The 135,806-nt window shown below is 39.8% G+C and overlaps 1 protein-coding gene across 2 annotated transcripts; it reads right to left on the bottom strand.

Moving 5' to 3' along the window:
• Window positions 1-22,005: 22,005 nt before the first annotated feature.
• LGR5 (leucine rich repeat containing G protein-coupled receptor 5) lies at window positions 22,006-121,076 on the bottom strand. Of its 2 annotated transcripts, XM_064449564.1 has the most exons (18): window positions 120,616-121,076; window positions 75,773-75,844; window positions 61,061-61,132; window positions 59,391-59,462; window positions 48,060-48,275; window positions 45,233-45,304; window positions 42,576-42,644; window positions 40,004-40,075; window positions 39,136-39,207; window positions 38,960-39,028; window positions 38,747-38,818; window positions 35,737-35,802; window positions 35,459-35,530; window positions 34,497-34,568; window positions 32,830-32,955; window positions 28,819-28,964; window positions 27,765-27,848; window positions 22,006-25,927 (listed from the first exon to the last, which is right to left on the bottom strand). In XM_064449564.1, the coding sequence occupies exons 1-18, from the start codon at window positions 120,831-120,833 to the stop codon at window positions 24,837-24,839; spliced, it is 2,733 nt and encodes a 910-aa protein (XP_064305634.1). In that variant the 5' UTR covers window positions 120,834-121,076; the 3' UTR covers window positions 22,006-24,836. The 2 variants fall into 2 exon arrangements, with proteins under 2 accessions (XP_064305634.1, XP_064305641.1); XM_064449571.1 differs by lacking the exon at window positions 48,060-48,275.
• Window positions 121,077-135,806: the final 14,730 nt, after the last annotated feature.

The raw sequence follows: 135,806 nt of genomic DNA, 5'->3' as shown, positions 1-135,806 counted from the left end.
TTTGCGTACGTGACTTATGAAGATGGCATGAAGACAGTGAATGAGTTGTCCTCATGTTTGAGGCAAAGTGGTTTGTGACATAACTGCCAGTAACTTTCAAAACACTTCATCTGAAGTAGTGCGTGAAGCAGCTCTTGTAAAGGAGAGAAAAGTGGGAAATACTGGTTTTCATCTAGGGGAATGGAGGGTGATTCTGCACCTTAAGTCATTTTAGACAACTCTTACGTTTAAGCATGAATTATAAAATGAGTGAAACTTCAAATACCTGCTTTAATGGCCAATTTTTCCTGCAGACTGGAAAACCAATATGAGAAAAGCTGACTCAAACCCATTCTTCACTGCAGTAGGGGTGGTATCCTGATCTTTTTTCAAACTTATGTGGTAGAGCTCAGAATGAAAAAGATGTGGACCATGAAGTGCAGTATTTAATTTTTATTAAAAACCCCTCAAGTATGTAAATGCTGGCTCACACATGTTGCCCAAATACTTTTTATAAAATTTGTCTTTATCAGCAAAGTTTTAAACAGTCGATACTTTTCTGTAGCAAGGCCTAAATAGCTGAAGTATTTATTTCAGTGGGATATATATAGAGGACCATTTTTACCTATTATTACCCATTTTACCTATTCTGTTAAAAATAGAAAGCTTATCACTGTCAAGGTTTACAGCACTTTTAATCCTGTCTTACACATTCTGTAGCTTAGGCTTGTCTTACACTTAGGCCTGTTACTTCATTACCTTTCTTGCCTTGCTGTACAGTGAGTTCATAACAGAAGGCCTAGTGTCTCGTAAGCTTTAAATTTTCATCAAGGATTAATCGTAGGTACTCTGCCTTAACTTCTCACATACTTGGAGATAAGTGGAGGGGGAACCAAAATCCTACAATGTTCTGTCTTCCATTGGCCTTAATCCATACTGTTTTAATTAAAATACTCCCGGTTTATGTGTGGCCTTTTGACCTAATTTTGCTTGGCTTGATGGTATGTGAAAGTGGCTAATCATAATGGGAATTGTTCACGTAGGAGCTGGAATGAAGAAGTATGAGGAAGCTTTATAGTCTTCAGAGCAGCACAAGCACCTTTTTTTTCACCAAACAAGAAACAAAATGCACTGCTGGGTAATGTAGGGCTGCCCAGGATTTTGCACTTCCATGGGTCTGCAGTTGTTTAAGAAACAAACAAGGTGGTTTCTTTCTGTCATTTGAAAAACTTCATTAATTCATCACCAGGATGAATGAAATTTAATGAAGGGTGTTAAATTAATCTACCTATTAGTCTTTTAAATTAGTGATCTTTCACGGACTTCTGCGCTACAAGAAATAAACTTCAGATTACAGGCAATAGTGGTGAATAACTGGGAAGAAAGGATAATTCCAGTCAATCAAGCAAAATTCTAGCTGCTGAAGAGGAAAAAAAAAATAACTAGCAGTAAAGCACAGTAATTTTTAACATAAAACTATGCTGCTCCTTTTTCTATGCTCAGAATGGCTACTTTACGAATAGTGCTCTGATTATTTGGCCTTTATACTGGAAACAAAGCCTGGGTCTTTAATAGTACTGCACCAAACTACTACCACTATACAGTATCTTTCATTTCCTGGCTATTGCAAAGGCACGACAGTAGGAGCAAAACATTGAGCTGCATTTATTAGGATGAAAAACAATGAATAATTTCCATTTGTTTTGTTTAGTACGTTCAGTGAAGACCTACATGAAGGTAATCTTTCACTATTAGTCATTTTAACGCTCATTAAGACAATGATCAATCTTTGGGATGGCATGCTGTTTACTTTTCACAAAAGTTCAGTTTTAACCTATCTTTGTTATCGGTGTGCTCTCCAGGACTATAAGGGGAAGGCATGTTGGGAAGTAAGCGCAGAGGGAAGCAATAAAGGGAGGTAAGCAGAAAGGTTTTGAATAATTGTTTGGGTAAGAAGTTTAGATAGCAAGTTTTAAGGTAGTCTTAGCCTTTCTGAGATAACTGAGACTTGTCTTTTCCTAAAGTTTTGAGGTATGTAATAGTATTTTTCTGCAAGACACATCCTCTTTTTGCTGGCTTCAAGGATGAGCCTATTCATTCTTCTAGGCCCGTTGGTTAATTGCATTTTATATAGCACTATGTATTGGGGATTTAGCAACTCAAAAGCAGATGTGGATTCCCTTTCGTGTTCTACAGGCCCTGCTTCAGGTGAAAGATTTGAAAACCTGTAGTGTGTTTTGTGTTTTTTATATAAAAATTAAAAAAAAACCAGGAATTTTCAATGTCACAGAAATGTTTCCTAAAATGAATGAGCAAGCAGATTTACCTGATCTTGACAGGAGGAGAGGTATGAGCTTTTTAGGAAAAAGAACGAAGAGGTTGGCAAACTAAAGAGATGCGATGCCAGCATACAGGAGGCTGAGAACACGAAGACACAAAATGGAAAAGACTTTCGAGTAGACAAGAGCAGTAGGTAAACTTCAACAGTACACAATCGGCATGCTATAGATGCCAGCTGGGCACCTCTTGTGCTGCTGCTGAGCTTCGGGAAGCTTTTCAGAAGAGCACTGTGGTCTTGCAAGAAGCTTGATGCACTGTCCAGCTTTCTATTAGCTTTAGCTGTTGCCAGCTGTCCTGCTACCTCCTGTAAGTCTCGATGTTCTCCTGAACATGGGGGGACAGCTGGTGCTCTTAGAATTGGAGGTCACTACCTGGGGGCCTACCTGACCATCTGTAAATGAGACCAACTGGAGCTCTCATGCTGTGACTTAAAAGCTGTTCTTTTCTGTGCTGCTAGAAATAACTTGTTTTCATTGAATTATATTAATTTAACTGTTGTCATGCTGCTTGTGTTTGGGGACCCTTGTGCCTCCTCTTATCCAAAGTGTAAAAATGAGAAAAGCCCTGAACTGTTCTAACCGCCTCTGATTGTGAGACAGAACCCAGTGATGTCTGTTTCCCTTTACTTATGTGATTCTCCAATTTATCTGCAAGTTTCTTTAACTTTTGTGAGGGGGAAAGGAGAAAGGGAACAGTAAGTGAAATGAAAAAACAGGATGAAAGATCCTACTAGGAGTTACCTTCTTGTAAAGAATATAGGGAGCATCTCCTCCTTAAGTTCAGGCATCATTCATGACAGCTTTTTTTTTTTAGCAGTGCACATTGTAAGGTTCTTCATAGGTTCAATTCCACTTATTTTTCTTAGGCCAAAGCATTGTCAGATGTTGTTATCCCCATGTCTTCTCTGTTTCACTTTTTTGAGGTCCCTCTGAATTGACTGGCTTTGCTCTGAGCTTGAAGCTGCTTTTGAGCCCTTACTTTTCTATGGGATTCAGAAAAGAAGGAATTTTTCTCTAAGGTCTCAGCTGATCAGTGTCTCAAAGCTAAGCAGCCTTCAGCTATGAAAGCAGACCCACCAACAAATGGGACTTCATCACTAACATTTATACAGCTAGTGCTGTTCTGAAACACTGGGCAAGTGTTGGGAAGGGCAAAGATGGCTACATGGGTGTTGAATACAGTTGTTCTGGATAACTGCCATGGGTTTATTTGGTCTGAACGTAAGGTGTTGATATCTGTGGGTGCAGAAAGGGGATGGACTCTGATCTGGTGCAAATCCCTAGTTAGCTGAGCAGACTGACGTCCCCATGGGCAGCGACATCTTCCACTAGATCAGGTTGCTCAAAGCCCCGTCCAACCTGACCTTGAACACTTGCAGGGATGAGGCATCCACAGCTTCTCTGGGCAACCTGTTCCAGTGTCTCACCACCCTCATTGTAAAGAATTTCTTCCTTATGTCCAGTCTAAACCTACCTGCTTTCAGTTTAAAACCATTACCCCTTGTCCTGTCACTACAGGCCTTGGTAAAAAGTCTTCATTTTTCTTCCAAGCTCTAGTTCGTAAGTCCCCATCAGATGTCAGTAAGATGCTTTAGCTCCTAGCTGTTGGCTTCCACATCTAGCAAGTTGTTTTGCAGCAGCATCCAGTCTTTTGAATTGCAGTCATTGGTCATATAATTGTACCTAGTTGGTTTTTATTTCTGCTCGTAGTGCTGAGTTAATGCTATTCCCACATGAATTGCATTCTGTTCTTTGATGGTAGATTCTTGAGCTGCTTTATCTTACCCTTCTCATGCTTCTAGGACATACTGTGGAGACAGGTACAAGATTTTTTTTGTCTTTTCTATCCATATTACAAGCCTTGAACAAGGAGTGAAGGAAGGGGAAACAAAGCCTTGGCTTAATTTACTGACAGTTTTTCCTGCTTGGTTTATATAAGACTGCAAACCCAAAAATGTAATTACGTAAAGAGTAGGACTTTTTACCCAATTAAAACATGCTTCCTCCTGTTCATCCATGCTGACGATTAATAGCCTGCTACCTTTATTTTTTGGAGTACTGATTTATATTGAAGCTACAAGAGGTATTAGAGCTGTACATCAGAACCTGACTAATGCTTATAAGCATAAATGGATGCTGGTATTTGATATGAGAGAAATTGGTTATAAAATCGTTAATATCTGACAATCCACTTAACAGCTACTGAGATATTATGACACTCAGACCAAGGTAGGTATCTGAAACGAAGCTAGACTCGCAAGAGTACGTGAGGGGAAGATGCAGAGTTCTTCCATGGACGATAGCCATGGGAAGTGGTATGCCGTCCATATAGAGAAGCTGATGAAGCATGGACTGGATGAGCAGACAGTGAGGTTGACTGAAAAGTGGCTCAACAGCTGGGTCCAGAGGGTGGTGATCAGTGGTACAAAGTCTAGCTGGAGGTCAGTCACTTGTGGTGTGGCCCAGGGCTCAATACTCGGTCCAGTCCTGTTTAACATCTTCATTAATGATCTGAATGATGGGACAGGGTCTACCCACAGCACATTTGCTGATGCCACAAAATTGTGACAAGTGACTGATATGCCAGAGGGTTGTGCTGCCATCCAGACAGACCACAACAGGCTGGAGAAATGGGCTGACAGGAACCTCGTGAAGTTCAACAAAGGGAAGTGCAAAGTCCTGTGCTTGGGGACAAATAACCCCAGGCACCATTACAGGCTGGAAAACAGCTTTGCAGAAAAGGATCTGGGGGTCCTGGTGGGCACCAAGTTGAACATGAGCCAACAATGTTCCCCTGTGGCCAAGGTGGCCAACAGCCTCCTGTACTTCATTAGGAAGAGCATTGACAGCAGGTTGAGGGAGGTGATCCTTCTCCTCAGCACTGATGAGGCCACGCCTGGAGTGATGTGTCCAGGTCTGGCTCCGCACTACAAGAGAGGTATGTTGCTCCTGGATAGAGCCCACTGAATGGCCACAAAGATAATTAAGGGACTGAAGCACCTCGTATATAAGGAAAGGCTGCAAGAGCTGGGACTCCTCAGCCTCAAGAAGGCTCGGGAAGATCTTATCAACGTGTACAAAAGGAGGGTGTAAAGAAGATGGAGCCAAACTTCTTAGTGGTGCCCAGTGACAGGACTAGAAGCAATGGGCACAAACTGAAACATGGGAGATTCGGGCTGAATATCAGGAAATACTTTTTTTTTTTTTACTGTGAAAGTGACTGAACACTGGCTCACTGGAAAGGTTGTGGAGTCTCCATCCTTGAAAACATTCAGACGCCATCTGGAGATGGTCCTGGCCACCTACAAGGTGGCCCTCCTTGAGCAGGGAGTTGGACCAGGTGACATCCAGACGCCTCTTCCAGCCTCAACTGTTCTGTGATTCTGTCATGTTCCTGGTGTACATTAAACCTGTGTGCTTTCACCACTTTTCTCTGATGAGCTGCACCTGGCCCCTAATTGCCTTTATGCTCCTTTAGTTAAGGACAAAAAGCATGGAGCCAGGCCAGCAATCCCTGCTGAGACAGAGCTGTGAGCATGTGATCTTTTGCACTTGACTAACTTTATTTGTAAACACTTCTTATCTTAGTCTTTACAGTAGCTTAAGAGCTAGCTTCAGTGCTTTTATTGAGGTGTTCTTCCACTGCACACCCTTTGTTTTATATAGTCAGTACAGGGATTGCAGTTACTGATGGAGACTTCCTGCCCAGGTTCTTTCTGGAGGTAACTGTGGCCTTCAATGACAGATATATTTTAGTTTTTTATTGGGTGACTGGCAGAAACAAAAAAATAATGGTTTAAATTGAGAAGACTAAGGATGCTTGTTGATCTTGTATAGCAGGTGGTTGAGACCCTGCCTTAGATCTTTGAGGTTGAGGCACAGGATTAGTTTGCTCTTAAAATCCTTCAGGCATATCCCTTGTGCACCTGTGCTGGTGCTACCCTCAGTGCTCATTAACTACTACTCAAAGGAGCAGCTAACTTCTCAAAGTGACAATATCCCACCAAACATTAGAATTGCACATCATCTTCAGAGGATCAAAGTGAAACAGGGCAGTGAAAAGTTCCACATCTTCCAGCATTCCTGAAGAGCACAATACAGGTCAAACACCTATACATCCACTGTTCTGTGTACTGGCCTGTATGTATACCATGTCCAGCTGGATGCTTGGAACCAATTCCACAATACCTATGGTTGAGATTGTGTTGATAATGAAAATCTGGGTGCATTTCTGTCTAATCAGGAAGCATTAGCTCCTTTTTTTTTTTTTCCCCTCAAGGCTTTTACCACAAATGTCACCAAAAATCATACCCAGCCTTGAAGATTCTCTGTAATTATCACCTAGGGTCTTAGATTAAAATCCTTTGACAGATTAATCATTGTTTTCCAGTCCTAAGGGTCTGAACAACAACTATGTGGTAAGAAATAAATCCAATGAGAAACAGCAGAGGTCTTCCTTGTGGCCATTTCTTCCTCGTTCTGCCAGTTCTTCATCTGCCGATGATAAACTTTTACTCTAGCATTTGATAAATATAATGGCTAAATCTCTGCAAGTAGATGCCAAAATAGTCTGAAACTTTTGCCTATTCTTCAACCCTTACTTCTGGAAAGACTATCCATGGCAGGCAAAATCTGTGGGAATTTCCATGCCAGTTGTTGCTGATAGCATAATCTGTATTTATCTGAGAAAACTGATTAACTACCTAGCATCCTATTTAATTTTTTTTTAAAGAACATATCCACACCTATATTTTGCTTACTAACTGTAACAAATTGAACACTCCCTCTTCACCCCCTCGCCTCAAACCCTAGGTATGTAGCAAGTGTCAGAGGAAACCTTCCTGAGACAAGCAGGAGTGATCAGACTCGAAGCCCTCTTGAGCTGGACTGTTTTAAAATTGCAAACCATGATGACTGTTACAGAGCTGCAGTCATCGCAGTGGAGTTAATGACCACGAGGACGTTTCTTCTAGCAGTGTATGGGTAAGCAATGCACTGTTGAGTTCAAATTTCTTTGATCAAGGAAAATTCACTTGTAACATGTTTGAGGAAACAATTGATGGTCCTGACGTGACCTTCAAATATATAACACTGTGACTGCAGTTGCTGTCATGGTTGTACTCTTCAAAATCTGGAAGCTGCAAATCTCTAGAGAAGTTCTCCTCTCTGAGATACTCACTCACACAGTGATTAAAACGGAGGAGCCCTTCACTCAGAGAGGGCTGGCAGAGACTCTGAATTCTAGTGAGGAGGAATGATAGGAAACGTGCACCATAAACAGGCAGCAATCACAGGAATCTGTCCCTTGGAAGCAGGTAAATCATCAATGAAGGAAGAAAATAATCATAAAATAAAAATCTCTTGCAGAAGCTGGTTTCTTTGTGTTTCTGAGAGCCACTTGGTCTGGCCGTCTGCTAGTTCTGCTCTTCTAGCGATTTTGGACATCGCTTGTTTTTGTTTCGTCCTTTGGCTCATAAAGACCACCTCAAGATTTTAGAAATCATCAAGATAGATTTTATTTATCAACCAGAGTATTTAATAGGATAGACTTGAATGAATTTTCTGATAGAAGAAAACAAACTAATTCCCATCTTGCCTATCACTAGATCTGTGGGATGGGTTTGTGTCCCTGAGGCTCCAGAATGCTCATGGACCTGCATCACTCCTTAAGCTGGTCAGACCCTGACTAAGCCCCTTCCTCCTCACAGGTAATTTGAGTTCATGTCCCATGAACTGTCATTCAGAATTACAGGGCAACAAAGTTTCTATTTTATATGAATAAATGAACAATCTGATCATCCAAATTTATGTCATGGAACAATTCATCTGAGGGATGAGTGCATCGGTTGTCTGATCAGCTTTTTAGGATTTTAAGCGGACATCTTCCAGATGAACATGGAAACCCAGTCAGATTAATCATGTAATTTCTCTCCAGTAGTAATATTTCTTTGGATTTCAAATAGAAGGTTCCCAAGTGATGGTCAGGTAGTTAAACCAATTGCAAACTCATTTCCCTTTGCAGTTTTACGTTGACTGACTCCGGTCACATCTCCACCAGATAGCTTTCTGTGCTCTGGTTTTGTCTTTTTTTTTTTCATTATTATTATTTTCACCTGATAACAATTGTCTTCCTGAATTGTGGAACAAACTGAACTCAGTCCTCTTGGTTTGAAGGACACCATTTGTGTATCCACAGAAAATCACAGGCTGTTTTACTGTAGCTGATTTTGGTGGGGTAGAGAGAATGCATGGTATTTACATTGTTTTAGGAACACAGAATTTTTAACAAACTGCATGTAAACAAGCCCATTTATGTTTATGAAGTTTGCTTGTTTCTTAAAACCTAGCTTTCAGCATCTGGCTAATAAAGTAATTTATTTCCTTGGTACTGGCAATCTCAAAAGGAAATTGAATAGTTTTGCTAGATGCTGTGTCACGTCTTTGCATCTGAAAAATTTCAAGGATAGTTTTTAAGTCAGTTGAGTGTAAGCATCTATGTCCTGGTGGTATTAACTTACAAGACAAGAAATCTGAATTATGTATCCAATGAAAAGACTGTTAGTTGACTATACCTACTTTATCTAACATATGATATATACTAGTTATATCTCTATCTTGTAACAGAAGTGTAATTGTAGATGTGGCGATGCTCCTAACTAGCTTGGATAGAGTATAAACAAATACCTAGCAGCATTGACTTCAAAATTTTTCAGCATCTTTCAAATCCTTTAGAAATTTGAAGTGGGTTACTGAGGTAGTTATTGTGCAAGGAAATAGGTGGAGCTGTATCTTATCTGAGGAATCTAGACTAAAACCAGCAGATGTCCTTACGCATCCTGCCATTTCACCAGAGGCTGGGGGTCATCCTGCCATTGGTTTTAGGGAGTGGTCAGGAATGAGGTAAGAGCAGAAAAGGTTTGTTTTCCAGAGTCAGTCAGTATTTCATGCCAGGGGATATCTGTTGATTTGAAGAACAGAGCAGGGTGTTAGCTTATCCTTATCTGTAAGGTGGCTTAATGTTTGCAAGGAACCCGAGATCTAAATTTGGCTTAAAAGAGGATATAGACGTTAACTGCTACTTTTCTTTTTTATTGTATAATACTATTTCTTGCTGTCCTACCTGAGTAGCAAATAATAAAGCAGAGAATGGCTTGTAACTGAAATTTAACCTTGTAAAATTGTTGGCAATGAATTATCTATGTGTCTGTTTGCTCTCTGTTAATGGGAGCATAAAATCCAATCATAAATTTTGCGGTGCTGCACCTGGGGCACTGGCAGAAGTGACCGTATCATGACTTAGTAAAATGTTGACAAAGAGTAAATGGGAAGAAGCCTTTCAGTGCAGACAGCAGGGCCTGATCTAGCAGAAAATAGCGTAGTGATGCTGTGTATAAGTGACTTGCTTTAAAAAGTCTGAGCTGGGGAAAACTGCGTCTTTGAAAAAGGGAATGATTTTTAACTAATTTCTTACTGCTGCCACAGCATGTGATGGCCACAGGTGATCTGTGAGGGACATTTGCTCTTTGAGATTATAATCCTCATTCATTTCTATATCTGCTTTTTATTTTCATAACAACTGTCAATGTGGCTGTCATTTGTGACCCTTGCAGTTAGGTCAGTCCCTTTTCTGGTCAGTGTGAGAAAACCGTGTGGCTGAGGAAAGGTGGTTGGGGAACTTCTAAGCACAGGTCTTGAGGGCAATGATGTTTTCTTTTGTATTCACCAAAGTTAATACAGCATGAGTAGGAAGGCAGAAAACTGCTCCTACGAACTAGCGTGAGGAAGTTTTAGTTATGAAGATGGGAATAGCCCATATTTTCCAGCCCCTTGCCCCTGAAATCACACCTGCCTTTCCCATCGACTTTTACCTTTCCCTCCTGAGGCTTCCTTCTCCCTCTGAAACCTTCTGTGAGCTTCCTTTCTCTTCTAGAAGGCATGTTTAAGGCTAAATTGTCAGAAGCCAAATGTGAGAGACTTGGATAAAGCCAAACACTGAATTATGGGCAACAATCTTCTTTAGACTGCAAAGAACTTCTGCTCCATGTTTCTATAGTGGGTCTGTTTGCTCCAGCTGAGCAATGTCCAGGGTGACTGGCATGTGGCACTTGTGCACCAACTCGGAATGGAGTAGTTTTGACTTGGTAAGTCGGAAGTCCTGCTTCCACATGTTTTCAGGTTGTAAAGCCCCAGTACAATCTGACAGATTATCTGAAGAATAGTGTGGAGAGAGAAAGATATCGCACCATAAATAATGTAAGCGGATTTATAATTGCATGATGTGAGATAGGAAAATAGCCATTAGAATTAATCTGTAAGGCAAAAAGTCAATGTTTTTGTCTGAAATCAGAATGTGAGTGGGTCAGTGTCTGTAAAGTGCCAATGAACACAAAGCCTGTGCTTTTATCACTTGTTCAGCATAATCCTTCCAGAGTGCTATGTTGAGTTGTTTTTGAAGGCCCTGTGCCAGGACTTTATCAGATCAACCTAGATCAAAGGTTATGCTTGATTATTATACTTGTATATCTTTCTGTCTTTTTTTCTGTCCAATTCTACTAAGCAGTCCAGAGGCTTTAAATTATGAAAAATGTTTCTTGAAATGGAGCAGTGAAAACTGTTTCAGCCCGGTCTTCTCTCACCCAACATGTAGACGGGCAGAGAACATGGAGGTGCAACACCGGGACCTAAGCCCACCCCCTGTATTGTACACACTCTGATTTCTGATGTGGTGGAAGTCCTAAATCACAACTGGGACAAATGGCTGCACGGAGAATTGTCCATAGAAACTTGGAGTCAAGAAGCCTTGATCCAGTCACAAAGCACCCATGGGTGGACTAGTGGGCCTTATCCAAAACTGGGTTTTGTGTTTGCTAGACCACAGGCAATTGGACAATGGAGTGGACCGGGAAGTTTCTAAGCAAAGTCAGAAATTGACCTGATTGCCTGGGATATAGTGCTTCCAGGTCTGCTGCCGACACACTGACAGTATGCTACGCCTAAACTTTAGACCCTATCCCTCTGAACCATCTGATTTGTGCCAGAAACTCCAGAAATACTGGTTGTATTATTGTGATTGGGCAAAATATGGACTTGAGCACAGTCTAGCAGTTCAACATACTGTTAGCAGGCTCCCTGGCATGGTTTTGGCCCATACAGCATCTGTCACAGGTATTGTTCGCTGAATTAACGTGGACCAGACACTGTTCCCAATATGGTTTATGGACAAGACCGCTCTATTTCGAGGGAAAGATGGATTGGAGAGAGTGTAAGCATATAGACCTGGATTATGCCCTGAGGGCAAAGAATAGCCCCAGACTGTTTAATTCATAGTACAGACATAGCCACTGCATCTACAGGTGAGTCAGGTTGTGTACTGGTACTCTAGAGTCAGAGGAGCTCATAGAGCCATGCACACCGACTGGAGCCTCCTGGCTTTTTGGTGGATGGAGCTGGGGTCCTGGAAGTCCTGAGTGCCCAAACTGCCAAAGATGGGATCCTGAAACCTTTTCCTGGAGGCAGCAAGAGGTAGCAGCAGGGCTGTTAGCACTGCCTGAGTGCCCTTTCAGCTGAAGCCCTCCAGTGCAGCTCACATCTCTTTTCCTTCAGGTCCTCAGAGCCAGCATGAGATGTCAACCTTCTCAGGACTGTAGTGATTAAAAAGCAAGTATGTAAGCAGTTAAGCAGGGTGAAAGAGGGGATGCTTTCCTAATAAAGTGATTATTTTTCCATGTGGCTTATAGAAACTGGGGTGGTGATGGCAATGAAGATCCTAACTTGACTGAGCAGTCAAATGTGTGCAGATTGTGGTATGTTCTAGGACATCTTTGCTTTTGAGTAGTGTAAGTCTCTTGTACATCCCTGCCATAATTTTTCCCACCTGTACACTTGCTGGGCTGCATTGCTTAGGTTGCACACGTAGATTGGGAGATTGCTATCAAAGTATTGACTTTTCTTGGCTTCTCCAGCACACTTTCTAATGTCCCACCTGCTGTATGATTTTGGAATTGGGAACTGTAACACTTCAACAGGTTCAGGACATCCCTGTCCCACTTCCATTCAGCCTTCCAGCTACTTTGGGTTTAAAGCAGACTTTTTTAGATAGCTGAAGCAAACGGGAATGTGTGCTTTTTATAAAACAACAAAGGCATAGATGTGAATGAAAGTAAGTCCCAATACATTTAGTTTTCTTGATTTCCTGACCACTCTTCTGTACGGACATGAGATTCCTCTGTGCATCATTTCCTAGCCCCCTTTTTCCCATAACTGCTTGGTTGGGGTCTGGTTTTATGCCTTTGGCTTTTCTGCCATCATTTTCCTCAGTGTGGCTGATGAGATTCTTTTCTCTTACAATACTGGAGCCCTTTGATCAGTTTTATCAGCTGATCTTTTGATTGATTATTTCCTTTCTGCAGTTCAGAGTATTTGGCCATGACTAGCAACCATCTCGCTGATCAAAGATGCTGTGTTTCAGATGGAAAACCATTGAAGCCTAAGGGCTCCCATTGCCAGCTTTGTGCCCATCTTCACCACCATGAATGTGGGAGAGCCTGGGAGCATCCCTTCTGCCAGAATTCCCAAAATCTGCACAGGGAGATTCCTCGAATTGTCTTTGAGCCTTCCAGAAGAAGGATGATTCACTGGACCAGAAACTGAACAGGGAAATAAGTGTTTCACGACAGCAGTGAGGCACACTTGGGCACATGGTGGCACTAGGTGCCTGGTGAAACAAGACCGACTTTCTCCAGCTGGCCCTAACTGCCTGCGACCTCAGATCTTCACCTCTGATGGAAGAGGCAGAAGCCTGAGTATCACAACGGCAAGACAAAGTAAGAAATCTAGGTTTCTGATAGGATGTCTGGGAATACTCTCCTAGTAAGTGTCTTCCTTCGTCTGTCATCTGTTGTACGATTTCTGCTTCTGGTCATATTACACCCACAAATCCCCTGGGGCAAGCTTTTCCTATAAACCTTTCTCATGTCTCCCTTGCAAATAAACCCAGGGCACATTCCTGCTACCTTATTACAAGATCTATGACATAGTGATCTAAAATCTTGCTCACATTAAAAAAAAAAAAAAGTTTTTTTAAAGTCAATGGCTTAATTTTCAGTCTGGGTCCTTCTTCAGAATCTTTTAATGGCTGGTTAACATCACATTGGCAGCCTAAACTTCTGAGCCATAAAATGCTAAACTTTTAAATTTTTTCCTTATGACAGAGGTATTTAGGGTACAAAATCTGAATGACACAGAAAGAGAAATTTGCCAGGGAGCTCTAAGGGAGAAATAGAGCTGTACAATCTTTTTCTAATTATCCTAATAGAGTGCCATTATCAGAAATTCTCTGTGCTCCATTGGGAAAGAAAGTTATGTTAATAGGAAACAAAGATATTTGATCCTTCGTAGATCAAAGCACTTTTATGATGCTGCTGTCATTATGAAAGGCTCTTGGTGTAAGAATGGTACGTAGTGGACAATGGCTCTATTGTTTGTCACTTATTTACCTTCTAGAAAAAAAAAAAAATCAAACCTAGTGTATCATTTATGAGGTCCCAGATTTGATGAGGAATGCTTCACTCTACCATAAATCAACAGTTTTTAAGACTATGCTGTAGTTCACTGCCTACAAATGTGAGAAGTTCCACTGTGCAAAAAGGAATATTTCCTATGGAAATAAAAACTTGCTGAAATCCACTGACGTGCAAAAGGTCCTTGCAAAGCCTCTGAATTCTGCACTGGAAAGGCTTGTGGCCTTTCTTAACCAATTTTTCCCTTTCTCTTTATGCTTACTTGCATTCAGAGTTTAGCGCTGAGAGCTTCCAAGCAGCCTTTTTCCTTTTGTATTTATGCTGTGTCTAGAGCAGTGGGATGCTGGTCCATGACCAAGGCTCCCAAGTGCTCGCCTAACACAGATAATAATAAAAGTAGAGAGAGATCGATACTGAGATCAGTTCACCAATGGCTCACAAAATGGATTTCTTACTGCTGTAAAACCCTCTGAGGAGGGAAAAAGTGCTTAAAGACCTGGAAAGGCCTACATACACCAGCAGTGTTGTGTAAAGAATAAGGTCAAGAATAAGGGAAAAGGAGAGAGACTGTTTTTCAAGGGAAAGCCTATCAATTCTTGTAGGTAGAAAAGCAGTATTCAGGGACAGAACTAAATAATTAAAACTGGTAATTTCTTTGACCTGTATTTCAGTTCTGTACAAGCTGGTATCACCATTTCCTATTTAAGTGGAGTGAATAGAAAAAAAAAAGTATTTCTGTTTTGAATAGCTTGTTGGTTCACTAAACTTAACACTAGATAAACCCAATAAAATACAATGATTCAGTGCTTGCTTTGTTTTCTACTGACCCTTGTGTAAAGGTGTTTTTTTAAATTATTGTTTTGGTTTTTTTTTCATGAAAATGTTTTGTTTTTGCATGAGTATCTTTATCCTCTTTCTTTGCCTGATGCTCCACAAATGGCCTCATACTGTGGGTGCACATACATGTCTTTACTTAAGACTGGAGATCTTTCTTCCCCTTCTGCAACACCAATAAAGGGTACTGTGCACTCCTTTCCTGCGCCCAGCAAGTGGGTGCATACGCAGTTTGCCCACTGCCATTTCAGTTTCTCTTCACTGCGTTTTGGAACCAGGCACTTGGTGACTGTAAGATTTTTTTAAACTGTTTTGCTCCAGCTTCTTCAAAGGTTATCTTTTCTTCTGTTTCTTCAAAATTCCACCTCTCAACCTCTGTACAACCTCTCTCTGTTTGCTGTCTTAGAGGTGGGCAAATTTCTGTTAAGTGCTCCACTTGCAGTACTTTTAAGCCTAGAGCAAGGAGGGCTCAGGACTTTCACGTTAAAGCTGCTCGTTCAGGAAGCCACAGAGGCTGTATCCAGTTCCAGAGGTGGTATTTCCTGGGGCAAATGTTTTGGCACCACTCACTGCACAGACAAAAGCCTCCAACACAAGGGCTCGTGGTGGAGAGCTGGGGCATGTTCTCTGAAGAAGTCTACTCCAAAAGAATATGTCTCTGACCTGTAGCCTCCATGTTCCTAAGAGAATTGCACAACCTTTCTGACCCATGGTGATCTTACAGAGTTTTCAGTCTGTCCTGGCTTTATCTCCCTGCCAACTGCTACAGCGAAATGGTATTTTTCTCTCACAGAGTATACCGACTCTGTCTTCATGATACTGAACACATGCCAAACTCTCCTGTAGGTGTCAGTAGCTGTGCTTCCACCCCGTGTCCTTTATTGCCTTATTTCAGCTCAGCAAGAATGTCATTGGCCTTTAGATACATACTCTCTCCCAAAGTCTCAGGGCTTGGTGTCTTTAGTTCCCCACGTCCTCCAGAATAAGATACATCCCTCTGGATGGAGAACTTCACTTGGGTGGCCAGGTTGAGCAGGACTGGGTCTCCAGAAGAGCAGAAGCTTTGTGTCCATGTTAGACTTTCAGGCTGTTCAAAATATAAGGCTGACAAATCTCATGGTGAACGCTTATGCGTCCAGGTGATGATGAACAGCTCGATTACCATGAACTACATCAGAAAATGGCATGCTAGGAGGCCTGCTTTTTTCTTTTGGGAGATGGTAGATATGGAGGACAGATGCCTAGAGAATAAGGCTGTGTATTACATCACGCAAGTCTGCCAGTTTTCAGGTAGATAAACCATGTACTTTGGTATCGTACCTGAGATCTGCTGTCATAGTCACACATGGCCCTTTTGGGAACAGGATCAATTTAATGCAGACCTCTTTGCTTTCCTCCTCAAGAGGAAGCACCATTGCTTTTTTGGCACAGGCATCATTGCTGGGGTTTCCTCCAGATGTTCCCAGATGCTCATGCCACATTGGCACAGCCTGATGATTATAGTTCCCACAACGTCTTTGTTGGAAAATGCTCTGGTTAAAGTAAGCAAGCCTGGTCATTGCACATGGCTGAGGAAGTTTTGGTGTCAGATCTTTGTTCCTTCATAATATCTTCAAGACCACTGTTATTTCCAGATCAGCTCAGTGAGAAACGAGTCATCTGACTCCTTCTGAAGTACTTGGTTTCTCAATGTAGGCATTGGGTGGCTCTCTTTCCTAGTGTACTCCTCCAATAAGAGAGGAATAACTCCTCACAAAGGATAGAAATGGCGTATTAGTTGCAGTTACCCTAGTATGTGACTTAGCCCCTGGTCCTGATAACCTATATCTCTTTCAAAATAATCAGTTTTGCATACTGGAGTTATTTCCCAAATAACACTTATCCAGCCAGTTAGGATCAGTTTACCACCACTGTGCTCCACGACCATCCCTGTAGATTGATTCTTTGCTTTCTCTAGCCATGCAGGTTGCAGATTATTTCAAGAAGGGGGGATGTGCAGGAGAATCCATGTTTCTGTCAGATTTGACCTTGCGCTGTGCATCCGTGCAGATCCCTACTTGCCCACTTCATTTTCCTACTAAGATGGTTTTTCTCAACTGTGATGGTCTTTGCTAGGAGAGTGCCCTTGTCCTGTCAGTGGGCACCACTTGAAAGAGTCCAGCCCCATCCTTGTGACACCCACCCTTTAGATATTTATAAGTATTGATAAGATCCCCCCTCAGTCTTCACTTCTCCAGGCTGAACAAACCCAGGTCTCTCAGTCTTTCCTCATATGAGAGAATTCCTGTTCTCCAACAGGAAACTCTGACTGACTTCAGTTGTCGCTGGAGTTAGACTGTACTATAAACGAAGTGCCTAAACCCTGCCCAAGGAGGGGAGGACTAGGCTCTGGCTTAAGAAATTCATACTGAAGTTGAATGACATTAAACAGACTTTCACGAATGTAGGCCTATTTTTGCCTTTTAAAATATTAAGTTAGCAAATCAGATCAGAATGAAAATTGCTCCATTAAAGATTGTTCCTGAAAGTGGTGAACTGAGATGCTTTTTTGCAGAGTAGGTCTTGCAAACTTTGACTTGCTATACTGTCTTGTATTTTGGGGTAGGACCTAGTATGATGGATTATAGATCTTCAGGTGTGAACATAAGTGATTACCATTCTGGCAGCTGGAGCATCTCAAGCCTTTCTATATTCCACAGACCATAGATAGATGTGGGCTGTTGCTAAATTTCTTTGCAAAGCAGAGGCAAGTCCAGTGGTAAATTTGATGTTTTATTGTTTTCTTCAAGCTTCCTACAATGTTCAGGCAGCTGTAGGTGAAACTTGAGGTCAGTATATAAACCCCATTTTTAAGGAAATGGCTTTCTGTCTCGTTCAGTTCTACAAATGGGCCTTCCATCTTGCTCATCTATTGCACTGAATTTATCAAGTAGCAACTATACCATGTGATCACCAAACAAAAGAGCAAACTATGGCTACCCTAGTGGCAAACAACGGCCAGTTTCCTTGAGGAATAGTTAGCTCAGAGAAATCCGTATATAAAATTTGTATGCAGTTACACTTTAGTATTGAGGAATATGCTGAAATTTCATGAACTCCTGAATATCGCCAGTTGCCCAAACCTACAAAAAAAAAAAAAAAAAAAAAAAAAAAAAAGGCAAAACCAAAACCCAAACCCCACAGAAAAATCCAGCAATATGGAGGATTGTCTGTATACTGGGACAGGTAAATACAGCAGGTAAAGCAAAACTCCTCATACTTTGCATTTACAGTAGGGCATCCAATTAAGTCAGGGAACTATTTTCCCACTTCATGAATTAAGGTGCCAATGGCTGGCTCTTCCACTTGGCTAGTTTGCCATGGGTTAGACATGTTCTTGTCAATCTTCTCTTCTATGTACTTCCCCGGAACAACGATCTTGGCTCCTCTTTCATTTGCTGACTGATGATGATGTTCAGGGAGAGAAGTGCTGAGGCATTTGTTAACATTGCAGACTTAAGAATGATTTCATAGCCTAAAATTCATTCCCTGGCCACACAAAACTTTCTGGAGTTCATTTTCATAGTTAACCAGAAAAAAGGCCTAGGAAGGTTTCACAGAAGGCCGTGGTACTTCCTACAGGAGACGAAACCTCTGTTTCTAGTAGAACAATCTCCCCAATTACATTTTTCTTAGAAGGCTGGGAGAGCTCCTTCCTCCAGGAAAAGGTCAGCTCATAAACTGGAAATGCTGATAACTGCAGTGACATCTATAGATAGTCCTGGGAAGCTGTTGTTATGCATGGACCAGAATTAATAATTGCAGACACCTGTCAAAACAGTGATTACATATCAAGAATGAGACCAGATGAAAAAGGAGATGTTTGAAACTTCCTTCAAGTATTAGTTTTGGAGTCCTGAGACTTCCAAGGCCATTTGGAGAAGACTCTTGGTACATGCATGCATAATACTTAGTGGAAGTCTCTACATTCACAGATGGACAGTTTTTTCCCTTGTTAATGAAGCACATTTTTTGCTTGACAAGTGGAAAACGTTGCCGCCTGTGAAAAGATTAAATAGGGATTTTAAGTGGACTCTTTGTCTGTGACCGAGATTTTAGAAATCCTGGCTGTGGGCCAGCTCTCAGGAGGAATATTCTTAATGTTTGTTTTTTCCTATAGCTGAGATCGGATCCTTAGATAATCTTGACAATGCCACAACAACTTGTTTTATGGGGGGAACATACTCATATTTCCTACGTCTCCAGAGCCACTGGAGCACAAGTCTGTGATTCTCATTATGCGAGCACGAGGTCCTTAATGTTGATACTGCCTTCTCTTTCCAGTACGCTTGCAAGTGTTAGGTATAACACATGGAATTCCTTCTACTTTATTTATTAGCACGGGTAAATGTGCATTTTTCTTTAAAATTTCTAATTGCGCGTGTCTGGGACTCTGTTCAAGCAAAGACAGATAAAAAGTTGAATCAATTTCCTAGGCTTGGTATAGATAATATACAATAATACCCACATTATTTCTTAGAATAACATTGCAGAATGACAGATTTGTCCCTTGGTTGGCTCGTTATTGAAAGAGAACAAGAAGTGCTTATCACAGAATCATAGAATTGTTAAGGTTGGAAAAGACCCTTAAGATCATAGAGTCCAACCAATAAGCTTATTGTGCTTGGTGGAGATGCTGGTCCATGCTTTGCTGGTGGAAGCAGTGCAGCTCTGCTGGAGTTTGAGAGCTATGTTCTCTTGCACCACCTGAGCATCTGCACAATTATTGTGCCTCATGGATCTGGGAAGGATTTTCTAATGCTTGTTGCTGCTGTGATCCTAGTTCTGGTCTTTTATTGGTGGCTTTCCTGTATTCATGTTCTTACTCTTCTGTCTCCAATTCCATGTCTTCCAGTGCTTTCCTCAAGGAAGAACATTAATTTTGCTACAAACACTTCTAATTATTTGAGCCTTTCTTAAGTGGTTGAGGTTTTCAAGACCTTAACTTTCACATAGCAACCTAAACTGATGACAGAGAAATGTCTGATTATGAGATTATTGTTCCAGTGTTTCATACAGCAGTCAGAGGAAATAAGTGGTGCCCAATACTGTAAAGCTGAAACTCCTATTACAGATGATATGGATAGGAGATAGCTTGAGGCTTTGTGTGGCAGGAGCTTTCTTACTGGCCAGTATATGTAGGTCACTAAGGCAGAAAGCAAACATGGAGCAGCAGCAACAGCAAGGAATGAGCAAGTGGTTGCTCTCAATTCGAGATCAAGTATGACCACCAGATTGCCCAGGGATGTTCTCCCCCATTTTGGGAACGAGGTCTGAAGCCGCATGCCCAGCTGATGCAGCATTTCTCCTGCAGTGTCATTCTTCGTGTTTCTCTGCTATTGTCTGCTAAAACGTGGCCTTTATCCTCATCCATTTTTCTTACAGGTGATCCCACCTTCTTTATGGCTTTTACTTCTATCTCTGATGAGTTCTTTTTCCTTTGCCATTTATGTATCTGCAACTTCCCCAAGGACCAAGTTCCCAGATAAAACTAGTGTGCCCGAGTAGTGAGCAGGTGGCGTGCTCTGTCTGCTCTACCTAAATAACCCATCGCATGAGCCTGCAGTAACCTCTCCTTCAGCTGTTACTGCAGATAACACTACATGTCTGTGGTGTGAGTGCTTTAAGGGAGAAGTCACCTATACTTACGTGTGGTTGTACCTTGCCCGGAACACCGAAGCTGTGACCACAGGCACTACCACTCACTATTTGGGACATAAATGAATAACCTTTTTTCCACATACCAAGCTCTATAACCTTGATGCCTCTTTTCCCATTTTGCATTGAAGCTTTCACTAACCAGCCCATTCTTCCTTTGTAGTTATCCTCGTTCCCTTCTATGTCCAAGCTGTACTATATCCCTCCTCAAATAACACAATTTCATTCTTCTCCCTTATGGCCCCCAGCTCTAATATTGCTTACGCTGTCTGGTGCAAGTAAGTGCATGTGAAAGCATCTTCACTGCCTGTTCTCTTACCATTTCAGTCTCCTCAGCCATCACACTGCTTCTGTCCTTTCATATCCACTCCGAGATCTTCGTCCTTCACAAAAACTCCACCACCCTTCTTAACATCCAGTAAAACTGCCCGTGTTTGCATCCCATCTCTTGAAGCCCTCTCTGCTCCCTGGCTTATGCACTCCCCGATGCTATCTTTGTCACGCCTCTGGTTTTGCCCTCCTAAAGGTAATGAGTGCCTTTCTCATCTCTCTTCACTGCTGGTTCTGTCCCACCTCAATAAGACTATTCTGAAACTCACCCACCTAAATTACTTCTCTACTGGGCCTCCTGGCTGAAGTGACCCCATCCATGCTAGCCTCCTTATCTTAGCTGAGAACCTGCACACTCCCTGTTAAAATCAATTTACATCTAGGATCATTTTACCTTCTTTTTTAAATCTTTGTTACTTACCATATGGAGTAAATTCCTGACTAAACAATTGCTTTCTCGGAGTTTTTACTTCACTGGTATTTTACCTCTTTCTTCCAGGTACTTCACAGAAATGACCTACAACTACAACCTCTGAAAAACGATGCACAGTCCCTCCTAACAGCAATGCATCCATAGTCTCACCTTTCCTTGATGCCTAGATGATGACATGACCGTGCTTGGCTGCTGCCTGTCTTTAATTCAACCGAGCTGTAACTTCTAGTGCAGCCTGAGCAACCTGACTCTTGGCAAGACCCATGTTTTAGGCCCCACCTTTCATTTGCCCTTAGCATCTGCATCCTGTGCATGTCATATGTGATGGTGCTACTGCCTCTCTGCTGTGTATCAGATGAGCTTTGCCGGCTGTTTGGTAATCCCCTGACCCGCTTCGCACACCACATAAGGGGTTGGAGCAAAAACAAGGAAGCACGTGGGAGGATTTGCTGTCTCACCAGAAGCAGCAGCCTGGTGCAGCATCTCCCATGTGCTCCAATATGGTCTGAAGCCTGCTGGTAACCCATGCACGTTCATCGCCTGACCTGATGCATGCCCTTGTCACACGGCCGGACGTGGCAATTGAGAGAGGTCGTCACTGCGGTATGGACAGCATGCACAGGGAGCAGGAGCTGTTCACAAGGGTCTGTGTGTGAAGTTTTGGTAAAAGACTTAATCTGTGTTGAAATGAAACCCTATTCTCTTTTTTTTGTCCCTGGGCACCTAATGAGAGCACGCAAGCTGTAACTGAATTTATACTTCACCCAGAATTCTGGACATCTAGGGAGGTTAGTGGAAGTATTACAATAACTTGGGAAGGATTAATTGAGGCTGCGTGCCATTTTGTGAGGTGTTAGGTCCTGATTAAATGCTCTTTACTGTGTAGTCACATTTTATTACAACTTACATATGTTCGGAACACTGATAGAAAAGAAAGCATGTCACCTATTTACAATCACTACACATTTACATTATATTATTTACAGATAATGAATTTAGTAATATATATGAGCAGAAAATATAGCAAATATCAATATGAAACTGTACAGGGCTTAATCTCACGTCCTTTACTGTGGTTGCATTTCACTGTAATAATAAATACAGTTCTATATTTACACATTTTTACTTTAAAAATCTATTAAATGAATTTTAACAATTTCAAGTTTAAAATATCTGATCAAAATATTTCAAACATGCTTATAAAAATAAGACACAGAGCCTTTAGGACTTTCTGCAAGCTAAAAAAGTTCTGATAAAAGAAGCTTTCTTTAACTAGTCTTTAGAATTATAACATTATTTTGCTTCTCAAATCACTTTACAAACTTCTTAAATATAGCGAGCTGAAAGGAATTTCACTGACATTAAGCAGTGCAGCACAGATGGACCCCAGTTAAATTAAAGCTAAGTAAACATGGTAATAGGTATTGTGCAATGGTTGACTGATCCTCTGTTTAATTCAAAGTGGTTTCAGGCATCGTTCTCCAGCTGTATGCTGCACTGCTTCAAAAGCCACAAGAGATAAAGGATTAAGATAAGTGCTCAGCTGACTTTATCATACATAATTTCAGCATTGGTTCATTTTCTTTTCCTGAAGGATGAACATGTCAGCCAAAGTCAACTGATGCCATCTGTAACTGCAAAACTAAAAATATGCCAGTGTGAATGGACAAGAAAATCAAGGCATATCCATTGTTGGCAACAAATTCTTCATTGTGAAAATCCGTCCTTTTTATATACAGTAACAGATGAATAACAGAGATCATCTGTAACTGATTACCTTAATTACTGGGCTAGCCTAACCTTGGTAATGTTAAAAAATTCACCTGGAGGTTGAGTGGCCATTAACTGAGCAGTGAGTATTGGGCTATTAAATGTCACTCCTCAGGGAGCTATTTTTAACAACAAAAAAAAAGTTAATTTGTGCATTTTCGTGTCTTAAATGATCAGCTCACTCGAGCAAAAGGTGCCAGCTCTGAGAAAAGAATACTGGAATATCCCCTGATGGCTTGGCCAAGGTCAAAGACTGATATTCTAGGGAAGTGAAGGTGGCTCTGTTGTCTGAGACACTTTGACAGTAGACTTGGCAAAGACCTGAAGTCTCCTCTCTCTAACTGGGATGCTTCTGATGTGTAAACATACATGCCTCGATATACTAAACTATTAACAGATTTAAAGCCAGAGAGGAACGCTGTGTTAATCTAATCTCAGAAGTCCCTGAATTCCAATTGCTGCCCCAATACCGTTTTTGGCAATCTATCCAATTCGAATTTAGAGATTTTTGGTGACAAGTAGTTCCACTAGCTAATGATGATCACTGTCAACAATTTGCACCTTTATTTCTACGCTGCATATCCCTAATGTCAACTTTGAGTCGGTCTTACCAGATTCTTCTCCTCTTGAACGAGCAGTCCTCTGCTCACAAACTTCTGTTTCCCAGAAGTAGCTACTTATAAACTGTGATCAAATCACTTCTTTCTTAAGCTGCTTTAAATCTATGATATTCATATCCTTTTCAATTTCAATGTTCTTTACAGCATGTGAATGCAAGAACTGTTTGAAATATCCCAGTAGCGCTTGCATCAGTGCTAAGAACACAGATCATACAACCTCTTCACTCCTACTTGATATTGCCTTGGCTAAGGATATTGGCTATCCTTAGCCAAAAGGACACAGAGGCCTCTAAATCTTCAACTGACTAGTGACCATGAACTAGAAGCTTTCCAGAATCACTGTTCCGCAGGACAGAGATCATGCCATGAGCAGGACTACGGTTTTTGTTCCTAGACAAATTACCTTAAACGAGTGTTTCTACGTGAGTGCCTTTGGTGTCCTTTAATTGCCCTCAGCATGCCAGTCTTTTTGTATTGCTGACTTTCTATGTAGTATTTTCCACCCTCAAATTCTATGAGTCATCTGCCAATTTTATCTGCAGTAATTCTGGGAGCAATTCTACTGGCATAGTAGCAATTCAGGACCAAACTGTTCAGAACCTCACTAGAAAAATATCCATGTGACAATGGTTTGCCATTTACAATTGCATTTTAAGCACTTAACAGGATCTTGATTAACTTCCTTCACACCATGTTAATTTTGTAGGTTTAGCTGACAATTAAAAATGCTTTGAAAAACCATACCCAATACCAGTTAACCTATTAAATCAGCTTCATCAAACATGGAACTTCATCAAAGTCTATTCTGCAGAAACCTTTAGGACTTGAACAGGACTACTCTTCCATTTAGATGCCTTGCTGAATGAGGGCCATACACAGATGCTTATAAAACAGTCATGGCACTGAAAAACTATTATTAAAATCAAATTACAATAAACAGGAAAAAAACCCCAACCCCTGAAAACAAATGGTATCAGTGACGCATTGAAATAAAAACTTACCAATTTAACATGCTATTTTTGCTCTTGACCAACTGGTGCCCTTTCTGAGTAGTGCTACTTTAAAAGAGAGCAGCTGATACAACTGCACAAACTGCAGCAGCTTTCAGTTTCTCTCTTCATCCCAGCATTTCGGAAGCAGGCTGAGAAGGCTCAAGTATTGGATTTTCAGCCTGCTGCAAGTTTTGTCATTGACCGTTTTCTGATGTGTGCGACAATAATTCAGAGGCACTCTCTGGCTTGTATTCACACATCCATACTTACTTTTGGGATTAAAAATTTTGTAAACATAGATATTTTCTGTACTGCCACTGAAACTAGCGACACGGAACAAAGGCGACTGACGAAAGATTGCAGCTTTCTGTCATTTGATAAGACGATGGCATTAGTGAACTGCTGGTAGGCATATCGTATGATATACTGGCACTTGTGAAGGTTACCAATGCTTGTGTTGAGTCACAAGACTGTTTTTCTAGGTCCTCTGAATTCACAGAGATCAGACTAGCATGTTTTGATCTCCTCCATAACAAAGTTTGCTTTCGCAGACTTCCCAAGTCCTCCTTAAAGTGTGGATTGAAAAGTATATAAAGGAGTGGGTTTAGACATGCAGGCAGTGGCACAATCACTAGCAGTATTGACTTAATCACTTCTGGGCTGATAAAAGTGAGGTTTAGTAAGGAGGAAAAAGATAAGAAGGCCACAGGGCAATAAAGAATGCAATTAGTAAAAAGTAGCAAGGCTATGTGTTTGACCATAGAGCAATCCCAAATGTTGTCCAGTTCTCCCTTTTCTAAACTACAGTAGAGCTTTGTATAAGCAATAGTCATTACCAGAAAACAAAGGGAGTTCAGCAATACCAGTGCTACCATGTAGCCCATAGCAGTGGGTTCTCCAAATGGTAGTGGTAAACAAAGCGGAGAAACCCCATACTCACTCCCAGTGAGGAGTGGTATCACTGCAATGATCAGTGCCACCATAAAGCAAAAGAAAATGGCTACTTTTACACCAGCAATGGAGGATTTTGTTTCAAACTTTGTAGCGTGTTTAAGAGAGAACGCACGTTCAAGCGCAGCTAGGGTAAGGAGGAAAATGGAAGCCTCTGAAGCAAAAATGGAGAGAAGGCCAGTTATTTGGCAACCAATTCCACTTTCCCACTGTGCTCCATACTGAGCAAAGCTACCAAAAGTTGATGCATCCACGCTAGCCAGTACTCCACTGGCCAGACCCATCAAGGCATTTACAATGGCTATTAAACCGATCAAAAGTTTTATGGAAGACATATACAACGGAGATCTGAAAACTGTAGCAGACACCAGTGCATTGCAAGTAAAGGTCAAACCCACTATGGTCCACACTCCAATTCTGATCAGCCAGCTACCAAACAGATGGTCACATGGTTTGAAGGGACCTGAAATGACAAAACAAAAAGGGGGTAAAGTAAACTCACGTAAACTGAAAAATTATTTTGTGCTTTCCAAGACATTACATTTCATGCTTCCTGCAGGTTTCTCAGCACAGCCAAGCAGTGAATTTCAGTCCAAAAGGGGAGCCATAAATTTGCTCTTCCTTTGGAGTAATCTGAGACCTTGGTAACATGCTGCTAAATGCATGTTGCATTACTGGTGCATGTGAGTCTTTGTTCCTCAGCGTGAATAGTTTATGGGTTTGTTTTTGTGCCTAGCAGTACAAGTGCAATGTGAATGTCCAGTCTGTAGTTTCAAGAAAAGCTGTGACATTTTTCAGTGTGTGAAAAATGCTGAAAAAGATACCTCTCTCTAAACTAGGACAGGCTGCTAACGAGTCCTGCTGAAGTGTGATGTAATGGATATGGACAGACACACTTTGGCTACTTTACAACATGCCATTACACAGTCCAAGAAAATTAAGGCTGTCTTTGTGTTTGGAAGCGCTGCCTTTTTGGAGGGGCTTCTGATGACCTGTGGCTGAAGTCAGGTCATTGTGGTTGAAGCCTGCTGCGTATTCTCGTAGAATTGAGGTGCATATGCTGTGCAGTCGAAGCTGAATGCTCTGCGGTCTGAGAAACATTATTTATCTTGGTACAAGCCAGCTACGCTCTCTCAAAGCAAGTCCTTCACAGTGGTCTGTGCTTCCCCATTAAGACACAAACTGTGCAGCTGAGATGTGCTCCATATGACGACAACTGTTGCCATCAAGTAGGCATAAGCATCTATTGTGTCAGTTTGCAAGTATTTCTAAGATACCATTTGAAAGATCAGCACAGAAACTAAATTTTCTCCTGGGTCTGGTGATAACTTACCTTGAAGACAGTGACACTTTCATGAACTCAGCAGTTATATTTAGGCCATAGGAGAATATGTGATGGTCACATGGTTCTAAATTCTTTGGCTGCCTGCCTTTTCTATTCCTCTCTACATAACTTTTAAAAATTCATTATTATTTGCTGTTACAAACAAGAATCTTGGCTTGCAACGAATGCTGAAGTACTAGTTGTCACTTGGGGTTTTTTGTTCATGTTTCATAAAGAAAGAATGGCTAGGGAAAATGTTTGCTGAATCAAGCAAGCAAAACCTATGGCCACAGCTGTCAAAGCTAGGAGCGACATTCCAAAGACATACTTCTTTCCTTGCCTTAAAGGAAACTTTCAGTGGAATTGGTGGCCTGTAGCTTTGCAGTCCAATCAATGTATTCCTTTTCCTTTCTGCCACACTGCGAAGCCAGGGATGCACTATTCTATAAAGAAAATGACAGTGCTGGGGGTCCTTTGTGATGGACTATGTACTTCAGTACAGTAGCGTTTGGTGTTTCCTAGACATGGAACTAAACTGCGTGTTGTTCAAGAAGCTCAAGTGTTGAATAACTCAGTGACGTTCAGAAGTATTACACTAGCTTTGCAAAAGACTGAGCGAGTAAAGATTCTGCTCCCCTTTATCATCTGTGTCTTGGTAGGACAGAGTCTTTGCTCTGTCATTCCCTTCATAAGGGATCAGTTCCTGTGAAAAGGGGCCTGGAGTGAAGATCTGCTTGAGGGCTGCATAAACCTGTTGTTACACTCATAGATGAATTTAGTAGCTGAATAGTTTTCTGGACTTCAATGCAAAATTTTATATTACTGTGCAATGTATTTGCATTAATCTCATCAAATTATTGCAGAACATCCTGTTACTGTCATAACATCACGTTATTGTCACATTCAGAGTTTGTTCTGCATCTAGAATATCTGGTAATACTACGCTTGGATTCCTACCTGTCTGGCAGTTTCATACCTGGAGAAGGTGAGCATTGCACTGAATGATGAGCTTTCAAATCTTCTTCAAAGTCAAGAAAAAAATCTTCAAAGTCACGCTCATCTGTGGGTGAGGAAATAGCCAGATGTGATACTGCAATTTTCAGGAAAACTTCTTTTAGTAAAAATTGCAAAATCGTCTGTTGTATTTAAGGCCTGGTCTTGTCCCTTTGCCTGCCAAACTGTGAGCAGAAGCAGACTTATGCCTACTTGGTTTTGAATTACCGTACTCAGGATTATTTAAAAAGTTGGCACAATCACTTCTCTGAAAACAATCACTTACAGGTACATTCTCTATTACCTAATTTGCAGTGCGATGACTGCCCAGGAAGGAGTTTAAAATATGGATTCTGCTGTTGTGCCAGTCTACTAAGAATTAGCCCAAGTTTTTCTGTGTTTCTTATGTCATCGTTCTGCCACGTATTCTTGGCCCTATTTTTGCTGGGGCTAGCCCTGAACTCTGAGACTTACTGGTTTGCAGGAGTGGAGACAGCACAGAAAGCAGCAGGATGGTATAACATGTATATGTGCACCTACGTAACAGGTCAAGTAACAGACCTTGTGCTGAAGGGGCAGAAAAATATGGTAGTCTTCTGTCCTGGAGAGCAGATGCACTCTCTGGTACCCAGGAAGTGCCAGGGAAAAATAGCAGCAGCTATGCCAAAGTAGCCACATAAGCTCTGTGACTCATCCTGAAGCATGTGGACAGGAGGAGAGCCAAGGATGTGTGGCTGCTTCCAAGGCTGGCAAGAAACTAGTTCTTTGCTGGCCTCCTCTTGTATGGGGTTACATACCAGCACCACTTCCCTGTCTCTCACGTAGTTATTGTTCAGACAGAAAGATGAGCAAGCGGGAGTTTTGAAAGGCAGACCTGAAAAATTAGTTTGCTAAGTGTACGAATGCTTGAATAACATATTATCGGGCAAGAGAGAGGGAAAGACTGCCTCTGTGACTGTAGAGAGTATTGGATTTGTTTAACATCACAGGCTGCTCATAGCCTTCAGGTAGATTTAAAAGCCAAAGATGATGATTACCTTGAATTTGTAACAACCCAGCATCCTTCCTGTGAAAATCGTCAATGCTGCTATTCTCATCTTTGTTCCATTGGCTGGAGATTTTGTAGTGGCTCTCACAAGCTCCAAAGGCACAGCACTGGTAAGCATAAGGCATTTCCATGACCCTGTAGAAGAAGGAAGCATGCCATGATACTGGTTTAGCACCAGAGTTACTGGATTGCACTGCTACCGTAAAGGAACCTATTTAAATAACCATGACTGAAAGAAAAAATACCTATGGGTAAAAATCAAGTCATGATAATACAAAATGAGGACTCAAAAATAAAATTCCACATCAGGAACGCCGATGATTTCTAGGCTAATTTCAGTAAAGGCACAATGAAGTTTTCTTACGCATTTTCATGGGAGATATGAAAGTGGGAGACATGTGCCTTGTCACTGAGTGAATGCTACTCTTAAGAGCTGTATTTCTATTTTATGATTTTGAATGATTTTACAGTGTAACTCAACGGTTTCTCCATGTTCCTTTCTTAATGGTTTCTTTTAGAAAAGCAGATCCAAAGATCACAACTGCATCTATCTGCCTAACAGGCAAACCCAAAACATCACTTCCCAAATGGAATTTCTCCAGTTTTGGGAGAATGAGGTCTTGTGGAAGTCAAACCTTATACACCTCTTTCCACATCCAATTCTTTTCACAGTAAGATGGCAAAAAGGAGATTGTCTTTTGTGCACAGATCAAGAAAGCAGTGTTCTAAGCCAAAAGGTGAATGAATCAGAAAGACATTGTGTGTAAAAACACTTGTCACCGAGGAAAAGGTTCTACTTTATTAATAGTCTAGGAAATAAGCATGGTCATTGCAGGACATTGGATGCTCATTCCTAACTCTTTCAAGATCATTGGTATTCCTAACACATAACCGAGTATACATCAGTGAGTTTCAATGACCTTGAGGGTTTCTTTTGTCAGAAAATTGCTCATTTCCAGTACGTTTTGAATTTAGTTCCTTCAGAGATGTGCAAATTCTGGGATAGCATGTAAGAACTACATAGATTCAAGTTCTATAGACTACTTCTTCTATTCCTTAGATATATTTTATGCTTTGGAAGAAGAGGTGTTTCATTTGCTCAGTTCACCAACCTAACATCTCACCTTAATTCCAAAAGCCCAATAAACCAAAAAATTAAAAGATAAAAGGTGATTAGAAGTTATTCTGACTTAACTTAAAAGGAACTAAATAGAACTATCAGATTACTTTCAACAGGTTAATCATGTAAATTAACATAATGAGCATTTCATGCAACCTCTAACCCCCTGGGAAATCTGCAAAATCAGTCTGAATCAGGCCCAGTGCCAATAGGACTTAAACTTGTGTGCTAGCCAAAAGCTTGGTACAAAGGGGAACAAATGGAACCCTAAGCTCTAGAATTATTTTTAAATTAGTGCATTTTGGGGCACATACAGTGCTGGAAGCAGTCCTTTTTATGGCTGATGCTTATTTGATGTGGGTGATTAGATTTGGGCTTTGTCAAATTAAACTCTTTTAGAAACACTGGCTGAATTTATTTTTATATACTGTTCTCCTATTGATGAAACCTGTATCCTTGATAATTCTTTTCCTGCAGCAACGAACATCTCTTTTTTCTGTTTTCGGATTAAGCAGCAGAGAACACAAGGTTGTTTTCCACCTCACAAAGGTATGGGGTTGATGGTGAATGGGAAGGCACAGTTATGATGAATGGAGTAAATCATTGAGTTCTTTACAGCACTGAATCAAAGCATCAGATAAAGAAGGAAGGAGTGGCTGGCAGCCTGACTTTACTTCCTCAAAGCTTGCCATAGCAGGCTGGGCTCAGTTCTGTAGTGCGTTCTCATGCCATTGCTGAAGGTGGGGCAGAGGATGCTCAGCTCTTTGATGTGTCTGTGTATTGAACAGCAATGACCCGTTCAGATGAGCAGGAAGCTTTTATACAGGAATTTGTCTTTAATGTTGTAACCAGTGTCTAGTTCCAACAATTACAAAGGGTGAAATTTCATTTTGTTTTAGATCTCTGTTCAAGTTTGGTGCTTCATGCATTGTCTGTGCAGTGATCCTGTGTGAAATCCTGGCCTTATTTTGATTTATGGTAAAAGTCCTGCAGACTCCAGGTCAGGGTTTTACCCCATTCTCTCCTCACTGGATATAATTTGTTCTTACAGATGTTAATCATCTCTAGATATATTAATCATACTTTTTATAGCCTTTTTAAAGACTTAAGCTACTGCCTGACACACCATTGTTAACTACTTGCCCAGACTAAATACACTGTAGTTGCATTTGAGCAATGTACATGATACTACTGGTGAAAAATCATATAATTTTGATAAAAGAATTAAAAAATCTTAGTTGCACATAATTCAGTTGAATAATGGATTATTCTAGGACCACTGCAGCACCTCTTATGCCCCTAGGCCATGGTATATACATCACTATATAGAATCATTAGAATCATAGAATCATTAAGGTTGGAAAAGACCTCTAGGACCATCAAGTCCAACTGTATTGTTGGAGTAATCCATTTTCTTGTGTTTACATTCTTTTAAAGAACCTTCAGGTGTTTTAGAATTGTCACCTGCCTCAACATGTGGGCAAAGTCAGTGAGAGAAGAGAAGCTAAGACAGAAGCTCAGCCTCAACCATCATGATTTCTTATGATACTTGTTTGACCTCTGAGACCCATCTCAAGGTCTCTAGTGTAGGAAACGCATATGGCCTCTAGTACTTAGAATGTTTGTGTTATGAAAGTAGTTTCATACGCGGTGATGAAGTCACTGCCCAACCTATTCTGTGACAAACTACAAATATTTGGTTTATTAAGACTTTCAAGGCATTGTTTCCTACCCTTGGAACCATTTTTTGCAGCTCTTCTCTCTGTTTATATCAACATGCCACCATAGAAGTGTTCTAGTGTGGATCCCTCTCCAGTGCTCTACGCAGAGGTTTAATCAGCTGCGCACTTCTGCTCATGACTCCCTCACTGATAACTCCAAACACTCCAGTCCTCAAGGTAATGTCTCTTTGAGTTGTCTGCCCGCTAAGACTCATGGGACTTTGCCAGTGCAAAAGGCAAATCTAGTGAAGACATAAGAATGGAATCTCCATCCTTGGACATATTCAAAAGCTGTCTGGACGTGGTCCTGGGCAACCGGCTCCAGGTGACCCTGCCTGAGCAGCTTGGGGTTGGACAGGATGACCTCCAGAGGTCCCTTCCAATCTCAACCGTTCTGTGATTCTGTAACTGTGTGTACACCGTTTAATTTTTTCAAATTTTATGACATCAAACCTTTTACAGTAAAGCATGGAAAAAATACATGCTGCACTTGGCATCCTCTAATTAAAATATAAAAATCAAGGGAGAGTTAGGGAACACTTCCAAATACCCTGAAGTCAGAGGCAGAACTCTCTTTACTCTGATTTCCCTATGGTCATCCAGTGACTGACAGAGCTGCAAATGATCTCTAGAGAACATTTCCTTCCTGTATCACAGAACATCCAGCAGAAAATTACTAGCATCAAAATGTTTTAGTAATAATGGCAAAGTATTATTGAATCTTAATCAAAAGATTACAGAAGAAACATGTTCAAACAAAAGAGGTCAAATATTTTGGAACTTCAGGAGTATATTCTTCCCTTGCTATTTTCTGCATTCTCATTAAATATAATGGAAGTTCTGTAAGCACAATCCAGTAGAAGAAGGACATATCACTAAGCTGCTAGCAATATTGTTTTAACAGCTTTTGAAACATATCACCAGGAAGCAGATGTGGCTCGTTTTAAGCAAGTACTGGGGTTAATATTTCAAACCCTTTCAGAGTTTCTTCAGTTAAAAGTGAGCATAATAAAAGGTCTATCATTTTTATCATATTTGCTTTAGTTTTAATAGCACAGATCAAAGACTGACAATACGAAGTAACATGCGTTACACACTGACACACCTTCCATTGCACATGAACACAAATGTGGCTTATTAGTTTTAATGATATACTCACTTGAGTTCTGGAAAATTTTCAGATGATATCAAACTTTGTAGGGCATGATTTCCTGTTAATTTTAAATGAGTTAAACCATGTAGCCCCGTCACAGGAAAAGAGGACAAAAGGTTGGATGACACATCCCTGCATAACAGCAAATAAAAATCAGCTTACAGGTTTCCATTTTTTTTTCTTCAGCACTAGAAGTGTCATGTTGGAAAAACAGGTTAAAATTTTCTAACTCAATCAAAAATGACTGAATGAACAGAGGCCCCAGTCAGCAGAGCAAAGCTGCAGCACCACTCTGGAGTATGCACCTATGTGTCTAGCAGAAAGCTAACAGTAATATCTAGCAGTTAGCTAAGTCTCTCTTGCTGAATTTTGACTCCCAACATTCATAGTACCAGTAAATCAATTTAAAATCTGTTCATTAGATTGTTTGAATTAAAGGGAGCCAGCTTCCAACAGTTTAAAAGATTCAGTGGGATGCCAGAGGGTACGGCTGCCCTGCAAGCTCCACAGGGAGCAGCTCAGGGAGTGTACAGGGAAGATGCATGTTTCAGGGTAGGATGGATCTGGGCTGGAGCAGATGAAGGTGACAGTTCTCAGCTAAGGTTTGTCTGAGGGAACACAGCACAGATCAACACAGATATGTAAATTGGGGAAAGTAAATCAGGTAAACAAAAAAGTGACAGTGATCATGGTAAGTAATAGAAGAGTGGGAAGTCCAGAGGTATTCTGTTCTCTATTTCTTCCTCTGTCTTCCATTTATCCTCTGAGCCTTTTCAGTCCTCTTCACAGTTATCTACACTGCAATACTTAAGATGGTCAACAGTCAAGATGGAGGAAGAAGGAGAGTTTCATGCTGTTGAAATGCTTTTATGCCCAAGGTTGAACAGCAAAGTTCTTGTCTCTCAGATGATCTACTGAAATCTAAGGGCTAGACAGAAAATAAGGTATGTTGATGGACTGGTCTTCTACCTATCTGGTTTAGTGTGTGTCTTCTTGCTCACAACATAGTTAAATACCAAAGGTGAAATTCTGGTCCTACTGCAATGGTAAAGATGACCACTGACTTCAGTCAGAAGAGGGACTAGCATTTCAGGAAACACTGGTACACTGTGTTACTGTGGGTGTGTTAAAGGGCTTTTTCCTTTAAACCTCCCTGACTGTTCTATATTATTGACCAAAGCTACAATTTATTGCTCACCTTACAAAGTAGGAAAGTTCTGAGGAGGGCCCCCAAAAGGGATGTCATAGACAGTATTGTCCATCAAATGACGAATGATAAAATAAAGATGCATACTGGAAAATGTTTCTTATTTAATTTTTAATCCAATTCCTTAGTCCTGAAACACAACTAACAGGAAATATTGCCCACTGCTACAAGAGATTAGACTGCTAACAAATTGAATGAGGAAAGGGAGATGCACTGATAATCTGTAATTATGCACTTATGGACCCCAAATCCCTCTGATTACACAGTGTTATATGCAGCTTTGCTATAATACCTATGGGAATGGGTGAAGTGCAAGAAAGCAGGCATTCAGTTATGGATTCAGTAGACCAGAAGACTAGAATACAGAAAGCCTCAGTTTCTGCTGGGGCACCAAGTTATTAAATTTTTATGTACTCTTGCAAGAAAAATGTGAAAATTTGAATGTAAAAGATACACAAATACTTACAGTTTGATCAGAGATGGTAAAGAGGAGAAGGCTTTGGGGTGAATAATTTTAATTTTGTTCCAAGCTAAATCCCTACAAGAAAAGTGAGTAGAAAATTACATACCCACTGAGTGAATATGGAAGTTTTCATACACTTGATTAGGAGGCCTAAATATAAAAAAGGTATTAATTTAATGTAAATATTTTCAATAAGCTTCTGCATATCTCATAGTGCAAAATATTTTTTCAATTTTTAAATTGTTATTCAGTTAATGGTGTTAGTTATTAGACTGACAACTTTCTTAAAACATCTTAATGCCTTCTACAGTCTAAGGCAGTTATTTGCAGTCTGCTTCACAGCTTCCTAAAGCAGCAGAAAGAAGGGTGGGGTGTATGGACTGCTTCTAAGAGGTCCTCATGATGTGACTGAAGAGCAAATCCATTGTCAATAGGCTTAACTTTCTAATCTCAATCTTCACCGCCCCTGAAAAGTCAAAAAGACTGAAAGCAACTCTTAAAATAATGTATGGGTTTGATCCTGCAAAAACTTACAACCATGAGTAATTTCTTGACAGAGTTACTCTCCTAGCACATGCATCTGGGTGAAAACTAGAAATCCACACACGGCTGGTCTCTATTTCTTAAGACACTGTTCTCTATAAAAAGATTTCATGCTCTCCAGACCTGATTATTACGTGAACCTGACAAGAGATACCACTTCTGGCTCAGTATCTCTCCCCACCTCCATCAGAAACATTTAGAAGTAACAGTTTTTACAGATGCAGGTTTACATCTTTGAATTCACTGCTGCCCATGCTAAACTTCACAATGTTTGTTCTCCTTTCACAGTTATGACCAAATGGGTGAAAGATCAAAGTGAGGAAAAAACAGAAACAAGGATGTTTGGGGGCATATAGCAAGCAGACAGTATATACCCCACGTTTCTGAGAACCTGGGTGAATGGTTGTTAGGGCTGTACTCACAGAGACCGAAGGGCAGCCAGCTGCCGAAACGTGTCTGCTTTGATTTCACCGATTTCATTGTGATGCAAGTCACTGAAATAGCAATAAGAACCTCCTCAGTTTCAAAGGCACTTGGAGGACACTTCGGGGTGTTTTAGATTGTGCTTATGATCCACTTCAATATAGTGCAAGAGCATATATTTAGCCTATGTCAAATCAGCCAGCAATAACCAAGTTAATGATGCTCAAACACATTTGTATGTTTCTTTTTAGGCTTTTTAGGGTAGTTTGATGCTTACATTTTTTGTAGTTTTTTACATGCAGTAAAACAGGGTAAATCTTCCAGCAAGTTATAAGACAGATCCCTGCAATACACAAGAAAAGAAAAGATTAACATCAAAGTAACGTTAAAAGAAAAAGATCTTTAATTGTCTACCTTCACGCTAAATTTAAAATAACTTGGTTTTATCCACACTCACAGAAGAATAGACGTGCAAACTCACTTATCATCTCTCATCTGTCAGATGTTGATTTCTAACTGAGGAGGAAAGAGAAGGGAAAAAGGCAAGATGTATTAACTCCATATCCTACGTTTGCAAATTCCTTGCATTGTCTGAAGATTTCCTGCCTGAAGCGTAGACTTCACTCTGCTCAGTGTTTTACAGTAAAGATATTGGCCATCTGCTCATAGGGAATATTGGATTTACATCACAGACTTCATATTCATTAAATTCTGACAAATATTTAAACCATTTAAAATAATCTACTAAATATGTATACTCATATTTTTTCAGAGAAGATCCTGTATTCTTCTAGTAATAATCACAATGGACCGTAATCAGCTTTCTATTCTACACTTTTAATTAAACACTATTGCCTCTGATCCTTAGACTGTTGTATCTTATAACTGAGGGAAATGGTTAAAAAAATATTTGAACTAACTTTGAAATCAATCACTACATGAGGGGAAAAAAAACCTTAAAAAGACTTGAGCCAAAACTCAACAAATTACAGAATAACTGAAACATCTGGACTGATTTATGGTATAATGTAAGTAATCAAAACCAAGCCCAGGCAATTTGCAGAAATTGGAGGGGAAAAAAAAAAGAGGAACCAAACACCCGCCCCCAACACCCAACAGTCTCATCCTATATATATCTATACGTTGCTCAGGGAAAATTGAATGGGAAACTTGCTAGTGAAGAGAATATAGAAAAAAAGCTTGCACCTATAGTTAGGAAAAATGTCCTTTTCCACAATCATCCAATATTATCAAGTAAAAGAGTAACCTCTTTGCACTCCTGTTTTGAATTCTTTAAAACTGGTTCATCTCCACCCATTTACTTCCTTGGTAAAATTTTATTTTCACTGTTACTATTCCAACAGGCGCATTTAGACTATTCTATACTTGATTTGTTGAAGTGGTGCAAGTAATGACTGTGTATGTTTTTAAGGTATTCTACTCTGCTTTTACTATGCACAAAGGCTACCATCAATATATGTATACTTTTTGTTACAGCAGGGAAGATTACAGCCTCTGGTTTTGTATTTTTCACAGGTACTCTGCGGTCCAAATCAGGCACGACAGAGGAGAATTTGAGTGAGCTGGAGGCTTTTAGGCTAAGGTAGAAGATGTTTGGTACGTCTGGCAGACTGGGGCTATTCTGTCATGCACAGATTTGTGACCTAGGTCTTAAAAGAACACTATTAGCTTGACTTTTGTACATATGGACACTCCCTCTTCACACATGGGAAAAAAACCCAAAAGAAAACCGCAACCCTTCTCCCCTCAGTTTCTATTAGAGCTCCAGGAAATATTTCACTTTTTATTTTTAAGGATTTTTCCCCACTTTATTAATACATGAGGCTTTTGGCAGCAGCAGAGGGCAAGTGGTTTTGGTCCCCGTATTGAGGTGCATACCCAAGGGCACTGAGGGTAGTCTCTCAAGGACCGCTGGGACTGTGTTCTCACATACACCTTTACCACAAGTGCACAGACACCCAGGAAGCCTCTGTGTACATTAATCCACATTTGGAAGTATCGGTGGCTGGTAGGATGCACAAATCGTCTTTCAAAGCACTGTTTGTGCTTGTAGTGTTTGTGCACATATCTGAGCCAGGAAGCCCCTTCAAGATCGTAGTCTCCAAGTAACTTGTGAGGTTCAGCACACCGTTATAACACTTCATGGCACAAGCAAAACTACGTGCAAACCTAAATGTGGGCCTGGAAGGCTCATGTCAATCTGATGGGAATGGGGGAAAACCAACTCTAAGTACATGAAATTGCTCTTAAATTGGTTCCTTGCCCTTTTAAATATCAGCTGTTATAATACAGGGTGATAACTTAAAAAATACAAAATGTGAATTTCCAATGGACAGTCCTAATCTACTATGAACTGTACAGGTTATTAATTACTATAGTATTTATTTGCCTTCTGTTTTGAGATTATTTATTGTTTTTGAATGGTACAGACCATATTTAAACTTAAGTCTGTGTGCAGAATTTCTTCTGGCAACAGACTCTGTTTCTGTCTTTTATCATTCTGGAATATATTGAGTCCATCAGCTAAAACTTAATTTTTTTCTGGAAACGTTCACGACATTCATGCTGGTATTCAAATAATGTGTTACAATTAGTGCTACTTCAATGTTGGCCAGAGAACTAATACCAAATACATTCCTAGTGATGTAATACATAGAGGAAAGTGCTGTTGGCTCATTCTCAAAGGAGCAGACACAATGATTACTTTCGTTGGTGATTAAGCAAACTCCAAGGAAATCTCCGAGCTAAAATAATATTGGATATTTAGTACAAAAACTATGCCCCAACTATGCCAAGGAATAGCCTATTAAAATTTCAGTCAGCTACTTATGTCTGACTGGAAAAGAAACTAAAAGAGGAGCACAACAAGGACTCAAAGCTGCACTCCTTACTTAGTTATATTTTCCATTCACTTTGCTGAATTTTCTGCGTCAGTGAGGAAAAAACCCCAGGCTACTGTAGGAGAGACAGAATGAATGAAAATAAGGTAGTTCTGTTGTTTATTAAACAAAATAAAGAACTGTTTTACCCTTTCCTAAAAATATGCAAAGTAATTATCTTTTTCAGCAACATATGGGAAATCCTGACTGATAACTGGGTTGTGAACTTTTTGAGTAACACGGGGGCCCACTCCCTGAGCTGAATTCCTAAGAAGTAACATGATATACAAAAATAACAGTAATTGGGTAATTCTGAAATCATAATGATTTCATTTGTCCATTAATCTCTTGCATTAATGTAATATTAATAATCTTACTGAAACGTACAGCACTTGGAGATTAGGTAACTGGTCACAGGCCAGTTTGGGGAGAGAGGTGATCTGTGCTCCTGTGAGTGTCCTGTTGAAAGTATTTATAAAAACAAAAAAGGATTACTTTTTAAAGATTGCAAAACAAATACACTTATTTTAGGACATTCTTTAGAATAAGTCAGTATCCCAAAAAAATAAAACAAAGCAAAAATACTTCTCTAGCACTTACAAACTCTCCAGACTTGTTGTCCCTGTCAAATCAGGAAACTCTGTTATCTGTGAAGCACCATTTAAAGTCCTAGAATTTAAAAACATAATTTCAGTACAATTGTGGTGAGGGAAGTGTGGGGCAACTCTAATACTGAAATATATAAAGACAACTAAAATAAAAAAGTAAACACATACAGAGTCCTGAGTTCTGGTAAGTGTTGAAAAGCAGATTTCCCAACAAGCTGGATAGGGTTATCATAAAAATGTCTGCAAAAAGACAATAAAAAGACATTTTATGAAAAGTACTTTAAAAGATTCTAAATATATTACTTGGTTATACTATAAGGAAATGAACAAACTGCCTATGAGGTATCACAGACTCTGCACCTCTGGTTATAGAAGAGGTGCACCCAGAGGAGCTTTTTTCACCCACTAATCTACACCCATCAGCCACATTTCACATTTTGAATATTCAAGTAGTCATTGTTTTCTTGGTTTTAAAGCCAGAAGCCAGTCAACAAAATATTCCTTCTTCCTCCCAAATTTGCAAGGGTAGAAATCCAAATATGAAAAACTTTGCTATGACCTGAGACAAATTTAAGGTGAAGAAGTCAGAACTTCACGTACTCAGAAGAGGTCCCCTTGCCCTTCTGAAGTCATGCTGCTTTTGCTCATAGAATAATATTGCTCAAGATGAGTTGCTATTTTTCTTACATTTATTTTACACTTTCTTATTTTGAGGTTTGCCCATTAAATGCATTCTCATGTAAGACAATGGGAACTCAGACTGGAATCCATCAAGAGTAATTTTTGCTTGCTAAGAGACTTACAAGAAATAGTTCAAATAGTCAAAGGCCAGAGACCACCACTCGCTCCCCTTAAAAAGGGCATGAAACCACCATTCTTTCCACAAAGTTGGAAAAATAGGAGCTTGTTTGCTTGTATACTGATGTGCTACACAGTATGCTTACAAGAAGAGCTGTTTGACAATTAGCCACAAACATGATACTTAGTTCCACATTCTCTAATAGGAAGAGTCATTGAGAAGAGTCTTACCACTTACATTGTAATAAGTGATGGATTACCCACAAATGCACGCTCAGGTATTGACTTGATGTTATTGCTATGAAATCCCCTACAAAAGGAAAAATTGTTTACACAGTAAGAAAAAACAAAAAGTGAAGGCACAATCTGTATTCACAATGCACAACGATTCTTTTTGTGTGTAATAAGAGAAGTGTCTGTATGTAAAGGTACATCCTTATTTTCTGGAGTAAGACAGAACTGGGAAAAGCAAACGAAAAGCAAAGCAAAGAAATAGCTGGAATTCTGCACTTTTCTAAATGAACGATGAAGTAAACCGCGAAATCGCATTTTAAAATTCAGGTGCCCTCAGTAGAAAACAGCTTCATAGCTGTATATCATGTATCTATGAATCTATCTGTGTATGTAGCTAGATATAATGTAAAAACACACAGGTGAATTCATAACATTAATAGTTAAATATTAATAATTAAATAAATAACAATAATATCGTATATATATTTACTCCTGTACTTGTTAAACTGCAACTATTTATTTTGCTAGGATAATAAAGGATTGCACTAGTTTATTAAATAAATGATTTTATATGTTATGTTGGAATATGTTGAGCCTCCCACAAGCACCTTTTGGTTGAAATTTTTAAAATGTGGACATTAACAAACTATCCACTGTAGTGTGCATGGTGGATAGAGGGCCAAATCTTTGTCTCATCATTAATTACTGGATTTTATTCGTATGCATAATTCTCCACTGTGAAAAACACAAGAAACAACTAAGATTTCAAAAGAACAATGATGATATGTGTGGGAAACTCCCATTAGTTCAGTTGGGTATGAAAAAGGCTTCCCAGCTTATATTTATGCATTTAGAAAGCCTCAAATTGTTCACTGATGCAAGCACACTTGGCCATTACTTGAACAGGTCCTACATTATTGGTTTTACTTGTTTAGGCATTGTCATACCGCTGATGAGCTACAGAGCAAGGCTCTAAATCCCTAGTTCTTTTGCATGCAATAAAAAGTGCATCCATGCAGATGTCGACTCTAAGCAACATGAGGATCCCATTTAATCTCGAACCAGTAAACAGACTGGTTTTGTGGCTGTACTGAATGGGATTCCTTGCATGGCAGAAAAGCTAAGGAGAGGGCATGACTGCTTTCCAGGGCGGTATCTGGCCCCTCGTCACCAGTATGGCTTGAGTTAGCGTGAAGAGGCAGTCCCGTCATCAGCCAAGAGCAGGCTCTGGTGCATTTACGCACAGAAGAGCCTGGAGCACTTCTGACCTGGTGGGAAGGGAGCACGCTCATGGCTGCAGCCTGTGACCTGGGGCACTGTACCCAAATGATCCACCCTGTCTGAACTGAAGGCACTTTATAGCCTGTCCGTTCGCATACCGAGCAAAAGAGCAGTAAACAAAGCACTGAAGCACATGGTCTCGTGGTCTGTGCTGGATTTGGGATTTCAGGTTGCAATTTCATGCTCCAAAGATTTCTTGCACCTAGGAGTTTATCTGAGACAAGTTTGATATTTAGAGGTGAAGTCCTACAGGGCCAGTGAGTGATCTCAAGCACTTCAGGCTGTTTGCTGGACTGGGCAAGGTGCATTTACTGCAGACCTGGGTTATCCATGTTTGGCTACTGACTCCAGAGGTCAGCAAAGAGGATTTCATACCAATTTTTTTAGCACACAAACGACATAGTAGCTGAGAACAGTTGGGCTGAGAAACTTGTAGTACCACTCCCTTCACCAGAGCCGCACTCTGCTAACACTGCTGAACTGGAGTCAACACTGCCCGAGGATCCCTGCTTTGGAAAGAATTCCAGGCAGCTACTTAAAGTGGCTTTAAGATCAGTTTGTGATGTAGCAGGGGTACAACTGTGTTCAACTCCTATACAATTATCTATTTTTTTCAAAACTCCATGCTGATGGTACTGGTAACATGGTAAATAATTCAAATGGAAAGAATTCTGAATATACGCATTGATGTGTACATTGTGTGCATGATATGTGAATATAATTTAATTAATTTTTTTATAATTCAGCTGCTGCTTATAATAAACTGGGCTGGTTTCTTTTCATTGTTGATTTTTTAAAATGCAAACTACGTCTGTGCATCCAGAAATGTTTTATTTATGGCATTAAAAAGGACTATTAATACTGAAAAGAAACTGCTGTAAACTGATAGGGGGGAGGGAGAGAAGAAGGTAAAGACATTTAAACCTGATGGACTAACGACGGTGTCACAACTTCTTCTTCTTAGAGTAGAAGACTGTCATATATTGAACTGTTTGTGGAATTCAACAGCTGTGTTTGGGACTCAAAGTGAATTAATTGTGTTTATTATTTATTGTATTCCAAGGACGACGTTCCTGGAAAAACTCACTGCACAATGCAGTATAAAAGTAAAAGTTGTCAGAACTTGAATGTTCTAAACTGAATGTTGAAAATCATCTTTTATGCATGTTGGCATGTTTGTTAGTTTTTCCTGGGATATCAGTTTTTAAGGATTACTGATAAAATCACCAGCATTAAAAAAAATAATCACACACTAGACAAAACATCCTCCTTCCTAATATGAGCTGGGTACTTACAGTTCTTTTAGGTTTGTTAGTGTCCTGATAGCAGTGGGGAACTCGTCCAGACTGTTGTAATTTAAATCTCTGTGTGAAAAGAGATTTTATTATTTAGGTTATGCACTGCATAATGGATAGGATAGAATTGTTGGCATTTGTAATGAAATATCAGTGTCTACGCATTGACTAAATACATACAGCCAAAAGCCAGGAAATCCTCAAAAGTGTATGATGTTTTCCAACAAACTCTATTTAGGGCACATTATCATTCCTAATTTTTATCAGCATCCTATTTTCAGTTATATCTTAGCTGTTCTGCAATAAAGAAAACATAAGTGGATTCAGATACTACTAAGGCATTTGCTGTTTTGTAAATTGCCCATCCTTTTCATTACTTTAAAGTATTAACAGGAAAAAAATCTTTCAAACAGAATATTCAACAACTTTGTATGGTGAGCTGCTTTTTCCATGGCTAATACATCTCACGATAAAGGTTTCATTTGCTTCTGACTCACTGTCTAGTTGTATTAGTCTTTTTTTCTTTTACTGATGAAAATATCTCTGAAGAGATTTTTCCCAAAGGTTAAGTGGTAAAAATAAGAGATACTGGAGTTTGGCGGGTAAAATGAGTAGGGGGAATCTTCCTCTGGCTACAACAAGTGGGAAAACATACGGTAAGTTCAATGTTACCATTAACTGCATTGTTAATTTTAAGATTTGTCAATATTCAAATGGAGAATATTTCTAACCACAAAAGTAAAACTGATAGTTTAACTAGGGTAGTGACCTCTGCTTTAAGAACTGCTCATGCTGCAGCGGTAACTAAACTTTATTCTGGTAGGCTGAATGGACTGTAAGCCTACTTCTGCCCTCAGTATGACATGTGCATCTTTAGCATTCAGGAGGCACCTGAAACTAACTTTGAGACATGCCAGTTTACTGTGATGCTCTCTGGCACTGCTTTGTGAAAATATAGTCTGAAAAACATGCGCAAAAGCCTTTTTGAACAGGCAAAACACAAATCAGAGTTTACAATAGATTGAAATTGAAATAGTATCAGGCTGAAGTAATGCAGGCAGGAAACTGCTGTCTGAACTCAACAAGGCTTTCCTTCCTGCTTGTAAATCTCTCCTGTTTATTGACAAGAAGAGATTACAGACATGTACGGTTTGCTTTTGCCCTCCAGTGATCTGTGATTTCCAGACCCATGCGTCGATGCAAACAAATGATCTTAAAGTTGGCATCCATCATTTACACCAAGATCTCGTTAGATTATCTTGAAACTATCTGGAAACAAGTCTATACGGTATGCAATTACTGTGCTTGAGGCAAGCGCTACATTCTCCTATTGCAGTGGAGTGGCTGCACCTACACTTATTCCCAGGTTCCTGACTGGCCTCTGTGTTTCCATCTCTCTCATGCCAGGTGGCTGGGATTGGGTTTGCAACTGCTTATTCCATTGTTCTGTTTTTCCCCATTTTTTGACCAAGTGCCATGTGAATCTCACTTAAAAAACCAAAACAAATGATTACATTTTCCTTCTCCCTTTCCTGCCCCGCTTTCCGCTGCTACACTTAGGGAGTTCCTCTCAACTCACAGCCAGCTAAAAGTGAAAATTGTAAAATTGCAATTCAGTGCCAAGGGATCAATGTAATCAAATCTTGGGATTAAAAAAAAAGCCCCAAACTCCTTGCTTTCTGATCTTAATGAAATGTGAAAGTGGGCAGTACATAGTCTGTGGATGAGAAAGCAAACAGTCACCTTTAGATTAGCATTATTCATGTTTGATACTTTGTTCCTCATAACAGGCCTTTTAGCCTCCGTCTTCGTTGGGTGAAATGTCTAAAATCTCTGAAAATGAAGCAGCTGACTGTGACAGGTGCCAGGAGGAAGGATATGCAAGGTTTCACTGTCCCTGCAGCATTTTTGGGGTCTGTGGTCTAGTCTAGCAGACAACATCTTTATTTGACTAACTCTGTAGCAAAATACTTTGCGCTAACCGTGAGCACTGTGTTCCTGTTTGGCGTTCTTCTGTAGAATTATTTTTTGTTACAAAACTCAAGAAAATTTGAATTGGTCTGAACAGAACTAGAGCAAAAGCTTGAGGAAATTTCAGTCTTTACCAGTGTTATTCTTTATCAGAGTTCTTTAAAGACAAAAACTTGGATACAACTGAAACATTCCTCTTCCCCCTCTTGTAAAACATGCATAATTTGGCTACCTGGCACTTTTGCTTTTTCCAGGGATAAAAGAAATAAAACCATCTAATTTTATAGCCCTCCTCTATGGTGAGACAGTTTCCTAATGTTAAAGCTTTTCATTGTGACAATTTCCCAACCTAGCTATTAGCTTTATTGATTAAACAAGACAAATAAATAGTACTAAACTAGGCAAACAGAACTGTTCATGGAAAGCCACTTCTTCTTCAATGCTCAGTACAGTTTTCAACTGTCCTTCAAATAATTTATCAATTGACAAAGCTTATTAAAAAGGCAAACTGATTTTATAGTCAGAAATAGGATTTGCTACATAGAGTCATTGTAAACCATCACTTAGATCCTGTAGCGATTAGGCAAGCCAAAAACCACATTTGGCTTTTAGGCTATTTTTATTCTTTCAGAATTTTAATGAAAACACTGGAAAAAAAAAAGGAAACAAATAAGAGGTCAACTCACAAAGTCTCTAGGCTGTGGAGCCCATCAAAGCATTTCTTTCCCAGGGAGTAGATTCTATTGTTATGGAGATGTCTGCAGGGGAACATTAAGCACACAGTCAGGAAAGCACACTGCACACAGTGGACTTAAGCAAAACATTTTGATGGCTAAATCAAAAGAAACTTATTTTCAGGCATGCACCGATTATATGCAAGTCATGCTTTTGCAAGAGCATGTATAGGAGGCACCTCCGCCATCCTCCCCACTTTTTCCAGATATCTCCCCACCCATGCAGGCTTCCATTTGGTTTCATAGAAAGGATTTGTTTTAAAACCACCTAGATTGTTTAAAATGGGTATGTCCTGCAGTTTCAGGTTGGGGGGTTGCATATTGAATACCGGGAAATTGTAGCCGTATGCTCAGTGGTGGTTAATTAACAAGTTGCCTTAAAAACTGGGTGCAGGGTGTGAGGTTTATATTTGGAGGACGTATATTCAGAGGGTGTTAGAGGGTACAGCACAGAACAGGAGCAGGTGAGGTGATGCATAATACAGCAGACAGGAAAGGGGCATTAGGCTTCCAAAATGAAAGAAGACACAAAGCCATAGGACAAAAAGTCACAGCTTCACTGAGATGAGTAAACTAATGAACCTTAAAAGTGCTATAACTTGCCTGCCTTTGAAACTATAAAAACCAACAACTACTTTGTCAAATACTTAGCAGTTGAAAGTAATTTTGTTACATATTTCAACCAACCGCCTCGCACGAAGGCTCAGAGTGCTGCCTATTTCTAAGTCTTTTAGACCAACATGGAAAAAAACCACTCTATGTGAAGCTCATTAATGTGAGTAGATACAACTTGGAGCCACTTCAGATTGTTTTTTAAAAAGGATGCCTTTTTCCCCAGATTTTTCCTTTTATTTTATTCTTGACACTCTACCCCTGTAGTAGAGGGAAACTATAAGAATAGCACTTTAAAAGAAGGGCTGTGAATGAGAGGCTGCCAGGCACTTCCCCTTCAATGCATCATTCTGCTCTGAAAATAATGTTAAAGATCAGAGGCTCTCTGAATGTTCTGCAGAACCCACAGACATTGAGCCTACCTGTCCATAAAAGCCAGGGATTCTGATGGCAAAACACAAATGTTCTGCGGGTTTTTCCTTTCCTAGGAAGAAACCTAATCAACTTTTTTTAATGACTACACTGACCTTTAATGCTTTAGTTAGCATGGAGAGTGCATCTCCAAATTCCAGTCATGCTTGACCTTTAATGATAGAGCTTCAAACCTGCTCCAGCTGACTATGCATTTTTGCACCGAGTTGAAAATTTGCCAGCATGAATAGAGTAGCAAACAAAAGAAAGCAGAACCCACACACAAAGATTTTGATGACCCAAAAATATCAGATGTTGTAGATCATGAGGAATGATTCAATTATTAATCAATATGAAGCCCAGAAGACAAGAAATAAGCAAGGCAGATCTAAAATAAGGAAACCTAACTGAGCAGAAGAATCAAGGCATGAAAAGAAATAATTTTCTCCTGCATTTCTTAACTGTGCTCTTATCATTGTGTTTTAGGTAGAGATCTAGAGAATGACATTCAAGACAGTCTTTTGCCTCTAGCATTGCTGAGGTAAGTCTAGAAGCTCAGTCAAATGACAAGTCCGTCCACTCTTTAACTTGAATGGGATTGATAATGTAAACGGAAGGCAAAGATTTTGCGGCACAAGGCAGGTGTTACCCTCCATTTTTGGTGCCCTATATGCTTATCTGAATATATTAAGCACTAAGCAGAGATGGTGATTATAACTGTCAACAGAGAACCCTGGCATGTGCCAGGTTCAGTGCTTACACTGGGGCTAGAATATGCTAAAATATGCTAAGTATCTTACAGACTATGGTTTCAGACAGCTTGTAAAGCTTGAATATAGTATTCTCTCTTTAATAATGCTAACATTTTCCAAAGTATCCTGAAGTAACTTCTCCTCCTCAGTTTCTCCAGCCAGTCTAGAATTTTTTCCACTTGGTACATTCCCAGAAGATAAAAAGCTGAAAACACGCTCCATACTATTCCTTCCAGATTTTGGTGCGAGCCATGCGTGTTTCATTTAGTTGAACTGGTATGCAAAAATAACAAAATAGAAAACTACATATACTTTCTATGAAGGGAAATGCATACTTTTTCTACTGGATGGCATTCTTTCCAAGTCACCCAGAAAGCTTTCAGTTCATTTCCTTCTTCTAATCTTCCCTCATTCAGTACACACTGCCTTAAAGTCTTAGAGAGCACACAATTCATCTCTTCCTGTTTGTTTTGCTGACCAGATACGGTGATTTTTAAAATTCCCTCACATAGTTCTTTACTTGGAAACTTTTAAGCTAGAGCAAAACAAGTGATTTAGCAAATGCTAGTTTAACTGTAGGAAGATGTAAAAAATGTGTTTATCCAAGATATATTTTTTTTAAATTTTGGTTTGTAGTACATATACAATCCAGAAAATGTATTTTTCAGAAACAACATTTTCTGCAACAAATGGAATTTGACCTCTTCCTAAAGGACTATCACTAAGCCTAGGGCAAATGTAGAAGGGAAACTGCAGATTTGTAGCCCTAAGATATCAGTTTAATACTAAGAATGTGAGACAAAACAGACTTTTAATTAATGCACATATATACCTCTTTACCTATCATGTGCCAACTGGGGAGGGACTAGGAAAATTTAATTATTAAAGGCTGTCTCGGGCAACATCTAAATTAAACATTGCATCTTCAAGTAATTTATCACAAAGTGGTCAAAGTCCTGCAAAGAAGCAGAGATTGTGGCTAAAAAAGGATCAATAAAACTTACAGAACTACCAAACTAGAGAGGTTTCCAAAAGCATAGTCTGGTATGTAATGAATTTTATTCAGTGCCAATGTCATTGCCTGAAGTGCCGGTAAGCTTCTAAAAGCTTGGACAGGAATTTCTGTCAAAGAATTATCATCTAGCCACAGGTGTCTAAGGGAGACCAAGCCATTGAAGCAGTTGGGGGGCACATAGTTGATGTGGTTGGCATCCAGGCGTCTAGGAGAAAAAGAAATAGAGAAAATATTGACTCTGAGAAAAGAACAGTGGACTTACACAATGGATATCAGAAGTTATCACCAAGAATACAACCCCAAAGGATGGACATAGGTTGCCACACCCATTTTTCATTTCCCAGAGACTCCACATTTCCATCTTGTTTGCAGCCTCACCACTGAGACCTCACATCGTGTTTACAAGTCTCCTTGTCAGCTGGCTCTCTGCAGACAGCTCTCCTTTGGAGCCATCAACTCACTGAGAACACACACTGATCATTTTTGAGCAGAGCCTCTCTACAGACTGGGTATGAATTTGTTACCCTTCCCAGTTATTTGAACGTACGGAATAAAAAAGTGTAAGAACCTCAGCCAGAGATTCTCCTTCAGAGCCTATAAATTGCTGGGCTGCAAGCTGATTTGGGTTTCCATACGCTAGACAAGCATTCTAAGAGCCAAAAATAAAACTCACTTCTGAGTCTCTGTTCCCGTTTTACCTTTTCTTCCATATTGTTTATTCCAATGATTCTAATGAGCACTGAAGTTCACATGTTTTAGTAGTGGAGCAAAATGTTTTTCAACTAGAGGTTAGTGCTGCTAATGCGATGTATTTATTTTGAAAAGGAAGTTATTAAATACACTTCGGTTGCTGCAGAGCCAACAGAGGGAGCTCAACTGCACATTGTACCTCTTCAGAGTCTGCAGGTGATACCTTGCTCTCACACTTGTGTAAATAAGGATTAAATCTACTGAACCTTTTGAAGATGTGGCGCTAGAAATGTTATGTCATATATTCATTGCCTTTTGCTTTTGCTCTGCTTTGCTTTCCCATTGCGATGTTTTCAGGGAGCTATTTAAAAGTGTGCTTCAGATTTCTGAAACTTCATGAAGCATCCAGGCGGTGATTGGTACTCCGATACACTTTTTCTGCTTTTAGTGTGTTGTAGTGACTTGTACCTTGTTCGGAACATGAAAGCCACGCTCTAAAACTTTTCTTGAAGATGTCTGTACAGAGGAGTAATTAAGAGAATGGCGAAACAGAAATAAATTTAAATAGACGTTTGAAAACATTACAGAACAAACAGACACACCCAGGGTACAAAGAAGTAATTCTGTACTGCCTAAATTCGGTCTGTTTGAGAGAAATGCAATACTCTTTGTGGCAGGCATACTAATCTCTTTATTTAAAGCTGCTTCTTCATTTACAGTCATGTAAAATGTCAGGTCCATTCTATCTCCTGCTCCATGCTGCTCCTACCTACTGCATGAGAACAAGTAATGACTGCTAAGGCTCTGTGCCAGGCTGGCAAATAACTGAGACAAGGTCAGTTGGAACAAATTTATAAAGTTCAGTGTCAAAGCCTTCGTACAATTAAATTTTCAATATAATAACTGACATGGCAGGCAGCAGAGACAGAGCTTCCAAAATAACTCAAGGGTCTGTCAACAAATGGGTGAGGCTGGAAATGTTTAGAAATACTCATGCTGTACCTCCCCCATTCCCCAGGCAACAACCATGCTACGCCTGTGTTTTCAAATAAGGTATAATTTGAATGAGTAGATGAGGTTTCTTTGTGTTCAGTCAGAAGTAAATTCCTTCCCTGGGTGATGCTGGTATGTAAACTAAGAAGTTACAGTTGCCTTAGTTTGACAGTTACACTGATTAAAGAATGGAGGCTTTATTCAACCTAAATATGTTACTGTATTACAGTTAACATCTTGTTGAATGCGAAGCTTGCCTGTGCAGCTCTGATGTCCCCATTGACTCTGCAGGAGTTACTCACAGGATGCTTGGCTGCCTGGCACGGCTGACAGTCGGTTGTTTATATGTGACCCTGTGGCTGAAATGGCAATAATTCTGCTGTCGTCAGCAAGACCAGCATTTTTACCTTACCAATATTTGGTAGCAAATCAAGGAACTGATTTTGTTTATAGCTGAAGTTTCCAAATATAAACCCACCGCTGGTTATATAAACAAAATACACAACATAGAAAGAAAACCAGGACTGCTGTAATATAAATGAGATTCTAGGTAGTTGTATTATTGTTTAAATAAACTTGGGAAGAAATCAAGAAGCTATGATGATTTGTGCTTCAGGTCCTGTAACTGGGTTGTGTATCATGCAAGCGCTTGTAAGAAGTACTGCCTCAAGTGCTCTTTTGTTATCTAATCTTTTTAAAATTTCCAAGTACCGTTTTCCCTCTTGCAGATATTAAAAGGTTTCAGCAGCAGTTATGTTTCCTGTCACACTGTAGGTAATACACACTGATGTATAACACACAGATAAAAATCGCCATTTTCAGCCAATTGTTTTACATGTGTTGATCAAAGTTTTGGCACTTCCAGAACTAAGTCCATTAACTCACAAACATGACCCTATTTATAATTGAAAATATATAGATAACATGTGGTGAGTTTGAAAGCTGCTATTATATTCCAGAGAGAGCCAGTTTAGGGAAACAGAAATGCTTGATCTCTTCTGATAGGCAGCATGTAAATAAAGCAGCCAGAATGAAATTCACCATGAGACCACTTAAAATGTCCAAACCTTTCAAAGTACACACTCGAGCTCTGCAGACTGTACCCCACTGGTGTGTCCTGTGACATACTGTGAATGCTACAACCATGTGCATAAATTATGGAAAGATGTTATTCATATAGTTGAAGTAGTTAAAGGTTGGACTAGATGATCCCTGAGGTCCCTTCCAATGTGGGATTCTGTAATTAATTCTGGGATTCTGTGATATAGAATCGTAAACAGGACTCATTTATTGGTACTCTGAAATGACTGAAGGTAGATGTTTGAAAAATATTTTGAAAAATATTTACATTTTTTTATCAATTCAGTATAACTGGATGCTTAGTTTTATGCCACTGGTAGGTTTCCAAGGGAATATATATTTCTTTCCTCTTTCTGAGTCTTCTCTCACAGAGCAAGCCCAGCTACAACCTGGATGTACCTTGCGATCAAGAAATTCCTTAACATCTTGTTGGCACGTCTTGCTCATTCATTCAGGGTTAAATGAAATGCTAGATATGGGATCAGGAAGGAGAGTTCTCTCAGGTCATTCTCCCTTCTGAAATAAACAGCTATTACATGGATTGCCTCTTATTGCAATGGATGAGGGCCTGAATACAACAAAGGGACCAGAGAAGAGCAAAGCCACAAAGACAGATAAAGAAGTCAAGGACAAAATATTTCTTCCAACATTTACGTTTAAAATAGGAGATGTAAAACCAAATGAAAAGGGGCTATATGTAACAGGCAGGGGAGGCAGAGAAGTGAGAGCACATGGCAGAATAAAAAAGGGTGTGTTCCTCCCTTTCCTACCATCTTACTCCTCTCCTGACTTGCTCCGTTATGCAGGGAGCCTCAGACAAGCCTCTCCACGAGGTAAGAAGCAATGATGGAGAGAGGCTGGGGACAGGGCCTGTCTGGGGAGGGTATAACGGGCAGGAGGGGGTCTCCTGCCGGCCCACCATCTTTGCTAGGGTGTGGTGACATGGACCCTCTCAAGGATTTGTTCACAGGACTTGGCCTAAAGCCCCATTTAAGTAACAGCAAGTGACATCAAAACTGACTGAAAACTGGATGTAATGAAAATATAGCTGGCTATTGTGAGCCATGTTTTTCAAACATGGCCCTTTATGCAGGATATCCCCTTCAGTCCACAGGGAAAATGCTAGTATTGTAAAAGCTTAATTAGAACACACCAGCACAGCAGTTCCCACAGCTCACTTTCAGCTTTGCCCTTGTATGGGCTTCTACAGGACTGATACAGAGAACCCTGTGTGGCAACAGCAAGACCAAAAAAGAAAAGTCACAAATCACAGTTTAGGAGCATTTGTTTCTTTCCCACTGCTCGGTTTTATATGGGGAGGTCTCTGCAGCTCTGGGAGTTTCAGTCCTTAGCATTTCTCTTCATAGCTAAACATGCTGCTCAGGTGTTTTGGTAAACCTGCATTCAAGATGGTGGGCCAGGACACTAGCCCACTGCATAAAGCACAAACAGCCAGTTGCAGTGCTATTTTTATACAAAGACTGGCTCTCATACTGGGTATCCTCATTCTCCACAATTGGGAATCCTCAGTTCCCACAGGGGGAAAAAGTGGGGGCCAGCAAGAGCTGTTGGGTTGTCCTAGGAATATGGCTGCAGATTCAGATACGGAGTCTACGGCTAGACCAGCACATTTGGTGTGGCTGGGAAAGCTCCCAGGTCCTGGAGCCAACTGGCTCAGTGTGGCCTGCGCTACGCTAGTGACCTCTCCTAGCCTCCCAGACGAGGTGGTTGTATGCAGAGTGCCTACTGGGGACGGTCCCAGGGGCGTGCGAACTGCCAGATGGCCCCGGGAAACAGTTCAGGCAAATGTTAGTTTGCACAGGTCAAAAGTGTGCCAAGGACCCTGTTAACAGTGTAGCAGGACAGACGGTCATGGCCAGTACCTGGGAGCACTCTAAAGCACTGTTTGCTTTGCCAGGCTGGCTGTAGCAAGTCTGTGGCTGTACGGTGCCCAGGAGGATCTCCTCAGAAATCTAGTGTGAGCCCCCCCCATTGCTAACCACTCCAACAGCAGCTTCTTGTCTTCCTCCCACATATGGTGTACATCCTGCTGGGCTTCAGCCATGCAGGATGATTTTTGGCTAGCAGTTCTGAGGTTGAGAAATTTGCTGTCCCTTACAGATGTGATTAAAAAAAACCTTTTTTGAGAATGCTCAGAAGACAGAAAAGAGTCAGATATAATAATTCTGACTAGCTTCTACTAGCTTCTGACTAGCTTCTAGCTAATAATTCTAGTAGTGTCTACTGGATGAAAGAAAACATCTCCAGTGGCCTGGAATTGCTGACCTAGGTCAGCCTATTTGCACCCCACTTTGAAAGCAACAGGCCCTTCAGGAGGCTCAGTGAGGGACTGCACCCAAATAAAATAGTAGCACGTGCATTTTAGGGAACGTTGCATCCCTATCTTCCTTCCAGGTGCTTATCAAGTGAGAAAAGTATCTGTGACTGAGAGGGGTGGTCTGATATTGTACTAATGCTCCACATTTCGGTCACTCTTCTGTTACCTAGCGTGCCCCAGGGCTGTAGTAACTCAGATGGTTAAGACATGCAATAAAATGAGGAGACTGCAACAGTGAGTTCTGAGACATCTTTGCGTATATGTATAGACACCTGCACGGGTACACACAACCCTGATTTAAACTGTGGGAAATTCTTCCTCAGGCAGTTTGTGGGTACCTGTTGAGGTACTGGGTTTCCTAAGAAGCTAATGCCTTCTGTAGGCTTCATTATCATGGGGTGTGACATGGAAAACCACAACTAAAGATCCTGTCTTTTCTTGAACACAGTTCTCTTGGGAGAATGGGATTTCATCAAAGTTGTTTCCTCTTTTAACTAAAAATCAGGATTGTTAATGCAAGCATCAAAATGGAAGAAAATGGTTTAAAGTTAACATTTCTGAAAAAAAAAAAAGGCTTTTTAATTTGAAGCCTGAACTGGAAGCATTTCAGAACTCTGTGCCCTCAAAGTCTTCAATTCTTTGTTCAGATTACGAATGGAAACTTCAATTGAAATGTCAAATATTTGGAGGATTAGGGAGAAGATGAAAAATCCATTTGCTGTTCTCTCCCAGCCAGGCAATTATTAAGCACATCTGAGATGATTTCTAGATAATCTTTTATGTCAAATTTGATGTCACCATCAGATGCTCCACAAATACTGAAATATCTTTAAAATAAAATGTAAGTTATTTACAAATTCTGTCAGGAAATTTAAAACAAATTTCTTTGATACTATTTTCTTATGTTAACTTAACTTCTAAAGTAAAATTAATTTGCTTCACTAAACTCCAGCTTTGCAGGTTGTCAAGGGAGAAAAGATGGTATTATTTTTAATCCCTCTCAACCGTTTCCAGCGCTTTGGAAGATGGGCTATGTTGTATTCTGCCCTATTTTCTACTATTAAAGTAAAAGTCCTCTTAAATTTTACAGGAAAGAAAGCAGGTGATACAGAAAATAATACTTGCTTTTAAATGTCTTTCATGACTGGTTTGGCATAGGCAGTGAGATAACACCTGATCTGTTCTTGATTTTGACTATTTCTGTGTCTGATAACGCAGCAGTAAAAGCTGCTCATTAACAATGATGTCTAAACAAGAAAATAAACCAGGAGTGAAGTTTATTCTGTATTATTCACTGCAATGGGTTGTATTACAATAGTCCCAATAAAAGAATAACAGAAGCTTTGCTTTTTCATCAGCAATGCCAATTACACCTTCCTCCTTTATTTAGCAACATTTGCAAGTGGAGCTCTGCAACTTTTTGGTGTCTAGTAATATAAAAATTGTATTAATGTGTTCAGGGGAAAAATAAAAAAAAATTATCCATATGTCATTTCCTGCTTCACTAATCCCTTCTTGATCAAAAATACTCAAATGATATGCCAATTCCAGTACATAAGTGATGTCATTAGAAATGACAAGAAATTACAACAGAGAAAAAAAGATATCTATTTAAACAAATACATTAAATGAAAAAAGTTGGACAGAAAATAAGCTGTTAATTAATAACGACATTTGAAAAAGAAATCAATATAGATATGTAAAAGGTTTTTGGACTATACAGGTATATTCAAAATCATTAAAAGGCTTCTTGATTAAAAGCAGAACAGAGATATTGATGCTGTGGGAAACACAAAATCCAGAGACCATTTGCTTGTAGTTGGTTTTAAAGAAATACATTTGCTCAAGGTGAGTAGCAGGGAAAACAGCATTCAAGTGACACTTCAAACCCTGCTGCCAAGATCGAAGCTGTGACACATCAGTGATTGTGTGTTCACCCCTTTCAATCAGGGCACCTGAGAACGCATTTTCCTCTTTTTGGTTTAACAGAAATAAATACCATTTGAATTGTTAGGACTACTAATCCAGTTAATTAGTATTCACACTAGATGTCAGAGGAAAATAATAGCCCATATAAGCTGAAGATACCCTTCTGCTAAACTTGGAGATCAAAACCACATCTCAAAATCAACATATTCCTTAAATCCTCCTGCCACAAAGGGGACGTGGAGTCCTATGCAATCACTGTCCAACCTCTGGTAGCTGAACTCATTTATTAATCAAAGTAGCACATCACTGTTGTTAACTATTGAACTACAAAGTCTTTTATAAAGTTGGAGAAGATTTTAATATTGTTTAATATTATTTTTTCCTTCAGTGACAGAAAAAAACATATTGTTGTTTGTTTTGAGGCAACAGTATAAAAGTTTTCTCATAGGATGAAATTCACAAATCTGGATTTTTAATCTAATTTTTTCATGCTCATTTCTCAGTTTATAGTATTTATTGAATAATGTCTGCTGTCTGAAGAAGACTGATCTATTCTAGAGGTAGGTCAAGCCTTAAGAAATTTATGAATATTTATCACTCAAACTTGTCACTCCATTCCGCATTCCAGCAATATTACATCTTGGACAAGAAAGTAGAGGAAATTGTTGCTCATTCCTGCCATACATCAGTTCTTGTTCTGTGTGCCACAGGCCATTTAACATAAATTAATGTATCTATCATTATTGATACCTATACTGCATTTCTGAGCCTGGAACTAGATAATAAGGAAAGCATATAATCCAGAAATACCTTTTTGTGCAAAAATTTGTGATGAATTTGTATTATGAGTGAACACGGAAAAATTGTGTGTGCATATATATATCCCCATCTATTTTTAATCTACATACACACACAATTATATATGTGTATATATATAAATGATTTTAGCATAATCACATTGATTAAGGTAGCAAGGCAGCTAGTATGCCTTGCCCCTCGTCTACATGACTGCCTTTCTTGAGTAAAACCACAAAAGGCAGAGATTTGAGTCCGGTCACCTCTTTTCAGTTTTTTGCATCTATACTAACCTAAAGCAAAGGGTTAATGAAGCTTCCAGAAATCATGCCACCTGCATAGTTAAACATAATAAATACAAGAAGTTGCTATCTTATAGGAATTGCCTTTGTGAAGGCTTTTAACCTCTTAATTACACCCTTGAAAAGACTCCTGCTATTTCAAAGGTTTCAAGAAATAATTCCTATTGTATGTCAGAAACCAATGCAAGAATCACCTTGTGAACAGAAAATTCCTGTATGAAACAAGAAATTGAATCTGTGCGCACCTTTATCTGACAGGCACAACCCCGTTTAAGCAAACAAAAGAACAGTAGTTTTCTTTTCCTCAAAGAGGTCTCTTTTGCTGGTGATCGTCTTTCAGGTGATAGTAGCTTTTCTGTACAAACCCATATCATTCCATCTTGGGTCTCCTGCCCAGCTGTCTAAAGGTTTCCACTGACCACTCCTATTCTCCTATTCTGTCACAGAATGTCAGTTCTTTGCATAGACTGCACAAACTATATTTGGTTTACTTCTTCAACTTCTTCACCCAATGAAAAAAGTATTTGCAACAAAGCCTGAGTGAGACTGTCATTTTGTTTAGAAAGTGTGCTGAAAATTCAACAGTCTCTTTCAGAGCAACAAAGGAACTCTTGTTTGCTTGGCTTATCGTGTTTTGGTCCAGAATGTGTATAGAGTGATGTGATCTCAGCAAGATTTGTTTTGTTTGTTTAGCAGAAAGAAAATCTAATATAGTCACTAGACCAGCATTTTCTCATGACTTTTTCAAAGATCAAAGGAAAGAACAGTAACCTCAAAAGTATATGCCTGAGATATTTCAGTCTGTGTCTGGTCAATAAAGAAAAAAGGCACTGACCAAATAACAATTATAAGATAATTAATTCTTACGGCTGTTTCACCTTTAGAAACCTTAACGAACACTTTGTATATTAAGGAGGTAAATGTTGTTCAAGACGGACGTAAGAACCTGGGAGCTAATACAGTATAATGTGTGTCTGTGTAGTGGGAATTTATCCACAGATGAAATAATTTTGCTGAAAATCAATTAATTTAATTAATTCTTCAGATTTCGGCTGAACTGAATGTATGCAAAAGATGTTAACCTTCTGGTGGACCTTTTCTATACACAAAAAATGAAGAGCTTGTTCAACACAGTACATTTCTCAACCAATACATCTTAACTCTAAACAGACTGGATAGCTTGGTACAGACACTCACTCTATCCTTGTCATCGTTAGACTTTTACCAGTGACGCTGGTGATCAGTGCGCACTGTAGCAACAGTTTTTGTGATAGTTATTTGAATTTCCAGATTGACCTCCACATTTGGATCTTGGAACTTTTCAGGAAAATAATATTATTTCAAACTAATTATGTGAAAATATATGGTGGTCAACTAAAGCACAGAGAAGGGTCAGCTGTCATTTTCCTCTGTCCAGAGAACCTGCTTATCTTCAATCATCTAGATATTTTATGCTGCACATTCAAAATCAGTAGTTGCTGCAGAAAATTTAGTCTTTTTTTTTTTTTGTATCAGGTGAAATCCAAGCATCCATGCTTGAAATCCATAAACATGGATTTATTCTGTGGATAATTCAGAAACATACTCTATTTACTGTCCTGCATTGAGACAGCAAGAGTGGCCTTGTGGTTGCAAAATGTGAACCGCAGGTGCGGCAGAAGGAACTCATGATACTCATTTGACTGAAAAAGAACACGGCAGATGAATTTTGGTATAGACAGGTGTGGAGGGAGGCACTTTCGGAAAAGGCAATTCAAAGTCTACATCACAAACTCTTGAGTAGCTACTAACATGCTAGAAAGAGGTCCCACAGTTGTAATAAGTATGAAAATAATAGCTCAGTGTTCAGTGTTCAGTAAAAGTTAAAAAAATTAAGCAAAACAAAATCTGTGGAGTTAGTAGGAAAGTGAAGAAAAAAGCTTCCACAATTCCCCTCTATAAATCCATGGTATGCAAACACTTTAAACATGCTGTGCAGGTCTGATCCCCCCTTGACTTGTCTCTAATCAGATAAGAGAACTGATAAAAAAGTTCAGTAAGAGTGACAAGGATGGCCAGAGGAAGGGAATAGCTCCCACATGAGAAACAATCCTAACAGCTTATGTCTGAAGAACATGACTAATGGAGATACAACAGAGGTCTATAAAATCCGGCATACATCAATAAGGAACTGCTGTTTCCACTTTCTCCTGATGCTGCACTTAGGGGACATCAAATGTGGTGGGAAGTTCCAAGTAAATAACAGGAAGTACTTCACCGTGCTAGAGAGGGCTAGCTGATGAGCAGCTACACTTCCACAGAAAATTGTAAGTGTTACATTGGCTCAAAAAGTAATCATACAAACTCACAGAAGAAAATTCTTTAACAGCTATTAAATTTAAAGAAGCCGTAATAGGCTCAGTGAGTCCCTGGGTGCAAACCTCTGGCAGCTGGGACAGTTTACCAAAGGAGTATTACTATGTTCTTTGCCTGACCTTCTAGTTTTCTTTTGGCATCTGCTGTTGAAGACTGGATATTGGGCTAGGTCAGCTTTTAGCATGGCCTGGTACAACCATCCTTACGTTATGGGACAGAAGCACATCAAAATAATTTCATTCATACCACGAAGCAGCCAATCCTCTCTCCTGGTCTAGCAGTTCTGGCAGGAGTTCTGTTAAAACTGAAGCTCATGGACTGAGTCAGCACAGCACAGTCAAGAACTATAAATACGGAGACCTGCCTGAAGCACAGAATATAATTAAGCATCCTGTAGTACACTTTGTTTCATGAGTTAATAGTGTTTTCCATACTGCTTAAAAAGAAAAAAATTACACCAAATAAAAAAACCCAAGAGAGTAATTTGGGATTTTCCCCTGTAAAGAATCTTAACAAGAAACCATGGGAAACACCAGTGCTCAAGGGACCATATTCTTCTTGACAGTCAGAGAGCATTGCAGGGCAAGAAGTGTCTTCTCAGATGGTGAACCAGTTTATAATGCTGCAAAGAAGCTGCTGGTGTCATGAAATTACTGGAATGAAATCAGTCACGTTTGATGTTTAATTGAGAGTACAATTCTCTAGAAAAGCCGCTCAAAGAAAGTTAAAAGAAAAAGTCGATTCAGCACATTATTAAGTGATATTAACAGGTAATTAATAGGTAATCATATATTACTGTTCATGCAAAGTTACAAGTTGATTTATCAAATATACTCACAGAGACTGCAGGCTGCGCAAGTTCTGGAGTGCTTCAGTAGGCACCTGGCGTAGCTGGTTATTCTGCAGCATCCTACATTTTGAATAGCATAAAAATGAGAATCAACACAGTAAAGATAATTTCTTTCTATTTTAAATTTTCTTCCAAGCTTACCTCCTTTGTACTGGATCTACTTCAAGATTACAAAGGGAAGCTACACAAACACTCCGTTACCCCATGCCTGTCAAATGCCGGTTCGCTTCAAAAGAAACAAATACCTGTAGCATACTAGCTTTGTTAACAGCCACACATCAGCTTTGAGCAGGATTTTCAAAGCAGCTGAGGAAGTTAAAAGAATAAATCCGATTTGCTTTCAATAGGGCTTGAGCTCCTAATTGCCTCCAGTGATTCTGAAATGGTCATCCTTATGTAAGGATTTTCTTTTCCTTCTGAAGTGCTTCAGTTTCTTATTCTGATAAAGCTGTGAAGGATTGACACTTGAAATCCTTACTCAGGAAAATGCTACTATGGCAAACAGAACTTTTAACTGTATGAGGAGTTTATGATTTGGTTTGGATAAAATTTTATCTTCATAAAAACTGCTGTGTTTCCCCAGTGAAATAAATTTTCTCAAATGGAAGGTTGCTAGCAATGACCTGACAACTCACTTTTCTGAAATATCACATCATTTAGCTTGCAAAGACTGAAAAATCACTTTTCAATCCAAAATAATCTTTTCCTCCCTTTGAATATGGCCTAATATCCTTGTTTGGACCAACTCCTACATATATAAAAGCATTCTATGTGGGTAAAACTGAAGTAGTACATGCTGCCTCCAAAATGAGGCATACCCGATGGGACATTGTAAATGAAATAATTTTTGGCAGGCCTAAATCTCCTTAGGCCAATGAGAGCTACAGCTGGCCAACTCAAGAGTAGACGGAGTGGGAAACTCTTCATACTTCTTTCCCACTTACATATTTTTTCAGTAGAGCTTTGTATACTCTTACAGTAGCATCTGGCTTGGCTTGACACTGCCTAGGAGGTTGGCGTTCTTGCTAATACAGTTTCTGTGAACTTTACATAGGCAAAGGTCCTGTCTAGTACAAATATTGTGAGATGTGACCTGCTAATAATTTTAGTAACTCTGTGTACTCTCTTATCACTCCAAATAATACAGGGTTTTGTAATAGTTTTTATAATTATCTTACAGCAATTACATTGCAAAGAACAAGATACGAAATACAAACTGCATTTTAAATTACATGGTATTCTACAATACTGGTTTCCCCACTGGCTCTCAAGAAAAGGAAAAGGCAATTTACCCCGGGTTTTGTGGGATCAGAAAAAATCCACTATGAGTTTTAGACTTGAAATCAGAACTGTTGAGTCAATCAAAGAAACTATTGACTGAACCAATTTTTACCTTTGACATTGTACAGAGACATCTACTTGATGAGCAAGTTGTTTTTAGAATGCCATTAATGTTTCCCAACCTTTGTGTTTAGGGTATTTTCTATACGAAACCCCAAAGATTTAATGATATTCATATGTATCTTCACTTCAGTTGAATTGTTCAAAATGACCTGATCAAAATATGTAATTTACTTGATCAAAACTTCACTGGTTAATTAGTTCCCTGGAGCATTTAGGAAATCAGAAATATATCAAACAACACAAAGTTTACTTACAGCACTTTAAGACTGAAAAGGCCAGCAAATGCTCCCTTAGGAATGTATGTCAAGCCATTTCCTGCAAGACGTCTGCAAAGTTTGAAAAAGGAAAAGAAAGAGAGTGAATACTTTTCTCTTCATGTGGAATTAATTTCGTTGCTAAAAAGTGCAATACAGCTATGTTTGAGCGACTGATGCCAGAGGCAGTAGTTTAAGAGCCTTGTTTTGTCATTAATACACTTTTAAAAGAAAAAAAAAAAAAAGAGAAGCCCTTAACTGTACAGTTGATTTACTGACAGCTGGACTGCAGAGACAAAAATGCAATTTCATTGCAAATTGAGCTCATGGATTAGAATGCACATCTAATTCTTGACATTGTTCTTTTTAAGGATTAAAGCAATCTCAGCAACTTAAATACAGATATACTGACAGCAATTAGAATGACTGGATTTACAAGCGTGCACTTTTGGAATTGTGCATGTATGATATCTGCACAGATTTAACTTATTCACACTACTACCCACATAGTAATGACCACAGTTCATTTTAAAACAACTACACATAAAACCGCTGTACTGCTGGAATCATAGTTTTCCCTGTGAGCAGATGTGTAATAGGTTGGCACAAAATATATTTGCTAAAATTTGTAGGGCTTTTTTCCCTACTCCTATTGCATTGTCCTTCTCAGAATGCCTGAAAGTATTTCACAGACCTAGGTAAGTACAGCAAATACCTCTGTAAAGCGTGTTACTCTGACAAAAAAAGAATGTTTTCTGTAAGGTTTATGCCTAGGAAAGAGAGCATATATTTGATGTGAAATAATGGCATTTCTATGTTCCCCATCACTGCAACTCCAGAGCATCTTGCATTTAGCCTCCTGACATCTCGGTTCAGCATGAATGTGCTATGATACCTGTACCCTAACTGGAAAACTGACTGGCAGGAGTCAGATTCCCAGTTAAGTTACTCTGTGTCAGAAGAGTCATAGTGTCTGCTCTTAGCTGGCCACAAGTGCAGACTGATATGATGTAACCTCTTCTATTTGCAGACCAAGTTAAGCCATGTGGAATTGGTATTGCACATTAAAATTGCACAGTTACCAGCTGATTTGGTAACGGAGTTGACATTTGATTTGGCCTCTGGCCCCTTAGGAAAGACCACAGAATTAGACCCAGAAAATGCCTTAGGTACCAAGCTGCCAGAGAGAAACCTACAGAACTGAAGTAGCCACGAGAGTTACCAATACTCTTAATGGAAAATGCCAGGTGCTTATGACTGCAGTTCCAAAGATCCAGCACTGACTGGCCCTTAAATGTTGTCTTCCTCTGCAGTTTAGTTGCCCCAAGCTAACTACAGGGTCCTGAGCACACCTTCTCTTTAGACAGCTCTTCCATACAGAAAATAAAAATAAAAATGGGGCCATAGAGAAAGAAAACTAGATCCCAGCTCCAAAGACTTTTCAGGCATCTCCCTGTACATGCACAGCTCTTCCCTGTACGTGCACACCTGCTGACTGAAGTGACCCGTAGCTCTGAGCAAGTGGCTCTTCCTCTGTCTGTTCAATGAATTTAACTGTGCTCTGCAGAGGCACTCCGCTTCAGACAGAGCTGCTTTGCAGTACACTGGAGCCTGATGTTCAGACATCTGAGAATTGGGCACGTGCACCTGAATTCCTGCAGGCAGATGAGTGAACCAAACCTGGCTCACTCTTGCTCCAAGGTGAGGCAGTCACAGGCTAAGCCTATTTTTTTTTCCGATGTGTGAGGGGCTTCTCCAGCTTCAGCTTTCATTCTGAACAAAAATGGCAATGGCTTTTGGGTTGTTGCTGGATCAAGCAGGTGTGTGCTAGGTTAGGCACACCAGACTGGGTCCCTGAAAGTAAATGCCATTTGTGAATCACTCTCTAGTGAGGCTCAGGACCTACCTAATGCCGATCTCAGTTTATTATATGATATTTTTGGAAAGACTAAAGACTGCTCCACCCCCACAGCACCCTTTTGCTCTGTTATTTTAATGACATGACTGGATGTGAGTCTGGACATGAGCCTGGCATGAACCAGAAAGTAAGAAGTCAGCAAAACTTTACAGGAAAAAAAGTAGGTACAGGTGTTGAGGTTTTCACTTACTGCTCTAAGGTACTGCTTTGAGTGTCATATGGAAAGCTTGATAAAGAGCAGAGGACTAAACCCACGTGCCTGAAGACTCAAGCTGGTGCTGTCAGGCCATCATCCCTTCTTAAGAGTGGCCTTGTTGCAGCAATTTTCATAATTGTTGCAGTGCAAAATGCCAAACACACTACATGTTCACACGGCCTGTCTGTACTGGAATACTCTTCATAAAATGGGCCAGCTGAGAAAATCAGACCTGTGTAAGAGCTCCTGGAGAAGGATTCTGGCAACTACCTAGCATGCTCCTCCCTTTTTCCAACTGTAGGACTCTGGCACTTTAATTGGGACACTACGCAGCTTTAAAGTTCTGTTTCAATGTGCAATACTCACTTTTTCCAGCTTTAGAGCAACATCATGGCTTTCTGTGGTAACCTTAATGTTTGGCATTTTTTGAAAATGGACTGTAATAATTTTCAAGACATTTTTATGGTATCTGTATTGTATATCTAATATATCTTTAGAAAGAAACACCCAAGCACAGGGACACACTTATACATGTACATGCTACACGTCTCACTGACATTCAGGATGGTTTCAGTGAGACTGTACTGCACTGGGCTGTATCTGAGCTAGTCTCGGATGGCTAAAACTTTTCCATGTAACTTTTTTCCATTTTCTTTTGTGGCCAGGTTTTCTATCAAACTGCCTTCAGGAGAAGATTTTTTCAGAGTAAACTGTTGTCATTCTGTCTGTAAGGTCCATTTTGATCATCTGGCCACCCACAATATGCCACTCTAAGAGCCTGATCCCTCTGCATGGCCCCAGCTCCAACACCTTTTAGAGGAATATCTGAAGCCGACAGAGGGTTACAAGCAAGGGATGCTGAGCCATGTTCCTGAGCTGTTGTTCTGAGTGATAGTTACCTGTGCTGTTAAACTGAGATGTAAGTTTTTTCCTCTTTTCATTTTTTTTTGTTTCAGATTCCAACCCTTGTTTTATGTTCTGCTTCTTTTCCTTTTAGATCCTAACTTCGCAATTATTAAATGTGTCTTGTACGATCACTTTAGACAGATGAAGCCACATGTTAATCCTCTTTTTGGCAGACACAGTTTCTATGTTTACTCCTTATGAGTTTTTCAAACCTCAGGTCATTCTTGAAGTTCTGCTTTGAATATTTTTCCGTTTGAAAAGAACTTTCACTAATTTTGCAGACAGTGATTAATACTGTCTTATATGACACTCCTCTGCTTATGCAGCAGAAGATCATACTCATCATGTATAGCCCTACATATTTCAGTAGAGGGCTACTTCAAATATATCACAAATGCCAAAATACATGTATGTCCCGTAGTTCTCTCACCAAGCAAACTGACAATGTCAGATATGTAATGATGTTGTCTGACCTTCAGTCACCATATTAAATTCTTTCTTATTATGCCTTTTTCATGGTTTTCTGTGGAACCAACTTCAGGCAAACCACCTATCTATTCCCAAGACGCTCCATGAGACCTCTTCTGAACTCTGGCACAACAGTAGCATCTTCCCAGCCCTTCAGAATTCTCCAGCATTGTGGTATTTGGTAAAAATCAGCAAAAATGATTCATTCGGATCATTGTCTAATTCTTTCAATATTCTTGGGTAAGAGTTAGCACACTGGTTCTTTAAGGCATGCTGCAAAGCTCATATAAGTTTGGCTTATTTGTTCTTGACCATTTTTAATGCTTTACTTGCGTGTTTTTTCCTGCTATTACTGTGCTTCTATTCTCAGTCTTGGCATAGGGGAAAACGAATTCCCTTCTTGACACTACAGTACCTATCAAGTATCTGCTAGGGTTTACTCTTCTCCACTTCAAGGATTTTGTTTTCCATTACCCTAAGTTATTTGAGGGAAGCTGCCCAGCATTTTAGAGAACTTTGGAAGGACTTTGGGTAGTGATTTTTGACTGGATGGGTAAATATCGCTTTTCTTGAACAGATGAGGATGGACATACTACCTGTCTCTATAGTTCAGTGTTTAGTTAATGATTTCTGAGAGCAGGTGAACTTGCTTGTTTATAGCACTTACATAACCAAATGGCTGGCTTCTATTGTTTGAACAACTTTGAATTTCAAATTTTAAAAGTTATTTCTTTTATTTCCAGCATTTCTGACACTATTTTAGAAATATCTCATTAAGTACATTCAGGCTCAAATGTGTCACATCGTTTTAATGAAAAGTAATCAAAGGTACACAGCATTACTGACTTTAGATCATATTCTTTGAGCTATTTTATTTTACAACTAGATTTCACTTATGCTGCTTCATATAATCCTGCAAATTAATGGAATCTGGAAAAGTTTATGAGGAACTGTTACCACATACTTCCCTCAGTATCTGCTACTTGCCATTGTTGGAGTCAAGATACCAGGATGCTTTTGGCTTAAGCATAGGCTAAGTTTTTATATTACTGCATGTTTCTTTCTTAAAGATGTACAATACATGAGCTGAGAAAAAAGCATGTTGCCTCCATCCTTTGAAACGGCAGCAATTTATAAAATATCTTTCAACACAGTTCAGCCCAGCTGGCAATTCCTGCTCACTGTTGGAATAGCTGCAGTGCTGCAGGTCAGGTTCATGGCTTATGGCTGGATCTAAGAAAAGGTGTGTCTGGGCTCTCCTTTGAGTGTCCCCCATCTGTTTACCCCTTTCGTGTATTCTGACCTCTCCTGCAGTGTCATAGTTCTGAGAAATGGTGGTGACCAAGTCAGGAGAATTCCCAAAGACAAGACAACTCATGAGACACCCACAGAAAACTCTGAAAATTATCAGAATCTTTTTTCCTTTTCCTTTGATTGTTGCTCATGTCTGAAAAGAAAAACTTGATTCCTCAGAAAGAAGCAAATAAACATGAACCTGTGACTGAGCACAGTCAACTATTTCCTTTAAGTTTCTAGTACAATAATTTTTCTTTGCCAACTCAAAACTGCTTTGTGCATGGATGTTTTCTCCATCAGGACAAGCCTCACCTGGCAACAAGCGTCTCCTCATTACCTGCTGGATGGAAGGTGAACTTGAAACAGTAAGAAGTTTTCTCTCTACAGTTAACAAACTGTGGCATTTAATGAAGAAAGCACCTCTCCACTAACTGTAGAAAGAAGCTGTGGCAAATCTAACCCAGCTACTCCTCATTGTCTGCAGCAGACAGTGACAGTATGATGTGGGGAGTGGCTGCTTCTCTTCTTTGCTTGAGTAATATCTAGTCCAACAAATGCTGAACAAGCATCTGTAAAGTGTATTTCAAAACCTAGTAGTATCAAACCTATAGGAAGGACATGAAAGGAAGATAATAGTCTCCTTGGGAAAAAGCATATGTTTACACTAATTAGTATTCATACCGTGTTCTAACAGGATTAGCACAATGGAATTTTCTGGAACAAGTTACTGATCAAATCTTGCAAGATGCTGAAATGTGGGAGAATAGATGGCACTCTGGCTCTTGGTGTGGCTCAACATATTACAGGAATAAGCAGTGTAAAACGAGTCAAGCTCCACTATTAAGAAATCAAAATCTAGTGAAATATGTTGTAATTCTACTTCAGAACAGATACAGTTAAGTAGAACTTAATTGCACTCAAATTTATGATAAATATATCGGACTCATAAGCCAGTAAACTATAATAGCAATATCAGACTGACTCAATGTTTCTAGACTAGTGCCAGTGCATGCCCTTTAATACAGATTAGGTTATATATCATTGCATCACTTGTGTTGCATTGTATTTAATCAGTCTACATGTACTGCAATATCTTATACAGAACGTGAGTGCAATTTGAAATCATCCTTCAACTGTGCAAAGATGCCGAGGGATTTCTACAAAACTAATTCCATGAACTACTGTCTTGCCTTGATGCCCCTTTGACTCTGCATTTTACTTCTGTTCACTAACTGGTTTGCTGATGCTATTTAAGGAATGAGAGCAAAGACTGCACATGCTAAGAGAATGCTAGAATGAATTTGGTGGTGTATATATATTACGTTATATACTACAACTAACGAACTCTCCAGACATAAAATTGAAAAGGAATTATACAGAAGAACCTAGAGATGGATGAAAAAAATCTTTGCTTTTGTGAATAGAAGTTGAAAGTACAGAAGCCCTGAGACAGTGAAAAACCCCAACAGCTGGGATGGTTCTGCTGCTATGTGGTACTAAACTTCCTGAATTTGGTGCTAAAACACTAGTATGCCATGTAGAAAATGCCATTAAAATTAATGTAATAATGGATTGTGTCTTTTACACCTTGGGTACAGATAAGAAATTCTCTTTCGTAATTTGAAACTTCTTTCTTAAAAGCCTGATCCACCTCTCCAACTGCCATAATTGTTCTGAAAAACTGATAAAGGTCTGTGGTGAAATCTTAGTCTCATTGATGTCTGTGGAAAAATTTGTGCTGACACAAGTAGAAATAGGATTCTCATTTGCATCCTAACTCAGTATCGTATTTGCCAGTAATTTATCTCTTCTCTGAGGAGTTGTACCAATAGCACTAGTACCAATCCTAAAGCTATTACCTCAATTTCTAATAAAGGAAATGGTTGTCTGTGGAGGAACAATGTGGAAGTATAACAGGAAGACAAAAATTCCCAAATCTTTTTCTAAAACAACTTGTTCTAGATATAAAAAATCATCTCTGTTCAAGGAAGAATTACTGATCTTCAGTTTTTTGCTTCAATTTTGTTTCCTGTCAAACTTAATCAAAGATACACATGCACACAACTACACATACATTTAGCCCAACTATATAAATATATAGCCAATATATAATTTATATATTTCTAACACCATAGTTTTCTTCAGCTTACATACACACCTATAAATAGGTAACACAAAACGTTCTTGCTTCTTACATCAAAAAAGCTCTGACAATATGGATACTCATCCAGCACTTAACCCAGAGTCAACTAAAATTTTGAGGTAAGAGTTTAATTTGATATTTATTAGTGATTATTCTTGCAACAGAAATATATGAATTAATGGGTGATTAATTACTGTGTTAATTATTAGTTAATTAATGGATGACAGCAGCATACATATTTCAAAATGTTTTTGAGGAATTACTTTGTTAGACTAGGAATTTAAATGTTACTCTGTATTTTAATTATCTTTTTATATTTCAATCTGTCATGTTAATTAAAACTGCAATCATTATAGTAATATAAAAAGAAATGTGGGTCAAATGATATATTAAAAAATCTGATGCTCAGAGAGATCAAAGAACAAAATGTAAGATATTCTCCTTTCTTTAAAAAAGGGGAGGGGAGTGTGCAAGTCATAATTGTGCTGTATATTATATTTATTGCTGCTTACAGTTTAGTTCGAAATTCAAATATAACATAGTCTGCTCTTGCTTTAGGGCCTAATTGACTTTTAAAATGCATGTGCCAAATTCTCATAGGGTGTAAACTGGAATAACTCCAACTGACCTCAAGCAGTTGGAATGAATCAGTGTGTATTTGATCTTGAGCTGGCTTTGATAAAACAGATCATAGATTTTTGTCAGCTAAGGATATGGTCTAAAATGTACTATTTCTTTCTCCACTTACAAAAGACAGAGACTCTTTCCGCACCTGGCATGAGTGTGATCCAGTAACTGCTAAAGACAACTGAGCTCTCCTTTTGTGAAGCTGTCCATGGACAGCATGGAGACCAGGCTGTTTTGCTCTCAGTGCTGCAGAAGGCAGCACTGTTCTAGAGGGCTCCAGCAGTGCTCTTCTGCCAAACAGGCAGCCAGGTACCTGCCTTCTGATTGCAGCAAGGCCAGCTGTCAGGAGATATTCCAACATAAGCCAGGAAATCCCACGTTGATTCCCAGCAGCTGGATCCCAGGATACAACGAATAAGAGACATGACTTCTGTGTTTGAAGAATGCTGTCACCAAATCACTACTCCCAGAACAATCCTAATTTGTTAAAATTCCTCTCTCTGTGTTTAAATGCTACAGCAAGATGGAGCAACAAATGGTGGATCATATTAATTACATTTCCTAGGCTGGGTGTTCCAAGTGTCATTTATATTTCTGATGCTGGTTTTGGTTTTATCCCAGTAGTGATGGCATCATCAGAAAGGGTAAGAACTAATAATAGTAATCATTAATAACAGGAATTGGCTGAAGCGTACTGCAGTGCAACACACCATGATCAAACTATCAATAATGAGAAATGTGTTAGCTGTTTTGTCGTTCCTGCGAGACAGGCAAAGGACACCAAGTTTCGAGGTCACTACAGTTCTCTGAGCGGTACAGTGAAGCAACACCAAAGGATTACTGGAGAAATTACTGCTACTTCTGCCTGGAAATTCAAAAAAACAACTGAGAGAGAAGAAGTTGGTTTTATTTTGCTTGTGAACCTATTAGATATAAATGTGATATTGGCTGAAAACATTACCCATAACCCTAAGCAAGCAGAAAATTGAATCATGTAGGTATCAGAGGTGCTCACTGCACTGAAAACAAGCAATCCGCAAACAGGCTGAACTTCCACTGACAAAAAAGGAAATTATTTCTGCCTACTTGCTACTGCAGTACACACAGAATGTATAAGACTTAAATTAAAATCCTGCCTCAGGATCTACAGATATGCAGCATGTTTAATAAAGCATCGTTTCACAGGTTTAATTAAGTATAATTTCACTATCTGTATTGATCGCATAACACAAAAAGCTCTTCCTATGACTTTTTTTATATCTTAAACTAGCTCCTAATGAATATTGCTTGATAATAAATTACAAGTTCCAGAAAGCATTTAGAAGCTACAAGCCAAAAATAAACTTCAACACGTGCTCAGTAAAAGCAACACAGCAGCACTGACAAGGTTTCTTGGATATCAACCTAGAACTTTTATTGTTTCCGCTTGCATGCAGATCTTACTATTTTCACTTCTATCTTTTTCCTTCCCCCATCTTCTCCCCTTCTGCCCCTTTACACCACAGATGCACAGCAGTTCCAGTGTCAAGGCTGTTCTATGCAATTTGCATTAACATTTCCAGGATAATTGTCTGTCATCACAAGCTATTCAACAAGCAATGCAAGCAGCTCTAATTTAGTAATGCATTCGCTCTGTTGTTTTTGGTTTTTTTTTTGTTCCTCATCTTGTCGTTCTTGATAAGGCAGCAAAAAGGGCGGTTTGGGGGGTACCAGGCTGACACATCCACACGGGAGAGTTCTTTGTTGTTACTGGCTTTGGTGGCATCAAAGGGACAGCAACAAAGACAGTGACAGCTCCAGAACATCAGGGCCCTTGTTTTGTCAATGTAAAGGTTACAAGTGATATTTCGTACAGTAGGAATCTTCTGGGTTTGGGTTTGTTCTTTTCTAGTAAATCAACCTAACTGTGTATGCAAAAACTAGGGGAGAAGACTACCGTCACTGCTTCCAACTCATTAACTAGATAAACATCTTCTCACTGTTTTTACCAAGGTATGGTTACTTTCAAGATGACCGGTGTACTTCCCTCTGTCAGGACTTTGAGTGCCTCCCTGGCTGTATTAAGACGAAGTAGGGAAGCCACAGCCCTGAGTTATCAGCAAAGTGTCTTACGGCAACAGAATTTACAATGTACCACGGGCTGCTTGCCTGGCTGGTGACAGGTACCTCTCACTGACAAACACCATGTATTGAACACATTGGCATAGTCTGAATAGATCATCTCAACATGCGTGCATGAAGTGAAGAAACCAAATTCACAATTTATGTGAAGAAATTGAATTCACAACTTCTGTGTTAGATTGTGTGCGGCTCGAAATTACCTATGGGATCATAAGTCATTTAGTAGTGAAAGTTCTTGAAGCTTTAGCTGATGGAGATGGCACAAGCTAATTTCCACCAGGAACAGCTCCACTAAAACGTGCTGTGCAAGAAAGGTTGGACTAGATGATCCCTGAGGTCCCTTCCAACCTGTGATTCTGTGAACTGTAAAAATGGTATTTTAAGTGACATCAGAAGGAAGCATGTGTAGACAGTTTGAGACCACTAGATGATACTCTATTTTTACTTTTGTTGTGCATGTCACTTGCAGGTACTTTTACTTTTTTGCCTTGGAGGTTTTTAAATCTATGCAGATTAATCTTTGGGAAAGCCTTTAGAATTTAAGCATGCTGCCCAAAGACTCTTGAAGTCAATGACAAGATTCCCCCACTTTATCCAAAAAGTTCTGGACTGTGGCTGCAGCACTTTCATGTTTTCTACTAGCTTAAATAGTAGTAAAAAGCAGAGAATCAGTTTTCAGTGCTAGCCACAATGTTCCTATACCAGCACAAAAATAAAGACTGTACAAGACCCCAGGAGCTAACGCTCTCAGCTTTCAAAGAAGTAAATGACCAGAGAGCTCAGTCCCACTGCTCAAAGTCTGTGGGGAAAAGAACACCTAATTCCCATTAACAGCTTTGAAAACCTCTTTGTAGGAAGAAAGAGCAACCAGAAAGAGAACTAAAGGGAAAACAATAAATAAGAACAGATGGTAATGGATTGTGCCTGGTAACTTAGGATTTCATTTTCACGTATACAGTGGCCTCTTGACCAGTTCTGCAGTGTAAAGGGATTTCACACAAATCATGGTGAGATTCACGTAATATGTCTGTTTTGTATTGCATCTGTAATTCTGCACTTCATTATTGTAGTAAAATGCACTTTTAAAGGCACTTCTGCCTCAGTAACTGCTGTAATAATATTGTGATCAGTCAGAAAAACTTTGTACATATATTTAATTCCCTTCAAGGTTATTTTAAGAAATAACATGGGCGTCAGTAAACTTTCTTGCACCTGTATGTAGGTTGCACTTAATTTAACGTGGCTTCATTGCTTGATTTTGTGAAACGGAAGTTATTTGGAACTGTCTTACTCTGAAGCTAAAATAATTGCAATAAAACAGTCCTTTGTTTGCTGTTTTACTAAAACACCTATTTTAAGTTGCTGAAAAATAGCAATGTACTAAAAATCACTTGGAGTTTTGCTTATCTGTGAAATGTTCCCGTGTTTAAAATGAAAATAAAAGTCCTATATATGTGCATGCGTGGGTATGTGCGTATATATTTATGCATATGCATATGTAAGTATGTGTGGAGATACATCTAGTTGAAGGTATTTGTAGTTAGGTCTCATTCAAATAGTTTTAAATTATTATTGGCTTTCTTCCTCAGTCTTCATGGAGACATTAATTTATAAAATAAAACAGTTTCAGGCACTGCTTTGAAGTGTTCTTAATCACAAAATGGTAAGTCTACACTCAGATGTAGCTACCTCTTAAACTGTTAAGAGACCCACCCTAGGTAATTCTTTATACTTTTTAAAATAGCTTTTTTTCATTCATTACTCTAACTTACTGCTCTATTAATATGGGCATTCATATTGTGTACTGTGCAATACACAAACGTATTTGTAGAATGACATACATCTAGAAATACTCCACATGAGATCGAGCCTTGGACTCAGTCATACTGATAAATATCTGCAGTTATTTTGAATTTATAATGAAGAATTTGACTTAATGGTGCTGTACAAGTTCATGCAGAGCAACTTGCTGATAATCAAGCAGCCGAAGCATATTTCTTTCTTGGTGGGAGTTCCATCATACGCACTTTAAGAGAAAATGAGGCCTGAAAGGTCCATCATTTTCACCAATAAAAGATCTTGCTCAAAACTAAACTTCTTAGGAGCTACAACAGTTCAGTTTTTAAAGTACCACATTTTTTTCCAAAATATTTGGAGGAACATGGACCTCAGAAATACAGCATAGTTTCAGTATGTTGCACTTCTGTGATCAAAGTCTTTGGTTAAGGATAAATACCAGGCATGATCATCAGGATTGCAAGAATGCTGCTTGCAGAGGTGTCTAACCTTGGCTGGAAGAGTGGACCAGATTCAGCCTAGAAGGTCAGAACTGGCTGAAAAGACCTGGCTTATACATCCTTGCTTTGGAGTCAAAACAAATGGTTTAACTGTCTTAATAAAATCTCAGTTCTTTTGGGGCAATGACTTATCAGTCTTGCCAAACCACGCATCTAGGACATAACTTCTCAGCTAAAACTCAGTGGATCAGTCGTTAGCTTTTATCACATTTTTGAACCAGACCTCTAATAAAAGGATTAGTACACTTTTTTTCAACACCGAAAAAACCCTAAAAAATGCATTTTAAGCTCCTGTTCTTGTATTTCAAAGAGCAGATAAACATTTCTAAGATGTATTTTAATTTCATGGAAACCTTGCTTTAGTATAAAGATCTTGTAAAATCTTATTTTTACAATGTCTGTATTATGGGCCAACTTATATTTTGCAACAGTCCCCTTTAACTGAGCCACACAAACAAAACACAGAATTCCCATGTAAGCTGGGAATACAAATTATGTGGCAATGCCTGGATGGGAAAAATGATTTTCTTATGTGCAATCGCTGCTCAGAAATGAACATAGGGGTACACAGGAACTAGAATGGCTGTTGCCCCCTACTTCAAAACTGAATATCCAGTTCTCTTTCCATTGTTAATACCTTCTTCTATGTAATACTAGACTGAATTGTATTACATGCCTCTGAACACCAAAGAATCTCTTAGCACAATGGGTTTGGATCTGCATTAAGAAGAGGCAATCAGTCGCCTTGCCTATTCAAAGGCTTCAGTTTTCTATGCTCATTTGAAAAGTGAATACAAACTGGAAGGGTTTCACAAAACAGCATCACAGTTAATAAGCAATGGAAATGATTGGCTTGTGTGGAACAAATGGAGGAGCTGACTGTGTATATGTAAAAGAAAACATAGTAAAGAAATAAATATTTTTCTGGTACTACCAGCAATGAAGGACTGGAATTAATTTGGAACAAGGGTTATAAGGATAACGGTTTAATATTTCCGGTGGAAAAAGTAGGCCCAGAACAAGAAGAAGGTAAGAATACTTTCAAAGGCCTTGATCAGGAAAATGAAGTAGACTCCTGAATAGTTTCTCAAGCAGTGACATAATTCTCACTGTTTGGGTCATCTAACTGCAAAATGAATGAGTGAAGGTAACTTGGCTTAATGTATTACAATTTCCTTCCAGGAAAAGCACAGACTTTTGTTTTAGTTCTTTTCTTTTAATGGCTGGAGAGAAATCATTGGGTTGGAAGCTTTTAGTAGGTTTATTACAGTTGACAGGAGATGGGACAAGCAAACATGAACATGATGCAAAAATCCACAAGCAGGGTCTTTGTGGCATGATTCACTTCATATGCACTTGATACTGTCAACACTTGGCGTGTGACATCTCTACATCTCTCCTTGTTATGTCCATATCTATATGTTATTTGAAAGTTGCACCAACACCAATAAAGATAACAATAACCAAAGAAAAGAAGTAAAGGAAGAGAGAGAATTAAAAGAAATAGTGCATTCTAAATACAAACGCTGCCTGTCATAAAAATAAGACAGGAAAGGAAAATCTGCTTGCAAATAGGGTATTGTTCAAAGTTAGCATTACAAAATGGCTTTAATTTCTTCTTTTTTTCATAGATGCCTGCTGGAAAGACCAGGTAGCAAAACGCAAATGAACATTATTAGCAAGGACACCAAAAGTTGTCAGTGAAATACCCACCTAAACTGCAGAGGACTGTACATATTTCACGGCTTAAAATAGACCGCATCTTCGCAAGAAGGGTAGCACCATGACTTTGCATATCTTACCTGGGTTTTATGGTGCGTTAGCAGCTAAACATGTTATAAAAAAAGGAGCCTTTCAATTTTAAAAGCTTATAAACCACATTTCATAAAAGGCTGGATGCCTAGACAGTTCTTTTAATCAACTTTTAGAGGTACTCATGCAAGTGCAGCAGCCAGCTTTTTCCCACAAGATCTATGGTGCGTCAGTTACAGAGTCTTCATCGCTCCTCAGGAACCTAAATTTTCTTTTAAGCTTGCGCCATTATAACTAGGGTCACCGCCAAATCCAGGTCTCATGAATGCACAATACTTTTCACTTCTGGTTAGTCACCATCACTTCAAACCAGCATTCCTCTTTTGATGTTGTGCTTGCTTAGGTAGTTTTCACAGTGTACTTTTTCACCTCAGTGAACGTACTAGATAGTGTAACTAAGCGTTTTGCAGGATTCTGCATTTTACAGTCAGCCTTCAGGGATGCTAAATTTAAGAGTAAGGAAACAGTAATTAAAAGTGATTAGGACAAGAAGCCTTGATACTATGAAATGTGGACTCAATTGTCCTTGACACAGGCAGAACGAGGCAGCAGGTTTTGGTTTTGATTATAGCTTTACTTGAGATTTTAATAAACATGAGCCAGTATTCAAACTTTTAATATCCTGCTGCTTAACTATTTCCAAAAAGCAATCCAGCTCTTTTAAACAGCCCTTGTTTAAAAATTTTAATTTGTTTGGCTCTGTCTCTGCTTAGAGAAGTTGTAGCCTCACGGTAACTCTTTTATAAGTTCATTTCCAGAATCACAAGCAATTGGGTTTTTTTCAACTAAGTGTTTCCGCATGTGCCAAAAGTGTCAGGCTGACAGCTTTCCTGCACCGTTTTATCTGGTTCCCACAGTAAGTATGAGAGACAAACACAGGAATGTGTCTAGTGCTGACTATGCCCATCAAGGATACAATGATACTTACAGCTCTTCCAGGAAGCGGAGATTGTGCACGGGGTTTGAGGGCAGCTTAGTAATGTTGTTCATACTGAGATCACTGTAGGGGAAAACAGACAGAGACTTAATATGGCTTGCTACAACTGCGGTATCCAGCTGTTCATTCCACACATTTTTAAGTACTACATTAACAAAAATTAGTTCCTCTGCCAGAATTGATGAATCATTATCTAGTTAGCACGTTAAACATTCTTCTTCTGTATGAACACACCTTTGTCAAACCAAATACAGGCTGTAGCGTGTTCCTTGTTTCCAAAGATTTTGGAATGTTTTATCACGCTCTATAAATCAGCTGGAACACTAAACAACTCTTTTAGTCTACATAATTGTAATAAACCACTGTACTGTACTAAAATTTACTTGGAGTGGTAAAGGAAAACTACTACGATTTTTGTTGTTGTTGTAGAACTGTAGCACGTTTGGTTTACTCGACGGGCAAAAGTGTACAGCTATACACTATCTGCATCATTCTTCACATTTCATGAATATGGAAGCATTTTGCTTTTGCTGTACAGTCTGCTGCACAGTCGTACTGATTTGCCTTGCCTTATGTTAGGCACATCAGGTGTCCCCAAAACCCAACTTATTTGAGTTAAAGAAATAGCTTATTTTCAAATAATAAACATCCCCTTTTTAGAGTGCTCTTTTTCTGCAGGTTCTCAAATTGCATTAAATAAGTGAAATGAACCATAAAACAAGGGTGTAATGTGATCCTGCTCTGTAGCACACTTCCTGGTGGGGTTCCACGGTAGTTCCTGGCACAGGAAACAACCAGCCATATCAGCTCTGTCAGAGCTCATTCGAGCTATGTTTTAGACTAAATTTTATATAATACCTTTTTATGCTTAACATGCTTTTTCATTGTTTTCCATTGTCTTTCCCATGCCCCACAGTATCATTATAATTGCTTTGCATTAAGTATAAAAACTGTAAACAGACTGCATAATAAAATTCTGTGTTGAAGATACAACTTACACAACCATACCAAAATTCCAGTAGACTGTTAAAAATATCGGAGACCTGCATATTTTATGCAAACATTATGTGATAATTTTAAACTCCCCACTATCTAAACATACATACATTTGTAGCAGCGCTTCTAGTTTCCAGCTACTTCGGGTAGTATTTAGATAACTTTATTTCTTCCAGCTGTTGAGAGCTTACAAGGTAAATAAGTTATCTGTACTTTGGTGGGTAGATGTCCTATTCCTAATCCATCTAGTTCTTATTACTCACAGTCTGTTTCACATTACAGAATATATGCTTTTAGCCAGCATAGTTAATTTCAATGTTTGATCTTTTGCTGAATTTTAAAATGTATAATTTTAAAACATACTTCATGTAGAGAGTTTGAAATAAAGGAAATGTGTTAATACTTTACAACAATTACCAAATCACTGTTGGGTAAGGTCTCTGCATTCACTTCAAAATCAAGGTATAATTTGAGAACTGAGTACTTACTAAATTCATTCTTTACCATAATACTTTATTACCTAATTCTTCCATACCGTTTAGCAGGCTATTACCCTTTCACTTTGATAAAGGCTCAAAGGATTTGTTCTGGCTAAGGAACAAAACCATGGATTTATTTGGCAAAAGGAAAAACTCATCCAGGTAGTGAATTATACTACTGAACATTAAGATAAACCCAACTTTTAACAATATGATTTTGATCGTGAGATTTTCAACACATGTCTTAATGGGTTTTTGCAAATATACCAAATCACATTTTAGATTTAAAAAGCCAGCCTTGGTGGAAGATGGGAATGATTCATCTTCAGATAGACACATCTTTAGGGCGTTCTACAAAAGCAGCATTAACCAGTGCTCCAGGTAAACCTGAAGCCCGTTTTTCTACCGTATTAATTTCTGTTAGTAGTAGGCAGTACTTGTCTAATGTACCACCCACAGTACCCCATGATGACATCAGTCACAAGCAATCTACAGACCAGATCCTAATATCTTAAGAGGATGAGAATAACAGAATGTGGTTTTCATTATGTGCTTTGATGCACAATGAGAAAATCAACAATACATACACTTTTCTTAAAAACATCTTTAGACCCCAGAGATGGATTTACCAACAGTGAACTCCAATGTCCTAGTCTCTTTTTTGTACTCCATTCATGTGGTAAAGTATGTGCTCCACCTCATATGATGGAGAATAACCTCTTCCATTCCCAGTCTACACTGCAGCAATTGCTAGCTCCTTTTAAACCTACTAGTTAAATAATCTCATTCTGTTAGATAGGTTCCTTTTTCCCAGATTATTCTTTTCTCGGAACATAGAGAACAAAGATGTTTTGCGCAACAGCACCACTAAACATTACCTATGCATATTTCATAGAATCATAGAATCGGTTTGGTTGGAAAAGACTCTTAAGATCATCAAGTCCAACTGTTAACCTAATACTACCAAGTCCACCACTAAACCATGTCCCTAAATGCCACACTTACATGTCTTTTAAATACCTCCAGGGATGGTGGAGATATAAGAAATTATTTCCAATTTCGTTCAATAACGTCTTTCCAAATTAGTTTTTAACACACTAGGAACTAATACACAGGCTGTTCCAGTCTATGCTGGTGATGTGGTATTGTAGCTATAATGGCTATGCTGCCTTTCAGTGAGACCGGGACAGGATGGAGAGCTGGGCCGAGGGGAACCTCATGAAATTCAACAAGAGCAAGTGCAAAGTCCTGCACCTGGGGAGGAACAACCCCAAGCACCAGTACAGGCTGGGGGCTGACCTGCTGGAAAGCAGCTCTGCTGAGAAGGACCTGGGAGTGCTGGTGGACAGCAAGGTGACCCTGAGCCAGCAATGTCCCCTGTGGCCAAGAAGGTCAATGGAATCCTGAGCTGCATTAAAAGGAGTGTGGCCAGCAGGTCAGAAGAGGTTATCCTCCCCCTCTACTCTGCCCTAGTGAGACCACATCTGGAGTGCTGCATCCAGTTCTGGACCACCGGTAGACAGGGAACTACTGGGGAGAGTTCAGTGGAGAGCTACAAAGATGATCAGGGGACCGGAGCATCTCCCTTAAGAGGAAAGGCTGAGAGACCTAGGTTTGTTCAGGCTGGAGAAGAGAAGACTGAGGGGGGATCTCGTCAATTATTATAAATATCTAAAAGGCGGGTGTCAAGAGGATGGGGCTAGACACTTTTCAGTGGTGCCCAAGGACAGGACAAGGGCAATGGGCACAAACTGGAAAACAGGAAGTTCCACCTGAATATGAGGAAAAACTTCTTTACTGTGGGGGTGACAGAGCTGCCCAGCTGGAACAGGCTGCCCAGAGAGACTGTGGAGTCTCCTTCCCTGGAAATATTCAAAACCCACCTGGACGCAGTCCTGTGCCCCCTGCTCAAGCAGGGGGGTTGGATGAGATTATCTCCAGAGGTCCCTTCCAACCCCTACCATTCTGTGATTCTGTAATAAGGGTTTAAGAATGTAAGGGAGACTACTGTAGAGAGAGACAATATCTTTGATTAGGCTAGCTGATACAGCTGGAAAACCTGAGAAACTTTCAGGCATAAAAAGCAAAGACCTCTGCTTCTTCCAACTGTACCAGTTGGCTAAATAGGTGACATTATTTCTCCCTGACAACCTCACATCACTTACACAGGCAAGGCAGTACTTCATCTGTGCTTCCAGTTTTTAGATTCAGAATACTCCTTTGGGTCAGAATCATCATGGATGCATTTAATCCAATTTTTGTTCACTGAAGTAACTAAGGGTCTTATGAGAAAGTCCCATGACCCAGAGCTACTGTGGATGGGGGGGATGTTTGGAGAAGTGAGACAAACAAAAAGAGTTAATGCAATGCAATCAGTCACTGGGTCTCATGTGAGCAATACTGCAAAGTTTGGGCTGCGGAGCAGAAATTCCTCACAGTGCTCCAGACACAAATAAGGAGGTTCTCAACAAACTTACCAGCCTTTGGACCATATTGCTGAGAAGACATAGCTAGGATGAGACTTACGGCCATTAGCTAGATCAAGCACAGCTAACAGCCAGAAAGAGCTAGTTGGTAAACTGTACATATTATTACTATGAAAACCAGTAACAATTGTAATGGGTATGTCTTATGTCCTGCACCTGCAATGGTTTCTTTCCAAAATGTGCATTGATCAGGTTTTCTGATTTCTCGTTTCAGTGCTAGCCTGACAAAATCAGCAATTTCCTCTCTCTAGAAAAGAGAAGGGGATGAAAGATGGCTTGCACATCAGGATTTGTAGTGTAATGCTGAAAAATATTAAAATCAAGGTACTAGATCATTAACTATCCTCAGTGGAATGGTTTCCTGATTTTATATCAGGTCCATTCCCCAATTTTCTTTGTGTGCCTGTGCATGTATACTCAGAACTAAACCAGCTGAAACTGCAAACATTTCTTGTCAAACTTGGTAGACTCTTACAAGCTACAGTGATGAAAATGTTACAATTATTAGAATACTGAAAATCTTTAAATAAGTTAGTGTAACAAAACTACTCCTATATCCCACCACCAAAGCACATGCAAATGCCACCCATGCCAGTAGGAGCGGCATTGTGAGAGTATACTCTGAGTTTTAAAATGCTCCTAATGTAAGCAGCAGTAGTACCAGATCTACCTTTATGAAAACTACCTGCACCATGAGCTGACGTACTGCACTGGAAAGGTGGTAGGTTATTTTGAACCATCAGAGGAAGACATCATCTATTCTCCCACCAGCATTCCTGCAGCCTGTTTCCAACTGCTGACTATAAAAGCAACATAACAGCAAATGAAACTTTTATCTTTTCAACATTTGGCAACATGGCTCACTATAATGATACCTTAATTATGCTCTGTGCCAATCAATCACCACACTGTTTCTTTGGTCACTTGTAAAAGGAATCCTATCTGTGATGAAACCTTGGGAGAACGGAAAATACTGCAAACTGCACCGTGCATCCACCTGTTTTTTCTTGGTGACTATATGGGCATATTCTGGGTATTTGCAAAACAGAGTCCAAGAAGGCAAATACAACAGGTTTTTTTTCTGCTCAGTTTTGTTGCCCATGCATATACATGCTGAAAAAATATCCAGTTACCATCTTAAAAGTGAGTAGCTCACCATGAATTCCCAAAAGCCAGTAAAACAAGTTAAGTGAACTAGTTCTTAACATATAATAGATGAGTCTGGAGGCCAAGTTACTAACCTGTTATTAGCTGTTATTACAAGAGATGTTTCAGTGACTCTTCATCTTGGAAGATCAGTTTTCCACATGATATTTATGGCTTTTAAAGGACAACAAAAATCTGTCTTGGGATATATGCAGGGCTTCTATTGCCTTTCACCAACCTGTTAATCTACTGCTAGGCTAAATTTCTATTATACTGAATGGTACAAACTTGTCTACCCATTGCAGGGCTAATACAATAATCCAATATCAAAGACAATGAATTTTGTAGCCTATGGTTTTTTTTAACAGTTGCAAGCTGTTTGATTTTTAGAAAATGATCAAGACATTATTAGGATTATTAATTATACTTCCTCTAGGCCTGCCATACCCCAAAAAAGATGTATTAATGATTATTTTTATAGAAGTCTCTGAAAAACAAAGCACTCACATAAAAATACTGACAATAGACTGAATGCACTGCCTTGAGTTCTTACCAGCTGACAACAGTTCCTAAATTAAGACAATTTCCTTAATCCATTTACAGCAAAATTGACCACTATCTTATATGTAGTAATACGAAAGAATGAAAAGGGATGAGAATTACTACTGCTCTTCCCTTGCTGTGCCTATCTTTTTAACACAGCACTCTTGTCTCTGCTGTTGGCAGAATAGTTTACTAGCTCTACTGTACGATGGAAGAATACGCTAGCCATTAAGTGCATATCGTCCACTAATGAAAAGGCTTCACTATGCATATTAAAAGTAACGTCATCTGCTACAACTACTTAAAGTAGATAAATCTATTTGCCAACACTGTAGCTCCTAGTAGTAGTTCCTATTTATTACAAATAAATTCCTATAGCATGTTTTCATTCAAGGGTCTCAATAAATCAATAGAATAATAATTGCCATCATTTTACAGAAGGGAAATTAAGACCCCTAATGGCAAAGTGACATGTTCACAGCCAAACAGCAGGTTATATGCCACAGAGGAGCCAAACACTGATGATGGTTGGTCCAGTGCCCTTTTCATTAGATCACACTGTCCACCCCATGGCATTTACACCAGTTTTCTAAATGGTGATGCATAAGCTGTCAACAGCCTCAGAAAACAATGGCCATATTTTCATTTTAATAGTCCTAGATTACATTATGTCCCAAAATCAACATGAAAATTGGTAGTCATGTATTTGCATGTTTAATCCACCCATGCAGAGCAGCACAGGGCAGGGTATAAGCATGCATAAATAAGCATTGTAAGCACTTCCTGACAATTAAATCATAGCATTTATTCTCACAACTAGCTTCAAACTTCATCTGTGGTTCTTTGAAGGACTCTGTAGCAAACTATGATTAAGATGTGAACTTCCACTAAATGATTCACATTGGAAGCAGTACATCTTTGCATTTGGAAGAACCTTCTGGAAGAAAGGTGGTAGATTTGCAGGAAGAAGCAGTAAAGAGAGAGTTATAATAGACATTACACAGAGTAGCGAATCTCTCTATCAAGGTATTCACAGTAAATAACAAGTGACAAAAGCATGGATATTCCTGTTCTTCTGCATACTGATAATGACAAATGCTAAAATTAAATATTTAAAAAATCATTATCCCGCATAATATTATTTGTAACAGAAAATTATGAGCAACTGACCCCATTCTATACTTTCAAAAATTAACACAGAAGTGATGCAAGGCTAAAACAGGATTGCTTGTTACTCATTTTTTACAGAAAATTTCTGTTACTTGACATTGAAGTTCATTGTTTCCAGAGACCTGACACCTTTGTATTAAATGACACCCTGCAAATGCAAATGACGTTGTGTGGTCACATGAGAACAGACCCTGCAGTGAGGGTATGTGTGCCTGGGCACCTCATGAAGAGCTTTATGCCAGAAAACAGACAGTACTCTCACTGTCCCCCTCGCACTGTCCTTTTCTTCCTTGGCACATGAGTGGTGCTTGTTCCAGCAGTGCATTTTGCTTACAGGAGATACAACCACTGCAGCTGTAAATAGGTATCTATGGGAAGGATCAGGCATTTTGAACTTAGGGAAGCCTCAAAGGTGATCCAGAAAGGTCAGGAGGGCTCTGTCTACACCTCTTCTGTGCTGTTGTATAATGGCCCATAACCCATTGGGTGAATATTAAACATCAGATCCCAGCAAACCAGGCTGATAGGCTGTGTCTGGACTCAGCACAAACTAACAAAATGATTTGGTCAAAGTTCTGCACTCCCAACACCTGTCAGTGGGCTCCCCTGATGTCACAGACAGCAAAATCTGGCTTATTGCTGCAGAAGCTCTGTAACACAGTTGTTTTAAACAGCATGCATTATTCCTGAACATAGTAGGCAATTCTGTCATATAAGCAGCCATCAAAGACTTACTCAAATCTAGACTGCAGAACATTTGTAAAGCAAACAGTACGTGCATGATTAATCTTTTCAGGAAACAATTTTGCCATTCAGCTTATCCAAGACTCCAGCAGAGGGAGCAGGGCAGAGCAAACAATTAGGGTCAAAAAGAAAGTAAAGATCAAAGATCAGATCAAACACACACAGTGCTGAATTAATCTGACAAGTACCTGACATTTCATTTTAGGTACAAAGATTCTGGCTCTCTACTTTTTTTGTATATCAAATTCACGATGCTCCCTAGATGAAATTATCCATTTACTTTCAAAGCTGATTCATGGCTGTTCATTTGGCGCTGAAGACTCAGTTTGCTAAGTAATAATTACCAGGCAGGGTAAGTTACAAAAACATTCCAACATGTCAATCATTTACCATACTTAACCCGCATATTTTAAAGCTTAAATAACTAAAGGAATATTTTATAATACAGAAGCCAGCACAAGCAATTTAAAAGAGGACTGAATGGAATTCCTCTTCCTCCCATGCCCACAGATGTATTAGTATTATTGTACTTTGTGAGTTATTACTTGTTTCTACTGCACTAACTCAAATAGATTATACAAGTACTGCATGCATGATTCATCTTGTTCAAATACTGAAACAATACACAACAGGAAAATATATCAGGTTTTGTTGTCATTTATGAAGACAACTGCTAGAGTGTTTGTTCTGTTTTTCATCATTACCTGTTTACCAGGTACTGTTTGTCTTATTTTTGATGAAGAAGGGTACAGTTAAATTGAGAAGAGGTATTTATTAGAAGTGACCAACACTGGGAAAAAAACCTCTTGGCCTCTGTTAGTTTCAGAATATTTTCTGCAACTCTAGAAGTTGCTTATTTTTCAAGTATTTGTTACAAAAATGACAAAAATATAGGAAAACATAATTTTCTTCTGAATGAATGGACACACTCATCCATTTTAGAAACTGGGGGTCCAATTTCCTTCTAATTCCAAGTCTATAATTTCATCCCTCTGAATTCAGTGAAGCCGTTCCTAAATTATCCTTCTTTATATAACAGCATCTACAAGAAGCACAGCATAGGTTGCTTATTAGCATACTATACCTTGACTACAGCAGAAACTAACTCAAAATATATCTGAGTGTAGACAAAGACTCAAAATACAAGCCTAAAGTCATAAAACACAACTTTCCTAAATCAAGTATTATGGGCCGTGCAGTCAACTGTCTGAATACCCAAATGGAAGTTATGCACCGCATAGGTTACATGTTACACAAACCACTTTTAAAACTCATCTTCACCAAAATATCCAATATTATTTCAGTGAGGCTGCTGAGGGTGGAAATGAATCAGGATTAGCCTGATTTCACTCACAACAGGATACACTGCAGTGCCTTTATTCTGCTGGTCTTAATTTGACTCAATTCCATACCATGGATTTGAAGAATTAAAAAGCAAACAGCTTTGAGAGCATCTGCTACAAAACATTCTAACAGTAATGGTGTAAGTTTGAGTATCCAGAAATCCATGCACAACACACCTGATTTTAGAGCGGGAAATACCTATCCTACGTTGCACAGTGCAGAGGTCCCCAAGGTACAGATGAGTGAGCTGGGTCCAGAGCTGGAAATTCCATTCCCATGTTAGGTGCCCTCGAAAGGCTTATTATCCCAGGTACAGCATGATGCTTCTATGACTGTACTAATTTCACAATGCAGCATCTCTGCACAATGCTACTTTGTGTGATGTAATGTAGCAGCTGTCATGTATATAAACTTGGTATTCCCAAACCGGTTCACTGCAAAACACATATACTCTAGACTAGGAGAAATTCTGGCTTGGTAAACAAAATGGCAAAAACATCATTCTGCAAAGACGAGTCCCAACTCTTTTCAACTCTTTTCAAAGTTTGATCCCAACTGATCTTTTCATGTCAGAAGAGTTTTCAGTAAAATTCTGGTTAGCTTCTTCACTACTCCTATTCTATAGGTTCCCATTTTCTTATACACTGATGCTGAATGATTGGACTTCTTTTAACACAGCACTGCCACTTCTGCTTCTATTCTATTTTAATTGTACCTTGTGTTGTTGAAGAGTAACTGAAGAGTTTCAGCAGAGAAAATGATGCTACGCTGTATCACAACTACTAGAGTTCTACTCTGAATTACTAATTTGATCATTTTTGTGTTGTTGCTTAGCTGAAATAATTGTTTACAGAATCTGCTCTGTTTTGTGTGGACAAGCCAACTAATGCTACATTATCAGCACACTAATTTTCATCCAACGCTGCTACCAAAAGAATTACTCCTGACCTCCCTCCCACGCCAGCTATTCAACCAGAGCTGGCAACTGATCTGGATTAAAATAAATCCAGCAGGAAAAAAAAAACAACTTGTTTTAATCCAAACCAGTTCCCTGAGCTGGTTTATTGCATTGCTGTTTGTGCCACCACAAGCTAAAGTATAGAAGAGAAACAAATAAGGAAGGTGAAGCATAACTGTTTTTTCAGTTGGCAGTGTTGGCCTAGAGTAATGCAGGGTAATCCTACACCTAGGACATAAATATTGTAAATCTTCTTCAGATATACTAAGTTGTGATTTTTAAAATATATATACACATCTTCCCTTTATATCTGATGGAGCCTGTTTGCTGAAATACAATAGAGCCTCCAGATCTGCCAGCTCCTGGCTGGCTGACAGCCTCTGCCAACACCTCCTATGGAGCTCAGAGGAATGAGAGAGCTGTCAAGATTTTTCACTGACAGATTGAACACCCAAACTTCTGCAATAGTAAGTGCCAGGAAATATGTATAGCTTGATTCTTACAAAGATAACGCACTTAAAAACACTGTATTTCTCCACCAGGTAAATTTTTTTTTTTTTGCTTAAGTGTTCAAAATTCACTTTCATCATGACCTACCTTCACATGAACTGGTATAAAATAGTCTGAATATACATAAACACCACATCCTGAATCTTACACTGACATCATGTATACCTTCTAACTCAACAGTTGCCGTTCAGATAGGCAGAGTACTGAAATACCTGAGCTAGCTTTAAACAATTCAGGTCAATGAGCTGGGTTTTGATGCGCTAATTTACCCTAATGAGGAGAAATCTCCAGCAGAGACTGGTGTTGGATTGAGCTGGCATGTATTTTTCATGTGGTTATACCAGCACAATCGTCAGGGAGAAGAGCTGTGCTCCTTCTAGTATAAAAGTGTCTTCTCTTTGGATAAATTATTTCCCTTTCCAATAACTTAAATTACTGGGATCAGACCTGTACAATTAATACGTGGAGGTAAAATACTTCAGGACTATTTCTACTGAGATCAGCTGTGCTGTTCAGAGGATAAGCTAATATTTAGTATGAGTAGAGGCAGCAAACTCTGATCCAGAAAAAATGATCCCTGTTTCCTTCCTTTTATTCACAGTGTTTACATAATCCACTGTTTGACAACCTCATTTTGAGGCCAGTGACCCACCACTTCTTGTGATTGTTATGATGATCAACAGAAAATCTCTTCAGGGCAAGCAATTAACTTGTGCTATTCAGTCAAATCCACGGCTGTGTCTCAGTTTCAAGTATCAGTTTGGGGTCTTCCTGGAGACAATTTTGAGTAATATTATAAACCATCAGTAGCCAAAACAAACCTTTACCAAATGTAAACTGTTGCTGCAAGCTCTATTGCACCTGTGTCCATAGGTGTAATAAGTGTGTCCCCTATACTGCACCTGTCTGCTCTGCTTTTTTTGCACAAGAAATGAACTTTCCAAGATCTCTTTTCTTTAGCTGTTCCAAATGCTATAAAAATGCTGGAAAGAATCAGTTGCCCTATTATTTACATGTCTTAAAACTTATAACACAGCAAGTCAATGTCAGCACTAGAACAGTGCCTGGGGGTAAACACCTGGCTCCACTGGTGCTGGTAGCAAAACTCCCATCGACTCCCATGGGAGGAGGACGTCATCCCAGGCCCCCGAGTGCCTAATGCCAGGTTCTACCCAATAGGCAGTATTTCACAGTTGTGGAAATCATATACATCACTTTGCGTGGAGTAGTGAATGTAGTACTGCTGGGTTCACTGGGAAGATTTCTACATATTTTTTCCAGCCCTTTTATAGTTTCTAAAATATGTTGAGTTAAAGGCAGGATGCCTTTGGGCTTTGTCACTAAGAAGAAGAAAGTGTGACATTTTCTGCTGACAAAATCACCCCTATAACTTTTTTCAAGTGAGGAGGTTCAAAAATCTAAGGAAGTGGTTTATTTCAGTTTCTTTTATTTCCATATTGTTCACTGTTAAAGCTTTTCTTTCTTTTCTGCTTGGTTGTCATGCCTGCTCCAGTTATTTGGTTACTTAACTTTTCATTCCTGGTGTTATGCTTCCAAGTGAAGTGCTGATTCTACTCACTTTTCCCTCCTCACCCTCTCTTTTCCATAGCCTTTGCTCAATTTTTGTTTCACATAAAGTTCAGCTTTCCAGTCAGCTCCATCAGGAAAACTCAGAGTAATCTGCATTGTGATGGTTCTCTCTGGGTGAAGATGAATCAGCATTTTGGAACTAGAAGGCTTAAACTCTCTGACACTTTGGGAGATCTCTTAAAGGCTTACCTTGCCTTGCTATGAACAAGTAGCACAAATGAACACAGCGATGCCCACCTCCTACGTGACAGCAACTGCTGATGACCACCGGTCTCACCTTGCACAAGACAGTACTGCTATTGCTGCATTCCCCCCAAATGGTGACAAGAGAGATGCCAGCTTGAAAATGGATCAGGTTGAAATGAAATACAGGGAAGAAATAAAGTCAAGGCACTCACTAAGCAGAAGCAGGCCTTCTGCTGAGAGGTGTTATCCTATTTTCCACACCCTGCAGAATCCAGGCAGCCTTGCCTTCTCTTCATGAGAGGTTTGGAGTTGGTGGGATGCAGACTGGTGCTCCTCTTCACATCACACAGGGTATAAAGAGACTACCTCAGCCCACAGGCTAGCTTTGTTCTGTCCTGTGTGAGGAGTGATGTGAAGATTAGAGTGGTGAAGGATGCCCCTCTCAGTCACGGTCTTGGCATGTGGATCTCAACTTTCACATAGTTGGGGCAGACTGAAGAAGACAGCATGGCATGGTTCTATGTGCATTAATATTGTTGCTATTAGAAGGACCACAAAGGGGGTTTTATGGGCATTTGTTCTGACTGAAAAACACAAATCCATCAGGAGTTCCCTGAATAAAGCCCCAGTATATCCTTGCAAGATCCACCAGAGATTCCAGAGAGATCCTTTCTCCAGAATGGCGCAGCAGGTTCTGCACGTTTTGGTTTGTACAGTTTTATTAAGCTCTTCAGAATTTTCATCTTGAATCCTGCAGATTCAGCACAGCACAGGAAAAAAAGGACTTCAAGCCATCCCGATCTTAAATTAAAACCCTTTTAACAAAAACAAAATCATCTAACCTAATCCTATAATGGACATTTTTTAATAAAGGCATGTGGTTTGAAAATGAGCTTCTCAATAACCAGAGAAAAGAAAGAACATAGAAACAGGTTTTAAAATGTCTGTGGAAAAAAGACAGGGCATTATTTTAAATAATTAAACTCAAAGCTCAGGTGATTTGTCTTGTCACATGTATAATGTATGAGGTTACTTTTCTTTAAAAGCAAGTGTTAAAGAAGGAAATGGTAGTGTCATTAACAAATGCTATAGGGCAGAGAGCCTTTTCTGGGCAATTTTTCAATTCAATAAAATTTTCAAACTTGTATTTCGCCATTTCCAGCTCCCGTATTAAAAATCTATTAGCAGAAAGCCTATTGAAAAGCTGACCATGAGCACAAGAGACTTTTTCTGGAAACACTTCTATTCAGTTCTCATGCCTGAACAAAAGCAGATTGGCACATTCAGTTATATACAAATGCCTTTGAAAGGGACCTCCCCCCCCTTTCCCATAGCCACGCGTTTCAGGGCTCTATATGCTGAAGGAAGGCAGTGAAAGGTTTGAAGGGGTGGGGAGACGAAGGGCTTCCACCGAGATCCTTCAAAGTCCTCGTCTTCTATAGTGGGAGGATTTCCCTCTAAATCCCTTTCAATAGCATATTGATGGCTTTGAAAGCTTAAATGGCATTTGTCAACCATCAGTAAATCTTGAAAACTGTTTCTGCAAATAGCCCAACTCTGAGTCTCAGCTTTTCCCATTAATCTGTACGTAAGGCCACTGAAGACTTTTTCAGAGCTTAGATAATGCCTGGATTAAAAGGTCCATTCAGAAGGGAAAACTTTAGCATTCACCTTGTGTACATAGCCATTTCACCAGTGGTATTCATGGGTTGTTATTTCAACTCTGCATTTGTCCTGCAAACAAGACATTTTGCCACAAAGACTTGGTAGAGACATTCTTCAGTGAATTACTGAAACCTAGCCCTGCTATTTGTCATGGCTTGTTATTTTTATCAAGTGTAATCAGTTCAAATAGGAACCCTAGACTGACAACTTTACAATTATGTCACTATTTTAAGAGTGGAAGGTATGTTTCTTCCAATTCAACAATGAAATTGATTAAAGCACAACCTGATTGCTTTATCTAATGAAACAGTCTAAAATTTCCATTAATCAGATGTCAGAAGACTTTTTGTTTGGTTTATATTAAAGCTAAAGACAAGATCTTTATAAAAATCATTATTCAACATTCTTACTTTATGATATTTTATAAACCTGTATACATTTACAAGGCTTAACAATTTATAATATGGTACATACTGCCTTGTGTTTGGATTTTAGGGCAATAATGTATTAATTTAGCTTTCTCCAAATAAACCAAATGGACAGCCTTTAAACCCTCAGAGCCTCTGGCCCTTACACATGCAAACTCCTTTCTTAGGCTGTTCTTAGATCCTAATAATGTTTGTGTTCTCTCCTTTCTAATTTTTTTCCATTTTGCATCCAATAAGTTATACCAAAGCCAAGGTATGAGCTATTTTGAAGGGCACAAGGCATTTCATTATTATTATTATTGAAATAATCAGGTCAAAATGTTTATGCATCACAGAAAAGAAGAAAAACAGAACGAGATCACACACCGGAGACTCCAGGCAAATTTTGAGGTGCCAGTGACGCAATGCTAGGCAAATTTTTTAATATTAAAAAAAATATATCAGACTCCTGTCAAATTTCCCCCAATCCAGACAGAACTCATTGTCTGAACAAATCAACCTTTTCACCATACTGTATGATTTACTGTGAACATGAAAAACACTCAACGTGGGGATCAGTGAAATCCACTGAACTTCCCTCACAAGGATACACAAACATTATCCTTCCCTCCAGTACTGTTGAAAGGCAGAAGCTTAGTGAAATCACATGTGGCTGAGGGCCACACCTTGCATCTGCTTCTTTTCGTTTGCCTTTATTGTTCACCTACATGGATATGTCCCACCCATTTTTTGCTATCAGTGGAAGAGACCTCATAATTTAAATGTGAAAAGTCTCTGCAGCTTCGGTATGGTATCCACGCTCAGCTCAACTCACTGTAAAACTAATATGAAGCCTGTCCCACAAGTTCACACAGAAGGGTTTTTCTACTCCAAACCTGCCCCCTCCTCCCACCCCAAGTTACTGTGTTAATAATACTGCAATTCTCTGTGTGTCTTGAAGATTTCTATGGGAAATATGCCATGGCTTTTGGCTGATTAAAAGTAAACTAGGCCAGATTTTTTATCTGTGGGTCACTTCTTGAGATGACTTAGGGTATTCTGCCTGGCTTCCAACCAACCCTTTCCATACAGTAGGGGATGCACTTCCTGTAGAGGCCATATCACGTGTACCCCATGAAGACACCACAGATAACCTGGAGTACCTTAAATGGCATAAGGCAAGTACGTGTGAGCATCTAAATGAAGCTCCAGCTGCATTAAAGAATGGCGACACAATTTAGCTTGCTAAACATAGGCGTCTACAGTCATTTGAAACATCCTCAGTTACCTGAGACATCCACATGGGCCTGGCAAATACAATATTATGACCTACGATAAGACCCATTGCCTTTTGAAGGGAAAACTGAAGGCCAGCTAAGGCCCTAAGGCAAATCGAGTGCACTAGATACCTGTGCTTAGGCAATTGCACTGACCTCTGAGACTGGGATTCCACTCCTAACACTAACCTAAGTTAGATGTCTGCCTGTGAAAGAGGCTTCTGGGCTCCCAGTGTGGTCAGTTAAATCTAGAAAGATTTATCTTATCTTCAGATAAGTGACTTTTTTGGTCAATGCCCTCCAACAACTAGGACTACACTGACTGTTAGGAGAGTGAGACACTGCTTACTCTAGACATCTGCATTTTAGATCAGTATGTAAATCTGGAGCTGAATATCAGTTCAGTTGACTTCAGGAGCAAATAGATTACAAGATAAAATGTATGCATGGTATTTATACTAGTGGTGGTGCAAGGAAACTAGGTGAAAAAATCTGCTTCCTTGATTCCTCCTCTGCACTAATACAACTTAAGTTTTCTGACATCTGAAGCATATTGTAACACCCGGTTCCTTACTCAAGCTTTTCTTTTCATGAAAGAAACTAGTTTTCTTTATGTGGGAAAGTGAGAAGTTGTCTTTACTTTCATCAGTATATGTTAAGACTTGTGACTTGACTGTTGGGCTTTGTTTGATAAAAATAAAAATAGGCCTTTCTAGAAATACAGAATACTTAGCAAGGATGATTTAATAAAAATTAGTAAAACCTTAATGAAAGTGAATGCAAGTTAAGACTTCTGAAGTCCTTCTCTGTAACTCAGGATGTGTTTCATGAAAGTAGACCTTCGGGAGCCTAGCTTCATGTGAGTTTCCATCTTGTAGTCAGACTCCTCTAGGTTCAATGAGATGGAGCAGGTTTCTCTCCCATGCAGATTCTTAGGTGTCTCTAGATAAAAACCATCCTTTTTGGTAATGTTAGTGCTCAGGTAAGGTCAGGCGCAGTGCTTTGCTGATGGTTTCCAGATGGTTCAGAACATGGGCAGAGCTCACACACATATTCCTAAAAAATTCTACATTGATGTGACTTCAGATGTGTGTTGCATCCTTTGGGACTAGAAACAAGTGATATCACAAAAGTGTGAAGTATTCCTGGAAAACTATATTCCTGCACCATTTTGAGAGTTGTGTATTTCCGTATTACCACAAGAATGTTATTTTAAAAACCCTCAGCCTTGTAATGAACAGAATACTATGGAAGAAGGACAGCTTTCATAATTAGGGTCAGTGTTTTCCTCCTGTAGGAGTGACAGATCCTCTGATTTCCTCATGGTTTTCACTCTGAAAAACCCTAAGGGTTTAGGAAACTAATTTCAGTGCAACTCAAAAAGGGGAACAATAGCAAATCCCCTGTCCTTCCTCAGGTTTGTGAACAGCTGTAGGAATTTGCACTCTAGCTCACATCCTACAGAAAATGTGATGAATTCAAAGGTCTGAGACAGAATTGCTACCTCTTCCCTTGGGAGTGCCAGGGGAGAAACTTCTGGCCACTCATACCCAAGAATGACGTGTATTGGCAGGGGGTGGAGGGAGAATTTTCTGGGCCAAAGTAATTATGTGCTTGCTGGCTTTTCCCTCCTGCACTTTTGGTACAGCAATATTCAGCTAAGCAATACTTTTCAAAGAACAACATAAAGAAATAGTTAACTACTATTTAGGAGTTAAGGAGACTGTAGAGTGGGAGATGGACTAATTTTGCTGTGGCACTAAGCAATGCAATAAGGAAACGGAAGAAAATATAGATCTGAATCTCTGATCAACACTTTATCTATGAGGTGGTGCTGCCTCCTTAAGCAAAACCAATAAATACTCCCAGGCTAACCGCAACTCTCAGTGGTATTTCAATGAATGCTTCTACTTTTCTTTATAACTCTTCCATCAGATTTTATTTTTGTGACCATGTTCTCACATTCAAACTAACATAGCTTTTGCAGCTGACATCACATGGGTTGGAATACAAATACTGCAGATGTTCACAATGCCAACATATTTTAGGACATAGAAAGACAACTGAAAAATCTGTTATCTACTTCAGTTTAAGAGTGCTATCGTACAGGAACATAGGTTTTTTTCCCCAAATACTATTCAATGCATCTTGCTGGCAGGGGAAATTAATTTTCCAAGCTCAGTCTTTAAAGGATATTATTTTTTTAATAGGAGCGTCTTTGAGATAGAACATATGCCCCTGTTTCTCTATCCACACCATAAAATGGTTTTCCCATTCATCACAAATAGCTGGTTTTTTCCCTACGAAAGCTTTTATAGAGCCTGCCTCTGTATTTTAACTGTTCCTGACATAGTGGATCCACAATTGCAATTATGGCTGTGGACTGCAATACAACCGTAACAAAAATGATAAATAGAGTCCTTATGCTTATCTGAATTTTAAAATATAACTTTCAAAATACAGGTAGGTAGACAGAATTATTAAGCAGGCTGGCTGTAACTGCCTGCTGAACTACTCAATTCATACAAAAGATGGGGAAACCTGGGGAAAGATGTAATCCTTAACCTTCATTTAGTACAGCCTAAGGTTACATTATTCTTCTCTGCATTATTATCGCATAGCACAAAAGGACGTACAAACACGAGGCTCTAATGCTTATGGAAGGTCTGCCTAGCCTCTGCAAGGAATGGGTGTTCCAGACCCCTAATCCCCCCCACCCCCGAAATACCTTTTATACCCTTGTAAATCAACTTTATGAAAGTGAGATAGCTAAAAGCTGAACAATGCAGTCCAGTAATTTCTCCTAAGTCATGTGTGATGGACAGTTTAGAAATCTGTTTGCTTATGATAATAGGCATGTTACTGACAGAGCACCAGACTGCTGACCGGCAGCAGTCGAACATAAAAAATTACAGGTACAGATATTCTTTGAAAGTTTCTTAGTTTAATAGTAATTAAGATGGCTAATAAAGATTTCCAAAACAATCTTCATTTTAAAGACAGGAATTAAAAATGGGGGATTCTGCAGCCTGTGGACTTCAGTAAGATTATCTGAATGAGTACTGTTTGCCTGGATAAAGACGTTAGTTCTGTGTCCTGGCATTTCATCACCTCTGCATATTAAGGCTTTTATTAGTGGAATTTATTATCTTTCAAGGCGTCTTGATCTATACTTAAATTGAATGGCCAAAGCCAAGGAGAAGTAACAGCTCCCAGAAAACTTAGCTGAGGCATACCACACCATAGCGCACGTGTCAGACTAACAGTCACAGTTCGAGCCCACAGAAGTGCACAGTTGTCACCTAAAAGAATCAGGAGACAGAGATATCCAGTAATTTGGCTTTGGCTATGGCTATGGCTTTTTGATTTCACTGGGTGGCCTTAGCAACCCTCATCTTAAGGTCTTATGGTAGCAGCAGATTCAGACTTCAATGAACCACCGAATTATTCTAATGTGATTGTGGAGAAAGGTACCAGAATGCTTTGGGAAATCAAGCAACACTGTCAGAGAATGGCATACTTACTGTTTACGTGGGATATGTTTTTTCCATAAAAGAGAACAGAACCTGTATATACTAAAACTCATGTGAAATTAATCTTCAGAAATGTTTAGCTGCGTAGCATTATAGATCATGGTGTACAATGACATCCCAGCCCATAAAACCACCTTAATCAGGGCCTCTCTCCTATGGCACCATCCTATTTTCAACTAACAATGCTTTCAGATGAGCCGAAAAGGGGTACTTTGCTCCCACCATTACAATTTCTGCTCTTCTTTCTTTACCCTTTTCAGAAACATCAAAGCATTGGATTGCTAATTACTTTTATCCAGCCTATAGGAAAATTAGTTTATCTTCCTGATCAAAGAAAATTAGGCAGATCATGGCTGATTAGAATGCAACAGTAAAATCTCCATACTTTCTATTCCACCCCCTTTTCTCTCAGAAATGGGGCCTGTGTCAAATATGTAGGTATTTCCCACGGCCAGTCTGGACTCTGTTTCCAACGGGCTCTGGGGCTGGGACAATGGTTCTTACACAGACACTGAAGTTCTTTAGTTCAGTCATTGTGCAAGGAAAGAACTGGTAACCCCTTAGCTAGCATTTGATGAAACATCTAGATTTACATATTTCCCTAATTGCATTTTTTGAATGTGAGTGAGATTTATCTGACCAGAGTTAAATGCCTCCTTTATTCTACTACCCAAAACACAAACCTGTGCTCACCAGGCAGAGTTGCATTTGGTTCCGATCCCAGCATTAAAATTTTGATTTTTCGCTACAGTGGGACAAAGCAATGTCTACCTTTACTTCTCAAAGCACGATCTAAAGAATAGCTTGGCTAGTTGCTTCCAAGGTGGCTGCTGCATTACATTGCAAAACTGAATACCATTGGTCCTTCTAAGTTAACTGCTTCAGGCAGCATTTTCTATCACTCTAGTATTTTACTATTCACTTTTTACCCTTCATAACTCATTTCCCTTCAATTTGTGCTCTATGGCTTTAATACATGAAAGCCAAGCTATACTGCTACTTTATTTATAACCAATTACTATAAATTAACAGTAAATCTCACATTTAGCTCCATTTAAACATCACTATGCAGCTGCCCATTTGAAAATAAAATGGTTGCCTTCTTTCACTTCAGTGGGCACAATACAAAACATCCATTGAGCTTTTCCTTTATTGCAGCTGCCAATGCCCAGCCGACTTTTAACAAACCAACCAAGCGGAATAACAATGCAGCTGCAACATTTTATGGTATTTCTGTTAGTTCTCCTTTGAGACTGAAGGTGTTAATTAGGAATCAAAGAATACAACCCTGCCAGCTTTCTTTCACAAACTATACACTGGCCACTGCAGTTTTCAGAAGAAAAATAAATCTAATAAAGGGACAAAAATGTTGTTTGTCACACCAGTAACGTGTATTTAAGACCCTTTGATCATGAGCTTTTTATGTAGTCTTGTCAGACAGGCTGAAAATATTTTTTCCTCTCTTTTCTCCTTTCTTTAGGCTTTTCTGAATACTGATTCTAGGGTTGTCTGGAAAGGTGAAAAACCCGATAGTAACTGGACTGCTTTACAGGTTAAAATGGCTATGCTGAGCAAGCCAGCTTTAAATCAAATCAAACCATAATTGTTCACTTTTCTGAGTCAAGCGTAAGTTGTCCTGAAATATAAATAATCTGTTCCTGTTATGGAGTTTACTAATTCTGTGTATCATTTAATATTTCAAGCATTTAAAGATATGTAGGTATTTTAATATTAATACATCAATCGTTTTGTGGAATCTCATTTTAAACCATCAAAAATGACAGTTTACAGGATGTTGTAAAATATCCATTACATGCATACTTCACATGTGTACCATACAATATATATTTGATATTTTATTTACACTTATTAACCGTAATCGTATTAGAGTATCATATATTCAAAGGTAGCAGCATGAAGTCATTACCTTTAATCTTTAGTCAAAGTTAAAACCTTAAAATAGGTTTATGAAGTTAGCACAACTGAGAATTAGTCAAGCTTGCTAGCTTACCCAGCAAGAGCTTTCACTGTTAAATGCACAGATCATGCCAAAATCCATTAATCCTGCCAGGGAATGGCAGAAAGAAGCTCTGGTTGTTGATTTAATGATAATGAATTGAACAGGCTCTTAAGGCTACCTGCAGAGTTTTCTAAACTGTAAAACAAATAAAGTTGGTTTTAAGAAATACTTTTTACAGAAGTACATATAACAGTTTTATTTGCCTTAAACACTATGTAGGAGAAGCAAGGGATTAAAATACAATTCTTACCTTGTTATGCATTTAATATAACTCCTTATAATGTTATATACAGAACATGATTATAACATATCTGGGGGATTTGCTATTTGTTAATCAAGAAATACAGAACTGGCTTGAAAATGTTAATATACTAATCTTAGTAACAAAAAAAGTTCTGAACAACATTACCATGTTGTACATCTCAAGTAAAGTGCAGTCTCTGGCTACTGTAACAGACATGAAATGAGATGATTCATAGTTCTAAAAGTACATTTTCTTTAGTGACCCAAGTGTACCATTTCTTTTATTCCTGAATTTTAGAAAAGTGAAACATAAAATGGGAGAATGGTTTTAAGTTTTTTAGAAACACAAACACGTCCACCTTTTGGTTTTTTTTTGTAAAATGACATATGAGATAACGTAGTAAATGTGACTGATGTATTTTTACCTGTTTTACTTGTTAAGCATTGGTTGGGGATGCAGAATTTGGCTTGAATTTCAAAGCAAGCAACGGCAGCTGGGAGGCAGAAGACAATATTCCCTTTCCGCATATGGAATAAGGTAAAACCAGCACATATATTTGAAATTGGCTGCTGCAATCATTTCTTAAAATCCTTTTTTCTGTGCCACAGTGTCTAAAGGGATGAAATTATTCTTGTAGAAAGATGTCAAGTATATACACACAAGCCATACTGCTCTCCATAGGGTTAATAATAATTATTAGAGTCTTGTTGCTAATAATTTGTTGAAGTTCTGCTCTGGATGATGTATTTCATAGATATTTCAGAGTAAGGTGGCATTTTCAACTGTAAGCCCATACCTGATGAGTCTTCTTTCACTCTCTTAAACATGGTGTCATGTGGTCTATAGGCTAAGGATGGATACATCTTGGGTGAATTTTGCCATTAAGCAGACAAAAAACCTGTGGGTACTTCGATACGGAGTGGAGGGGATATTTTTTCCCAATTTTGGAAAAGTTTTTACCCAGTTGTTATTTTGAAATTATTTGGTGTATAAACTTCATATTTATTTGACTCACAAATTCAAGAACTGCTCTGTGAGATTGTTTTTATAAAGCTATACCTGGATGAAAAAGTTTTTCTCAGTTGACTACTAAATTGAACCACTGTAAAGGAACTCAAGTTCTCTGAGAGCGTTTATCTGCTCAGTTTTCCTGAATTATAGACTCATCTGGAAGAGTCTAAAGAACTTTTTATTGTGCCTATTATGAGCACCTCCAATGGAATTTTTACAAAATGCTGTGTTTATCAACTATATCCAATTAATCAAGGCAAAAGACTTTTGCTCATGAGCACATGACTACAACTAAATTGAAAATAAGGAAGTCCTATCCCTATGATTTTTTGCATGTTCATTTTTGCATTGGAAACTGCAATGGTACAATGGTACTTGAAAAGTTTTCTACTCCCCTCCAGTTGCTCACTGAACTCCCAGTCAGTTGCCCCCGTCCCTTCAGCTGTGCTGGTTCAGCTGTTTCTGTTGCTACATTCTAAAACAGATCAGTGAAATGAGATATATATTTTTCAAAGACCAGAAATGTGTTTCTTTTTAAACTGGATTATTTCACAGATCTGCTTAGGAGCACAGCCCAACAAACAGCTGAGTCAGCACAGCCAGAAGAGATGAAGCCTGGAGCAGGCGGGTGGGAACAACTGGCTTCGAGGAGGGGAAAGACAACATGAACATCTTAAACTGCCTCTGTGGCAGAGGGACTCTTAACATGGAAGCACATTTTTTCTGAGTTTCTTATTCCAAACCCAATCTTCGAGAAAATTCTGAGCACTATCTTCTCCCGTTCTGTGAATTCAGGAACTTAACGAGCAAAGACAAGCTCCTACTCAAGCAATTCAGCTGCAGAAAGCAAGTTCTTTTCCAGTGCCCTGCCCTGCTAAGTGAAATCAGCAATTGTGTTTGAGCTGGGAGTGTCAGGAGACAGCACACATGCTGGCACCTTGGAAGTTCACTTTTGGTAGTCTACCTCTCCTGAATTGTTTTTCCTTGTAGATCTAGCAAGTCCTAAATCTGTTACCTTTCACAGCTCGGAAAAAAAGTCCGTTTTGGTTTCATATGCCTTTGTATGAGGGGACTCTGTGCTAATGGAACCAGAAGAGAAAGTGTTTTATCTATATGTCAGATAATAAAGCATATCAATCAAGGTTTCCTGACCTCTTTCTCATCTTTTCCACTAAACCATCGATGTTATAAGATTTCATTACTTACCCTCAAGTCCCATCTTTGGACTGAACCCAGCATGCCCATTCCATCCTCATTCTGTTGTCCTTTCAAGCACAGTAATTATAGCAAAGAACAAAACTGACTCTCAAAGTTGGCTTCTGCAATGCCACTGATTTTTTTATTAGTCTGTATTTTTTTATTTTGGTAAGCAAAGAATTGAAAAAAAAAAACCTGTATTCACTGAACATTCACTATTTATTTTGAGAACTCTAATTTAAAGGAATTTAAAGAAACTTGCCATAAGAGCATACAAAAAAAAGTTTAAGACTGTTTTGTTTAGAGGGAAAGTGAATACAACAGTTAGGCTATACATATATCTCCTCTTCATGACAAACAATCCTCTTCATAATAAAGAGATGACTGTAATAATAAAGCTATCAATATTTAGTACTTTAAAAAGAACTCTGTATCTGTAAAAACTGTTGTCTTGAGGCAGCTGAAATTAGTATTTTAACAATATTTAGAAAGGGTCAGTATGCTCTCAGGAATAAGAATATTCACAAGTATATTAAAATACCATGGAACACAGTTATTTGTTTTCACTTAGCAGTTAAATATCCTCCAAAGCAGCTAGGTGTGGTTACTGTTAGAATGAGATATAATCACCTTGGTCTGATCCATTTCACAATCTCTTATTTTGCCCTTCATAATGCAGGTTGCCTAATAATTCAACTCTGACTTCCCCCATTTTAATGGCTTTATAATTTGTAGACTCTTCAATAATTTGATTCTATTTTATCAGAGCTTACACAGTTCACTATGAATACCAAGACCATTCAATTTTCAGATTTATTTGACAATAACTACTTCCACAAAGAGGATGGACCTAGGAACATGACAGAAGTCTAGTCAGTGACGTGAGGATCAAATTTAGACAGCTGTCTTATTCTCTACTGCCTGTACATTTGCAGTCATACTCCTGGTGTTAAGAATGTAGTTGTGTAGGTTGGCAGATTTCCAAAGTGACCACCTGGGACATTTAGATGATATAGCATATAAAAATTAATGTAAAAATAAATATTCTAAGGCCCAAACAGAACCTCCTTCCCAGCCTGTACACAGGCACACACAGTATCTGTATATGTTCTACCAACTGCAACTTAGAAGGGAAATAATCTTCATCTTATCAGCTACTGTCGCAAAAATGTCTTAAAAACTCAATAGCTAGAGAAGTCCTATGAAAAAGCTCTTCCTAGATTGGAATAATAAGCTGAGAAGCTTGAAAAAGCTTTGTTTTCCGGTGTAAGGTGTCTCTTTTCTACTTCAGTAGCTTAAAGATGGTAAAGATAGAGGTCTTAAAAGCTGTATAGGCACTTAGAGATGCAGATAGCAAACACAGACTTGCTAGGAAGGGACCAGGCACTGTGTAGGTGATATGGAGGTAATAGTCCCCACGGCTGGATTGCCTGGTGTCACACCAGTCACACCATGATCTGTCTTTCCTTCCAAACACAAAAAGCTAGGTCTGCAGCTGTATCTGAAAGTATGTAACTGCCAAACTCCCATGAATATAGAACACCTTGGTATCCAAGGAAAAATTTAATGTATAACAGAACTTCAAAAGTATTTTGAATTTGACAGAATGAAAGATTCAGATACTGGGAAAAAAATACACTAATTTCTACGTCTGAATATATTTTACACTTTAAGGGTAAGACAACTGAGTGTATGGAGGTTCTGCACTATACAGAAGCACCGCAGCTGAAATCATCAGCCTGAAGATGCACACATTTACATTAGTCTGCATTTGTTTATGTCTCCAGAAAACATAATACATGTAATAAATCCAATCATTTTACTACACACCTTTACCTAGAACTAGCAAAGCTTGTAGTTATATTGTCAGGTCTTCTACATGTGAAAGTTTAAGAACATAGATATAAGATTTTAAGATCCAAAAAAAGCCAAAAATTTCAACTACTGAACTAAATAGTTCTGAAAAATCTTCATAATTTTTCACGGAATTGGGGAACAGTGCTTCGTTGACCCATCTGTGGATCAGTCCAAATGGGGCTCTCTTGGCTCTGAGTAGCCCTCTCAGGACAAGGCAATGGTATACCACAAACCTCCTCAGAAGCCTGAGAAAGATGTTTTACATTCTCTGCTTGACAGTTCCAACTAGTGGAACAGTTCCCAGGGTATCTATGAGCTGACTGCTTTTCTAAAAAGCAGCCTTAGGCCTTTTCTAGTGTCTTTGTGAGCTTGTTGCTGTCCTATGTAACCTACAAAGGAGAATATTTTAAAATGGCAAAAGGTACCTCTAGCCACATCTGCGAGGCCTGGATGTTAGAAGGAGCATAAACTCTTCTCCAATATCCCTTACTGAATTCTTCTTAATTAGTGTCTTTCAAAGTCAACTGCATCATGCACTTAGTGAAATATTTAGAGAGTAGCATGAGGTACAGAACTGGTATTAAAATCAACCTTTTATTCATTTTAATATCACTCAGCCTCATGTGTATGCTTACATGGTGACATCTCAAACCTGTTTCCCTACAGCAGGAAGCTTAAGTTTTATTTATTTTTTATTTAGAGCAAATTGCAGGTCTATTCCATGTCATATGTTTGAAGATGTTACTCCATGGTTTAACATGTACTTTGTCTAGCAAACTTTGACTAGTTTGAATTTTTATCCATCAATTTTGTGTCTTTTGTTAATGTTAACACTCAATATATTACGTTAAGGCAGTCTGTGCTCCAAGTGCTTTACAACAAATTTTAAATCAGTTTATGATCTCATGCCAGCAGTAAACCTCACCATCATCTTGCCTATCAGAACATTTAATGGTGTATTTTTACTAAATCTGGCAGTAGGAGATAACCCTGCCAACAAAATTATTTGAAAATGAAAGAAATAAAGAAATATTAATAGGAAATAAAACTCTTGATTTTACATGCACTGCATTTTTTATTCTAAAGGATTATGACATAAAAGGAAAGACAGATATCTGAATGTTTTTGGCATTTCTTTCTTCACATTTAAACCCCTGTGCACTGAGATCAATCTCTGTGTGCAGTTACTTCTTTATACTTGCCTTGACACATGACAAAATATTCAAAAACTATTTTTTTAACTGGAAGTGAAAACCATACGTATATTACATCATTAAAATACTTTCTCAAGAATGATATGCTCTGAAGGAGCACTGTAGAATCATCTTAGTATGCAACTTCAAAGCCTTTTTCTCATACTGTAACTACTGAGACATATATACCACCTCATATTTCACCTTCATCAATAATCGTGCCATACTGCATAAAGAAAAATTTCAAGCTCCCTTTGTTCTGTGTCATCCTTCACACCTGGCGCAGCCCTGGGCTGTTTCTTTCAGGTCAGCTTGCACAGTCTTGAACCACGTGCTCCCAAAGTGCACCCAAGGTCACTGCAGTAGCACCAGGCCTGCTCTAATTGCACCCAAGTGGACTGACTCAGGCGTTTGCCTGTCACACTGTTTGAAGACCTCGGTTTGCTTAATAAGCCAGGAGCTGCTCCGTGAGTTAAACAGCATACAAATATTCTGGTTGCTTTGTAAACTCTTTAGACCCATCTTCTAAAGAGTCACATTGGCTAGTACTGGTCCAAGGCATTTCATTGTGAATGGACTTGATAGCACAGAGGAACACTCAGATTAATGTCTAAACCTGCTAATAAATGTTAGATTAACAAATGTTTTAATTATCAGAATTGTTTCTGATAAACAATACCATTTTACAGATAGATATAGAGAACAAGCATGTCTGATTTTGCTTCACCCTGTTATAGCTAGGTATGTATTTCATTTCTCTTCAATGCTAGCAGTTATATTACTGACAGAAAGAATTCAGACATAATGCTTTGCTGCTAATGTGTATCTTTTTTTTCTTTATGTCTTTCTGTTATTATTCTCCTGCGGCTATGACATCCATCCATGTACCAAATTCATATTGTTACATGATGATACACAGAGTGCTTATTTTCATTTGGTCTAATCTTGATCGGTACATATTTATTGAACAACCACCTTAATGCTGCCTGATAAAAGCTGTGAACACTTTAATGGAAGCTCTCCATGCTGAGATAATCAAAACCACTAATGAATGTCATTTACAATTAATTACTATCATTGTGTACTTAGGTAATTATTCATTTACCAAATATGAAAAACACATCTATTTGTGTACTCAACGTATGGTGTTATTTGGATAAAGAGTGAGTAATTTCCCTTAGATTAGATTCACCATGACCCAACAGAACCCTCTACAATAAAACTAACAGTGACATACCAGGAGCTCAATCCATATCATCAAAAGCAGTTTCAGTACTAGTTTTATTGGGAACCAAATTGGCTCATCATTAGTTTTCACAAACCATTATCAGAACAGATTAAACTAGCAGCATGTTGAGGGCATGCAGCATTTCCCTGTATACTTCCCACACAGAGAAACAACACTGTAAAAAATACCATACAGTGAATCTGGATATTACAAATTCCTTGTGAAATCTGATGCTCCTACAGCACTGCTCTATGGTCAGACAGGCAGGAACACAGAGCTACATCACTGCAAGATGCTGTACCCGTGATTGATGATAAATGCAGAAAACAGACCACATCTGGCTTCAGGTTTACAGGATTCTTCACAGATTGACCGGAGACAGCCATTGAAGGCAGAACAGCTGAGGCACCAATATGTACAGAGATGTGATTTTGATAACTCTATTTGGGGTGGCAGTTCTTTCTGTCTATGGTAAATGGAAAGAATGTATCACAGTGCCATGTAGGCATCCCCAAAAAATATCTATTGCTTTTTTCACTGAATGCTATCAACAACAGAAAGACTGAAAAACAAAAGAAAATCCCTCCTTCCTCAAACTGCTGGAAAGTCTGTACAGTTGACCACAACTCCCTGACACAACACAAGACAACTTTCCTGCCTGAGTCTACATGCTGACACAAATGATCACTTGGCTGTATGCTTAAAATCCTTTTTCCTAAAAAAAAAAAATAAAATTGTGACTTTTATTTAGTTCAGAAAGACAGACACCATGCACAGTAATGACATATTAGAAGCTTTTCTGTCATGAGTTGGCACACTAAAACTGAACTGAATGCTTCATTTTAATTATATCAATTAATGCTTTTCCAAAATCTTCAAATTTTTTGAATTAAATTTATTTTAGCAGTACCAGTTCCACAGAATTAAGTTAGTTCCATTAGCATAAGCAGAGTGAAAACTACCTGCAGTCTTTCTTGGCGTAAGTCTATTAATTTACACACATGGAATGACATGCAGAGATTAATCTGGCACTGGGTCTTTTTTCTCCATTCCCTATAATGATTTCTTTTAAATATTCCATCCAAATAACCTAAGAAATACTTCTGCTATAATATTCTTCCACATATATCTGTTTCAACACAATGTCTTTTTCTATTCTAGATGAAAGATTTTTGCCTTATCGGCATTCAGTAAGTATTTGTCTTATTCTAAAAACATGCACTTCAGGGTTTCAAGAGTGTGTTTAGCTACGTTCCGTTACTATCTCTGGCCTTCAGGCAGATAGGGTGTTCCAAGATGTGTGTCCTGCCCTTTCTTTTCACATTTTCTGTCTTGGCCAGAAAGAAGTAAAGTTCTGGCACTCTGCAGTTCACACTACTCTACACATGTACAGGCAACAGGTAAAAGGCGAAGTGAAGCCTCCACATGCTGAGGAGCTTACAGCCTTCCCAGATGCTATTCTCAGATCACGAGCTTTCACATTGTCCCTTTCCAGTGCTACGCCTAAGTAACACCACATGAACCCCTTATTCTGCTACCAATTACTCTTCCATAGTGCCCCACACTCAATTTTTAAAAACACCCAGCAGCAGTACTGCAAACCCATACCCTTCACCCCACCACAACTATATACTTAGATGTTATCTCCACTAGGGCCAGCTCGTCACAAATGTTTCTGATCGTAGCTATGCCAAGGTAACTGTACCCTACAGAATCTTATTGCGGACACATGGCACTAATGTAAACTGTGAGTTGCATTATTGCCACTTCTGAGGGTTTAAAATTGGTCGACCTGCCTGATGAGAGCCACATTTCACTACTTTGTGGCACTGATACAGACAATTCCCCAGCTATCTGCTGCCTCTTTCTTCACAATGCTCTTTTTGCTTCTCTGTTCATATTCCTGTAATTGTGTGTGCCTGTTGCAGGTTAAAGTCAATATAGTAAGGCTTTATGCAGGGACACTATAGGACTGAAATTTATTCCCTGAGACCCTTGTCAGGTTGTGAGGTTGAACCTGCACTTCTTTTGGCCCTCTTTCAAATCCTTGTCTGTGCACAACTTCAGCACGAGTGCAAGCAATACTTCCATATTGCACCAAGCATATGGATTCTGTATTTTCTTGTCAGCAGGTCAAGTATTGCTTTCAGATGCCTGGATAGACTTCACTTGTTCCAGTAGAATCTTATACATCACAGAGTTCAGCCCACATAGACAACCATGAGCAAAACTGAAATGCAGACATACATCCTCAGGAAGACAAGAAAATCCTTCAGGATTTCACCTTATTTTACCATGTCATACTCATAATTAGCACCTCATTAAGTGTTTTTAATCTACAGATCCCCAGCCACTACCAAATTAGTCAAACTCAGGTGTAGGCAGCTGTCCCAGCCATTACCTATACAGAGTAAGAATACAGAAAAGTTGCATTAATTGCTTAAATTTGTAAACTAATTCATTACTGTATCGAGGAACAGAACTCAAAAGTCTTGCTCCCTAGATCCCAGCTATAGCTATCTGATCACACTCCCTATTCCCAGAAGCAGCTCCTGCGCTTTCCTCACACTCGCAAAATGGCAATCTCTGTGAATCTGGGTGTTTAAGAAACTTTTGTTTCTATGCCTTCATAAGTATGAATATAATTTCTGGACACTGGAAAACTTGGTCTGCCCCACCACAAACATAACTGCAACCTCATCATGTGCGAGACCAACAGGAGAAAGATTTAATTTCTGAGGCAGCCTCCACGCCAAACTGATCAAGGATCAAGCCCAAAGGTAAGTTACTCATCAAGGTGGTTCTGAACAGGTAACTTTCAGTGATGGGTGAGAGAGAGCTTTGTCTTATCTCACTGTCTTCCTTTGCCAGCTATGACCTATTTCTCCCCTCAGGCCACACAGAGACTCATTTACAAACCCAGTGAATGCCAAATCTGTGCAGTTACACTTCCCTTAATGCTGACATCATCCCACATCTGTTCTCTCATTCACTTAGACTAGCATTTATATTATCACAGGATCCAGAAGACAAGGTATAACTGGCATCGTAAGATGCCTACTGCTGCAGAAACAAGGGCTAGGGAAGTTTTATTTCTGTCTAACACCAGTGCTGTAACTATTCCATCCTCAAGCAAAGCAGACTGAAGTGTTTGGTAAAGGAACTAACAGCAAAAAACCTGAAGAAAATAGAGAAGTAGTAGTACTAAACACCAGCTTTGCTCTTCTACCTCCTACCTCCCCTTCATAAATATCATCATCAAATTATTGTACACTTTTCACGGTAAAAATATGACACAAGCACAAAAATTTATTAAAGTGTTCAGTTTATACGCAACCATTATACAAATCAAGTCCAAATCCAGCAAATACTTTTGCATTACTTAAGTACTTAATGTTTAAGTTTGGTAACATCACTAGGCATGGTTACTCTCCGTAAAAAAAATAGCATTTATTCAAGTGTCTGCAAAAGAGGGGAAAGATTTTGTGTGGTGGGAGCTACAGTTGTCTGTACTGCTTTAGGCTGACAGGTACTTTTTTTTTAATTTGCCCACAGCCTATCTATACACACATATCTACACACAATATTGTATCTCCTGTACAAAACTCCTATACTTTTATACTATAAGGCAAAATGTTTTAGCAACTTTTTATCACAAACATGTCCTTAAAATTACTTCATTGCAATTACTTAATAGTGTTGCAAGACAGTGAGTTCCAGATTAAACTAAATATTCATTTTATTTAAGATTTTGAAAATTTTTGAAAGAAAGGCTTCTAACGATTTACGATATACATAACGCTTTAGGCTGTGTAATGAGACAGTGGAGAATGTCTTAGTGAAACTATCCCACACAAGTTTGATATTTGAGTTGATATTTGGGGAAGGGGATAATTGTTTTAGAATTATTCAAGGCCTTGATCCGACAAATATTTGCACATGTGATTTCAGTAGAACCATTCCTGACACTAAAGTTAAGTATTTGAATAAGTATTTGCAGGACCGGAGCCAAATCATACAACTGGGCGCAAATTAAGAATCCATTTGTTACCAATAAAACCTTAATACAGGAGTGGCTGATTATTATAATTATCACTGTTGGATAACACTGCACTTCAGAAAAATTATTTTTTGCATCAGTGTTTAGCCATGAAAATACAACTTGTCCTTTATGGGATGGACCTCAGTGCTGTGGCCACTGCCCCCAGAACCCAAAGCTCATAGCTAAAAATTAGTAAAACATAGCAACATAATAAAACTGGAAGGTGATACAGAATGCGCTGTCTGAGCAAAGGCCTTATCAAACTGGGGACATACTGTACCAGTTCCTGCGGATCTGCACTGCTACCGCATTTCATTCCTGCTTAGAGTTCCAGGTATTGTTGGTGCCTAGTATAATACTGCCTAGCTTGTGCTCTCTCAGCTTGAGCGATCATATCTCTTGCAGCAGCAGCTAAGAGGAGACTTTTTCATCTAATTGGCAAACACATTCCAAATGGTACTTCGATTTGGGTGCTACTGCTTTAATACTCATTCCATGGTCTCTAGTACAAAAATTCCAAGCTGATGTCTATAGACTTTTAGAAAAAAAGCATGCTTCCTGGGACTTGTCCTGGTTTCAGTGGGGATAGAGTTAATTTTATTCCTAGTAGCTGGTAGAGTGCTGTGCTTTGGATTTAGAATGAGACTAGTGTTGATAACACACAGATGTTTTAGTCGTTGCTGAGCAGTGCTTACACTAAGTCAAGGACTTTTCAGCTTCTCATACTGCCCTGCCAGCGAGGAGGCTGGAGGTGCACATGAAGCTGGGAGGGGGCACAGCTGGGAGAGCTGACCCAAACTTGACAAAGGGATATTCCTTACCATATGACATCACGCTGAAAAAAATACTGGGGGGAGCTGGACAGGGGGTGCGGCTTCTGCTTGGGAACTGCCTGGGTATCGGTTGGTGGGTGGTGAGCAATTGCATTATACGTCGCTTTTTTTGTGTATTCTTTTATCATTATTATTATCGTTTTCCCTTCCTTTTCTGTCCTATTAAATTGTTTTTATCTTAACCCACAAGTTTTACCTTTTTTTCAACACTCTCCTCCATCCCACTAGGGGGGAATAAGCGCACAGCTGTGTGGTGTTTAGCTGCCTGCCAGGCTAAACTACAACAGTCCTTTTGGCATCTAATGTGAGGCTCGAAGAGTTGAGATAATGACAGATCTGACCAGAGCCTGTTAAAACAAATTTGTTATACTTATTCATTATATTATGTTAATAGTGACTGGTTGCAATGTTGATTTATTTGCTCTCAAAGTTGTTGTGCTTGTTCTGAGTTGTGTTATGTAACACCTTACTTACTTGCTGTATATGTTCTCCATTGTGCTGTTTATCATCTCTGGGGGCTTGATTAAGGTTATAAATTTGCTGTTCTGTGTAACACTGATTTATGATATGATAAAATTATTGATCGTGAGACTAATCTGGTTTTTGTACTCAGCATTGCCGTCAGCTCCATTCTTCGGGAACCATCTCTTGGAAACTATTAATAATTACACTCTTTACCTTTCCTTCTCAGAGAGCCAGTCTATGGGGGAGACAAGAGGGGACAGTTTCCCCTGCTCCTTCACCTTCCCCTTCTCCTCCAGGCTAGTTACAATAGCTCTTGAGAATTTTGAATATCATATTTTGAATATGATGTTCAAACCAGCATAGTCCTATTGCTATGCCTCCTGAACATGTTTTAGTTTTTGTTTAAGGTTAAACAACTATTTAAGAATACTGCCCAGATATCTGCCCAAGGCTGGATAGTTATGAGTGGCAGGGTGTGTGGGATACTTCGGCAAGTACCTAGGACAGTGGGCACCTCCAATGTTTTGGAACTTCACCCTTGAACAAATGCAGAACCCTGAAAAACTAGTAAAATATTTGTAAAAAGTAGGCTATCACCCTGGCAATTCCCAAGAGACACAAATCACTGCAACGTGCTGGGGCCTGGCCCATGCCTACCGAGCCCTGTCCAACACTACTCAGTACCCGCAAGGGGAGGAGAAGGCCTGTGGATCTGAAGACAAAGCAACAGGTGCTGCAGCTACTCCAACCCCTGTGACAGGCACTGTGGCTACTCCAATGCCTGCAACAGGCACTGCAGCTGAACCGGAGAACCAACCCATGGCAGTATCAGCTGCCCCTATACAGAAGAATAAATACTGGATGCGAAAGTCAGCTCGCTTAGTAAGGCAAGAAACTCCTACTAAGAAGGGGAAGGAGGAAAACATGGACAAGGCAGGCTGCTCCAAAGCAGGGCCACCAGGAGAACTGGAGAAGAGGCAGAACTCATAAACGAGGTGGTAAGCACCCTATCCCTGCGTGAACTGCGAGATATGTGAGAAGATTTCAGCTGTTGTCCAAGCGAGTACACTGTCACCTGGCTGCTCCAATGCTGGGATAACAGGGTCAGTAGCTGGGAATTACAGGGTTGGGAAGCCAAGGAGCTGGAATCCCTTTCCTAGGAAAGGGCCATTGAGAAAGCGACTGGAAAAGGGGCATAAGCCCTCAGCCTTTGGAGGCAACTCCTGTCAGGCATGAAGGAAAGGTATCCATGCTTCAAGGAAGATGTTGTATGTCACCCCAGCACGTGGACCACCATGGAGGGAGGTATCCACCACCTGAGTGAATTAGCCGTGCTGGAAGTGGTCTATGATGACCTGGACAATAAGCACTTAGCCAAAGATCCAGATGAAGTCAGGTGCACATGAGCCACGTGGCAGTAGTTTGTATGGAGCGCACCATGGTTGCATGCCAACTCATCAGCAGTAACGACCCGGAAAGGCAGAGAAGGACAAACGGTAGATGAATTGGCTTGCCAACTCCAGCGATACAAAGAAAGTCTCTCTTCACCCCTACAGGCCTGTGTCTCAGCTGTGGAGAAACTGTCCTGGGAGTTCCAGCAATCCAAAGAGGATATGCCCTATTCCCTACCTGTATGGACCAGTATCTCAGCCATTAGGAGTAAGCGTTCCTCTGCTCAGGAGAGAGGATATAGTGGGTACACACCACGGGCCACCCTGCAGTTTTACCTGTGTGACCATGGAGAGGACATGAGGAAGTGGGATGAAAAACCTACCTTGACCCTAGAGGCCTGAGTACGTGAGTTGCAAGGAAAAACAATTGCAAAAGGGGGTTCTTCCAGGAAAATTGCTGCTTCAGTTTCCAGTGGGCAGTTACCCAGACGGAGCAGAAGGGCTGATTTTACTTCCAATCCTAATAAAGGGACTTTTGGTTCTAATTTACAAGAAGTAAGTAACAAATACTATGACCAGGACTAGAGGGGCCCTGCCTCCAGACAGTTGGAGGAGGGGGACAACCAAGTTTACTGGACTGTGTGGATTCGATGGCCTGGCACATCAGACCCACAGGAGTATAAGGCTCTAGTGGACACCGGTGCACAGTGCACCCTAATGCCATCAAACTGTACAGGGGCAGAAACCAGCTGTATTTCTGGAGTGACATTTCTGGAGTGGTATTTCAAGGACCCAAAAGGGTACAGGTGGGCTTTTGGTAGAGCTGCCTTGGAGACAGAGGAAATTAAACAGCTGTCCACCTTGCCTGGTCTCTTGGAGGACCCTTCTGTTTTGGGGTTGCTGAAGGTCAAAGAACAAAGGGTGCAGATCACCACCATGACAGTGGTGGCAATATTGCACCAACTGAAACTCCCTGATTCCCATCCATGAGCTCATTTGTCAACTAGAGAGCCAGGGAGTCACCAGCAAGATTCATTCACCCTTTAACAGTCCCATATGGCCTGTGTGGAAGTCTAATGGAGAGCAGGGACTAACAATAGGCTATTGTGGCTTGAACAAAGTCACAACGCCACATAGCGCTGCTGTGCTGGACATGCTAGACCTTCAATATGAACTAGAGTCAAAGGCAGCCAAGTGGTATGCCACAACTGACATTGAGAATGCATTTTTCTCAATCCCTCTGGCAGTAGAGCGCAGGCCACAGTTTGCTTTCACTTGGAGGGGCGTCCAGTACATGTGGAATTGGCTGCCCCAGGGGTGGAAACACAGCCCTACCATTTGCCATGGACTGATCCATCCCACACTGGCACAGGGTGAAGCTCTGGAACACCTACAATACATTGATGACATCATCATATGGGGCAACACAGCAGAAGAGGTTTTTGAAAATGGGAAGAAAATAGTCCAAATCCTTCTGAAAGCCATTTTTGACATAAACCAAAGTAAGATCAAGGAACCTGCACCGGAGATCCAGTTTTTAGGAACAAAATGGCAAGACTGATGTCATCAGATCCCAATGGATGTGATCAACAAAATAACAGCCATGTCTCCACCAACCAGCAAAAAGGAAACACAAGCTTTCTTGTATGTTGTGGGTTATTGGAGGATGGATATTCTAACTTACAGTCTGATCATAAGCCTTCTTTATCAAGTCACCTGGAAAAAGAACAATTTCAAATAGGGCCCTGAGCAATGACAAGCCTTTGAACAAATTAAACAGGAGATAGTTCATGCAGTAGCCCTTGGGCCAGTCTGGGCAGAACAAGGTGTAAAAAATGTATTCTACACCACAGCCAGGGAGAATGTCCCTACCTGGAGCTTCTGGCAGAGAGCACCAGGGGAGACTCAAGGTTGACCCCTAGGGTTTTGGAATCGGGGATGCAGAGGGTCCGAGGCCCACTATACTCCAACTGAGAAAGACATATTTGCAGCATGTGAAGGGATTCGAGCTGCTTCAGAAGTGGTTGGTAGTGAAGCACAGCTCCTTCTGGCACCCTGACTGCTGGTGTTGGGCTGGATGTTCAAAGGGAGGGTCCCCTTTACACATCATGCAAATGATGCTACATGGAGTAAATGGGTTGCACTGATCACCCAGCAGGCTCGAATAGGAAACCCCACTTGCTCACGAATCTTGGAAGTGATCATAGGCTGGCCAGAAGGCAAAGATTTCAGAATCTCGCCAGAAGAGGAGGTGACACATGCTGAAGAGGCCTCACTGTATAATGAACTACCAGAAGATGAGAAGCAACATGCCCTGTTCACTGACAGGTCCTGTCACCTTATGGGAAAGCATTGGAGATGGAAGGCTGCTGTATGGAGTCCTATATAACAAGTCGCAGAAACTGCTGAAAGGAGAAGGTGAATTGAGCCAATTTGCAGAAATGAAGGCCATCCAGCTGACCTTAGACATTGCTGAATGAGAGAAGTGGCCAGTGCTCTATCTCTATACTGACTCATGGATGGTGGCAAATGCCCTGTGGGGCTGGCTACAGCAGTGGAAGCAGAGCAACTGGCAGCACAGAGGCAAACCCATCTGGGCTGCTGCACTGAGGCAAGATATTGCTGTCCCGGTAGAGAACCTGGTTGTAAAGGTACGTCATGTGGATGCTCACATGCCCAAAAGTCAGACCACTGAAAAACATCAAAACAAGCAGCAGGTGGATCTGGACTGACAACATAAAGGTGAACTATTTATAGCACAGCGGGACCATAACACCTCAGGACATCAAGGAAGAGATACAACATGCACATGGGATCATGATTGAGAGGTGGACTTAACCATGGACACCATTGCACAGGTTATCCATGAATGTGAAACATGCACTATAATCAAGCAAGCCAAGCAGGTAAAGCTTCTGTGGTCTGGAGGACGATGGCTGAAATATAAATATAGGGAGGCTTGGCAGACTAATTATACCCCACTTGCACAAACCTGCCAAGGCAAATGCCATGTGCTTGTAACGGTGGAAGCAACTACTGGCTGGCTGGAAACATATCCTGTGCCCCACGCCACCGCCCGGAACACTATCCTGGGCCTTGAAAAACAAGTCTTATGGCAACATGGCACCCCAGAGAGAACTGAGTCAGACAACGGGGCTCATTTCTGAAACAACCTCATAGACACCTGGGACAAAGAGCACGGTATTGAGTGGGTGTATCACATCCCCTATCATGCAACAGCCTCTGGGAAATTGAAAGATACAATGGACTGTTAAAGACTATACTGAAAGCAATGGGGGGGTGAGACATTTAGACACTGGGATACACATTTAGCAAAGGCCACCTGGTTACTCAACACTAGGAGATCTGCCAATCAAGCTGGCCTTGCCCAGTCAAAAGCCTTACGTTCTGTAGAAGGGGATAAAGTCCCTGTAGTGCATGTAAAAAATATGCTGGGGAAGACAGTCTGGGTTATTCCTGACCTGGGCAAAGGCAAACCCATCTGTGGGATTGCTTTTTCTCAAGGACTTGGGTGTACTTGGTGGGTGAGGCAGAAGGATCGGGAAGTCCAATGTGTACCTCAAGGGGATTTGATTTTGGGTGAGACCAGCCAATGATTTGAATTGCATGTTGTTAATTGCTATCTAATACTGTATGTCATCACCTCTATGGTGGCCATACACCATATTGATGGTATTACAGTAAGAATCACCTAGATTAATGAAGAATGGACTTTGATGAAACTGAGCAAAGTGCAGCAATGATAGAACTGGACAAGCATAGCAGCGATGAACCAGAACTGTCTTCAGCATGTGACAATCCAACACCACACACCACCTCTCCTGCCCGAAGGACTGCTATGACAGATGAAGCCCAAAGTCATGGACTAAATGAACTCAGTGGACATTTTAGAGGTATGGCCCATAGAGTAAGGGAATGATATCTGTGTGTATATATCAAAAGACAGGAAGGTGGTGGTGATTAATTGGAATGTCTTGGAAAGTGTGGGACCTGGGCATGACATAGATGGTATAGAGTAAGGGGTAGATACTGTCCTGGTTTCAGTGGGGATAGAGTTAATTTTATTCCTAGTAGCTGGTAGAGTGCTGTGCTTTGGATTTAGAATGAGACTAGTGTTGATAACACATAGATGTTTTAGTCGTTGCTGAGCAGTGCTTACACTAAGTCAAGGACTTTTCAGCTTCTCATACTGCCCTGCCAGCGAGGAGGCTGGAGGTGCACATGAAGCTGGGAGGGGGCACAGCTGGGAGAGCTGACCCAAACTTGACAAAGGGATATTCCTTACCATATGACATCACGCTGAAAAAAAATACTGGGGGGAGCTGGACGGGGGGTGCGGCTTCTGCTTGGGAACTGCCTGGGTATCGGTTGGTGGGTGGTGAGCAATTGCATTATACGTCGCTTTTTTTGTATATTCTTTTATCATTATTATTATCGTTTTCCCTTCCTTTTCTGTCCTATTAAATTATTTTTATCTTTTTTTAACCCTTTTTTTTCAATACTCTCCTCCATCCCACTAGGGGGGAATAAGCGCACAGCTGTGTGGTGTTTAGCTGCTTGCCACATTAAACCATGACAGGACTAAAAACAGAGTCACCATGAGTTACTGTTATACATAGTCAAAGCTGTTAATTGTCTTAGTTTTGTGCATTTTTTCATTTTGACCTTGATTCCAAGATAGAGATCAGGGTAGCACTCCTTTGACAAGTAAGAGTAACATAATTTCAGGCCGTACCCCTCCCCAACTACATTTATTTCTTTTATAATTCTCCAGGCATTAAATTTCTTGCATCTGATCAGTAAAATTGTAGACAAGTTTCTCAGGCCTTGTCGGCAAACAGCAGAGAGCATGTAGCATAATGATTTGCCACTTCAATTGCTAAATCTCTGAGGAGTAAGCATGCTTTGATCACATCTCATTCTTTTTAAAGATGTTAGGGTATTTTCTTCTAACTGAAGTCTAAAGCTGTTTTGCTATGTCAAAAACACCACATCAGTTTTCTCAGAGCCAAAGGAACCACACCTTTTTTACCATGATTTTTACTGGGAAAATAATGAGATCTGCTGGACAGTTCAAGGAAGGAAGTCAGGGAAAATACCAAAAACTGTATTATTCAAGACCATTTAAATAACCAATAGAGAATTAAGAAAGCAGTGCATGCAGATGACATATTATCTTGGCCAACAAACAGAATAAAAGAAAGCGATCTGCACTGCTGCAAAATTGGTAGCAATTTTAAGCAGTTGAAAGACAAATGACATCGGAGAAAAGACTGGGTTAACAAGGGAGCACTTGAGGAAAGTCTAATCTCTGCTGGCATGCTGACTGGGAAGGTCAGCCCAGTGCATGCGTTCTCAGCTGGAGTCAGGCTCCCTCTGCCCAGCCAATTGTCCTATGCACTTCAGATACCAAACCAAACTGAAGGTGCCTTCACCCTGCCAGCTCCTTACAATCTACCAGCTTAAAGACAGCTTCCTTTTCCCTGTCAATTTATGCAGCGTTTCCACAGAGCAAATGCTACAAAGGAGAGAGGTAGTGTGTGAGTGCCTTTTTTCCCCCCTTCTGAGCAGCACAAGGCTCTTTAGGAAGCAGTGTAAAGAGTTATTTTTAGCACTGTATTCTCAAGTGGGAAGAGTGACATTCTCTTCCTAAATACACTTTTAATCCAAATTTTCCACAAAGACACTAACTTTGAGTTGACACATTATGTTTTGAAATTTAAAGCAAATCCCTTGGAAAGTGGCAAACATGAACTTTAAATAGTTTGTTACTTCTTCAGTTTTTATGTACCTCTAATTTGCCTGTAAGTACATTTTACCTTTGCATATCTACTATTGCCATGAGTAGAGAGGAAATGCTCTGTTTTCTTTTCAAAAGGGATATTTAACACTAAATTCTAAATCCAGGACCTGGATTCATCTTCATCCTCAACTGGGACAAGACTCAGATTATTAACTGAAACCACATGGCAATCATTTCATTTATTTCAAGTAGAAAGGCGCAAAAATGGTTTATAAAGTCTGGAGCTATGTAAAGAAGCACTTTCTAAGAAAAGGCAGACTTGATCTCTTTCAAAAAACTATGGTCATTCCCAAGATACCTTAGACAAAGGTGCAGACAAGACCTGAGTTTTCACTGTTAGATCAGACTGACTAAAATAATGCAAATTTACCCCAAAGGGTTGGGCTTAATGCTTTTGGGTATTCCTGACACAGAAACAACTATCGTTCTTATTTCAGAAGTATAGTTACTTTCTGGCAATATACTTTTTAACCTTCCAAAAGTAAAAAAATTTTCTTCTCCCAAATTCTTGGGTTTTTTTTTCTGTTTAGTAGTTTTAAACACTTTCAGATACCCTACAGAGTTTTGACTGTGCTCTGCAGCAATATTTATCATCAAATACAATATTATGGCAATGAATGAAGCAGAAGCCCAAAATTTATTTGAACATCAATATGTTAAGAACCTTACAATATACACTGATTTCTTCTTCACAGGTTTTCCTGTAGTACTATCAATGTTATCACAGTTTTGAAAAATAATTTTTTCTTAATCAATTATTTCTATGAAGAATTAAAACTTATATGAATCAGATTTTCCCAAATGTTACTAAGCAAATTTATAATGTACTCATAATTAAACTTTTTAATGCAAATATCACATATCCCAAAATAACTCATTTTCACCTGTGTATAACTATAATGTAAAAGGTAATGTACCATACGCTGCAATATTTATACCTGTATGCGTGCATGTCTATGTCAGTCTAAGTACATTATAAAAGTATTCAATTTAATATTCCACTTAAAATATTCCACTAAGTTTATAATTGAGAGTTTTAATCACAAAAAATACAGCGTCTGAACTGTTACACAGCCCTGGCATTTATAATAAATTTACTTTTCTGTGCTATCCAGGCATGTAACAGAGACCCTCAAAATCTTCAAGAGCTATCTTCTATCTTGTCATCACATGAGATATGAAAACAGATTATTTTAAAATACTCATTATACTAAACATTCTTGAACAGGAGTTGCCAGATTTTACAATATTTTTAATGAGCAATTATTTAGGAGGAGTAGAGTGAGCCTGTCGTTGAAGAATGGAGTTAGGATATGGCATTCTGGCTTTAATTACTGGCTTTGTCATAAACTTTACCTCTAACTTTGAGCAAGCCCTTCTTTACCTCCGTTTTCCACATCACAGTAAACAGCAACAATATTTCACTAACTCACAGGCTTGGTTTGAGGATTAACAAGGGTCCCATGTGCAAAAGACCTGTAGATCCTGGCTTCTTCTTTTCACTGTGTACTGATAGGCAAGTGAGATGTTCTTAATTTGAAACAGGGACACAGTGCTGCCCTTCCTCAGCACATGGAATTCACATTTCTGTCAACAGGAATTGTATTAAATACATTGAGTACATGATTTAGCCTAAAATGAAGAAAAAGGAATGGAAAGAAACTCCTGGATTCTCCTTGCCTGCTCTTAAAAAGTCTACCAGTTCATGGCAGCAGACATATAATCATAAATAAAAAGATTTTTGATGGAAGGCAAGAATTGCTGATGGGGAATACAAATGAGAATGGAGAAATGTGTAACAGGTCCATCTGTAGACTACATTTAGCTCTGCTGCAAGAGCACCATCACAAAAAATATGCAGAATTCAGTTACCATAACATATGCTCCGTACACATTTGTCACAACATAAACCAAACCTTAATGGCCTCGGCATTTCAGCTTTTCACACAATTTCCAATGCACACCAAAGAAAATGTTTACTTTTTTTTTTCCTCTATGCAAGTGTCCAGATAAGATAAAAATGACAGAAATGTAGAAAAAAAACTTTAAAACTTTAACAAAAGGTAGCACCCCAGACTGTTTTTGGCCATATATATCTACTGTGCAAGAACAGAATCGACTAGAGAAGACAGGTTTTTCTGCTGGAATGAGGGTTAATGTGAGTACACAGTTTTAATCTCCTACTTTGGTCTGAAGTAAAAATTGTCACAGTGCAGAAAGACATTTATGTTTTTCTGCGGGGGGAAAAGCCAACCAGACAAAAATAAGTCAAGGAGCATCTGGTTGGCCACTACCAAGCTCAGGGAGGCAAACATCTCTATAACAAGCAGGCATGCTTTAAAATTTGCCATTGCTTAGCCATCTGCAGAAAATGAGACTTGACAGTTCTTTACGGAAGGGAGGCAAGAGCTACAACTCTGCATAATTAGGCAATAATTAATCAATCCAAGGATAACAGCCTGGTAAATTTGGAAAAAAAGTATGTGTATCTGCCTATGTATATGAAACAGCCTTTTATTCTGTTATACTGCATGTTTTTTATACTGTTACACTGCCTGTATGCAGCCTTGGTCATTTAAAAGTCTGCCTGTCCCACAGCGGGGTTTTTTTTACTTCAGTACGCTACTGAACAGCACAGAATTCTTGACTGGAGAAAGACATTCCCCTGCTGAAGGAGAAGAGGATTTAAAAACAAAAGTGCGAACCAGATCACAATCCTACCAAGAAGCAGGTTACTGGAGGTATATATCTTTTCAACAGCAGAAGACCACAGCAGTGGTATTCGTATATCGTCACGCATGTTTACGTTCTCTTTTTATTCATAAAACAGTCAAACAGTGGGTTCTCTGAAGTTTTTACAGTTTTACCATTCCTCCAAACAACCATGAATTTAGGGCACCTACTTCTTGACATAGGATATGTACAGCTTAAGCATGCCTTTTTACCTTCATTATCTATCTTTCTGCTTATGACTTTCCAAAGCACCAGAAAAACATTGTGTCTTGGCGTATACCCACAATCCTGACCTGCTACTTTTCAAACCAGTGGCAGACTTTGTATGTGTCTTAAGGACTGTATCTTTACTACGTATAGCCAAAATTTCGCTCTACTGTAAACGGTCATTCAGTAACACTGACTCCTGGCTCTTAACATTACTAATAGCTTTGACTTTGATATGTCTATGATAAAATAAGCTAAAACTTATCAACAAAAATTTCAGAACAGTATTTACATGCATAATATTTAGAAAAGTCTTTCAGCTGCACATCCTCTTTCCAAACCAATGCTACTTTCACTAAACTAAGCTTCTCCTAACACACACGTAGTACTTCATTTCTACCTCGCCTATGCTGTCACATTCATACTTCTCTTAGAAAGGCCATTTCTAGTTTAGTTTCATCTACTTTCTCAGATGCAACATGTTTTACGTCCTTTGAAGTATGGTATTAACAGAGAAGTGAATTCAGAATTATCACTTTAATGCCCCAGACACACAACTCTGCGAAAGCATCTTTACAGTAACCATAGTAGCAAGCATGTCAACAGCACGTCAAAACATACAGATGGACAAGCACATAGAGAAACTGACATGCTGTGCGCTGGATACGAAGGATAAGTGTTAACAAGCTACTGGCCATGCAACCACAAAGAACTGTATTTTCATATAGCAGTGAGGAGGGCACGGAAGTAACAGTTTTAGGGCACCAACACTTCCAACACGTGAAACCCAGAGAATCTGAACGACGACCCTTCCGCCAAAAAGAAGCTAACAAAGAGGAAGTTTCCCCACGGTTTTTGGGTGGTTTTGGGTTTTTTTTGTTTTGTTTTTGTCCTGGTTAACACGAAGTTTCTCCGTCCTCGCCGTCCCCGTCCCGGTACCTACAGGCTGCAACTCAGCGCGCCCGAGATGCAGAGGAGTCGCCGAGCACCGGAGCCCGGCCCGGCGGAGATGCCCGATGAGGCGGGTGCTCCGGGGCAGCGGGAGGGCTCCGGCGGGGCCGGGTGTCCCGGTCCGGGGGCACAGCCACCTGCCCGGGGCCGTCCCCGGCACCGCACCGGCCCCTGAGCTCGCTCGCTTTATTTATTGCCTTTCCTCAGCCCGAGGGGAGATCTGTTAAAGATTAAATCAGCAGCAACCGCAGTTCAAAGCCCTGTCCTGGGAAGCAAAGGTGAAGATAACGTCCCTGCAGATCTAATCGAGTTTCTGCTGTTGCAATCGCTTTTAATTACCCTCTAAACGGCACATCACACAGTGATCCTCCAGGCGCCGGACGGGGCACCGAGATAGCGAGATACCTATAAACGCTTTACAACCCGCCCGCTGATTAAAAAGCGATTAGAAACTTATTTGAAGTCGGGTGTTTTCTATAGGCAACGCACCGACCCCGCCGCGCCCCTCCTGTCACCGCCGGGGGCCGGCCCGGGCCCTCCTGCGGGGCCGCTGCCGCCGGTGCCCCCTCCCCGGCCCGCCCGCGGGGGGCTGCCCCACACTTACAGGTAGGAGGTGAAGACGCTGAGGTTGGCGGGCACGGCCGTGAGCCCCAGGTCGGAGCAGTCGGCGCGGACGAGCATGCCCTCCTGCTCGCAGCGGCAGGGAGCCGGGCAGCCCCGAGGGCGCTGCCCGCCGCCCCGCGCCCCCCGCCGCAGCCCCGGCAGGCAGAGAAGGAGGAGGAGGAGGAGAAGGAAGGCGCGGGCAGCGCGGGATGTCGCCATGGGGCCCGGGGGGTACCTAGAGATGCGGGGCGGCCGCTCTCATGCCCCGAGGCGTGGCGGGGGGGGGAAAGGCGGGCGCCCGTCTGGGCTCGGGGAGCTGCTGCTGCGGCCGCCGCCGCCGCGCCGCTGCCTGTGGTAGCATCTCAGCTTACACGCTGCTTTAAAGCCCTGGAGCCGGCACTGCGCGCCCGCTGACGCCGCCCCAGCCTTGCCCGCCGTAGCGCGGCGGGCCCTGCCCGCGCCGCCGTACGGGCGGGCGGGCGGGGAGGCGGGAGGCGGGGGAGCCCCCCCCCCCCGCCTCCCGCCTCCCCGCCCGCCCGCCCGTACGGCGGCCGCCCCGTCTCGGGGCTCGCCTGAGGGCGGTGATCTCCCCTCAGGGCAGGGGCGCGGGCGGTGGACGCTTCTGGAAGGCGGCGGGGCGGGCGGTTGGGCAGCGCGTGCGGGGCTGGGGGCGGTTGGGGAGGCGGGGGTATGGTGGTCCTGAGGCATTGCGGGGGTGTCTCTGGGGTGGTGGGGCAAAGGCTTGGGTTGCTCCTAGGCCTAACCCCGGCCTTAATTACGGTCAGGAAACCCGCCCGTGGGTGAGCGGTCCCAACTGTGGGCTGGCGATGGTCCTCTTCGGAGGGGGGGATCCACTCGCTTCCCTCGCTCCCACGCGGTTAAATCGCAGGCTTGCCAACAGGCAGCAGTTTTCCAAAGGAGACCGAGTGCCAAGGGAAACTGAGTTCGCAGCGAGGCTGATGTTGAAAGCTCCTGAGCTGTCCCTCACCCAGCTTCTTGCCAGAGGTTTCCACTCCTCAGGTTGTGTGGAAAGCGGCCCTCACGCTACTCTCCTGTGACTGAGTATGCCAAAGCCATTGGTGAGGGAAAGATGAATGTGGCAATTTTTGAAAACCTTTTTTCCTACAAATGAGCTTTCAGTGCGAACAAAGTTGGCCACAAGCTCCAGACTTACGACTAGCTACGGCTAGTAGCAGTTTAATAACCCAGTCCCAGCCCAGTTCCTGTTTAGACTGGTGACTACATTGTTGGTCAGGCTACTCGGTATGCGTTGGAGAGCAAGGTTTTCTGCTATACTGTCTTTGAATCTACAATTAAGTCTGAAATGAGAGCCTAATGAAAAGGCCAGCAAAATACATGCTTCTACCCAGTTTATAATCCCTATTCCCACCTCTGGACCATCATTTGATGTAATCTGAGCTGCAGAAGGATCTTGTACTGGAGCTCAAGTGCTTTAAAATAATAAAAAAGGAATCTGCTGTCTGGCTGGTTAGGCAGGCCAGAATGATTTGTAAATCTAGGCCTATGGGGCTGCTTGGAAGCTTTTCCCCAAGCATCACCTTATCCTAAGCTAATAAAAACAATGGCTGAAAGCATAGATTGTCCGGAAGAAATGCCTGAGGAGAAAAAACCTGCAGGAAGCAGAGTATTCATTATGTGCCATGATATCTGTCCAGGAGACCTGTTCCCACAAGGGGGAACAGGAGACCTGTTCTCCCTTAGCCATGTCTAATATCACCACAAAGCAGCAATACTTTCGTCACTGAATTTCATGGTTTTTAAGAAGTTTCACACTGTGCTGAATAGGTACATGCCAATGGTTTGATAAATTGTGGACACTCTACTTCCTTCTAGGGTAAAATAGTTTCTATTAGGCATCTGTACTGTGTGATATTAGAGTCCTTAATGTGCACTGCCAAAAGACATCAGAATAATTGTAGTTAACAAATAAGTAAATATTTTTCATAACTGTAGTGAAATAGTATTTGTATAACCTCAGGCTAATGCACACATATTTTGTTTGTTCTAGAAAGCAAAGTGTATACTGTTTGTTCATTTTTTGTTGAGGATTTATCAGCTTGAGCAAGATATCTGAAGTTAGACATCGATTAATTAGTAGTGAGCGTTTAACTGTAAAAATTCTCCCTTGAAAGTTGTTTATTTTGCATGAATACATTTGTTCAGCTAGTGGCTTTTTTGAAGCATTTAATGTACTTCAATTTTAAAGATTTTTTGAAAGAAGAGTAGCTTGAAGATTAAAATAAAGATTTGGTAGGAATGGATATGGATAATTCCTACCTTTATACATTTAAATTGGACTGTACAGTTATTTCCTTTTCATGTCTCTCATAGGTCTCCGGTTCTCCATAAAGAGAAAAGGAAAAACATCTGTCAGTTTGGTAGCGTCTCTGGGAGGTGCTGTTAGTGTTCCAAAAGGCCATTGGGACTGTAAGACTTCCTGCAGGTTCTGACATCTCAGCATAATGTCCTGGTCACTTGGAGTGACATCCAGGGTAGAGCCATCAGTGGTCTTCGGCCTTCATCAAGGTAGTAAACACACCCCGTAGGGATCTCAGCAGAGTGCTCTCTTGAATCTCTTCCCGTCTTCCTGATACTCAGGCAAAACCACCTGTTTTCTGAGCGTGATATATAACATGATGACAGTACCGCCTCAGGTTTATCAGCATAAAAGATATCTTTACGGAATGTTACGTACAAAACCAGAATGGTATGTTGTGTTATATAATGTTAGCATGCAAAAAGCGTACCGATTCTTATGTCATGAATGTGCAGCAGATATATATTTAACATGCAACTTTTAGATTGTTACTTACAGCATGACAGATTTTAGACTTTATGTGAAATCTGATTTTAAAATACAGGGCTGTAAAAAGAAAATCAGTATCCAAAATATTCACTGCCACTTCTGTTTAATAAGCTTAAGCTGGGTTAATTGATTTTAAAAAAGAGTGTGGCTAAAGCATTTAACAATGGAAATTTATGCTTAATCCTGAAATGATAAGTTGTCCCAGCCAAAATGGAGATTAAGGCAGAAAAGTTAACAGATCCTGCACTAGCAAAGGTAGCAGCTAGTGCATAAATATTAAGGCAAGTCCGATACAGCGCCAAAGTAAAAAGCACAGCAGCAAAGGACAAGGTAGTTTACAGCTGAATGCAACTTGTTTTTCCCTTTCCTGTCTCTGGATGAAGGGTAAATTCTTAGAAGGCAGTACAACTCTGTGGTTAGGCTGCAGAGAAAATAAAGCTCTTGTGCAGGGTGGGATTTCTTTTTCAGCCCATTTGGAGAAGAAATTCTTCATTGAATGTGTTGAAGTCATTACATTGAAAGGGTTCATTAGGCAAGTGTGAAGCTCCGCTAGCCCGTAGGCTGTGCTACTGTAGAGCAGTACTGCAACTGGCCAGTGATCTGTGCAGAAGGGTCCGTTCCTCTTTGCAGGATGCCTCATTTGTCCTTTTATTCTGTCTAGCCCTGGAGAATGGTGCGTCTTTTAAGACTTACCGCTATATAGGGTTTTTATACATACAGCAGAAGGCTATTTATAAACTGTCTTCATTTGATTCCATATTTACCTATCGGTATACGGTCACATTCATTTGCATTATGTATCTGTCATGTTTCACCGAGGATCTTAAGCTAACACTTGCATTTACCTCACTTTATTAAGCCATGCAATGTTCTTCAGACCAAGGCAGGTAACACCATTTCTGTTTTACATAGTGATAAATGTTGGTATCTGAAATGTAGGATGGTTAGGGCAGAGTCACTCCTAGAACCAGAAAGAAATACAGGAGTTTTAATCACCCTGGCTGAGTTTACCACATGGTAAAGCTTTTCAGTCACAATACTATTGTGGATTATGTGACATCAACTTGTTTTTGTTTAGGTTTTCATGCTATTCGAGGCACGCTATGTCATGCATCTTTAGCAATCGTCTTTTTATATTGATTCTTTCATTTGGCACACTGCCACCTAGCTGCACTCTTCCCTCAACAGTTCAGTAGCTAGTGTGATAGAAGGACCAAGATGAAACATTTGACAGGTAAGATTTACTTGGGTTCATCTGAAAGGTTCTTCAATAGTCAGGTTGCCAATGTGAAGAAGGGACAAAAATAGAAAAACAGTAGTAGTATTACTGTTACAATTCATACAGTGACAGTTGACTTATCCATATAATTTTGAAGCAACTGCTGTCATGAACATAATTTTTAGTTTGAAAATATCTGATAGTGAAGCTTGCAGCATTAGTGGAAAAGTCAGGATTACCCAGGCACACTTTAATAGCTAGGCATTTGGGAAAAGAAACAAGGGAAAATGTAAATACAAAAACAAAAATGCAGGTTTACTGAATGTTTGTTTGGAGGGAATGAAAGCTGATCATTACAGTAATTCTCTGTTTAGGAAATAAAATCCATGTGTTAGAGTGAAGATGTGGAAGTAAGCTATATGAAGAGAACCTTCTCTTATTTTGAGTTGAGGTGGATGTGATATCATTTAGGGAATTACAGCCAGGCTGCAAAAGCATTAAGTGGATATTTCACCAACATAGGGACTTTGTGCTTTAAACAATACTTTAAGTGATGCTTTTTAACTCCAGCGTTTACTGGTCTGTTACCTTATCCTTGTATGTTTCACTTAAAGCTAAAAGAAGAAAGAGGAGAACATGTAAGCTATGTCTAAAAGTACATGAAGAATGGTAAGTCATTAGATGAGGTGTAATAACTTTTATCAGAACAGCTGATATTTGAAAGCACACAAGAGCTTTCTTTTTGGCTCATCAGTCTTTTTTCTCAACCTATATCTAACTGGCCATTCAAAGCTTGTCTTACTTGTAGCCCTGGAGAATCATTTCAACTGGTATGATACAGTTTCTCAAGAACTGTGCCACGCAGGAGTGTGGCAGCAAGACAGGTGAGATCGACTGTAGCCTTCCTCTAGTCAGGTGTTTATATTGTGCTCTTAACTGCCTACTGATAGTCAGTAAATCATTGCAACAAGTCTCTGAACTGATTTGTCCTGTTTCTACATGCACAGAAAAACACATAGTAGGTTTGAACCCAAATGGCAGGTGGGCTCAAACATTTCTCAGAAAGGACTGAAAGAAGGATGTGAATTTTAGAATGATATGTAGTGATGTATGAATCCATTTATCTGTTTCCTGAATTGCACAGTCTTGGGACCCTACTTTCTCACCCCACAGAAGTAATCGATAACTACTTGTTCCATATAATAGCAGGTGTCAGAGCCAAACGTTTAAAAATGCATTACTGTGCATTATAGCACAGTAGTAAGAGCAAAGTGCTGCTGCATTCTGTGGTGCTTGTCAGTGAGACTTTGAGGAAGGTCTCCAAAATACTCCAAAATGTTCACTTAATGCAACAAAAGTTCAGCACTCCCATGGAAAATCAATACCTCCACATCTGTGAGGAAGTTAACTCCAGTTCATAGAGGTTTTTTGGGTTTTATTTTTTTCCTTAACACTTGTAAGACATAAAACCTTTGAATATGTGTGCGTGTGGAGATGCATGATGTGTTTCTGTGTCCTCAACATGCTGTGGTGATCTGCATTCTTCTCTGGGTGAAAGACAAGAGTTGATACATACCATGTGCATGCATAAAGTCATTTCTTAATTTAGCAGCTCATATAGAAATTCTGTCCAATTTTTTCATCCTTCTCTCACTGTGCCTGTGTGGCAAACACCCTGGGGTTCCTGAGGTTTTTGAAGTGTATTTGCATGATACTGTATAATGAGCGATTACATTGTTTTGTAGTTGTTTGAAGGTCACAGTAATGTGTTTTTTTCCTTCTTTTTTGTGGTGGTTGTAATAGTTTTAGCCATTTTGGGATCAGCTGCCATGCAAAAGGAAGAAATGTATCTAAGAAAGAAGCACCTAATTGTGACAAATTGTCGGAAGGCTTTAGATGTGGTGTAATACCTTGTTTTCCTTTAAATTCCTGTCTAGAAGGGGGGAAGGGTCTGTATTTTTATTTCTATTTCTGTGTATTTGGCTGCTGAGGTGTAAGCACAGAAAAAGCAGATTTCTTAGCAGAGACAGAAGTCAAGAATTTTTCATTAGTAAGACCAAAAGATTTTAAATGCCTCTATCATCTTGATAGCGGTGCTTTTCTTATTCTTGACTAGGACTTTGGAAAAATCAAACAGCAAATACCCTATAGGGCTTCATTTTTCAATAAGTTTTTGAAAACTATTTGCATATTGCCCAGTGCAAAATTAATCAACAAAGCTTTTTAGTACATACTTAATCAGAACAGATGTTAAATGTGTCCATGTTTCTGTGGCTCATATGCTTTATCCTCACTTTGTACCACGGTGATAAACTGGCAGGATATGTTATCCACCTCTGCTAACTCTTCTAAGTTGATGCAGTCCCATCTGCAGTAATGCAAAATGACACATAGGGAGAGAAGGAGCAAGATACAGGTCTTTGACCTTCAGCACATGCACAAAGCCTCACCAGAGCCTGCCAGAGACACAGGTCATGTAGAATGCTTATATGGATGTACAAGAAATGCTGTTTCTTCTGCATGGCTGGCAATCATGCAGGGCCCCTGCTGTAGGTGGAGGGAGTGAATTGGTCGAGAATTTGGACAGAGCAATCAGCAGGAAGGAAAAGTGGGATTATGTGCCTACAGCTGCCAAAGAGCTGAAGATAGAAGGAGCCTTATGCAAGGGAGCATGGAGCAAAGGGAGGAAGAATGATTACAGCATGGATATTTACAGGAAGGTGAGAGCAGGTGAGTTGGAGGAGCCCTTGTATTTGAAAAAAGGGAATGGGGACACTCAGGACTAATACGAGGTTTAGAGCCAGAGAATGACAGGGAGGTCTTTACAGAGGAGAAGAGGGAAAGTGGCCCACAAAAAATTTGCAAGAGATGGGGCAAGAAGTCTTGGTACCTGCAATAAACTCAGCCAGTTGAAATACACAACTCTGAAGTTTCTATGCCCTTTCTTCTACAAACACTGCCCCTGATAGTGTTAATACTCTGTGAATTGCTATGTATTTGCATTAAATGTTTCTGAAAGAAACAGAGATATTTCTGGACTGAATGTCAGGATCAGGGCCTTATGTAACATTAACATGTTTATAACGTGCATTGGGTTGCTCTTCTGTTCCTTGGCAAGGTGGTTAGTTGACTTGAAGGCAGGCATGTTTATTTTGGGTTGTGTTTGCCTTTGAGGCAAGCAACTTACTTGAAAGTTTTATGTTTATAAATTCTACCTTACAGAGTGACAGCATAGACCCATAACATGCAACACCTTTACAAAGTGGGGAGCAAGGTATTGCATCATTTAGCTTCACCTGTCATCATTGAAGACAAAGAGGTACCTGCAGAAGGCACTTGCTGTCCCCTGGCCTCAAGCTGAATAAATTCTTATCTCTGTCCGTTGAGATCACACCCTTACAGCCTCTTACAAGGCTAATACAGTTGCCCATGCCGGATGGTTTGAATATCCCTCCAACTGCTGTCATTAGCACTGACATCTCCAAACATGTTTGCTGTGGGACTTTCTTTTTAAAAGAGCATCTGACAGAAGTTCAAATTTATAGTTGATAGACCTGGTTCAGATCTGTTAAACTCGTGTAAATCCAGAGTAAGTTTCATTTTGTTGTAGTAGCTGAAAAGGCAAGATTCTCAGCAATACAAAATTAGTACAGTTTCACAGAAGCCAATATATTTCTGTTAATAACTCAGACCTCTGAGGGTTTGGCTACTTTTCTGTAGTAATTAATGGAGGCAGTAGGAGATGAGGAGAGAGTGTTCATACCACCCAAATTTAATCTCCCAAATTTAATCTCCCTGGCATCTCTCTGAAGCTGATTAAGAGTAATAGACTCCTCCAGAAGGTGGTTCAAAGCACCTATATTAATTATTTTATGTATTTGTGGATAGTTAAATCAAGGTTGCTATGCAAAAGTATCCTTGCATTGATTATGATTAGAGTTGCTGCTACAGTAGAGCAGAGCCCTGAGAAGTTATATGCAGGAAAGAGGAAACTTTGGCAAACAAGGGCTAATATGAAAAGCCCAGGCTTAGTATATTCTGTTTATGTACATTTTTTCATCTGCATTTGGCTCAATATATAAGCCCCTGAGATAGGTGAAACAGAAGGTTGGAAGTAAATCAGTAGTAATCATTTTGGCCTAATGCCACTTGGAATCTGTCAGAAGCAGCAGTGGTATAGAAAGCAGCGTTTGGTCGAGTTTAATTTTTCTCTGAAATATTTCTGTGAACTGTGGTAAAAACAGATGGAATTTAAAATATACAAAAAGAAAAAATTACAAAAGGAGAAAGCAGTATATTGTATTGAAAAATAATTACTTATTTTCATCAGTTGGAGGGGATATCAAAAGCATCAAGTCAAAAGCAATGCATTTGTATTTTTTCACTTTCATTTCCTTTATAGGTTTTCCTTTTCAGGGAACACATCTTCCATATGTAGAACAAATATGCACTTAACGGACTCAATATTAAGGATAATAACGATCAGTGCAGAATTTTAGAAAATGTTATTATGGGAAGAAGTCACAAGTGTCAGGTCTGTTGGCTGATGATTTTAGGGAGTATTTCTTTGAATATGGAAACTTAACATAATTGAAATGATTTGGGGAGAGAAGATGACCTCATAGGGGATGCTGTGTTGCACATGGGTGAGCATGCAGAATTCAGCAGTTCTCTTATTTTGCTTCAGACTTCTGTCCACTCAGCAACTTGCAGCTTGGCCCATTTGTAACAGAGAGCAATATCTGCCCCTTCCATACAGTGTCAGAGTTTTAGGATAAGTCATCAGATTATGCATTATGTATGTGTGTGTGTGTGTATACATTAACATTGTGTTTGGCTTTTTTTAGGACAAAAGCATATTAATCACAGGTGAATTTGAGTCAAATCAGATACTACTCTTTAGTAACGCTCATTTGTTCCCAGAAATCTTCAGAATGCATTATTTCTATTTAGTTAAATTTTCAAAATGTACCTGCTAATTTTGAGACACTAGTAGTTTTTGCCGTCCTAACTTTGCACAACTTAATTACAAATCGAGAACAACTTAAAAACAGTTTGAAAAGTTAGACTAAGTAAGCTATTTTGAAATCCTAAATTCAGATTTACTGTGGTGATCAAAGAAGATTGTTTGTGGTATATTTTACTTTGGAGCTTTAATGTTTAGTATTTGCAGTTTTACTGTTGTCCAGCAATATATCAGCAAAGTTTTCCCCACTATATCTTTTAAGAGAACCTTTTTCCATGCAGTAAGAACTCTTACTTTATATTTCTTGAGAATATGTTTCTGAGAGGCAGCATTAAATTCAACATGAAGTTAATTTTACCATTAAATTATTTTGAGGAGTAGAAGTTCGGAGTAATCTGGTGAGACTAAGCTATTTCATCTCTTACTATTGCTGTGGGTTGATAGATACAAAAAATGTATTATCAGGTATGTATTTACATACAGCTTATTATTTACTATGGTATGTCCAAATGATAGAGGATTTTATGGTAGTTCCGTTGCATTTAGCATGCAAGGCTATTCTTCCTATTTCTGTCTTAGTACCTCACCGGAGTAAAATCTAACAAGTTTAGAATTGTGTTCAGGTGAATTGCAACTGTTCAGAGAAATTTCTTTAAAAGCATACCCATAACACCTGAAAAATATGGTACTTTTTATTAATGCTTTCACAAAAAGAGTAATTAACATGAGTTATAACAGAAATATTTGGAAAAAAAAACCCAAACAACCCAAATAATTAGATTTCAGTAAGACATTAAAAGGACAAACTACTCTTTGGAAAAGTCAAAGGTATATATTATAAATGTATTTCTTGTACATTGCTCAACTACTTTGGGTCTCTTCATATGGACAAAGTAAGTGCATACACTTGTTAGCAAGGCTGGAGTCTAAAGCCATGGTTGAACTGAAGAAGGTGAAGGCGTAGATGAAGACATTATTTTGACTTTTGAAAAAGTAGTGTCAGACGAAAAGGCATATGAGGCCAAGGTTTAATTAAAAGATTCCAACTGTATCTACAAGTTGATCTGTGAAGAAGTTGAATGGATTCCCATGCATTTCTGTGTTCACCCCAAATAATTTTTTTACTGCTTATTACTGGAAGGTGTGGATTTTATTTATTGTTTTGCCAAAAGCATGCACACCCAAAAGATAGATACTTCTCCTTGAATTAAAAAGTAACTTGGCTACCGTCACTTACCAACACTTGAGTTTATCTGTACGGAAGCTGTACGCTTGATGTTGCCTTTTGCATTGCTCACCAATTCCAGTAGTAAGACAAGACCAAGCTAAAAGCATGAGCTCCCTCTGCTGGCTGCTGGTCCTGCTCTGAGCCCTTCTGCGGGGCAGTCGGCAGGCGCTCCAGACAATGGAATTGAGAAGACACGAGTTGCAGCTTACGTTAAACAGTTACACTTTGAGGCAAAAATAAAATCAAGTGGCTATTAAAGTAGATTTAATCTAGCCTTTAAAAGACAACAGCAATGGCAAACTTGCATTTGGAATCCCCCGGCGCTCTGAAGTAATGTTTTATGGTGAAAGAGCATCAGACGGAACAGAAAAGAAAGTACTAGACAGAAGCAAGTTTTTACTTTCTATGATTTCAGGTACTAAAAGAGGTGGGGGGAGTGGAGAAGTTAGGATACAGTCTAACCAATCCTAGCTCCTGTGTAACACTCAACAGAAAGCTAATATTCCATCTCTCACTTCTTTTTAGCCGTCCCCAGACATTTCAACTGGATAAGGCCATGAGCAACCTGATCTGAAGTCAGTGAAGGTTGAACCAGATAACCTTTGTAAGGCCTTCCAGCATACATTGTTCTATTTTATGTCCTAAATGTGAGAAACAGGTTCAACTTATGAAAAGAGTTTGTATAATATAGCCTTTAACCCCATGTTCGTCTTGAAAGGCCTTTTATATTCCAAGGCGGCAAATGGCAGTCTACCTGTATAAATAGAGGGGCCTGGATCCACTTTCTGAACTTTCACCCTTTGCATACCAGCAGGCCTTTGCAAGAGGAGAGGTGTAACACAGGGACAAGAGTACAGGGCTGCAGATTAGGGAGCTCCTCAGGTATTAAGGAAAATGGCTACATGCCCCCTGTACCAACTAACAGACTAATGGCTGTTAGTAAAGCTGTGGAAAAAACACATACAGCTCATTTCAAAAGGAATCCTGGACACTATCTCTTAGACTGAGGGCTCAGGTGATAGTCTCTGACATGCCTGTACAATGAGGGAAGGCTGCACAGGCTATATGAAAGTAAGGGAATGTTTTTAACACCCTCTCTGCGTTGTGACCAACAGTTACCACAGAGCTGCTTGACACAACCATTCACTGCATGGGAGAGTGGATGAGTGTGAACCCTCCATCCTTCGCCGAAGTACTGAGTAGCAGTTATATGGAAGAGAAGTTTACAGTGCCAGAGAAATGCAGGGAAATGTACAATATTTACAAGAGGGAGAGGCTTCTTTAGAAGGTGGTTCAGAGTAGAAGCCAGAATCGAGGCATTCTTGAATTTTTTCCCTCAGCTTAACTCCTATCAACAATGAAAGCAATCTAGCAGGTCTGGTCTTTGAAGGCTAAACTTAGCCTTTGTGAATACTTCCTTCCCTTCCCTCACTCCAGTGTCCAGTGTGATTTTCTCAGTTCTTTAGTCCATGGATGGACATGGAGTTTGGTTTTTATCTGATGAGTTTGAATTATATGTGAAAAAGTAGTGAGATCAACTTTCCACAACAGGTTCCCATCATCCTGCCATGAACATGTCAGGTGAAAGGTTTGTTTGGGCATGTGTTGTGATTTCAGTTAAGGGTAATGGTCAAAAAAAAGGACTATGCTTTTTCTACTAATCTTCTGGAAAACTGGCTTTACAAACATGATACCAGTATTATTATGAGACCTATTTCTGGGAATTACTAAATCCCAAATTACAAAGGGCAATTCTGAAGGAACAGTCTGAATTTTTACGAAACAGTGACCAAATCAGTCACGTATTAGCAGTGATGAACCCAACTACAACTTAAGAAGATACGAGGAGGAAGGTTAAAAAACACCCTGGTAGTTCTATGATGATAGTCCTGATGAGGACACTGTATCCCCAGTTAGTCCTCTCTGGTCAAAATACCCTTGATTTACTAGAGAGTTTTTCAGGAAATAGAAAAAAATTCGTAATCAGAAGCTACAGAGATAACCTGGAGAAGCCTCATGTGTTTCTTTCTACAAGTTGCCCCTCTATTTTACCAGGAGGACCTGGCATTGAAAACCTAATCGGAAAAATGGGCTTTGAAGGGGGTATGTTTTACAGGTTGTTTTGTTCAGTGACACTTGCTGAAAATGCTGAACCTACAGTGTAGCCCCAGGGATTAATGGTAGTACTGGCACGAGCCTCTAATTGAGCCTGTTAGAAGAGTGAAGGAAAGTGTGTAGCTGATATTGCCATTCTTTCCCGATTCCGTTGTAACACCTGTCACAATTGCTCTTAGATTTGCTTTGTAGCATGATATACATTTACTTAAAATAATTTTATAGTAACATGTCTGTAACTTTTTTATCCTTTTGACACTTGAATGGGCATGATAATAGTAGTACACAGAACAGGACAATATTCCTTCAGGTTTGTGAACCATCTGCATCTTCAGTGTTTCAGCAGTCACCCAGACATTGCCAGGACAACAGAATGCAGATATAGTTTGACTTTCTATGATACGGATATAGATTTAATAAACCGGAAGTTTTTAGAAGTCACTGCTTTTATGTGAATACTTTAGAAGCGCCCCATATAATTAGCATTTATTAGATAGCTGTGCACAATTCACTTGCATTTGACCCATTAAGGCACTGTCAGTAGACACTATTTACCACACTAAAGTCTGTGCAGGCAAATGAATGGAGTAAAAAACCTGCTTTCAAAGCATCCTCACATTAGGAACTTCTCTGTCCTTTATACCTGGCTTTGAGACGTATGATGGACAATACTGGGATTTGAGGGTGAGGTTTCAAGACTTGTTTTTTCTGCCACAAGAAAAAAAAAATCTTTTAATTGAGCTAGGATGTAGTTATGAATGGTAGAGGGGGCAGCTCACACTGAGCCAAATATAAGTTCCGGGACTCATTCCCTTCCACAGTTATCTTAACTCTGTAGCTGTAGGGCCAATCTTTCAGTTCATACTCTATTTTGCTAATTTTAATTTAAGTCAGTGGAAATTTTGGTTCACAAGGGCTGTATCGTGACAAAGAACAGGAGTGTTTACATGCCTCTCTATATCTATATTGATATACCTGAGCTGGCTTTGAGAGACTGGATACAGCTTTCAGGACAAATGCAAAGCTGAGCTAGCTCAAGTCATGTGACTAGCCAAGTGACTGCATTATATAGTACTGCACAGCACAGATACACTTGAGGACTCAAGGCTGTTGCTTTCTGAAACCAAAAAAAGGGGCATTAGCCATTAGACTTACTAGGCTTTTTATTTTCTACCACATAAGGTTGGACTAGATGATCCCTGAGGTCCCTTCCAACCTGTGATTCTGTGATTCTGTGATTTTCAATATACTGGAGAACAGATTATGCTGTTGATATGAATGCCTGGAGTTTCAAGAAGTGATGTAAAATGCGAATACCATTATCCTACTCTCAGTTCTATCTGAGTTTTAGCCTATTTGATCCCATCACAAAATGCAAGAGAAAAAAGTCTTCCATATGCTGCCTAAAAATCCTGTGAGAAGCATGCGCTGTTCATCAAAATACAGCGTATATTCTGTGAAATCTGGTTTTGTGTTTTTTTTTCTAACTTCATTTTATATTAGGTATATCTGCTTTACAAGCATAAATTCTTTTAAAAAATCATTTCTTCTGTACATTATGTTTGTCTGCTGTAATAATAACACAGAAGAATGTTTGCTGAAATGTACTGAATCCCAGCCTGTAGCTTGCGCCTTTAGAGTCATCAAGTAGGTGTTCCAATTTATGAATAATAGATTTTATGGAAGCAGGAGGGTGAACCAACACCACTGGCTTGCCTCAGTAACTTCAAAGGGAAACTTTTATTTTTCAGAACAGACAGAAAGATCATATTTGGAGGTTGAAAGTGTGCGCTGCACCCTTTAGCCAAGACAAGGAGAATCAGCCAGCATCTGAGAGATCTATTTGTCAAATTATTTAAATAGAAATACAAAGAAAATGTTCTGTAAGTTGTAAGTAGCATGGATAAAATTACTTATAGGCAAAGTGGCTTTATTATTGTTTCCAGATGTAAATTTTGAAACGCAGGAAGGGCAGCTAACATTTGGGTCCATTAAAAGCAGTATAATTCAGGACTCATTCAGCCTCATAGACTCTCTTTTGGATGAGAAAGGGAAGACAGGAATGAGAACCTAGTGCAGTTGAAGGCACTAGACATGGAGCCATAATGTGGAGCTTGGGTAGGATGTGTTACTTGAAAAGCAGCATCTGGACACGTACACAAACTAGCACAAATAATTGACAGTTTTGTTCTATGGCCAAAAAGAAATTGGAAAGAAAAAATTCTCTCAATCTGACTTTTTTTTCTTGCAGCATCAAAACTAACATACAGATAGTCATTTTCAAAGGAGGTGAAGGGATTTACAGCTTCTCATTTCCCACTGAAATTCAGAGTCTACTCCTCCTCCCCTTGTAGGCAACTCTAAGGTCAATTACTGTGAATAAAGTGAAGGTGCCCACTAAAAATGATACATTTTTCCTCCTATTGTTTGCTTCCACTGTGTGCTGAGCTTTTCCAGCTTACTGTGCTGACTCTAGGGATGAATGTAGTCCCTAGTCAGTGGTTCTCATGTAACCTGGAGGGCCACAGGACTTATGGTCTATAGTTACGGGCTCCTTCAGGGTTCATGAAGGTGCTCAAGCACAGGGTAAGGAACGCTGAAGCATAAAATCAAACAGAAAGCAAGCCAATGCAGGCCCAAATACAAACTGTTGCACAACCAGGCAGGCGTTAGTAAGCAGCCTGCAGCCGGTCCTTCAACAGTCAGGTGTGAGCAGCAGGCAGACGAAAGCTGGAGCACATAGTGCTTAGAGCTCTTCCAAAGGTGGCATAGCCCTTGCCAGTATGTTTTAGCTGCTCTTCTCTTTCTGGAGAGCCAACAGGTTTTGTGGGAGTGAT

Source organism: Phalacrocorax carbo, chromosome 1, assembly GCF_963921805.1.
Source record: "Phalacrocorax carbo chromosome 1, bPhaCar2.1, whole genome shotgun sequence".
Classification (NCBI taxonomy): Eukaryota; Metazoa; Chordata; class Aves; order Suliformes; family Phalacrocoracidae; genus Phalacrocorax; species Phalacrocorax carbo.
This window is presented reverse-complemented; position numbering and strand designations above follow the sequence as displayed.

Coding starts and splice junctions, on each gene's coding strand:
- LGR5 (XM_064449564.1), bottom strand. CDS start 120,833: ATGGCGACATCCCGCGCTGCCCGCGCCTTCCTTCTCCTCCTCCTCCTC. Junction 48,276..59,390: donor TTGCGCAGCCTGCAGTCTCT/GTGAGTATATTT, acceptor TTTTTCTCCTAG/ACGCCTGGATGCCAACCACA. Junction 25,928..27,764: donor GCAATGCTCACCTTCTCCAG/GTATGAAACTGC, acceptor TTGTCATTTCAG/GTCCCTTCAAACCATGTGAC.